Genomic DNA, 144,179 nt, shown 5'->3' on the forward strand with positions numbered 1-144,179 from the left:
TAACCCCATTACACTCCTAAAAAGACCTTTGATCTCTTGATAGTACTTGCTACATTAGTGGAGATAGGAGTAGGGAATTTGCCTATGGGATTGGAAAATTATCCATTCACTCATTAAATTCCATCATTCTATACAGAGACACTTTGGCTATTGATTGCTCTAAAATTTCTTTTGAGCATGACTCTCTCTTTTGATTGGTTGGTTTGGGAATTTTGGATGATAATTGACTTGATGGCTAAGCGGTGAAAGCTTGGATAAGCATTAAATTCTTTGCATCTTGAAGGATGGGTGTATGGATTGTTGGTATGGCTAAAGGTATGTTAAGTTACTTTAATAAGTGATTTTCATAGCTCTTTGGACAAGGCACCCTAAAAATTGCATTATATTTTAAAGTTTGCTTGAGGACAAGCAAAGATTTAAGTTTGAGAGTATTTGATACATGCATTTTGCATAGTCATTTAGGTTTAATTTCATGACCATTTTATTTGATTGTTAGTCACTTTTAGCTAATTTCATTAGTTATTTAGATAGTTTTTCATGATTGCCTATTTTTGGATTAATTTGTAATTTTACTTTATTTTGTAGGAAAAATGTTGTTTTTGAAGGACTAAAAAAAGAAATTATGCCAGTGAGGAGTGATTTCTACAGCCAAAGATATCAAAAACAAGTTTGAAAGTTGAAGTATGCAGTGGTCAAATTGCGCATAACTTGCCGTATAAGTTGTGCAGTTCTGCACATGGAGAAAAAGCAATTTTTCTATTCCTGCCGAAATCTGCATAAGCCACTGCATAACTTATGCAGACTTACTCCTTACTTATGCAGCTTCACACAGAAGGCCCAAAAACCTGCTGAAAACTGCATAAGGGACTGCATAACTTATGCAGACCACTTATGTAGTTTTATAGAGTTTTCATAATGAGCTGGCAGAAGATTCCCACATGAAAAACATATATCAAACACACCATTTTAGGGCCACTTGTCAGAAAAAGATATAAATAGGCCCTTATCTCATTTTGGAAAGGGGGAGGAGACAAAAAGGGAGCAGCAGCAGGGTAAGAGTAAAAAATAGAGAGCAAAACGTCACCTCTCCATTTCTAGACCAGATTTGGAGTTTTTCTTCCTTTCTTGCATATTTCCTACATTTCTTGTATTGGGTTTCTTAGTTCTTAGCTTAGATTAAAGATTTATTTCTATATTAACTCAGAATTTCTTGTAAATATTATGGATAGTAAGTAGTTTTCATTAGATTCTGGAGTGGGGATGTAATATTTGAGATATTTTGTGGATTTTGATTGGGTAATCTATATTTTGTGGTTTTAATGAAGTTTTATTCATTTCTTGTGTGCTCAATGACATGCTTGGTGTAGGATCCCATTAAGTATTGTTTTTAATCCATGATTGAAGCATTGAAAAGAGAAAACCTTGTGATAGATAATCAAGAAATTAGACTTAATTAACTTAGGTCTAGAAATAGACTAAGGATTAAGAGGATTTACAGATTAATTAAGGAACTTAATAGGTCTTGCTTAATTTTGACTCCACGAAAGTAGGATTAGATTGATTAAGGCACTCTTTGTCTCACTCGAAAGGGTATTTAAAGTATTTAAGAATTAATCTCCTTAAAACCCGTAAATTCCATAAGATTGGGTAACCAATTTAAAAATCTCAAAATAGCTTGAATATGAACCTTCGAACTCCGGAATCGCCATTTTTATCATTGTTAATTTCTAATTGAATTTAATTGCTTGCCATTTTAAATCTTGACATATTTCAATTTGCTTATTTTAATTTGATGCAAATTTAGTTAAATCATTACATTGTCGAATAGATTATTAATTTTGCACATATAGACTTCATACTTTAATATCTATCAATTTATTACTATAATTTCAAAAATAGTTCAAATTAGTCAAATTATTATATAAAAAATTCAATCATTAACACAACTCCTCGTCGGAACGATATCTTTTCTATATTACTTGTACGACCTGTGCACTTGTGGTTGGGCCACATCAATAATGAATTGAATCAAATCAAATTAATTTTGATTATATATTATTTTTAATTTTTTTTTAAAAGAGAGAAATTGGATTGAAACAACATATTGGTAATTAAAAAAATCAAATATAAAATAAAAAAAAGCCATAAACTCATATTTTATTTCTTAAAGAAATTCATGGAAAACGAGAAAATATCCAATTCAAAGAAGAAATCAACAAATAATAGCAAAGATTTTAGGAAAAAAAATAAAAATGAATTTGATTGAAGAATTCATCATCTGCCATCCTCACCTCTGAATTTTGAAGGATTGAGACAAATGAAAGAAAATTTATTCACGGTTTTCTAATTCCATCATCTTCCATATTAGAAAATTTAATTGTTATTTAAAAAGGAAAAGGAAAGGCTACAGTAAAATTCCCAATGCTAGCTTCCTAAGCTTGTAGATCACTTGATGCTTGTTCGAATGCTTCTTGAAATGTTATCACTGTGCATGTTCCATCTGTTTCCTCGATTCTTTATTTGCTTTCTTAATCTGAAAAATAATCGATAACTTAACATGCTTTTTTGTCTTATCATGCAGTAATTACTAAAATTTGTGATTAGATTATCCATTAATAAGGCAAACATTGTGATTCACGAGTTGCTTTATCCAAACTATTTGGGCCTGTTCAATCAATGTCACTTAAAGCAGCACTTGTTCATAGCAGCACTCGTGCATTTTTTTCATTCTTTAGATTCTTGCCAAGTAGGTCACTCATCAAGAATACCACCGTGTGTGATGACTTAGTGGTGGGCTCTGAAAGTTGAAGGCATCCAACCACGGTTCGAATTTTTTCATTGGCATTAATGACTTAATATTGTCTCCGCTTATAGTGAATGGGTGAATCAACCACAGGTAGTCCACTCTTGCGACTTTTTGGTGACTCACTGTGACTCGGTAAAATATCCTCTAATGGGGGTTAGTAAAAAACTAAAGAAAACCATTTAATCACAGACCCTAACTTAGGGGGCAATAACCATCACACTCGAAAATCTTCTTTTTTTAGGGTTAAAAATAAAAAAGCCACTTGTCAAGAGTAACTTTTAATATTATAGATGTTACTACTTATTATAAAATTTTATCATAAGAAGCAGAGATAAACACGTATCTATTTTAATAAAAACATATATCTTTTAACTTATGCTAACATGTTCAATCAAAATAAATGAAAACTATTAGATATGTTTAAATTTGTAAGTGAAAGATATTATGCGATTGGCTATTAAGTTTAAGCTAGACATATATTATTTTTAAGCAAAATAATTTTTATTAAAATTAAAAGATGGCCACAAAAAGGACCACAACCACCCAAAGCAAGCGAGACATATCCTTGCATAAAAGATTAGGATTTTAAATGATTTTTTCTTGCTTTTATTTGGTTATTTAAATGCAAAATTATATATAACTATGTGCAATCATTTAGTAAATTTATCTTTTTTTTTCTAATTTTTTTAGGATTTTTTTGTTTAAATTTATTTTTTTATGAAATTAATATATAAGATATATGATGATATCTACTTATTAAATATATAAAATTCACATATTTATATCTAAGATTTATAATAGATTAAATTTATATAAGAATTTAGCTTTGTTGAAGCTGTAATTATACTAAAATGGAAGTTTGCAAAATAGTACCTCCTAGCATTCCACACCATGCATATTAATTCCCTGTTTATTTCACAATATAAAAATGATTAGTTGGGATGTATGAATGTATAAGAGAAGATGATAGATTTTATTTTGGGTTTTTCAATAATTTATTAGGCCTAGAATGTCTACCTTTACACGGAAGCCAAAAGTGAAGCCAAGAACGCAACCCAAAGGAATACCAACAAGGGAATGCTAGCCATCCACATCAAACTGCTACGCCTTCAAAATGATATAATTTTTTTTTTCTCTGAAAGGATCACTATTATTCATGAAGAGGAAAAGCAATACATCTTATCCTTAACAAGAAAATCATCTAACTGGAGAGGATGAACAGAAGTCTATCCAGGGAATAGACAACCCAAACGAACAGTTCTAATTACCCAATCTGCACAAGAGTTTGCACTTCTAGGAACACTGCAAACAGATAGCAATAGATAGATAAGATGATAACAGAGATCGAATATCATGAATAATAGCCCCTAATTCCCAAGGGATGGGCACTAGAGGAAGCATAATAAACTAAGAAAGCTTTAAAGAATCTGTTTCAATAGAGGCATCAAGAAAACCTCTGCTGGATGCAAAGCGCAATGCCTCCCTAAGTTCAAAACCTTCGGCAGCAAGAGGAGACCAAGAATAACAAGAAACAGCACTCCCATCAATCAAGGTTCCTTCAGAATCACGAACTACAATACCACACCCAGCTAAAGAGGAAGCCGGATCAAAAGACGCATCGACATTAATTTTAAGCAACCTAGAAACAGGAGCAAGCCACACAGATGAGACATACTCCGAAACATGGTTTTGGTGAACTGATGAAGAAAGCAATTCTTCAAAAGCATTCTACGCCTTGACAATAGATCTCATGGGATTCGGCGGGATATTATAAAAAATTGCTGCATTCCGAGCTTTCCAAATCTGCCAACACAACAGGCTAGCCAAGATAATTAAATTACTATCATTAGCTTGAGAAAAGGAAACTGACGATTGCCACCGTTGAAGGAAAGACCCAAAACCTTCCTGCCGAGGAATGAAACCAAGCCGCGAGCCAAACCACACAGCTATGGCATGGTTACAAAAGAAGAAAAAGTGCTCAATAGATTCAAACCTGTAATCACACAGAGGGCACTTTGAAGACAATACACTCCCTTCTAAAGAGATTTTCCCTTGTGGCCAAGGCATTAGAGCTAGCTCTCCAGATAAAAGACTTGATTTTGGGCGGAACCTTCAACTTCCAAATAGAGTTCCATATTTGTGGAGAGATTGCCCGAGAAGAAGAGGGGCCTGCTGTTGAAAGATCCTTCTTCAAAATAAAATAAATAGACTTAACAGAGGGAATTCCAGAATGGAAGAAATGCCAAACAAGATTTGGTTCTCTGTTGATGGAACTAAGGGGAATTTTCAAGATAGCTGCACATTCCTGCAGAGAGGAGGCATATAGAATTGCTTGATCCCAATCATTAGTGGCATTATTGATAAGGTCCGCAACATAAATCACAGGACTATCTAGTGGCCTTGTACTTTGTATTTTTAAAAGATGGCAAAGAAGGAATCAATGGCTCATTCCACGCGTCAAGAAAAGAAGGACCAACAACATTCCATCGAAGCTCCTTAGATAAAGCTTCTCCGCCTTCTAGTAAGCTCTTCCAACCCCACGAGGGATTTTTCCTTTTACCAGCCCTTAAAAAATCTGAGGAAGGGAAATAGACGCCCTTAAGAACTTTAACCCATAAAGCTTCAGGAGTCTTAATAACTTTAACCCATAAAGCTTCAGGAGTCTTAATAACTCACCATGCTTGTTTGGCTAGCAACGCTACATTAAACAAATTCAGCTCCTTGAAACCCAATCCACCTAAACTCTTACTACAAGAGAGTCTTTTCCAGCTCAACCAATGGATATTGACAGAATCAAATGATTTCCTCCACCAAAATTTAGCCGCCAATTTCTCCAAATCTCCAATAATACCTGTGGGCAACTTGACAGATGACATTACATAGGAAGGAACTGATTGAATCACCACCTTTATAAGAATCTCCTTCCCAGCTTGTGAGAGATAACGACATTTCCAGCCCTGCAGCTTCTGGATGACACGATCATTAAGAAAGCTTAGAACTTGTGATTTGGATTTGCCCCAAGCTATGGGAAGGCCAAGATATTTAGACAAATTACCAGAATTTTGCATTTAGAGGAATCTACAAATATCATTCTGAGTCTCCATTGCAGTATTTAAGCTAAAAGTGATGTCCGATTTACTGAAGTTCATACGCTAGCCTGAGGAAGTACTATAAGCATCCAAAAGACCCTTAAGTTGAACCGCCACATCCAAAGTTGCTCGACCGAATAAATTAGTATCATCCGAGAACAATAAATGGGATAAGATAGGACAATGGCGATTAATTTTGAAACCCATAAATGAATAAGAGGACACGGCCCTTTCCAATATTCGCGATAATACATCAGAGACTAAAAGGAACAAGTATGGAGACATTGGGTCTCCTTGGCGAATACCTTTAGTGGGAGAGAAAGCAGCAGTTTGAGTCCCATTCACCAAAATAGAATATCTCACAGTATACACACTGGTGAAAATCCAATAAATCCCAATGCACACTATCATAAGCTTTGTGGACATCAACCTTAACTGCCATAGATCCATACTTACCCCTTCTTCTATTCTTTAAACCATGGAAAGTTTCATGTGCTATCACCACATTGTCTTGAATACATCTATTCGGCACAAAAGTAGATTGGACAGGAGACACAATTCTGTCTAAGCAAGGCCTCAAATGATTTGCCAGGAGCTTCGAAATCACTTTATAATTGAAATTGCACAAGCTAATAGGCCGATATTCTGCAAAATACTGAGGGCAGTTATTTTTTGGAATTAAGGCAATAAGAATGTCATTTGCTGGAGGAAGAACACCATCGCGCAAAAAAACCTCCACCATGTTCACAGCATCTTCCTTAATAACCTCCCAATATTTCTGATAAAAAACTCCTTGAAAACCATCTGGTCCAGGGGCCTTATAAGCCTCCAAACTAAACACCACAGATTTTACCTCTTCCTCTGAAACAGGGCGGCATAACTCCAAATTCATCTCTGCAGATACTACTTTAGGAATTTGTTGGAGAATATCATCAGAAGGAGAAATCGGGTTAGCTTCATACAAAGACTGAAAAAAAGAATAAGCTTCCTGTATAATAGAATCACCATTTTGAATCCATTCCCCCTGCCTAGTCTTGATTTTACAAATTTGATTTCTTTGCCGCCTAGAGATGGTTGAAGAGTGAAAAAAATGAGTATCCTTGTCCCCATATAACAACCAGTTGACTCTAGATTTTTGAAACCAGTACAGTTCCTCCATTTGCCACAAGGATTTGATCCGGTTTTTTAAGTTAGAGATCTCCTCCGAGTTAGCAGTAGACAAAGGGGAAGATAACAAGTGGTCCAGCTGTCTAGAGAGATCCCCTATTCTTTTCTTCGAGTTACCAAAATGGTGCTTACTCCAATTCAATAGAACAGTCTTGTAGGAATTAAGCTTCTCACTGATATTATCTTGAGTATGAGTTCTCCAAACTTCTTTGATAATATTCTCACATTCACTAGATGTTGGCCATCGAAGATCAAATTGAAAAGAACACTGGGCCTTCCTAATCGATGAATTAAAAACCAGAAGAATTGGTCTGTGATCAGAAGCTCCCAGTTTCTCATGGAACAACATACTCTGAGGAAAAAGTGCCTTCCATTCTGGAGTAATCATCGCTTTGTCAATGCGCTTCATTACCCTATACCTCCCTTGCTGATTATTAGACCAAGTAAAACGGTAGCCCATAAAACACATTTCTTCTAACTTCGCATCAAATAAAAAGGAATTGTACGCTGCAGCAATATGATTGTTATACCCTTTCTTCCCCATTTATCCATAGGCGAGTTACAAATATTGAAATCCCCTATCAAGATCCAAGGCTCATGAGAATGTAATTGCAAACTTCACAAATTATCAAGAAAAGAAATACGTTGCGGAGCCTGAGGTTCATCATAGATAAACGTTACATGCCAAGTCGGATTTTGTTCCACCATCACATCTATCCATCTAGGAGACGAATCCAATATCTGGATAGGTAGAGAATCCTTCCCCCTAAGAGCTAAACCACCCACGCTTCCTATTAGTTCCACATAGAAAGACATCTAAAACCCAAACCTCTGTTTCCACCTTTCCAGGTACCTACTCATTCTTTTTTTCTTTCTTTTTTTGTCAGACAAAAAGACCAACCTGGGTTTATTAACAGAGATGATATGTCGATGTTTAGACGGGTGGAAGAAAGGTAATTAATGAAAGGCAAGGGGAGATAAGAAAAGAGAATGATGATAAGAATTATAATAAAAAAAATTTGATATTTAAAAAAAAAGTGAATTAATAGGAAGATAAGAAGAGATAATGTATATTATTTAAAAAGAGCTGAAAGAATAATAAATAATTATTAAAAATAAAATTATTATTTTTATTAAGTAATTTATTAAATAATAAATTCATCATAATAAGTTTTAAATTTGTAAATAATAATGATTCACTATAGATAAATCACAAAATTAATAAATTAAAATAATAATATAGAAATCTAATAAAAATTGAATAAAGGATAAATTATTTAAAAAAAATTGATAATTAAAACATAATAATTATGTTTGTAAACTCTTTAAAGAATAAATTTAAGAGCGGAGAAAATATATATAATCACTTGAGAGAGAAGACAATTATTTATTTATAGTGATATAATTTATTTTTAAAAAAATATAATTAAATTTTTTATAAAAAATTAAAAATATAATAAAAATTAAGAAGTTAAGTAATTTTCGACTTTCACTTCTTTATTTTTCAATTTAATTGAGATTTGAAAGATAAGTAAAATTTATCATTACTTATCCTTACCTTTTACTAATTCATTTACTCACAATCGGGATATAACAACCAGGATATAACAGTTACTTATCCCTTTCCACTTATTTGCCCTACCCTCACCCCACGCAAACAAAACATGAGAGTTCTCATTGTCAGGGGTTACACGTCCCCTGACAATTCCAGCACAGAAAACTCATTGTGATTTTGGTGGCTTTAGGCTAGCCATTGTAGCCTCAGAATTGGACAGTTTAACCTCTGCAGATTTCTCAACAACGGAAACTGTCTGCTGCTTATCAGCATCCTCACCTTTTTCATCAACCAAATCCCTTCCAACTTTGGTTTGCAACTTCTCACCATTATCCCCACACGAGTTCTCGCCATCAGCTTGAGAGAGAGAACTTCTTGATAATTTCTTCAATTTAGGTCATCTAGATGGTTTAGGTTTTGGGTTTGTTTGAGCTGGACGAAGTGTAAGTAAATTCTAATTTTTAAGAGATAGGATATCAGAGAAAGATATTGAGCTAGAGCATGGTTGTATACTATTTAAAGTGAGGGTGGGACATCTTGAGGGAATATGTATGGGCTTACCTTCGATTTCAGCTCAGGAAAGTCCAGAGAGGGTAAGTGTATATGTGGGCTGAAATTTCCATTTCTTTAGATTTCTTTAAAGCAACATGGGGTGTTTGATATAACAGCCTCTTGAGTGAAGTTTGGGCTTGTTCAAAAGACATCTCATCTGACTCCTTCAACAGTTTAGGGGAAGGAATTATGAGTCTTGAGGTTTCAGACTGAACCACTAGTAATTGACTGCAGATTGCAGTTTGTTCCACTGTGGGGGCAGAAGGTTGCATAGGTAGAGATGCAAGAAAAGTAGGGGACATAATTAGTTATCTAAGATTAGGAAGAGGATTTTGTCTTCGAAAGTGAAAAGTGGCGATTGTGGGAGAAGTCGCTAAAGCCTGACATACTGGAAGAATTGACATTTGTTGTACTATGATCCCTTCATTTGAAACACCACTGGATGAACCCTCATTTTGGAAAGAGTGAGGCAGACGCGCCACCAAAGAGGCATTCCGATTAATAGTAGCTTTATCAGAAAATCCAGACGGAGTGTTCTTCCTTTCAGTCTTTGGCTCAGAGACCCATATCTCAGCCCTCATCTAAGGCCCGTACTCTTGTCTCCTCCCTTTATTCTGCGAGGCAGTCATAACTGCTATGTTGGGACATGTTTGGATTTGATGACCAATTATCCCACACATGTAGCAAACGTCTGGCACATGTTTGTACCAGAATTGGACTCTTTCCACCTTCCCATCTTGTTTTTTATTCATAAAACTCTCAATTAAGGGTTTGCAGACATCTAATTCAATTCTAATAGAGGGACCCACTGATACATCCACGTCTGCTGCACAATTGATATCAATCAACCTATGGAAGATTCGCCTAATTTGGTGAGCATTTTCCTTCGTCATCTGATTCAAAGGGAGACCCTGAACTTGAACCCAGAAAGGACATATCGAGAAATCTATACACTCCACCTTCAATGTAGGATCCCAATCTTTCAAGATAAGCAACTGATTGCTAATAGCCCAAGGGATACCCTCCACTACCCTTTTCTTATCTCTCTCATGAAGAAAAGAAAAAGAGGAAGGTATTAGATTGTAATGGAAGAACTTTGATTTCAAAGGAAAACGCTAGGTTCCAAATTTGCTTCAAAACATTTCTGAGGTGTGCTACTGGGAAAAGCCTCTTAGAGATAATACGACCCACTAGAATGAGATTTGAAAACGAGGCAGCTGCATGAGTGTCCTCATTTAATCCCAAAGTAAACTCCTCCCATGAGACGTTATTCGTCTTCTCACAAAGGGCATTGATGGAGGTCTCCAAAGAAACCCTCTCAGTCTGTTCCATCTTAGAAGAAAAGATGAGAGCGAGGAAAGGAAACTCAGGATACTAGAAGGATCACGCTCGAGAGAGAAGGAAAGACTAAAAGTCACTCAAAGGGAACTTACAGTTCAACTCGTTGGACACTTCAAAATGATATAATTAAAGTCACAATTAATTAAAACACAAATAAATTATTAATAATTTAATGATTGAATTGAAGGAACGGAAGCGTGAAAAACACAAGATTATACCATTGAATTCAAAAATTTTCACCTAGGGTCACAAGCACCATGCAAGATTTATTTTTATCTATTTGATTTCAATGATAAACAACATATTAAAACTCTTTTAATATGTTTTTGGATCTGTATTTGCCATTTAAGATTTTAAAATTAATCAGATTAATTTTAGAACCCTAGATTAAATCAAGAACGATTACACTAACCTCTTGATGTGTCCGGCGTGTCTGCGCCTTTGAGATTCGTCTTCAGGACACCAGATGTTGTCCCTCTAGCTTGTCCACACCAAGAACACCTATGGCAGCCCTTGAACAGCTTCTAAAGCCTTTTCTATTAATTAGAAATTCAAGTTCTGCCTTTTAAGAGATTAGAGATGCAAACAGGACACTAGAAACAATTTCTAGTGTTCTTAATTCAAGAGATTGATGGCTAATCTCTTTGAATTGATGAGAGATGAAGAGAAATAGCTGGAGAGTCTCAAAATGGCGTGACATATGAGAGGAGAGGCTGCTGGTTATGTTTTCTTTTCATAACCACACTTAAATAGCTAGGTTAACACATTAAACCCTAGCCACATGTCACCTTTTGATTAGCTCTAGGTTTAAGTGACCCAATCACATTGTGCCAAGTGTCAAACCTATATTTAATCTTGATTTTAATCATCTTACATGATTAAAAATATTTGGCAAACTTATGTGTTATGCCATGTGTCACCATCTCATGGTGCCACGTGTCACACTGCAAAATGACCAACATGCCCCTGTGTCTTAATTTTGAGTTCTTAACCCAAAATAATTATTTTCTTCTTCTAATTAATTTATATCAAATATAAATTAATTAATTAATCTCTATTAATTAATTTTTCATCAATTAAATTCATATTTAAACACTTTAAATATAAATTTAATTTATACTACACATCCAATAATCTAGATTTGGTTTCAAGTCATGCTAGGGACTTTGCAATTTTATTGCAAACCAAATCTATTTAATTAATCAATTAAACTCTTTAATTAATTAATTAAATCATATTTAAATAGGTGATAACTTGTGTATGTGTGTGACTTACTAGGCTCATCACTAATTGGCAATGAGACATGATATCAACTCTTAATATCATCAGAACTCTTTCTTACCATAAATGATTTCTCTAAATCATTTTATGAACCTCATAGACCATGGTTAACACCTAGCATAGCATGCCATGGCCACCCAATTAGTAATAAGATTTACCTTAAATGAACCTATAATCATATGTTACCATGCACTAGAATCTCTCATTACAAAATCCCAACTCAAGTGGAGTCATGGTTTATGTCAAACTCCATTTGCTATGAATATTATGTTCTCTTTTAATTCCAGTTCTTGATTAAAAGATTTTCTCATCGTAAACTCTTTCTCAATAAATCTATCTGTCTGGCCAGAACTTGAAACATCAAGAACAATTAAATGAACATAGGATTTTATCTCTATTTACTTAGAGGAACAGATTCCATCTTGATCAACACCTACCTCCATATATAACTAGCAGGAGCCAACAGATGCCCATATACCCATACACAGTACAAGTATGAAAGCAGTATCAAACTCAAACTACCTATATACAAGATAACTGTGCTATCTCAAGTCTAAAGATTATATGCATCGATATGATTTATGACAAAACATTGACAAGAGTAAACTCCATGTGCTTGTCATAAGTGTCACCTGGTTCGCCTACTTATCATTTATAAGTGCCTATCATGTTTGTTATATGGCATGAGACTCACCATTCCATCTTATTTATATCTCATATAAATAACTTAGGAACAAACATGAATACAATCTTTCTGGATAAGTCATGTCCTTATTATGAAGTATCCTCGATTGTGAACCTATTTATGATACTTTGTGCTAGAAATATTGTCACTCATATTCTTAACAACTTAAGAATAATATTTCTAACAAAATATCAATGGACCTTTTCTATTACACATAAATATATTATGTAAACGGAAAAGTGGAAATGCCTTTTATTAATAAAATTATGTACAAGATACATACTAAATGATATGCTCTAGGGCATACTACTAACAATCTCCCACTAGCACTAGAGCCATTCATTACAATATCTTAGACCTATCTTCTCAAGATGTCGGTCTAATCGAGTCGTGACATAGGCTTAGTGAATGGATCAGCTGGATTTTCAGCTGATGCTATTTTCTGCATGGCTACATCGCCTTGCCCAACTATATATCTGATAATGTGGTAGTGCCTTTCTATGTGTTTGGATTTTGGTGAGACCTTAGTTCCTTAGCCTGTATGACTGCTCCATTATTGTCACGCAGTAGTGGGCTGGCGACTCAATGGAAGGAACTCATTGTAAGTTACATCACGAACTTCTTTATCCAAACGACTTCCTTTGCGAGATCGATGCGAGAATATACTCACCTCGATGAGTGGAATCTGCGATGCGTGCTCGCTTGGAACTCTTCCAACTGACTGCACCTCTTTTACAAATGAACACAAACCCAAAGATAGACTTTTTATCATCGATATCTGATTGGAAATCAGAATCAATATAACCATCCAATTGCAAGTCACCATTTCCATATATCAAGAATAAATCCTTAGTTCTTCTCAAGTACTTAAGGATATTCTTGACAGCTATCCAGTGCTCCAAACCTGGATTAGATTGATACCTGCTAGTCAAACTAACAACATGCGATATCCGGCCTAGTACACATCATTGCATACATTAAACTTCCAATAGCCGAAGCATATGGAATCCTAGTCATTTTATCTCTTTCTTCAGGTGTCTTTGGAGATATCTCTTTAGAAAGGTGGATACCATGTCTCACTGGTAACAATCCTCTCTTGGAATCAAGCATGTTAAATCTCTTTAATACCTTTTCCAAGTATAGACTTTGGGATACACCAATTATTCTTTTCGCTCTATCTCTATAGATGCGAATCCCAAAAATATAGGTTGCCTCCCCTAAGTCTTTCATGGAGAATGTATTTGACAACCATACCTTTATAGTCAACATACCGTATCATTACCCATCAACGATGTCATCCACATATAAGACAAGGAAAGTGATAGCATCACACTAACCTTCTTATATACACATGGCTCATCCTCATTTTTGATAAAACCAAAAGATTTAATGGCTTCATCAAAACGGATGTTCCAACTCCTCGAAGCTTGTTTCAACCCATAAATGGATCGCTTTAGCTTGCATACCTTGGAACCATCTTGGGATTCAAATCCTTAGGTTGTTCCATGAAAATGTTTTCTTCAATGTATCCATTGAGAAAAGTCATTTTGACATCCATCTGCCAAATCTCATAATCATAGTATGCATATTGCTAATAAAATCCTAATTGATTTAAGCATGGCAACAAAGCAGAAAGTCTCCTCATAGTCTATTCCTTGCCTTTGGCGAAACCCTTTCGCTACTAGCCTTGCCTTATAGGTCTCTACCTTTCCATCGTAACCAATTTTCTTCTTGAAAACCCATTTGTTCCCTATAGGTACAATACCTTTAGGTGGGTCAACAAGATCCCAAACTTGATTCTTATACAGGGAATCAATCTCGGATTTCATAGCATCAATCCATTTTGAAGAGTCTATATCTGATATAGCTTCTTCATAGGTAAGTGGATCATCTCCATGATCTACTTCTTCATGAGTAGACAACTCTTGTTCTTCTTCATGAAGAAAATCATATCTCACCGTGGGTGAGATACCCGGTTGTTCTACGAGGAACAATTGTAGATGTTTCATCAATGGGTATAGGTTGACTAGATGGATCTATATCCATCTCGATGCTGGTTGGTCAGAATTCTCCAATTCTAACTCTATTTGCCTTCCTTTGCCTACTTCTTGAACAAACTTTTGTTCAAAAAATGGTGCATCTCTACTTGTCACAACCTTTTGTGAAGTAGGCAAATAAAAATAATATCCAAAACTATCTTTTGGATATCCAACAAATCGACCTTTTTCTGATCTGGTCTCCAATTTATCGGTGTTCACTTTTGATATAATTTGGACAACCCCAAATCTTAACATGCTTAAGACTTGGTTTTCTTCCATGCCATATCTCATAAGGTGTGGAAGAAAGCGATTTTGATGGAATCCTATTCGAATATATAAAGTGATTCTAATGCAAATCCCCAAAAGGAGATTGGCATATCAAGATAGCTCATCATACTACGTACCATATCCAATAGGGTACGATTTCTCCTTCGAATACACCATTCATTGTGGCGTTCTGGAGGAGTCAGCTGAGAAACAATGCCATGCTCTCTCAAGTATTCATCAAATTCAGTACTCAAATATTCACCTCCACGATCTGATCGAAGAGCTTTAATATTTTTTCCTGTTTGATTTACTACTTCATATTTAAATTCCTTAAACTTTTCAAAGGATTCATGTTTGTATTTCATCAAATACAAATACCCAAACCTTGATTTATCATCAGTAAAGGTAATAAAATAATGAAAGCGCCCTCTAGCCATTTCTTTAAATGGACCACATACATCACTATGTATGAGCTCCAAAATATTTTCACTCTTAGCCCTTGTCCAACAAAGGGTGATCTAGTCATTTTGCCTCAAGGCAAGATTCACAAGTTGGAGTAGGCTCAGAGCCCAATGAGGATAGAATCCCCATTTTCTCCAATTTTGCAATCCTATCTTCTGCAACATGACCTAACCTTAAGTGCCAAGTATATTTTGAACTTGAGTTGGTTTTCACCATGGCATTGCTTTCATTTAGATTGCTACACTCTGGCCAGTGGAAACACTTTCTTACTGGCAATGGAAACACTTTCCTATTGGCAGTGGAAACACTTTCCCTTGCCTCCATCAGCTTTAGTCTTACTTTTCTGTTTAGTTATTTTCTTGGAAGGACCAGGAATCTGAGGTTTCTTTTTCTTATTGACTTTATTCTTGTTGGACTTTCCAGAAGAAGATGCAACCAAAGCTACCTCTTTTCCTTTATTGCCTGGCATATTCTTTTGGGCAATAACCAGCATGTTGAGTAATTCAGCTAAGGTGCATTCCTGTTTAGTCATATGGAAATTTGTCACAAAATTCCCAAAAGACTCAGGAAGGGACTGAAGGATCAAATCCGTTTGTAGTTGGAAATCCATGTTGAAGTCAAGATGTTCCAACTGCTCAATCAGCCGAATCATCTTGTGGACATGATCCCCAACATTCTGTCCCTCAGACATACTCAAACGGAATAACTCTTTAAATAACTCATACCTAGCATTCTCGTGCTCACCATACAACTCTTGTAGGTGAAGGAGGATCTCACTAGCATTCTGCATGTTCTCATGTTGCTTCTGTAACTCATTACTCATGGAAGCAAGCATGTAACACTTAGCTCTCATATCATGCTCCTTCCACTTGTCCAAAGTATCATGTTCCTCTTGTGTGGCCTCTGGAGGTAAGGGACCAGAACATTTGAATATAGAACATATCCTATATGTTCAAGGTTCAGACAAGTTTCAAATTTCTTAGCCAATCGCAGATTAGGTCCTGTCAACTGTTGTGATCAAGTATGCTTGCAAGGATATTGGATGGTGGTGGTTGTTTTGTGCTCATTTTTATCGTAAAATTAATCGCAGAAAATAACCAGATTAATTAGTAAATGTATCATGTAATTAACCAAAATGATTATGGTCTTTTAATCAAATTGGTCCTCCCACTAACTTAGCGAATCCTACACTTCCAAAGTAGAAAACGGAAATCCTAGTTGGATGGATTTCTAGTGGGTGATTGAATTCTTATAATTCTATTGATCATCCTCGGTACATCCATTATTGGAATTACAATAAACTATAAGTGAGCAACTCCTTGCCCATCACATCTCATGTGAGGTTCAATCCTTTACTAGCCCCTATTGCTCAAAATCTCCTGTACATCCAATATTGACTTATCTTGCATTAGTTAAGTTGATCCCATTGAGCCAGTAATTATGCAAATAATTTTAATGTCCTCAGGTACATCCAATATTGGCCACCAAACCATTTACATATTTACAACATCTCATGCTTAACAATTATTCTTAAGAAAATCTCTTAAATTAATTGCATCTCATGCAACTATTTAAAATTTCTTAAAATAATTGCCCCAATGGAGGGCTTATGTTATAATTACTTTAATTATAGCATTTCCAACTTAATCATTTGTTTGGAAGATTTTATAGCCATCCTAATTACTATTAAGGTCTCACTTTGCACATTATCCATTTAGCATGCATATATCATATAATTGCATACATTCCCATACATCTCATGCATTCATGGATAAGCGAAATATGGTATTATCATGGACTTTCTAAGGATTCAATTTGAGCCACCAAGAATTGAATCGGGCATTCCTAGGTGCAGTTCATTCATTCATTTTACAAGAGTTGCTGAAGGAGTACATAATCAACACTTTATATTGAATTCTCCCACTGGTCCCACCAATGCTCTTGACCTCCTTGAACTTCTTGCAATCCAATATTACATAGTAATCCTTGGCATACCAAGGCGAATTTACAAGAACTTAAATAAATGAAATTACAACCCAAAAATATTACAAACTTAATAATACATGCCCAAAATAAATTAAAATAAATTAATTAATTTACAATCCCAAAGAAACATAAAAGAAATAAATCCAATCACATTGGTCTTTTATAGTCCATGATCATCCATCATGCATATCACTATTTAACAATTAAATAAAACATACATTCTTAAATTAAATTGAATATCTCATATTCAACTTAAAATTCAGATTTGAATATGATTCAAATAAATTTAAAAATTCAGATTTGAATCTCATTCAAACAAATTTAAAAATTCAGATTTAAATCACATTCAAACAACTTCAAAAATTCAGATTTGAATCACATTCAAACATTTTTAAAAATCAGATTTGAATCACATTCAAATATTTTTAAAAATCAGATCTGAATTTTATTGAATCAATTTTAAAAATCAGATTTAAATATGATAAAAACAACTTAAAAAATTCAGATTTGAATCTCATTCAAACAAATTTTAAAATACAGATTTGAATCACAATCAAACATTTATTAAAATACGGATTAGAAACATAATTTAATTGTGTGATTAAAACAAATAATTAAACACTTTAATTAGTCAAAGAATAGGCCTTAGATCATCCAACACTTGCAGAAGTAAAAGCCAAACCTAGAATCACCCATGGAACCATTGTTGCCGCCACCAATGGTGGCTTCTCCATGTGTGACGCCACATCTCATGATCCAACCAGCAATGAATCTCTTGACCTCATGATCAAACACACAATTAAATTATATAATCAACAATCTAAATGGCAAATATAGTGGCTCGATACCAATTGAAGGAATGGAAGCGTGAAAACACAAGATTATACCATTGAATTCACAAATTTACACATAGCGTCACAGGCACCATGCTAGTTTTTTTTTTATCTATTTGATTTCACTGATAAAGAACTTATTCACACTGTTTTATTATGTTTTTGGATCTGTATTTGCCATTTAAGATTTTAAAATTAATCAGATTAATTTTAGAACCCTAGATTAAATCAAGAACGATTACACTAACCTCTTGATGTGCCGCAAATGTCTGCGCCTTTGAGATTCGTCTTCATGACACCAGATGTTGTCGCTCTCGCTTGTCCACCCCACGCACACCTATGGCACCACTTGAACAGCTTCTAAAGCATTTAATATTATTTACTAATTCAAGTTCTGCCTTTTAATAGCTTAGAGATCCAAACAGACACTAGAAACAATTTCTAGTGTTCTTAATTCAAGAGATTGATGGCTAATCTCTTTGAATTGATGAGAGATGAAGAGAAATAGCTGGAGAGGCTCAAAATGGCGTGACATATGAGAGGAGAGGCTGCTGGTTATGTTTTCTTTTCATAACCACACTTAAATAGCTAGGTTAACACATTAAACCCTAGCCACATGTCACCTTTTGATTAGCTCTAGGTTTAAGTGACCCAATCACATTGTGCCAAGTGTCAAACCTATATTTAATCTTGATTTTAATCATCTTACATGATTAAAAATATTTGGCAAACTTATGTGTTATGCCATGTGTCACCATCTCATGGTGCCACGTGTCACACTGCAAAATGACCAAAATGCCCCTGTGTCTTAATTTTGAGTTCTTAACCCAAAATAATTATTTTCTTCTTCTAATTAATTTATATCAAATATAAATTAATTAATTAATCTCTATTAATTAATTTTTCATCAATTAAATTCATATTTAAACACTTTAAATATAAATTTAATTTATACTACACATCCAATAATCTAGATTTGGTTTCAAGTCATGCTAGGGACTTTGCAATTTTATTGCAAACCAAATCTATTTAATTAATCAATTAAACTCTTTAATTAATTAATTAAATCATATTTAAATAGGTGATAACTTGTGTATGTGTGTGACTTACTAGGCTCATCACTAATTGGCAATGAGACATGATATCAACTCTTAATATCATCGTAACTCTTTCTTACCATAAATGATTTCTCTAAATCATTTTATGAACCTCATAGACCATGGTTAACACCTAGCATAGCATGCCATGGCCACCCAATTAGTAATAAGATTTACCTTAAATGAACCTATAATCATATGTTACCATGCACTAGAATCTCTCTGTTACAAAATCCCAACTCAAGCTGGAGTCATGGTTTATGTCAAACTCCATTTGCTATGAATATTATGTTCTCTTTTAATTCCAGTTCTTGATTAAAAGATTTTCTCATCAGAAACTCTTTTCTGAATAAATCTATCTGTCCTGGCCAGGAACTTGAAACATCAAGAACAATTAAATGAACATAGGATTTTATCTCTATTTACTTAGAGGAACAGATTCCATCTTGATCAACACCTACCTCCATATATAACTAGCAGGAGCCAACAGATGCCCATATACCCATACACAGTACAAGTATGAAAGCAGATCAAACTCAAACTACCTATATACAAGATAAGCTGTGCTATCTCAGTCTAAAGATTATATGCACTTGATATGATTTATGACAAAACATTGACAAGAGTAAACTCCATGTGCTTGTCATAAGTGTCACTGGTTCGGCCTACTTATCATTTATAAGTGCCTATCATGTTTGTTATATGGCATGAGACTCACCATTCCATCTTATTTATATCTCATATAAATAACTTAGGAACAAACATGAATACAATCTTTCTGGATAAGTCATGTCCTTATTATGAAGTATCCTCGATTGTGAACCTATTTATGATACTTTGTGCTAGAAATATTGTCACTCATATTCTTAACAACTTAAGAATAATATTTCTAACAAAATATCAATGGACCTTTTCTATTACACATAAATATATTATGTAAACGGAAAAGTGGAAATGCCTTTTATTAATAAAATTATGTACAAGATACATACTAAATGATATGCTCTAGGGCATACTACTAACATGAATATATGTTTTCTTTTTAATAGGCAGAGAAAATTTTATTGAAGGGAAAAACAAAGGAGAGAAACAACAGAAAGGGGCCAAACAAACACAAAACAACTACGAACACCCAGAGCACCATCAAGGCCGCAAAACGAACTTAGACATAACTTCTAGTAGTCATGAAGCAGGGGCAGCTGGAGGATGATAATTCATCTGCTTAGTTTAAGCATTTTTAGTATTTTGCTTATAGAATCTTTGTGTGCTTTCATGTATTAATTATATTATTTTAATTTTAACAAAAAAAATCATATGAGATCTACGTGACACGTCATCACGACTTTCTTTATCTCAATAGCCTCCCTCGGTCTGCACAATTTGGCATAAAAATTTAATAAATCATGCAAATGGTGTCAATGAATCTGCCACAAATAGTGAGGGTTTCATCCAAGCATAGGCTCATTATCAAATCACTCAATTTGATCAAATACCACCATAGCCAAGGCCAACGCAAAAGATTATTGCAAAATTTAACACAAAAGATCAAATAAAGTAACGTTAATTAAAAATAAAGCAGCCCCTTCATAGACGGGCTAGAAAGAAGGTTGCAGACAAACATGTGTAACACCCCTAAGTTCGGTAGTGCGTTCTGCTGTTCCGGTGACCAGTGCCGACCGGACAGCTAGGATGCCTAGAACCACACTTCAATGAGAGTGAGGAGACATAAAATAATGAAATACAAGAAAAGAAAGTACAAGAAAAACAAAGGAAAAATGATAGCAAAGAAATGTGATCAAGTTAAACAAGCCGGGAAACCTAACGATGGGTGACCGCACTGGGAAGTCACGGCGTGGACCGTTGGTCGCCTCGATCATGGAACCACGGAAAACATTTTTGGGACATAAATAGACCCTTGTTGAAGAATAAATATCATTAGAAATATCAAAGAAAAATTAAATAAATAGTACAAAGAAAAGTGAGAAATCGAAAAACAGACAAAATCCGGTAATACCGAAAAATCGGGAACATAACCCGAACAAGGGCATTATGGTCATTTGACACCCCGAATTGTCTTTTGACCTAAATGTCCACTAAAAATAAATAATATTACAATTAGAAAATAAAATGAAAAATTAATTTAGTGGTACCTAATACAAATAGCCAAAAATGGAGTGAAAAATGTGTAAATAACACATTTAAGCTTATTATATTGTTAAATGGGTGAGTGGTCCACTAATGAATAAATTAAACATGTAATGGGGCAGGTGTAAGTCAAAAATGCCATCTGAATTCTTCATCTTCTCCAATTCTCCCAACATTGCCGAATTGAGAAAAGGATAAGTCCACCATTAATGTTTTCTCCAAGCTCATCTAATCCCTCATTTCAACCCCAAATCACCTAGGGTTCTTCATTAAACTTTGTCTACACATCACAAGGAAGATATTGACACCAAATTTGAGAAGTTTGGTGAAGGTTTAGCAAGTTACAATCAAAGGTAAGTTTACACTTTTGAGAATTCCTTTGTTAAACTTTATGTTTATGTTATGGGTGTTAGTTTTGTGAAGGAAATTTTGAAGTTTAAATAGTTATTGAGATAGCCATTTTTGGACAGCCATGGGGTCACACATTTGATGATTTATTATGCATATAATTGATGAGAAATAATGTTGATCATGGTGAGTTAGTAACCTAGTGAATTACTTCATGTTTATATGGTGATTTATGCACTTGGATGGGAATTGGTAAGTTGGACGGCACTTTGATGTTGAAGAAGGTTTGCGGCAGCTTGGGAACACTTGAGTAAATGTATATATTGAAGGAAGTGTAGGCAGAATATTGACCTAGAAGGATTGATGATATGTATGTAGATTGATATTGTAAAGTGTATGTAAAATTTGTAATGGTTAGGTGTGTATGTAATGGTACTTAGAAATTGTAAATGTGAATTATATTTGGTGTGTTGAGGGTAATGGTAATCTGCCCAAAGTAATGTTAATGTAATGTAGAAAATGCTTTTGGTAATGTACCAAAACAGATTGGTAGGTAAGTAAACAAATTGCAAAGGTAAATATGTGTTTGAAGTGGGGTGTGAAAGGCATATTGAGGGCAGTGTACATTCTAGCCTATAACCTTAAATGTGTAACCTCAATTGGTATGAGACCAATTTGAGGTGAAACTAGGCACAAAATGTGCCAACTTTCATTGAGAAACCATACCAAAATTCTTCTTGCAAGGTGACCTAAGAAAATGACCAATTCGGATTAGGTGCAATTAGGACCTGAAAAATGACCAATTGGGCAGCAGTGAGTGTTTAGGCCATAACTCACTCAAAACAGGTCCAATTGACCTGAAATTTTAACCAAGAATAGTTAAGACCCATACCTACAAGTCTTATGAAGACACCAAAGCCCAGAAATGACCATAAGCAAGTCAAACAACTTGCACAAGTTCGGGTCCAAAAACTGGCCGAACCAGAATTGACCAATTTGACCTAAACTTGACCTAAAATGATACCATTTGACCAGCAATAGTATAATGACCATAACTTGGACTACTTAACTCGGATTGACCTGAAATTTTGCCCCGCGTGCAATAAGACCTAGATCTACAAGTTTGTAGTTTTGACCGAAACTCGAAAACCGAGGGAACTAGGCCGTCCGGCTAGGTCAAACCAGTATCCCGGAATCCAGCAATTTGCATTAAAGTGCACTAAGCAAGAAAATGACTTTGGTAAAACATACCAAACCTAAAACCCTATCGAGTGTGACATATTAACGACACTAAAACCTAATTTACCTAAAACGCATCGAGGGTCGGTATATTAGGTGATTAAGTGAATAATTGAGTTCAAGACATTATTTACCAAACACCATCGATACTGAGACAATTTAATTTGATCAAACACTTCAATTGTGTTTCTCGATTAACAAGGACTCAGCAAAAGGGAAAGAAATACTGAGTCAGGACCAGGAGACAAATATCAGAGGTTTGTGCACAACAACTGTTTCTTTTGAATTATTTTCAATTGAAATAAATATTGACTATTTGTATATTATTGTTTTAAATTGTGGAAATGTGTTTGATGGACACTTATTGATTGAAAAACATTGTGAATGGTTTGAAATCAGAAAAAATTGTTTGAATGATATTGATGGATACTTATTGATTGAAAAGCACTGTAAATGGTTTTTGTGGAAATTGAAGTGAATTACGAATTGTGTTGCCATTTTGTGAATGAAATTATAACTTTGGAAATTTATTAGATTCTTACGGATCATTTGAATAAAATGTTTGGAATTGTTTTGACTCACAATTGTCATGACACTGATACTATTTTACTCCTCCATTAATGGGGTGAGTGTGATTATTCCTCCCTCTTTTACTTATCAGTCTAGTGTGAGTATGATTATGTTCCTCCCTCTTTGACTTCCCATGCGAGGTGAGTATGGATGAGTACTCATTATTCTAGCTTCCTCCCTCATTGATTTCGATTATTGTGGTGAGTATGTCTTGTCTTGGTGTACAACACGGCAGGTATGGAAAAATTTGTGTCAAGACCTAAATTGTGTTATCGATTTGCAACATTGTATTATTCAGTTATTTTATCGAATTGTGTTATTGATTTTCAAAACGATATTATTGATTATTTGATCGAATTGTGTTATTGATTTGCAAAACGATATTATTCATTTCTTTGATCGTATTGTGTTATTGATTTGCAAAACGATATTATTCAGTTTTTTGATCGGATTGTGTTATTGATTTGCAAAATGGTATTATTCGATTATTTGATCAAATTGTGTCATTGATTGGAAAAAAGCGTGTTATTGATAATTTGAGCAAATTGTGTATGAATTGGCAATACGGTATTCTTAAACTATTTGACTAAATTGTGTTATTATGAATTTTGATAATTTGTGAATTGGAGTTTAAATTCCTTATGACATTCATTGTCTTGAATTTAACTATGGTTTTAAGTATCCACTATTGATATGATTTATGAATTGTGATTTAAAATTGTATTTGGTTAATGTTGTGCACCACTGAGACATTGTCTCAGCGATAGCTTTCATTCTTTATCGCAGTAGAGAGAGACGAGCAGGCGAGACTAGGTCGCTAGTACATCCAATGAGGATTACAGTATAATGAGTATACCAATATTTTGCATTTTGTACTGTAATGTATGACTACTGTATGTACATATTGTTTTGGTTTGAGCAGTTGTAAATTCAAATTGTAACTTGAGGTTGTAAAATAATTATGAGTTATTTTGACTTGTAAAAATTGTATTATATTTCCTATATCTCAGCTTTTGAAAAATCACTGTGGATTTGAGTTGAGAAATATGTTGTATTGAGAAAAATGTTGGAGTTGAGATTTGGAAAATAATTGAAGTGCTTTTTACAGGTTTTCTGAAGAACTGTTTTATCCAAAATACAGATGGCATTCTGCCAAAATTTTTACAGAAATTCCAAATAATTCAAATGTGTTAGTTCTATCACTTCAGATCAAAAAGGTTTTTAACACCTGTAAATAGTGCTCACCACTGTAAAAGAAGTAAGAAAAGTTTTTAAAAATCCCTTGTAGTATATTTAATGGGTTATCAGTAGACGGAGTTGGTAAGTCATTAGGTATACTACGGGATCATGTTATGCCTTACAGAGGGGTAGGGTGTGACATGTTTTAGTGGTATCAGAGCAAAGTTTTTAAATTCTGTTTTCACTTGTTACTTGAATATTCTTTCTTCACAGTACAACTGCTCAATATCATTGTTTGATACATACAGTACATTACATTATAAATATGCACTAACGGGAGGAAATCTCCTTGTATTATTGTACAGGAGGTCTAAAATCCTCGAATTGACTATGGAAGAGGGTGATCGTTCAGTCAATCAATCTATAGAGGCTGAGGTGCAAGGGATGCCCCAGCCCTACATAATGTCAGTGGTTCAAGAGCACCACTGCAGCATCGCAGCTTCTGCCTCGAGCTCGTGACAGTGCAATGTTCCAACAAATGGATGGTAATGTGCCTACTCAAGCCCCAATACAGACTCCAGTGGTACAACCACAGTCTTCTGCTAAACAATATGACAAATTGATGAAGTATGGGGCTACGAGTTTGAGGGGACATAGATCCTCTAGAAGTGAACAATGGTTAGAGAGGATGGATAGGGTATTCAAGAAAGCGCATTGCACAGGAGCTCGATTTGAGTACTCGGTATCTTTGCTCTGAGGATGCTTATGATTGGTGGAAAACCATTCCCCACGATCTAGTAGAACCTACAAGATTAACATGGAATGACTTCCTCGGGAATTCAGCAAAAATATGTCCCTAATGCTTATGTAGACCGTGTCGCAAGAATTCCTAAGTCCAAAACAGGCGGTCGGTGGTCGAGTATGAAAGGGAATTCTCCGCCTAAGCCATTATGCAAGAAGTCTACTTTCTACCAGAGGAGAGATGTAAGAGGTTTGAAACCGGCTTGAAGCCTAGTATTAGATTACAAGTGGTCATTCAAACATAACAACTTCTCCGAACTTATTTCTCAAGCACTAGAATTAGAAAGAATTGAATCAAGCGGCTCTTGAGAGAAAGAAATCGAGAAGACAGAAAAAGAGGGAAAGTCGTGACGAGTTCTAGTGGTCCCTCTTGGAAAGAGGAAAAACTTTGGGGATCTGACGATGAGATAGTAAGAAATCTGGTAGAGATAGATCTTTTGGATGAAACCACCTCGATCGGATCAAGAAACTCAACAGAAACCCAAATGCGCTGTCGGATCGACTTTGTGAAACTTGTGGTAAACCACATAGTGGGCTATGTTATAAAGCCGTAGGAGCATGCTTTAAGCGTGGAGAGACTGGTCATTTTGCTAGGGATTGTGTAAATCCAGTCGTTGGATCATTTACTACACCAAAGGGATCAACCCAAGTTTCTACCCCAAAGAGTTCACCATCGCTTAGTAGAGGCAAAGGTAGAGGTAGGGTAGTACACCTAGAAGTCGACTCACCGTGAATCACCAAAGCAGGTGATGCTTCAACTAGAGTATACGCTATCTGACGAAAAGAGATCGAGACTTTTGACATCATTCTTTGGTACTTTCTCAATTAGCAACTAAGATATATATATGTATTGTTTGACACAGGTTTGCATACTTTTATGTTAGTGTTAGAACTACATGTTCGTTGTTATTCCTTCTGAGGAATAAATTTTGATGCATTAGTGATTAGTCCTTGAGATAAGGATTGTGATAATAAGTGAAATTACTTTTGAAAGAGTTTATCGGCGAAAAGTATTTTCTAACACACCATAAATTATAAAGCTAATTGGCGAGCCTACTTAATGTAAGGTAAGAGGACGTAAAAGTAAGATGCAGTAATGGAATTGCTCTAGATGAGGGCAAGGAGGTTACTGTTAGAAATTGCTAATGGATATTGTAATCAGAATAAGATTCGAATATCAGTGAATTCAAAAAGAATAAAAGATAACAAAGTTTGATCTATTGGGATGTATCGTAGTAACTATGCAATGTTCTTGATGTTTATCTTTGTAGTCGCAGATTCTGATCGACTTGAGATTATTGTGTAGAGCTACGCTACCCGATAGTACACCTAGATAAGAATAGTTGCCAACGGCATCTGTTTTGGTATAGTTATGCCATGACAGAATTTAATTGTTAGAAATAAGTTTGAAAATCCTACTTAGGGATCTAAAACTCAAAAGTTAAAATATCGAAAGGTTATAGTTCAGTAAAAAAAGGAAGTAAGTTATAGAATATTGACAGATAAAAAGAGTTATGAAAGTAGAGAATTGAACAGTTGATTCATGTGTAACAAAGAAATATTACAAATGTGAGGAAGACTATGGACTAGAATGGTCAGAGGACCAATGACTGATGAATGATTCTAACATGACCTCAAGGGTCATTCAAGGAGCAACGTGAACCAAAATATTAGACAGCATAATAGTAAGAGGAGATTGGTGTTATCCAAACAAATTAAACATTGTATTAGATTGTTAAAAGTCTTATACAAATTTGAGAAAAAGAAGATTATACTATCATATAGAAAGGAGAAATAAACGTATGACTATTGTAAGATGGCTACTGGGTAAAAATTTCGTGGACGAAATTTATTTAAGGGGGGGAGAATTGTAACACCCCTAAGTTCGGTAGTGCGTTATCATTCGGTGACCGGTCTTAGCCAGGACAACTAGGATGCCTAGAACCACACTTCAATGAGAGTGAGGAGACATAAAATAATGAAATACAAGAAAAGAAAGTACAAGAAAAACAAAGGAAAAATGATAGCAAAGAAATGTGATCAAGTTAAACGAGCCGGGAAACCTAACGATGGGTGACCGCACTGGGAAGTCACGGCGTGGACCGTTGGTAGCCTCATGAGGAACCACGAAAACATTTTTGGGACATAAATAGACCCTTGTTGAAGAATAAATATCATTAGAAATATCAAAGAAAAATTAAATAAATAGTACAAAGAAAAGTGAGAAATCGAAAAACAGACAAAATCCAGTATCTGAAAAATCGGAACATAACTCGAACAAGGGCATTATGGTCATTTGACACCCCGAATTGTCTTTTGACCTAAATGTCCACTAAAAATAAATAATATTACAATTAGAAAATAAAATGAAAAATTAATTTAGTGGTACCTAATACAAATAGCCAAAAATGGAGTGAAAAATGTGTAAATAACACATTTAAGCTTATTATATTGTTAAATGGGTGAGTGGTCCACTAATGAATAAATTAAACATGTAATGGGGCAGGTGTAAGTCAAAAATGCCATCTGAATTCTTCATCTTCTCCAATTCTCCCAACATTGCCGAATTGAGAAAAGGATAAGTCCACCATTAATGTTTTCTCCAAGCTCATCTAATCCCTCATTTCAACCCCAAATCACCTAGGGTTCTTCATTAAACTTTGTCTACACATCACAAGGAAGATATTGACACCAAATTTGAGAAGTTTGGTGAAGGTTTAGCAAGTTACAATCAAAAGTAAGTTTACACTTTTGAGAATTCCTTTGTTAAACTTTATGTTTACGTTATGGGTGTTAGTTTTGTGAAGGAAATTTTGAAGTTTAAATAGTTATTGAGATAGCCATTTTTGGACAGCCATGGGGTCACACATTTGATGATTTATTATGCATATAATTGATGAGAAATAATGTTGATCATGGTGAGTTAGTAACCTAGTGAATTACTTCATGTTTATATGGTGATTTATGCACTTGGATGGGAATTGGTAAGTTGGACGGCACTTTGATGTTGAAGAAGGTTTGCGGCAGCTTGGGAACACTTGAGTAAATGTATATATTGAAGGAAGTGTAGGCAGAATATTGACCTAGAAGGATTGATGATATGTATGTAGATTGATATTTTAAAGTGTATGTAAAATTTGTAATGGTTAGGTGTGTATGTAATGGTACTTAGAAATTGTAAATGTGAATTATATTTGGTGTGTTGAGGGTAATGGTAATCTGCCCAAAGTAATGTTAATGTAATGTAGAAAATGCTTTTGGTAATGTACCAAAACAGATTGGTAGGTAAGTAAACAAATTGCAAAGGTAAATATGTGTTTGAAGTGGGGTGTGAAAGGCATATTGAGGGCAGTGTACATTCTAGCCTATAACCTTAAATGTGTAACCTCAATTGGTATGAGACCAATTTGAGGTGAAACTAGGCACAAAATGTGCCAACTTTCATTGAGAAACCATACCAAAATTCTTCTTGCAAGGTGACCTAAGAAAATGACCAATTCGGATTAGGTGCAATTAGGACCTGAAAAATGACCAATTGGGCAGCAGTGAGTGTTTAGGCCATAACTCACTCAAAACAGGTCCAATTGACCTGAAATTTTAACCAAGAATAGTTAAGACGCATACCTACAAGTCTTATGAAGACACCAAAGCCCAGAAATGACCATAAGCAAGTCAAACAACTTGCACAAGTTCGGGTCCAAAAACTGGCCGAACCAGAATTGACCAATTTGACCTAAAATTGACCTAAAATGATACCATTTGACCAGCAATAGTATAATGACCATAACTTGGTCTACTTAACTCGGATTGACCTGAAATTTTGCCCCGCGTGCAATAAGACCTAGATCTACAAGTTTGTAGTTTTGACCGAAACTCGAAAACCGAGGGAACTAGGCCGTCCGGCTAGGTCAAACCAGTATCCCGGAATCCAGCAATTTGCATTAAAGTGCACTAAGCAAGAAAATGACTTTGGTAAAACATACCAAACCTAAAACCCTATCGAGTGTGACATATTAACGACACTAAAACCTAATTTACCTAAAACGCATCGAGGGTCGGTATATTAGGTGATTAAGTGAATAATTGAGTTCAGTACATTATTTACCAAACACCATCGATACAGACAATTTAATTTGATGTCAAACACTTCAATTGTGTTTCTCGATTAACAAGGACTCAAAAAAGGGAAAGAAATCGAGTCGGGACCGGAGACAAATATCGAGGTTTGTGCACAACAAGCTGTTTATTTTGAATTATTTTAAATTGAAATAAAAATTTACTATTTGTATATAATTGTTTAAAATTGTGGAAATGTGTTTGATGGACACTTATTGATTGAAAAACATTGTGAATGGTTTGAAACTGTGAAAAAATTGTTTGAATGATATTGATGGATACTTATTGATTGAAAAGCACTGTAAATGGTTTTTGTGGAAATTGAAGTGAATTACGAATTGTGTTGCCATTTTGTGAATGAAATTATAACTTTGGAAATTTATTAGATTCTTACGGATCATTTGAATAAAATGTTTGGAATTGTTTTGACTCACAATTGGCATGACACTGATACTATGTTCCTCCTCCATTAATGGGGTGAGTGTGATTATTCCTCCCTCTTTGACTTATCAGTCTGGGGTGAGTATGATTATGTTCCTCCCTCTTTGACTTCCCAGTCTGAGGTGAGTATGGATGAGTACTCATTATTCAGCTAGCTTCCTCCCTCATTGATTTCGATTATTGGGGTGAGTATGTCTTGTCGTGGTGTACAACACGGCATATATGGAAAAATTTGTGTCATGACCTAAATTGTGTTATCGATTGGCAACATTGTATTATTCAGTTATTTGATCGAATTGTGTTATTGATTTGCAAAACGATATTATTCAGTTATTTGATCGAATTGTGTTATTGATTTGCAAAACGATATTATTCAGTTATTTGATCGTATTGTGTTATTGATTTGCAAAAGCGATATTATTGATTATTTGATCGAATAGTGTTATTGATTTGAAAAATGGAATTATTAATTTATTTGAAAAAATTGTGTAATTGATTGGAAAAAAGCGTATTTATTCAGTAATTTGAGCAAATTGTGTATGAATTGGCAATACGGTATTCTTAAACTATTTGACTAAATTGTGTTATTATGAATTTTGATAATTTGTGAATTGGAGTTTAAATTCCTTATGACATTCATTGTCTTGAATTTAACTATGGTTTTAAGTATCCACTATTGATATGATTTATGAATTGTGATTTAAAATTGTATTTGGTTAATGTTGTGCACTGCTGAGACATTGTCTCGTGATAGCTTTCATTCTTGTCGCAGTAGAGAGAGACAGGCGTGAGACTAGGCTGCTAGTACATCCAGCGAGGGATTACCTGGTATAATGAGTATACCAATATTTTGCATTTTGTACTGTAATGTATGACCACTGTATGTACATATTGTTTTGGTTTGAGCAGTTGTAAATTCAAATTGTAACTTGAGGTTGTAAAATAATTATGAGTTATTTTGACTTGTAAAAATTGTATTATATTTCCTATATCTCAGTTTTTGAAAAATCACTGTGGATTTGAGTTGAGAAATATGTTGTATTGAGAAAAATGTTGGAGTTGAGATTTGGAAAATAATTGAAGTGCTTTTTCTGAGTTTTACAAGAACTGTTTTATCCAAAATACAGATGGCATTCTGCCAAAATTTTTACAGAAATTCCAAATAATTCAAATGTGTTAGTTCTATCACTTCAGATCAAAAAGGTTTTTAACACCTGTAAATAGTGCTCACCACTGTAAAAGAAGTAAGAAAAGTTTTTAAAAATCCCTTGTAGTATATTTAATGGGTTATCAGTAGACGGAGTTGGTAAGTCATTAGGTATACTACGGGATCATGTTATGCCTTACAGAGGGGTAGGGTGTGACAACATGAGTATACAGAGCAACAGGGAAAGGAAAGAAGAACAAGTACCAAGGCAACCACAAACACCCCACAGGGCTATTTCTTGCTTTATTGGACAAATGGGTTGTCCCATGAAATGACCTTGTGCTTGAAACAAGCTAGCTAAGCTATCCATCGTCTGTTCCTTTCTTAATTTTTCTTGGTCTTTTCACTTTTCTTGTTTTTACCTATGATTTTACCTTTAGTATATCATTTGAATTCCCATCTTCCATTGTCATGAATTATCAATCATCCTTACCTGCCTCACATGCTGTGCTTTGTTGGAATTTTTCATTATTATTCTCTCTTTTTGCACTTTGAGGTTTTCTTGGATTTTTTTTCTCACTCGTCTTTCTTGGTCTTGCGGCTTCAATGTTGAGGCTTAAAGTTGCTGCGCGGTATACGCAACCAATCTTTCTAGCATCAAATGTCTCAGACAAAGATTCTGAGCCTCATCATAGGTTTGCTTGGCAGAAGTCTAAACTCTTATCTGTATTATCACTTGAACGAACGCATGTGTGCTCACCATTTTCCCATTTGCATCATGAATAATGGATTTCGACAAAAATCATGAATAATGAATAAACAACTTGAGAGAGAGAGAGAGAGAGAGAGAGAGAGAGAGAGAGAGGTTAGTGTTTTTCTTACGTCATATAGCGTCATATAGCATCGTTGGGAGCTGGATCATCTCGACGAAGCGAATAGATTAATCTTAATTCATTGAGCTATTGGATTGAAAATAGCTGTAGAACATTAAAAAAGAAAAAAAATTTTAAGTTGGTGTAAAATTTTTGTAAATCTTTTAATTTTAACTTTTTTTATTAAAATTAAAACAATAGATTAAAACGTAAAAACACACGAAAATTTGGCTTTTTATATGATTTAGACAAAGTGGAGGATAGAAAGAAAATAATTACTCTGTTTAAGAATGCTTAAGGAAATAATAAATAATGATAATAATAATAATTGACAGTAGTGCAATTAGGATGTATATAAACGTAACATAACGAATGTTGAAAATTTAATTTTAAAAGTAAAAAATTAGTTAATTAAACTTATTTATTTATATTAATGGTGGTAACATTTAATTAAATTTTTTTTGGTGATTAGTTGATTGTACCAGTAATCTATAACAAGTTTCTCAGCCTGAGTTAATCTTCAAAGTGATTTAATATAACTATGTGTATAACTCGAGTAATTGTATAATAACCTTGATATTCCATATAGGATTAATACATGAAATGGCAAGCTAATTAGAAAATGATACTTAAACATAATAGGTAATTATTATTTAAAAGGGCACAAAATTATTTTTAAAACATGAAAAAAAATTAAATATTATGGGACTCAGCTTATACTTATTTGTAAGATTTTCATTAGCATATTATTTTATTTAAGTTATCCTATATGAAATCACCGCTATATCATATAATTTCTCGTATAACTCAGTGATTGAGTGACTACCTCATAATAAGATATTAATTAGTGTTCAAAATTTGACAACCTCATCTCTTTAATTTTCAGAATAGCAAAAGCAAAATTATCTTAAAGAAAATCGTATTACTCCAGTAACTTAGCTTGGAAATAAAGGTTAATTAATTATGTATATAACAAAGTATTTATTCTATATAAAATAGCCTATATGTATAAATATGAATTTCATAAAATTAGAACTATCTACACATTCTTTTTAAAATTTCAATAATTAATAATCTACATACTAATTATTTATAAACTTACCATTCCATGTAAAATGTTTATATTTCAGTATAAAATTTCACTCTGATATATGATTGTAAGCTGGTCAATGTTTTGTATGGTGACCTAGGCTTTGTTCAATTACGAATCAAGCCCTAGTTGGGCCGAAACTTTTAGCCTCTGCTTGTTCTGACTTTTTGAATGTGTCTTTGCCCAACATCAACCTAATATATTATAATTAAGAGATTATAGTAAAGTTAAGACTCAAACTACCAATCTAATAAGAACACTAATTCAAACAAGTGAAGCTTTGCTTACTAGACGGAGAGAGAATCTAAGGCAATCTCAGAATTATTGATCAATCCCACAATCAAAACTAATATCTGGAAGTACCAAATCTCAAGGCACAGCATTACAGCCGATCCAGAGGACAACTTGAAGTAGTCCCACAGTCCAGAGAAGGTCTGTAAAGTAAATCCAGTCCATATCCTTTTGCACTTTTGGCTAGTCACAATGTACACAGACTGAGCTACCACTGTTGTCCACCACGACAAGCTCAAAACCAGTGATGCTCCCAACAAGCCCCAGTGCAGTACTTAAATTCCAACCCAATAGGAGGTGCACCACCAGCGTAGCAAATGATATGCATGCACTTGGGAAAATTATGCTCTGAGCTTGTAAGAATTTTGGATTGGAAAATTGGCAGCGTATGCAAAAATTTGTGGAATAAGGCGGTAGACAATAACTGCAGCCGCATAAGCAATTTCTTATGATTCGCCTAGTAAATGCAAGATACACTTGGACCAAACGTATATTGTCATCAGTGCTACCGCAGTTGCCATGAGAAGGATTGTTGATCTTTGGAGATATGCGCCTAGAGTTTCATACTTGTGTGCTCCATAAGCTTGGCCACAGAGTGTCTCCACTGCACTACCCATCCCTAACTACATGCAGAAAGTGATCATCAGTTATCAGCCACTATATTTTAAGTTCCCCGCTCCTCATCATTAATTTATATCCAGAAGAACACACACACACACACAGACAGATAAAGATTTAATCATAAGGGTAATAATCGAATTAAGCAATGGTTTTTGTGGTTTAACAGGAGGCCATAAGCGAAAATTTGGATTCCATTGTTGCTAAGAGAGGCGGCAGCGAGCTGAAGAGATATAATCCATCCCAGATCCGATCCAATCTGTATTGGGCCGGACTCTGAAGAAATAGTTAATGATATAATTTATTGCAGTTCACTGTTAGTTTAGCCTAGTTACTAAATGGCGCCAAATTTATTAGTAAGCTGTTAGTCAATTCAGCAGGTAGCTAGAATGTTTCAGTCTCTTCTCACATATATATAAACATGCATAACTATTTCTTCTTCCCCCCCTCAAGGTGGAGACCCGTGAATTTCAACCAGTCCCAACTTGGACAATATGAAATTGAAGCCTGTTGCTGAATTTCAACATGATACGTACGGGACAATGTTACATTCAAATTCATTTCACCAGTTCACACTCCATCCCACCTACAACTTGCAGATATTTTCACCAAGACCATATCAACAATAGGCTTCAGTTTCATATTGTCCAAGTTGGGACCGGTCGAAATTCACCAGTCTCCACTTTGAGGCAGGATGAAGAAATATTTAATGATATAATTTATTGTAGTTCACTGTTAGTTTAGCCTTGTTACTAAATGGTGCTAAATTTGTTAATAAGCAGTTAGTGAGTTCAACAGGTAGCTAGAATCTTCTAGTCTCTTCTCACATGTATATAAACATGTATAAACGGTTATTTCAATCAGATTTCTGTCCAATCTTCTTGTTTTCTTCCTCTATACTTTGTTCATCTCTGTTTTGTTGTTCTTCATTCAAACTCACCTAGTCCGACCCGACCTAATAGAGATTGGATCTGGTGATAAGACACACCATATGCAGGCGATTTGATATCAACCTAGTATTGTCATCTCCGAGCACAAAGAAATTGGTCAAACCATTCTACCGAATTGCATATCACACAATGTGAGGCCAATTAAGATGTAGTTCAGAATGTGAAGAATGAGTTCAATATGACATGGTTGGAAGACAAAAGCCATTGGAAACGATAAGCGTGATCACCGCCGAGAATCACACTAATAGGATATGATTCCGTAACATACAAACAGCTTGACATTAACAATGGAATCTCAGGATTAGCATCAAGGTGTCCTTTATCACTAAATAAATAAGCTTCCAGCGCCTACTCAGGTACGCTTTTCTAAGCTCTTACCATTTTCACTGTTACATTGCTCTTAAAAGCATTCTCAAACATTATCTAACTTGAGTATCAAAGTAGCTGCCATTAGGTTGCTGACCTCATCGCTGTATGTTTTTTAGGCAACCCGTAATCTAATTATTTGCATCCGATGACCCAGAAAACTACAACAGCATCAATTGCCAAGATGGCCGCAAAAGATTTGGGCAGACATGGAGACATATTATTGAGCAAGTAAACCAAACTACTGGTGCTGCTAAGCGAAAGAGTGATTTTAACTCGATCCAAGTAGCTCTTCGAAGTTGCTGAAAGTATGCAATATCCTTGTTAGATAATATTTCTTCAAGTTGAGAGTTCATTATTGCTGGTTGCAATGATGATTGTTGCCATAGTGGTGATATGGATTCCAAGCCCTCATTTTCAAAGTTGTTTGAATATTCTCTCTTGGCCATGATCCAGACCTCACTCTTTCAATTTTAGTAGAATATATAGTTTACTAGAGCATGTCTATGAGTCCAATTTGCGAGATGTTCGGATTTTGCTGTCTGCATATCCTTAGCTGTGGCGTTGCAGTTTAATCTAAAAATTGGAAGTGTCCTTAACTGTGGCTTTTGTGCATGTTATGTGCTGTAGAATAGCTTTCACAAGTGCACAGGTCAATGTAGTATAGACTTAAAAATATCGTTCTCACAGAAAATTGTGCTCAAATTAGAATTAAAGGAATAAACTAATTAGAATGTCAAAATTTAAAGATATTAAAAAAATGAAATTGAAAATAAACTAATATTTGAGGAATTTAAAATAAATCACTTAATTAATTAAACAAATTGAACTAAATGACTAAAACTTAAGATGAAATTACTAATTATAAATTTGGGATGATTTAAATCTACCTTTACTAAGAATTAAAGTGATACTAAAGATAGGACTTTTCAATATTGCTTGCATGTGGTTTACCCCTAATTTAGCTAAACACTTGAAATTTGCTATTTTTAAAGGAAATCAATTTTTAGTTCTTTGAAACCTTTTTCAAGCATTTCAAAGTTGGTTTTTATCAAATCAAACACTGTTTTCATGGTATTGCAAACCTAATAAAAATCCGTTTAAAACTCTAATTGATTTTTAAACTCCTCTTAATCTTCTTAGCTTATTTCTAGCACCAAGAAAACCAAGTTCATTGCAAGATTATCTATCCTAAATATTCACTTTTTAGTTCATCTGTAAATGATTAAGACTTAACTTAATGAGGGACCTTTTATCAAGCAAGACAATAAGCTCATAAGCAATAAATTAAAAATGTAGCGAATCTCATTAAAATAGCTAATAAGTTCAAAAACCACATTACAAGGCAATATTTACATACCCATTTCTAGAATCTCAAAGTTCTACTCACAAATCATGGTTTCAAGACAAACCCAATTAGAGAAATGAAAATCTAAGCTAAAGGAAAGAAAAACTCAGTGAAAATGGTGAAGAATCTGCTGCTGGAATGTTGTAGAAGATGTCCTCTTGGCTGCTAAACGATCAAAGGATGCTTCTCTCTCCTTCTCTTTCTAGCAAAAAATCCTTTGTTTTCTCCTTAGGGTAAGAAAGAGAAAAGGATGATTTTATATCCCTCATGGGTCTACCCTAAAAATAGGTTAAAAGACAGATGATTCTAGAGAAAAGATGATGTATTAGGTAAGATGAGAGAAAGTGCCACGTCAGCATTTTCATTAAAATGATACAAGCTGAATTGGATTGTGTTGCGCTTGTGTTACAAGCTATGCAACTTTCTAGACAATTTCTGAAATTCGTCAGGTGCATCAACACAGGCTAAATGAGATTGTGTCCAAACTTGTGTAGCTTTTAGCCTGAGATTGCTAACTGCGACACAACCTGCGACATAAGTTATACAAATTGTATCATAAGTTGTGCAACTTTCTGTTTCTTTAAAACTCAACTTCAAAATTCTCTCTTTAAAACTTTGCAATTCAGCTCTGATTTCTTCCAAATGGCTACTCTGATTAAAATATCACTAAAATTTTCCATATTTTAACCTATAAAATAAATAAATTTCATAAATTACACTAAGAAATGTAAAAAGATAAAATTAGCTAAATCAAGGCTGATATCTACTATAAAAGCTATAAACAAGGGCAAAGTAGTTACAAAATTATACCTAAATAATGATTAAAATGCATGCATCATGTCTCCTCCTTATTTATTTCCTAGGATTCATTCTTTGCAAGTGATTGTTTTAATCTATTAGGGGCCTACTCATAATTGTTCAATCAATGTTATTTTAGGTCGACACTGAACCATTCTTTTCTTCTCCACAATATTCACTTATTGCAAGGTTGGTATTTATTTAGTGTCCTTAGGCAGAATCAATTAATTTTTTTTCCCTCGTAGGAATTGGTTTCGCGAGCTCTTGCTTTACCAATCATTTTATAAGAATCAATTATGAGATAAGGGAAATGCAATTGCCTTGAACTAAACTTGGTCTAAAACAAAATTGAACGATGAAAGAGGATCCATATATAGTTTATCCCAACTAATTTGGGATTAAACCTTTCTTCTCGTTGTTTTTGTAAGCCTAAACTAAATCAAGCCTAAACAAATTGTGATCGTTCTCTATAATTGTTATGAGGTGATTTGTAGTTGGATATAATTTTATTGACTCAAATAATGATTCGACTTGAAGACCCATAGTGTGACTTAAATTGATTATTTTGTGAGATTTGTGGTGTTAGTAAAAGGGATGAGTAGATAGGCTCGAATCAAAACTCACCACCTAATTTTTGTCACGGTTACTTGTAATATGAATTAGTATAAATATTATTAGTTTTGCCTGTTATGGCAAATTGTGAGATTTGGAAAATCTATTAGATTGGGGTTTGGAGAGTTCAAAAAGATTGTAACTTGTTTTCTTCATCATAATAGAACTTTTCACTTGTGTATTGCCTACGGCTATAAACTTAAAAAAAAAAATTAAATTATGGAGGAAAATAGCCTTTTTTATATAAAAAAAAGACTCTGCAATCTTTTTCTAAAATTTAGAAAAGAACATGAATATCCTTTGCAAATTTAGAAATGAATTAAAAGTGCATTTCTAATTTGTAAAGGGAAAAATCTCACCATTTTTTTAGATAAAAACGGATTGATAGGGAAAAAAAAAAATCTATTTTCTTCCACATTTCACTCGATTCCATTTTTCTTCTCTCATTTCACTATTTCTTCCTTTCCTTTCATTTTCTTCCTCGTTCTTTTCATTTTATCTTTCATATAATTTTTATCTTATTTTTTTCTTTTTTATTCTTTTTTTCACCATTTCATTTTTCTCACATTTCTTTCTCTCTTCGAAATTTTTTTAGTTTTTTCTCATTTTCTTCCTTTTATCTTTCTGTGGGAGTGGGGGGGTGTTTGGGGCATAAAGCGTAATATCATCCACTAGAATTATATAAAATGCACCAGGTAATGCCCAGAAAAAATAGTGGAGTCACAATGGTCTCACTTAAGTACCACCTCCTTAGACAGTATTTCCTAGACATGTACTTTATACAATCCTAATAAAATCAAACAACTGGTAAGTACCGTCTTCCCATAACACTACCACGGTACTAAGGATTTATGCAACGAATGTAACACCCTCACATTGGACAGTTTCATACATTCTACTGTTCCGGTGACTAGTGTCTGTCCGGACAGTCAGGATGTTTAGAATCGTATTTAAGCCATCTAGAAGAGTCATAAATGAAAATTAATAGCAATTATACGAAGGTAAAATGGAAATAAGAAAAACAAAGCATAATCAGTTAAATGAACCGAGGTCACAGCGATAGGTGACCAAACCAGGAAGTGACTGCGAGGTCAGTCGCTGTAACACCCTTCACTCGTCTACAGTGTAGCCGAGCAAGATGTACTACATTCGGTGCCGGAGCACCCTATCCTGTCTTATCGTTTACAATATTAATTTAATGTCCATTTAATTTTATTATCTCACTTGTAGAATTTTTTTTTTATCCCATTTCAATTTTTTGGAGACCCAGACAGAGTCCCCTCTGTTTTATTTGTGCATGGTGGGTTTCATGTTACCTGTTAAAACAATTCATATCCCTTACATCTATTCATTCATCATATTATTTCTCATGCTCATATAAATTTTAAAGAAAATAAAATACTGTATTTCATTCATATAAAGTCAAGTACAATATTTACAATTCATATACAATCCAAAATTATTTACATCATTTAATTACATACAATACCAAAATGCAAAATCTAGTATGTACATGAGCCCTATCAAAAATATTTGATGAGGTGACAACCCACAATATAGCAGATTTGGTCCAAGTCCGGTCTAAGCACTACTGCTGCTGCTGCTCTCCAGTACCTACGCGTGGTAAGAACCAACGCGCTAAGCATATTGCTTAGTGGTGCATAAATTGAAATAAAAATTTTGAAATAATTGAAATAACTATCCTGCGTATAACATTGTAAAGAAATATACAATTATATGAATTTACAGTCTTTTACATGTTTATAAAACTTTGGAAGCAATTAAGTTAATCGGAATCTTTTTATTCATGTAATTCATATTCTGTCTTATATACTTCATATTAATGGTTTTCTCCTGTACTTGTTTGAAGTTAAACTTTTATTTCTCATAACTGTGCCCAAGTAACCTATGACAGACTATAAAGTCTAGATACACGGGAGTATACTAGTCATACATCTGTATGTCTACCCAGTATACAAAGGTCATATTAGGCACAAGGCTAACTGGCATGCATAAGCCAGTAATAATGAAAATTGGCACTATGGCCATCGGCAGGCATAAAGCCAGTAGAACAAATATCTTAGATATATGTTGTCTGTCAATGATTATCCCTGTGGGCAGTACTACAATTTATAGTCCCTAATTGGTATACCAATCGATCCAAGCTACATAAATGAGTCTAGATGTACTTTAGGCAAAATAATGTTATTTCATACCTATAGTTTCATTAATTCATGTCATTTTTATGCTTAACAAAGTATTCTATTTTATTTCATATCATATGCTAAGTTATTTTATGAACCTTTCTCAAGGTCCAGAATTTGACAGTTTCTAGAGTTTGTCTTTGTCTAATTAATTGGTCATGTTATAGTCATTTTTAGGCCTAAGGTTCTCCATATAAGTTGTTACCCTATGTCTTATAGTCACTCAAAAATTTTTATTACAAAATTTCAAGTTTTGTAGAATTAATTATGGCCAAATCACTGGCCTGGACTCATGTACCCTATTCTACCAGGATTCATGTTCAGGTCAGAAATTTTGACTCTCATTTTAGGGTTCTTATGTTCATAATTTGAGGACCAAGTCTAAAACAAAGTTGGATCCCTGTTTCTTAGGGTTCTAGATCAGTATCGCTTATCCTAATTAGAGCTTTCTAGTGGGAGATATGGCTAAATGAGTGTTCTGGGGTCAAATGATTACTTAGGTAATTTCTAGAATTCATATACTAATTTAACCTAATAAATTGGCCTAGTTCCCTTAGTTTTTGGATTTTGGTCAAAAGACCAATTTTGTAAATCTATGTCTTATAGAAATTTTGCCAATGGTTTCATGGAATTTAGGTTTTTTTATACCAAGATATGGCCATCTTTCCAAAACTGGTCAGGTGAGCTTTAGTCCAGGAAATTCTGGGCAGAATGGTGCAGATTAGTTTGGTATCCTAACTTGAGTCAATAATTTCATTTTGTTACACGCATTTTTGGGCTTGGTGTTCTCATTGAAAGTTGTAGTCCTATGTCTAATCTTTCCAATAGTATAAAATTCAAGTCATTTGGACATGTCTAGTGAGAGTTATGGCAAAATGAATATGTACTGTTTATTTGGTCATTTTTCTACGTTTAGTGTTTGAATACCTGGATTGGGACAGTAAATTGACCAAGATTTTGATAGAATTTAGGTAGGGTTTTTTCATGAAAAATGGCGTATTTTGAGTGTAGTTTCACTTTCAATTAGCCTCATACCAATTAAAGTCACACAATTACAGTTATAACTCAAATAGTACACTGGACTCATAGGTCCGAATTCTTGCATAAGAGAAGCACTCCCAATATTCAATCCTCCTTACTCCCAAACTACAATTTATTATTCATAACACTTCAAATGATCAAAAAACAGTCTCAACAAGACCAATCTCAAGCCATAACACTAAGGTACTAAAATTAATTCAAACCCTAACTCAAATTTTCTCAACTCATGAAATTTCTAGCTAATTTGATGTCTATCATCACCAACCACTTCAATAACACTTACAAACCAATTTAATTCATCAAAAATCAGCAAAACCAAACTCAATTTAGGGCTGCCAAAATTTTGATTTCAAGTAGGTTCAAATTTTATTTTGATTTCATGTCAGTTTAACCTAAGTTAGTATGTTTATCTTGCTTAGAAAGGAAAAAGTATAGTTTAGTGCACTAACCTTGTTTCATAGATATCCAAGCTTGTAAAACTTCTAATTCTCTACTTCTTATTGCTACTAGTAGACTCTCCAAGGTGTGACGATGAATTATTGTGAAGGTAAATTAGGGTTTTGGAGCAAGGAAAGCATGGAAATCAAGCTTTTAAAAAAAAAATGGTGGGAGGTGTTTAAGAGGGAGGTTTGGCCATGGTCTCTTAAAGAAGAAGATGAGGATTCTTTTTAATTAATTAAGTCCATTTTGTCTCATTTTATTCTCTTCTTATCCCTTACCATTTGTTTGTCAATTTCCCATTGGTTACTTTCTCCTTTAATGATGTCATTATAAATAATTATATTTTTAATTCTTTCTTTTGCCTTACCTTTTCTTTTCATTTCTTATTTTCTTTTTACAAAATTCATAATTTTAATTTATTTTATGTGTTTTAATCTCTCTCATTTTAATTGATATTTAGGTCAAAATTTAACTCTGGGGTTGAAATGATCAAAATGCCCCTTGTTGTACTTATCGAGTTATAATTATCTATACTAATTGATTAAATTTTTTTGTATTTTTTTCTTGGCATTTTTACTGCCTTTTAAACCTCTTAAAGCCTTCAATTTATTCCCATGGTTTGTCTTACAAGTTTTCCCCACGGGTCTGGGATTGGCAACTGTCTCTGCAATCGCTTTCCTGTACGGTCACCCATCGCTATGACCCCGGCTCGTTTAACTCATTTGCAATTCACTTCTTTTATTTTTTCTTAATTTTTCTTAGTCTTTATTTCCACCATTTAATGTCTCCTCACCCTAGTTTAACTGAAGTTTTAGACATCCTAGCTGCCCAAACAGACATTAGTCAGCAGAAATAGTAGAATATATGGACTACCTAAAGTAAAGGCGTTACAGTCGTTGTCTTATTTTCGAATGGGACCTTATGTCACTCTAGGCCTAAGAATTATTGCGAAGCTAATGGTAATGTGAAAACCATAGAAAAGAATAGAGAACCAGTTCAAAAAATTGAACCAGAGTTCCAGAAGCAATTAAATGTTACTGAAAAAACGGATCAGACCGGTAAGGGGCAATTTGGTCAATTCACCCTTAGAGGTGACTCTTGGCCTAAATGTCTATTAAAATGTAGGAAATTAAAATTATGAAAAATAGATTGAAAAAGAAGAGGTGAATGTAAGGAAAAGAAAAGAAAAGAAAATTAAATTTAAAGGGATTATGACATCACCATGATGATGCAAGCATGACTTAATTAATGATTTATATTTTTAATTTATGTGAATTAAGGGATAAACATTATAAAAATAAGACAAAAAAAATTAAAAAAGCAAAAGTGGTCTTCTTCCACCTTCATTGTCGTCCCTCTCTCATTCTCTCTCTGACTAATTCTCTCAAAACCTCCATTGATGAACTTTTAACGCTTATAAAACCCTAAAATTTCTTCATAAATTCCTCAAGTCCCAACATAAAAGTTTATCCCTAGACCTTGGTAGAGTGATTGGGAACAAAAAGAAGAAGAAAGAAAGGATATTTGAAGAAGAGGGAAATTCACAAATTAAGGTATGTTATCTCCCTAACCTAAATAAATATGTATGCATGAAATTGTATTTAGATATGAGAAAATAACTTAGGAAATTAAAGAATTATGCATGAATCTTGAAGTTGAAATTTCGGCCAGCCATGGGGGAAGTATGATTTGAGGTGATTTGATGAAATTGAACATGTAATTTAGCTTAAATGAGACTATGAACATGAAATAGGTGATAAATGGCATAGGAATTGTATAGGTGTATGAAATTGGGAAGACAAGAATTAGGGTTTTAGTTGGAAATTGGGGATTTTGAGAATTAGTAACCAATTGATGTTTTGATGCTCAATTTTGGTCATTTACAGTGTTTTGAATTGTGAATTGATTATTGGAATTGAGTTGAGTTGATGATGAGGAATTGCCGAATTCTAGATAGCCTGACCCTTGTCCACTTAGGAGGTTATAAGTTGAAGTGTGTTACTTCAATTGGTGTGAGGCCGATTGGAGATAAAATTAGAGTCATAATGCTACATTTTTTATGAAGGAATCTTGACCAAAAAGTGATCACAAGTTGGTCTAAAATTAGGTTGAATCTAGAATTGGTGTCCTGTTTCTAGGCAGAATTGACCAAATGAACAGTACATGTTCAAATGGTCATAACTTTGTGTAGAGATGTCCAAATGACTTGATTTTTATATCAATGGAAATATTAGACATATCACAACAACTTTCATTCAGACCACAAACCGAAATTCAGACCATAACCAAGTAAAATTGCCAACTAAAATTGGATCACTAAAACTACCAGAATCCTAAAATTGCCCAGAATTCTGGAAAATGACTAGTCTGGCCAATCTTAGTAAAAATGGCATAACTTGAGCTACAAAACTCCAAATGGAGTGTTTCAAAAATGGAATTAAAGCTAAGACATTAAGGAACAACTTTGATGATGGAGGTTTAGCCAAATTTTCACTGTAGAAAGGTCCAATGGAATAGTAAACTTGGATACCAAAACTGAATTTTTGGAAATACATTTAGGAAACTTTGAATTTCAATTGACAATCAATGCTAACAAATGTAAGACCCAAAATGTGGTATATTGGTGTAATTGGAAGTAGTATACCCTTAAGTATAAAAAAGTTAACATTTTACATAACTAGTTAAATGAATAGTAACCTCATAACCATAAATACAAGAACTCAACTTAGGAGACCTTAAAAGTAAATTTAAGATGAAGAATTTAATTGTTAGAATTATTATTAGGAATGATTTGAATAGGTATTGAAACACTTTAATTTTGTGTTTCAGTGAGAAAAGAGCTTTCCAAGGAAAGAAGTGGAGGAGATTGAATTAAGGCAAGCAAAAGAGATTTGTGTACAACTAGTCTGTCACACCCTACCCCTCAGTAAGGCATAACATGATCCCGTAGTATACCTAATGAATTACCAACTCCGTCTACTGATAACCCATTAAATACACTACAAGGGATTTTAAAAACTTTTCTTACTTCTTTTACAGTGGTGAGCACTATTTACAGGTGTTAAAGACTTTGGTGAACTGAGTGAAATAACTAACTCATTTGGTTTACTTGGAATTTCTGTAAAAATTTTGGCAGAGTGCCATCTGTATTTTGGATAAAACAGTTCTTCAGAAAACCTGTAAAAAGGCACTTCAATATATTTTCAAATCTCAATTCCAACGCATTTCTCAACACAACAATTTATCAACTCAATTCCATAGTGATTTTTCAAAAGCTGAGATAAGGAAATATAATACAACTTTTACAATCCAAAACACTCATAATTAATTTACAACTTCAATGTACAATTTAATTTACAACTCAAAACCAAAAACAATATGTACATACGTCATACATTACAAGTACAAAATGCAAAATATTGGTATACTCATTATACCAGAAATCCTCATTGGATGTATATGCAACTAGTCTGCCTCTCTACTGCGGCAATAAAAGCTATCAGAGACAATATCTCAGTGGTGCACAACATTAACCAAATACAATTTCAAATCACAATTCATAAGTCATGTAAATAGTGGATACATTAAAATCATAGTTAAATTCAAGACAATAAATGTCAACAAGAATTTAAACTCCATTTGTCAATATCACAATAATTTTCAATAAGTCAGATCATGGTTGAATTCAATAGACAGTATATGTCAACAAGAGTTTAAATCAATTTCACAATCTCACAATACATAATAACGCAATTTAGTCGAATAATTTAAGAATACAGTGTTGCCAATTCATTCACAACTTAAGCCATGACACAAATTTCCGATCAATGCCCTGTTGTACACCACGACAAAGCAATCACAACCTCACTAATCGAAATCAATGAGGAAGGGGAGCTAGCTATATAATGAGTACTCATCCGATCACCTCAACTGGTAAACCAGAGAGGGAAAAAAATAAACGATCACGACTCCATAAATGGAGAAGGAAAATAAACCATCACAACCCCATAATTGGAGAAGGAATGATACGATACTATCATGCTAAGTGTGAACACAAAATCAATTCCAAATATTTTATTCAAATGATTCGTGAGAATCCAATAAATTTCCAAAGTCATAATTTCATTCACAAAATGGCAACACAATTCATAATTAACTTCGATTTTCACAAATCACACTAAACTAATTTTCCCACAATTTCAAACCATTTACAATGCTTTTAAGCAATAAGTATCCATCAATATCATTCAAACAATTTCTCACAGTTTCAAATTATTTACAATGCTTTTCAAGCAATAAATACCCATTCAAAGACATTTCCACAATTTAAAACAATAATGTACAAATAGTCAATATTTATTTCAATTGAAAAATTCAAAAGAAATATTCGTTGTGCACAAACCTCTGATGACTGTCTCCCTGGTCTGGACTCAGTGTTTCCTTCTCTTTTCCTGAGTCTTTAGTAATGAAACACAATTTGAAGTGTTTCAGACTAAATTAAATTGTCTCTAACGATAATGTTTGGTAAATAATGCCGAACTCAATTTTTCACTTAATCACCTAATATACCGACCCTCGTTGCGTTTTAGGTAAATTAGGTTTTAGTGTCGTTAATATGTCACATTCGATAGGGTTTTAGGTTTGGTATGTTTTACCAAAGTCATTTCCTTGCTTAGTGCATTTTAATGCAAATTGCTGGATTCCGGGACACTGGTTTGACCTAACCAGACGACCTAGTTCCCTCGGTTTTTGGGTCTCGATCGAAACTACAAACTTGTAGATCTAGGTCTTATTGCACGCGGGGCAAAATTTCAGGTCAATCCGAGTTAAGTAGACCGAGTTATGGTCATTATACTATTGCTGGTCAAATGGTACCATTTTAGGTCAATTTTAGGTCAAATTGGTCAATTCTGGTTCGGCCAGTTTTTGGACCCGAACTTGTGCAAGTTGTTTGACTTGCTTATGGTCATTTCTGGGCTTTGGTGTCTTCATAAGACTTGTAGGTATGGGTCTTAACTATTCTTGGTTAAAATTTCAGGTCAATTGGACCTGGTTTGAGTGAGTTATAGCCTAAATACTCACTGCTGCCCAATTGGTCATTTTTCAGGTCCTAATTGCACCTAATCCGAATTGGTCATTTTCTTAGGTCACCTTGCAAGCAGAATTTTGGTATGGTTTCTCAATGAAAGTTGGCACATTTTGTGCCTAGTTTCACCTCAAATTGGTCTCATACCAATTGAGGTTACACATTTAAGGTTATAGGCTAAAATGTACACTGCCCTCACTATGCCTTTCACACCCCACTTCAAACACATATTTACCTTGCAAAGTTTACTTCCATGCCCTACCAATCTGTTTTGGTACATTACCAAAAGCATTTTCTACATTACATTAACATGACTTTGGGCAAATTACCATTACCCTCAACACACCAAATATAATTCACATTTACAATTTCTAAGTACCATTACATACACACCTAACCATTACAAATTTTACATACACTTTACATCATCAATCTACATACATGTCCATCAATCCTTCTAGGTCAATATTCTGCCTATACTTCCATCAATACATACAATTATGCAAGGGTTCCCAAGCTGCCGAAATTGTCCTTCAACACCACATTGCCCTACAATCCATCAATTCTCATCCTAGTGCCAAAATTACCATATATATGTGAAACAATTCATTAGGATATTAATTTACCATGATCAACATTATTTCTCATCAATTATATGCATAATAAATCATCAAATGTGTGACCCCATGGCTGTCCAAAAATGGCTATCTCAATAACTATTTAAACTTCAAAATTTCCTTCACAAAACTAACACCCATAACATAAACATAAAGTTTAACAAGGAAAATCTCAAAAATGTAAACTTACCTTTATTTGTAACTTGCTAAACCTTCACCAAACTTCTCAAATTTGGTATCAATATCTTCCTTGTGATGTGTTGACCATTTTTCATGAAGGAACCTAAGTATTTAGAGATGAAAAGAGGGAGTGGATGAAGCTTTCATGCAAACGCCCATGGAGTTTCTATTTGGTTCTTTAATTCGGCAATGTTGAATGCAAATGAGGAAGATGGATTATTCAGCTGCATTTTAAGTGTACACATGTCCCACTATGTATTTAATTAATCCCCTTAGTGGTCCACTTAGTCACTTAATCATATAATAAGCTAAATTCCCACTTATTCCACATTTAACCTTTAATTTCTACTATTTACTTTAGGTACCACCAAATTAATTTTTCATTTCATTTTTTAAGTGTAATATTATTTATTTTTAATGGATATTTAGGTCAAAAGATACTTCGGGATGTCAAATGACCATAATGCCCCTGTTCGGGTGGCATTCCCGATTTTTCAGATTCTGGTTTTGTCTTTTTCGATTTCTCACTTTTCTTTGTACTAATTATTTAATTTTTCTTTGATCTTTCTAATGATATTTATTCTTCAATAAGGTTCTATTTATGTCCTAAAAATGTTTTCCAGGGTTCCCCATGATCCAGGCCAACGGTCCACGCCGTGACTTCCCGGTGCGGTCACCCATCGCTAGGTTTCCCGGCTCACTTACTCGGTTACATTTCTTTGCTATGATTTTTCCTTTGTTTTTCTTGTACTTTCTTTTCTTGTATTTCATTATTTTATGTCTCCTCACTCATATTGAAGTGTAGTTCTAAGCATCCTAGCTGTCCGGACAACACTGGTCACCGGTACAGCAGAACGCACTATCGAACTTAGGGGTGTTACATAGTCTTCAATTAATAAGTGTTTTACATATTTTAATTGATTAAGTGATTTTATTTTCTTCATGTTTTATGTTTATCAAGTATGGCTTTTATTTCAACAATTATTGAATATTGTTATGGTGTGAATGAATTTGGTTTTGAAAATTGTGATTTGAAATGTAGTTTGCATGGAAAGTGGAAATTATAATTTGAATTGTGGTTTGTATGGAAAATATTGATTACTGAGATTAGCTTAAAATGATTTTGTATTTTGATTATATGCTCACAAAAAGGGCTATAACACACTCACTGTAGCAATTCCATACATTCTACTGTTCTAGTGACCGGTGTTGGTCTGGACAGCTAGAATGTCTGGAAAAATATTTAGACTAGAGTGAGGAGTCATAAATAACTCAAATATGGTAAGAAAAATTTAGAAAAAATTTAAGAAATGAAATACAACAAAGTTAAATGAGCTGGTGCCCCAGTGATAGGTGACCCTAACGGGAAGTTGCTGTCTTCACAGCTAGTAACCCTAAACCTAAGGGGAATCCCTTGAAATAATTTTTGGGACTCTAGAGAAGAGTCATTGAGGTTTTGATAACATTAGAATGCCAAGAAAATGCTTAGAAAATTTATTCAATCGGTACAAATAATTTTAGTCTTTTAAGCAAAACGAAGGGTATTTTGATCATTTCGCCTTCAGAAACAATTTTTGACCAACTTGTCCAGTTAAGTAAATAAATTATATGACATAAAATATAAATAAATATTGCTAAAAATTTAATTAACAATGAGTAAAAAAGAAAAGAATAAAAATAAAGTAAAACTTGAATTTTGACATAAGATGATGTCATTAAGAACACTCCAACCAATCACCATTCAACAAGCCTTCTTAAAATAATTAAAAGAGACAAAAATTAAAGAAAACAAAAATTAGAAAATGTGGTCTTCTTCTAGCAGCCAGCCGTCCATAATTGTCTCTCTCCCTCATCCATTTTCTTTCCTCCATTGTTACACAATTCAAGCTCTAAAACCTTAGTCTCCCACCACTAAACCCTAGACTCTCTTCATTAAAACTTGTTTACACCTCTTGGGGAAGTGTTTGGCTGCCAAGAATTGAAGAGAAAATGAAGTTTAAGCTTGGAAAAATTCTGCTCACACAAGGATAGTGCATAAAACAAGTTCTCTTCCTTCTTTAATCTTTGTAAGCATACTAAATCAAGTAGAAATTGCATGAAATCAAAAGAAAACCATGAGTAAATGAAACCTCTAAATATTGGCAACCATGAGAAAGTTTGAGAATTGTTGGTTTTTACTGAAATTAAGTGGTTATTTATGTTATTGATGAGTATACATAATGGATAAAGTGATTGATATGAGTTTGGTGTGTGTATGCCATGAATTGGAATTTTGGAGTTAGGGTTTGGGGTAAAATTTGGGTTTTGCTCATGTGTTAGTGAATGGAAGTCCTAATGGTCAATTAGTGACCATTTGGCTATATTTGATGAGGAATTGAAGTGATTTATGCCAATGGAATTGAGGTTAGGTATGCTGCCTTAGGTGACCTGCAGGGCTGAATGCGAGTCTAGCAAGTTTGGGCGGCTGTAGCTTGAGTGGTGTAGGTTCAATTGGTGCAAGGCCAATTCGACATGAAACTAGACATATAATGGCACAACTTTGATGAAGAAATCTTGCCCAAAAAACAAACTTAGGATACCCTAAAAATTGGCCAAATCTAGATAACCAATTCTGGACCTGGTAAAAGTGACCAAATGAACAGTGTTTGTTCATTTGTCCATAACTCAGTGTAGAAATATCCAATTGACATAAATTTTATATCAATGGAAAGATTAGACAATTTAGAACAACTTTCATAAAAAACACAAACTCAAATTTTCAACCTAACCAATTCAAATTGCTACTCCAAGTTAGGACCCCAAATCTGGTAGAATCAAATTTGCCCAGAAATTTTGGGTAAGGACCAATCCGGCCAGTTATGGTAAATTGACCATAACTTGAGCTACAAAACTCCAAATAGAGTGATTCAAAAAAGAAATTAAAGAAGACATATAAAGGAACAACTTTGATGAAGAGAATTTTATCAAATTTCTACTGTAATAATAACCAATAAACCAGTAAATTTAATGTATGAAATCTGAAATTTTTGAATAACATACAATAAGCTTTTAAATGGTATTGGAAATCAATGCCAACAAAAATAAAATGCAAAATGTGGTATCTTAGTGAACTTAGGTTCAACAAATCTATTATGTCTTAAAAAGTCAACTTTTGTGTAGGAATAGTAAAGTGAATAGTAATCTCAATGAAATGAATGCAAAGGACCAAAACTTAAATTGCTAATGATACATCACTTAAATGATTTAAGGTTTGTTTAAATCATGTGATTAGTTTGATGGGATTTGTAGGCTCATCACAAATAGAACTTAGGAGAAATAGTTGATATAATTTGAAATGTGAATTGTAAATTACTATAAATGAAATATTAAAGGTATAAATGATGTGTAAATAATAGTTGGGGACTTTCCCTTTTTATTGAATAAAAATGAAAATTTGCTTGAACCTAGGTACATGTGAATTGGTGTGATAGATTAGAGATGAAATTGTAAATGAACTATACAAATGAAATTTATGAATATATGCATTAGATAAAAATGAATTTAGACATTGTATTCCCACTAGGAAATAAAATAAAACCTATTGACACTTAATGGTACATGAGTGAAATTAAGAGTAATCATAAATACTTAGTAAGCAAAAACATTTCTTGAATTTCAAATGATAAATTATATAAATAGTGTAATGAATAAATGAACCATATTAATGTATGAATGAGACATGAATTCTTATTATTGTAGAAGGAAAAAATATTTTGAGTACAATGATACATGAGAACCATTGTTTTGAATTGTGATCATTATGGATAACATAATGAATATATAAATTACGATGAATGCATAAATTATGTAGATATTATACTTAGAGATTTATGTTTCTATTATGCAAAAGATTAAAATGTTAGAAATTATAATTAGAACCTATAATAAAATAATGAAACTTATGAACACTTAATGGTACTATGTGCCCATGTATCGCCTGGACATGTGTGTCAAATTAAATAGATTGGCATGCCAATAGGGTATTGTTTTAGCAGTACTGTGAAAGGCTTTATGCCCGTACTCATGGCTTTTATGCTCGATTATATGTTATCATGGCTTTTTAGCCATACTGACTGCCTGCGTGGTTGATGTTCTACGTCCCATGGTATGGCGGCCCGAGGCATCGCGATGTCCAGTGCCAATGACCCGTTATCCGGTTTAGTTAGCCTATCATAGGTTACCTGGGTAGTGTAAATTATTAAAACTATTTAAGCATATTAGCAATTAAAAATATTAGAAAGTATTAAATAAAATGTGAAAAAGAGATTAGCAATAGAAAAATAAAAAAAAATACAATTTGCAAAATCATAGAGAGACCTCAAATACAATACTCCTAAAATAAAATGTATATTGAATATTATTATTGTAAGGCTATAAACTCAGTACTTCCAAAGAGAAACGAATTAGCATATAAGATAGTTAATACTAGAAATGTCATTTTAAATCAAATTGATACTTGAATATTTAGAATGCTTGATTGTTTCTTTATTTGTATACATTATTTCTTGTTATATTATTGCACCACTAAGCAGAAATGCTTAGCGCGATGGATTTGTTTCCTTCGCGCAGGAATTGAAGGCAAAACCCAGTAGATATTAGACTGAGATTTTGAAGTCCAGATCTGCAGAAGTGTTAGAAGGGTTCAAGGTTGTCACCTCCTAAGCAATGCATGTAGATAGGGCCCATATAAGTCATTTTATGTATTTTGTATATTATAAATATTTTGTATGTTGTAATGAAAACTAAGAATTGCAAACTAAAAATTTGTAAATAATATTTATGTAATATAAATTAATAAATTGATTAGTTCATATGTAATTAATTTGTATATCATGTAAATTGTAAATTTATTCAATTAGTTTGCAAATTATGTAAATTAATGGAAATATGAGAATTTTGATATGTGAATGGAGTATGAAGGAAAGTGGATAGAAATGAATATGAGAATTGAAATGTAACACTCTCACTGTAGCCATTCCATACATTCTACTGTTCTAGTGACCGGTGTCGGTCCGGACAGCTAGAACATCTGGAAAAATATTTAGACTAGAGTGAGGAGTCATAAATAACTCAAATATTAATAAGAAAAATTTAGGAAAAATTTTAGAAATAAAATACAACCAAGTTAAATGAGCCAGTGCCCTAGCAATGGGTAACCCAGTGGGAAGTTGCGGTCTTTGCAGCTAGGAGCCCTAAACCCAGGGGAAAATTCATAAAATAATTTTTGGGACTCTAGAGAAGAATAATTGAGGTTTCGATGACATTAGAATGCCAAAAAAAGGCTTAGAAAAATTTTTAGACCAGTACAGACGATTTTGGCTTAATAAGCCAAACGGAGAGCATTTTGGTCATTTCGTCTTCAGAGATGATTTTTGGCCAACTTGTCCAGTTAAATAAATAATTTATATGACATAAAATGTGAATAAATATTGCTAAAAATTGAATTGAAATTAAGTAGAAAAGAAAAGAAAAGAAAGAAAAAGAAGTTTAAACTTAATTATTACATCATAATGATGTCATAAAGCTTGTGTTAGCCAATCATAATCCAACAAAAACATTAATAATACATTAAAAAAGAGAAGAAGAGGTCAGAAATTAAAAAGAACCATAAACTCTTTCTTCTTTCCCAACCAGCCGAAACCCATTTCTCCTTCCACCTCCATGGATGCTCATCCTTCTCACTAGATTTTCCTTGTAAATACACCATAAAATCCCTACCTTCCTTCATAAAAACTTGATATTACATCTTGAGCAAGTGTTTGGCTGCCAAGAAAAGCCAAGAAAGTGAAGGAATTTGGAGTAGAAAAATTCCGCTCATAAGGTTAGTGACCAATCTCTCTTCCTTTCTTTCAATAGATATTTAAGGACTTGATTTAGATTAGGAATTGTAAGAAATTGAAAAGAAAATCATAAGTTATGTACCCCATGAAATTTCGGCAGCCTTAGGGTATCTTAGGGTTTCATCATCTTGATTGTATAATAGTTGTGTATGGCTGCCATTGAACATGATTTTGGTGTTTTAATTCATGGATTGTATGTATATGAAGAGTTGTAGTTGTTGGAGTTAGGGTTTGGGCACCAAAATCGGGATTTTATTTATGTATTGATGAAAAGAAGTTGTAATGGTCAATTAGTGACCATTTGGTCATGTTTGAGTAGGAAATTGAGTGAATGGTGCCAAGGGAATTGAGGGTAGGTATGTTGTCCAATGTGCCCTGCAGGTCTAGATGTGAGTCCAACAAGATTGGGTAGCTATAACTTGAGTTGTGTAAGTACAATTGGTGCAAAGCTAATTAGACATGAAATTAAACACATAATGGCACAACTTTAATAGAGGAAAGCTATCCAGAAAACAAACTTATGATACCCTAAAAATTGACCAAATCTGGGTAGCACCAATTCTGTCTGGGCAAAATGACCAAATGAACAGTGTTTCATTCATTTGGTTATAACTCAGTGTAGAAAGGTCCAACTGACCTGAAATTTATATCAATAGAAAGTTTAGGCAATAGGTTGGCATGCCAATAGGGTTCAGTTAGCAGTGCTGCACATGGCATTATGCCATTATGTGATTTTATAGCTTTTAGCCATTCTGATATCAGTGTGATACTTAGCCTTGTGCCTAATGTTTATTACAGCTTATTAGCTGTTCTGTTGCACACCGGGAGACACGTTGTGACCGATGGTGTGACGGCCCAAGGTACTTAGTACCCAGTGCCAGTTTACCCGTTTATCCAATCCAGTCATCCAGTATAGGTTACTTGGGCAACCAAAAATAAAAGTTGATAAATTTAATGAAATAATTGATTTAACAAGTACCAAATAAATAGACTACAAATAATTACCAAAAATTTGTCTGCATGAGACATCAATATATACACTGCATATTTATTTTCTTTTAGTTCTTTTTATTTTATTATTGGTACCACTAAGCATTATTGCTTAGCACGTTGCTTTTTGTCACGCTTAGGTTCTGGAGAGACTGACAGAGAGCCCAGTAGACCATAGACTGGGTGAGGCCATTCACAGTTCTGCATAGTGTCCGTGTCACCTCATAGACTTCAGTGCATTGGTAGGACACTAGGTCCTATTTTGGTATTTTGTACTGTTTGTATTTTATAATTAAACTTTTATTTTATCATGTATAGTTGAAACTCATGTAATATATTTTGGTATTAATACAAATATTTGTAATTTGTGTTTATAAATGAAAAATTAGTATTTATTTATGATTTGTACATGATTATCATGTGAAATGAATGAATGATAAATAGAATAATTTTTGAGAAATGGTTGAGAAATATTGAGATTATGTTGATATAATGGAGTTTAAGAATGATTGAAAATGTATTGAAAGTGTTTTTCACAAGTTTCAAAGAACTATTTTATTCATTTTTAGCCGGTACTCTGCCGGATTTTCTATAAATTTTTCGAAACTTCAAATGAATTTATAATTTCAATAAATGACTTAAATGAGTTAAATTTCACAAATTACACTTCATAACCATGAAGAAATAAATTAAGGAAGGATAAAAATAATTGAGATAAAATATGGTGTTCCGGTACACTGTGTGGCATATCTTACTCGGCTATACTATAGACGGGTAAGGGGTGTCACATGAAATACATGAGATGATTATGAGATTTTATTTTGAAAATATTGTTGAATTTCAAACAGGTGAATAGTGAAATACACCAAATGATAATAGAAACAGGAAAAACTCCGCTAGTTTCTCCATAGAAAGATAATTGATATTAAAATATAACGAGAACAAAATTTTTAAAGGAATAAAGTAAGATAAAATAGGGTGCTCCGGCACCGAGTGTGACATGTCTTGCTCGGCTACACTGTAGTCGGGTAAGGGGTGTCACAAGGGCAATGAAATTTTTTGATGTTATTTTATATCTCACTACTAATGCTCGACATGGTTATTACCAGTCCCTCATTTGTTGAAGAGATACTGAAGTTAGTTTTGTTTTCACTATCATGGTACGTGCACATTGATGATATGATATTCCTCATCTAAGAGGTTAGATCTTTGTTGGAGATGGCCCTTTCAAAAATTTATTTGTTATGGTGTATTGGATGGAATGTGCACGATTCGATCTCCCCTACCATAGGGAGTGAGAATCACTTCGAAGATGTCCCTTACGGATTAGTCTTGCATTAATTCAGTGAGAATAAGAATGGATTTGAAAGCGAGCAATCGTGTTTTCCAAGTGATATCTTATGCATAAATGATTTAAAAGAGATTATTTATTTAGTTGGTTTATGTTTTGTTATGCTTTTCCCTATTTAGTGAAATTTAATATTTATTTCCATAAATTGATAGGAATATTTCAAATGTCCATTTATGATTTGGTAAATTATAATTATTAATCAATGTCATCTAAACAAATGATTTACATTATTGGAAGCATTGATTTTGATTTTATGAATTATGATGAGATTAAATATTTCTAAATTCTTTGCTAAGATTTTGTCAATGTATAGAATATTACATTTTAAATTATAGTTGTGCAATACCGAGTTCACAGTTCAGCGATAGTTTTGTATGCTGTCGCAAGTGAAAGGAAGGACAAAGCAGCTGAGTGAAATCACTTGAAACTGTGACTTGAAGACAACCTGGGATAAATTTTGAGTATATTGTAGGTATGCCTCTAGACATTAGATTTTGATGTAATTATATAATTATTTGTATGTAAGAATGTTGAGCAGTTGTATAAAAGTTGGTATTGTCATTTTGGTCAAATGCAAAATTTTTGTAATATAATTTTTTTTAATATTTTTTTTTATAAATACAGTAGTTAAATTTCATTTAGAATTCTATAAATATTAAGTTTGCTTGACATTGAGTTGATTGAGATTAAATGGTGTTGAGAAAAATTGGAGTTATGGATTTATTACATATTGGAAGTGTTTTTCTGCAGGTATTGAAGAACTGTTTTATAAATTTTTAGCTGGTACTCTGCCGAAATTTTTGTAAAATTTTTACAGGTTAAATTAATTTTAGATAAAGTTTATAGCATCACGCTAAATTTGAAAATGCATTTGTTTTGTCAAAATCCCTTGTAGTATATTTAATAGGTTATCGGTAGGCGAAGTTTGATAATTTATTAGGTATACTACGAGATCATGTCATACCTTACAGAGGGATAGGGTGTGACAACGAAGGCATAGATAGACAGGAGTCACCACCCGGGTAATAATTGGGACATATTCAGTATTTCTTCCGAGGGTTATGGATAGCAACTTACTCCTTGTAGAGTTTCCACAACCGTCATTACCATAGCCCAATGTCTAGGTTATGGATAGCAACTTACTCCTTGTAGAGTTTCCACAACCGTCATTACCATAGCCCAATGTCTAGGTTAGGGATAGTGGGTGCGTAAGGGGAAGGTGTTAGGCATCCCTTACGCCTGGTCTAACCTCGTTAATTCGAGTGTTAGTCCTTTACTAATGTTTATAGAAGTCTTGTTTATTATTCATTTATTAAACTTTATCCTAAAAATACAATTCTAATCCTACACACACAAGTAATTCACAAAAAGGTTATTGTTTACAAATAATTTTTATGCACAAGTAATTCCTATCTATAGGGTTGCTAATTATTTAAATGATATTTAGCATATGACTAAAATTAATTTATTATTGATAATTTAATTTACAAAAAAATTCAATTTCAAATAACCCTAAGTTTCTATTTTACCTAATTAATTAATTTTTCATCATCGGGTTTCCCACAGCCTCAATGCACATACTCATCACAAAATAAGGGTCTACAGTTTGCCCTCTACTTTGGTGAAAGTTGAAATCAATGCGAAAGCATTGCTCAAGTTTCGTCAAAGTGAAACTCAATCTTGTAATAACTATGAAGCATTGGCTATAAGGATCGAGTACATCTTGCTCGGTAGACATACTCTATGTTATGAGACTAGCTACGGTCTCATAACTGTGATAATAGTGTCATGTGAAAATCGAGTGCATCTTGCTCTGTCGATACACTCTGCGTCATGAGACTAGCTATGGTCTCATGACAATGGCAACTGTGTGATTGGAAATGTTGTGGATTGGTATTTAGGACTGTGGTCCTAAACTACCTACGTATCCCCCTCGCTATCTTGAGGAAGAATCAGACCCACTCATAGTTCGATACTTGAAACTGTGGTGATGCATGTTCTTCTTTGCCTTACACACCTATAGGTGACATGTCGATGCGTGTTCTTCTACGCCTTACACAACTATGCCATATGCCCTAAACAACGTCTAAGGGCTTACCAAAAAACATCTGTCATGAAATGTTATGGGTTCGTATTTAGGACCACGGTCTTAAACTACATACGTATCCCCCTCGCTATCTTAAGGAAGAATCAGACCTCCTCGTAGTTCGACACTGAAAACTGTGGTGATGCATGTTCTTTTACTCCTTACATACCTACAGGTGACATGTTGATGCGTGTTTTTCTACACCTTACACAACTATGCCATATACCCTAAACAACATCTAAGGACTTATCAAAAAACATCTGTAATGAAATGTTGTGAGTTCGTATTTAGAACCGTGGTCCTAAACTACCTATGTATCTCCCACACTATCCTGAGAAAGAATCAGACCCCCTCATAGTTCGACATTTGAAACTATGGTGATGCATGTTCTTCTATGCCTTACACACCTATAGGTGACATGTTGATGTATGTTCTTCTATGTCTTACACAACTATGTCATGTGCCCTATCTCATGATTTGAAAAAAATTGGAATGACTGGGTCTCAAAACTCTCTTTGATTTTTGTGCTTCTTGTATGTTACTTCCTATTATGGGCATGCTAATTTTACTGAAGATTCTGAAAAAACTTAGTCCTCTGAGGGACCTCTTTTTGCAAAAACTTTTTGGTAACTTCAAAATTTTTGATGAAAACTGTTCACTAAAATAACTTCCTTAAGGTCACAATACAAATTTTCTCTAATTTTTCTTTTTCTTCTCTCCCCATGGTTTATTATTCTAAAGTTATTTCAAAATCTTGTTCTGCCTTGACTCATTTTCTTCCATAAACTCCATTCTTTGTGCCCTAACTTTTGCCTGAAATGCTCTTTCGAGTTTTTATTTAAGACTTGCTCTAACTTTTGCCTAAGTGGCCCTTTTGGGTTTTCCACTTAGTGAACTCTCTCTCTCTCTCTCTTTATCTTTGTCTTTTTCCTCTTTATTTATTTATTTATTTTTTAAACTAGACAATCACCAGGGCATTCATATTAAGCACCTATTCTGTCATGCTCAAAAGACATAGGTTAAATCAAAATAATGTAGTTTAATCACTTAATCATTTAATGTATCCCTCAAGATACAAAATTCACAATCATAATTAAATAAAACCTATTCCTGGTTAATGCAATAAAAACTTCTTTATTTATTCCGGTACACCATTACTCCCTCTTACATTTAGTTTTGCCAAATTTTTAACCTTCCAAAGTTAGAAATAAGCTTTATAATGTCACAACCCAAAATTCTGAACCGTGACCGGTGCATAATTTAAGTATTCTTAAATCATGCAAGCCTTATCAGAGTATCTTGAATGATTATATTGTCACTTACTAATCCCAAAAATAGACAAAATCCAAATAAACAAAATGCTGAATAAACATCATAAATATCCCATAGGTAAACTGCGGAGTCTCTACAGATTTCAATAAAAACTTAAACTATTCAATAAACTAAACTAATTATTAGCCCGAGAAAATATGAATTCGAGCATACCATGAGAACAAAGCAAAGTTGTCCCTCTCTAGAAAATGGACTGAATATTTGGATCAGCTGCAGAATTCTCTTGATCCAAAGCAGATATGAGAAAACGTGGTTTGAGCTAGATGCTCAGTGAATGATAATTATAGCACACAACGGAATAGGAACAGGCAGACGCTTGAATAATTTCACAATAAATTTTCTATTCAATAAAATCATGCTCATGCTGTCAAAATCATTAATAAAATAACTTTATAAAACATATATATAAAAGAAATTCATTCAATAAAAATTTTATGGTACAGTGCACCAGGGTGATGATACCCCACATCACCAAAGGCCAGATGGTAAGCGCGCTACCAGATATTAAATACCTTCCTCCTCCTTCACAGATATCAATGTATATGATACTAATGCAAACCATAAACTGCAATGATGCATGACTCGATAATGCAACCTAATACCGTGATAGTCCACACGGCGGGGCCAGATAACAGAAACAAATACTGGGCACAGGTGATGGGTCCCAACCGCAAGTGCACGAGTCGTTCAAATAGTATAGAAACAGATATCGTTCTCACGAGGAGTTGTGTTAATGATTGAATTTTTGATGTAAAATAAAATATGTTAAAATTGTATTTTAATCAAATTAATAAAAGAAATTTAGGAATTTGAAGCATAAGGTATGAAAATGCAAAACTAAATTCAAACAATGACTAATTTAATAATTCACAAAATAAAAAAATTGATAATAATGAAAATTAATAAAATGAGATTAAACTAAACACTCAAAAGTAAAATTCCAAGCAATAATTAATGAAAGACGATTCTGGAGTTAAGGGTTCATATTTAAGTCATTTTGGGATTTTCCCTAGCTAGCCCAACCCATGAAATTTATGGGTTTAAAGGAGATTAATTCTAAAATTGTAACACCCCGTTTGCATAGCCTGGTAGATTTCACTATTCCGGTGACCGGGGTCGGTCCGAATAATTAAGGGGATTAGAACCACACTTAAGACAATTAGAAAAGCCATAAACACAAATAATTAGTAATGTTCAATTAGTTAAGTATAAACAAGAAAAATAGAACATAAGAAGTTAAACGAGCCGAGAGTCACAGCGATGGGTGACCTCCTCGAGAAACATTTGAAGTCATTTTAAACTCAAATTTCGAACCGTAAAAAGTGACGCTGCGGTCCTTAGGACCCTTATGAACACAGTGGAAAAGAGAAAATCACGAAAAAGAACTGTTAAGTCAGTCAAATAATTAGGTCAGGGAACCGAAAGAAATATGGAATTATTTACAAACCGGGATGAACTGGCGAGGGGCAATTTGGTCAATTGACCCCGAGAGCTGACTCCTGACCTAACTGTCAAATAAAATCGGAGAAAAGAAAATTTTGAAATCGAGAATTAAATTAAAGAACTAATAGAAAAATAAAAAAAAAAAGAAAAAAAAAAGAAGATGAAAAAGTCAAAGGTGATGACATCATGCATGATGTCATAAAGAAATTAATTAAATTATTTAGTAATTAGGATTTTTGGTCTTCTAAAAGGGATAAAGATTAAAGAAAAGAAAAGAAAAAAAAAATTTTAGAAAGCCTTTCCTCTTCCCAAGTTGCCGCCCCACCTTCTCCATGAGCCCTCCATGGGAACTTCACCATTAAAGCTTGCTTCAACCTTTTAAACACCCATTTGATCTTACCTTACCCAAATTCACCCATAAAAACTTATTTTAGTTACTTAAAAAGGAGATTGATCATCAAAGAAAGAAGAAAAGAGGAGAGAAAATAGAGAATTCAAATTCAAGTGAGGTAAGCACATCCATTTGTAAATTTGAACTTTAGTAGTTGTGTTTATAGCTTGATTTACTTGTAAATAAACTTAAAATTAAAAAAAATTATATGGGGAGGAACAAACTGAAATTTCAGCCTGTTGAAGAAGGGACATCAATTGTATGGCTTGAGGGTTTTGAATGAGTTAAGAAACCTTACTTAGTTGAATGATTAGCATTAAAACCATTAAATGTAGTTAAGTGCATGAGATGAATGAGTTAGGGTTTGAATGTTAGGTTTTGTGAACCAAATTTTGGAGAAATGCTTAAATGATGACTTTAGTCTATTATGAGATGAAAAATGGTCAATAATGACTAAAAGAGATGTGTGGAAATTGTGAGAATAAAAGTTAAATTCGTAGGGCAAATGGTCATGCTGCTGGCAGCATGACCAAGCCAACTTTGAAGGACCAAAATGGAAATTTTACAAGTCCAATTGATATGCCAGCAATTGGGGATGAAAATAGACATAAAATAGCACAATTTTCATTAAGGAACCATGGCCAAAAATTGACCAAAACTTAGTGAACCAATTGACCAAAGTAAAATGAGAGCAGTCACACCGCATAAAGCGACCAAATGAGCGATGGTGAAATGAGAAGCGGTCACATCGCATAAACCCACCAAATAAACAGTAATTGTTCATTTGGTCATAACTCGAGCTAGGAAGGTCAAAATGACCTGAAATTTTACCTGTAATTAGATAAGATATAGATCTAAAACTTTTATGAAGAACACCAACCCAAATTATGCCATTAACCTAATCAAATGATTGAGAAAAGTTGAGTTACTGAACCTGCAAAACTGCAGATTTCCATTTAAACAGTAAAGTTCCAATGGCTATAACTCTCTCTAGAAAACTCCGATTTAGGCTATTCTTGAACCGATGGAAACCTAAGACATAGTAGAACATTTCGTATGAAGGAAATTAGGCCAAATTATGGACTTAACTTGGTCAAATTATTGAATAAAGTTGGATAAAAAATCTGCCAGAACCTAAATTGCAGCATGAGCGATTGCGTGAAGCGAATTGTATTTTGGCCATAACTTCAGTTACAAAACTCCAATTGGGGTGATCCAAAAATGAGAATACACTTAAGACAATAAGGAACATTTTCTATGAAGGAAGTTTTGCCAAATTCTAACAGTAAAAGGGCCAATGAAACAGTGCAACTTAGGACTCCAAAACCGAAAATTTACAATTTTGCCTAAAAGACCTAAGTTTTGAGAAAATGACCAAAACCAACAAGTTTAGTGACTAAAATGTGGAAGGTAGGTGAATTTGGAATTCCCATACCTATTAAGCCTTAGAAAGTCAACTATTTGACTTGAATAGTGTAGTGAATAGTAACCCGAAACACAAAAATTTCGAGAACGTCGAATTTAACACGTTAGAACTAGGTAAATGTGAAGCTAAATTTATTTTGGATTTGTGTTAAGTCTAGTACTGAAACATTGTAAAATTGTGTGTTTCAGTTAAAAAGAATATCGGGAAGGAACCCGAGGAACCGAGTCGAGGCTAAGGGACGACTCGCTTGAGGTTTGTGCACAACATCTCCATGCTTTAAAATTCATTGATAAAGTGAATGAAATATGTATTTTGCTTGTGCTTTTGAATTGTTGAAAGTTTAATTGTGACATTATTTATGATGTTTTGATTTAAACTGTGAAAGTTATTGTGTATATTTGAAATGACAATGTTTAGCAAATTGTTAAGATAAGTTTTGAAACCACAGTATCATGATCATATATTTGAACACCTCACTAGCACGACTAGTGGGGGTAATTAGTTTCGAATTTTGATTCCTTCTCTGGAGAAGTGTTGAGGTGTGCTAGTAGAAGAGGATGTGAATGGATATCCATATATTTGAGCTAGCTAGCCTTGTGATGTGATTTCTCTTTAGCCTCTGGCTATTGAGATTCTATTTATTTCGAATGGCATGATTTAACTGTGGGTTTTATGAATGTGTTTTGATACTTCGAAATGAACGTGGTTTGCATTAAAATCTCATAATTCATGTTTTGTGTTTAATGCTCATGTTTAGTCAAATTTTTGAATAAATATGATTTTATTTTTGCATAAAGATTATTTTAGTATGTTGTGCACTACTGAGTCCTAGTACTCAGCGATAGCTTTTATTGTTATCGCAGATACAGAGACTAGAGGAGCAGCAGACTGAGCTGCTAAAGATTGAGGATCATTCGGCCTAAAGTCTTCGGGTATAATTTATACCCTAATTGTAAATATTTCTTTTGATCTATGTATTGCATATAAATGTATGGACATGTAAATGGGTCTTGAGCAGCTTGTACAAAAATTTGTATGAAGTTTGTAATAAAGTTTAGTTTGTGTTTCTTTTGATATAAATTTGTAAGGATGTGTATAAATTGTTTTGTCTTTAATGAAATATGAGTACAACTATTTTATTTAATTTAAATGAAATGTATTGCTAGGATGCTGAGGATTATTGAATTTTGAACTTGAGAAATTTATTGAAATGATTGTGAAATTGATTGAGATTGAGTATGAAATTGAAGCAGTTGTTGAGAAAATTTTTTAGAAGTGCTTTTTTACAGGTATTTGAAGAACTGTTTTCTCAAAATACAGAGAGAACTCTGTCAAAATTTTTATAAAATTTGCGAAAAAATAAAATGGACTAAAAATATTAACTAGCTTTCAACTTAATTACATGTTTAAAATACTTATTAGAAATGCTCACCACTTATCAAAAATAAGAAAATTGTTTTAAAATCCCTTGTAGGGTGCTTAGTGAGTTATCGGTAGGTGAAGTTCGGTAATTCATTAAGTATTCTACGGGATCATGTTATGCCTTACAGATGGGTAAGGTGTGACAAAAATCCTTTGAAAACTCTTTCGAGTGAGACAAAGAGTGCCTTAATTAACTTAATCCTACTTTCGTGGAGTTAAAATTAACCAAGACCCATTAGGTTCTTTAATCAATCTATTAAAACTCTCTTAACCCTTAGTCTATTTTTAGATCTAAGTTAATTAAGTCAAATTGGGACTAACCCAGTTCAAATCCACAAAAATAACTAAAATATTACATCCCTTACTCCAGAATCAAAGAAAACTACTCACAATCTATGTTTAACACAAGAAATTCTAAGTAAAAGAGGAAATAAGTCGTGAAAATAAACTAAAACTAAAGAAACCCGATACAAGAAAGGTAGGAAATGTGCAATAAAGGAAAGAAAACTCCAAATCTGTTTGGAAATGGTGGGAGCGATGTTTTTGACTCTTCAGCTGCTGCCCCTTTCTTTTCCTTTTTCTTCCTCCCTTTCTAAAATGGGATAAGGGCCTATTTATATATATTTTTTCTGACAAGGAACCCTAAAATGGTGTGTTTGAGGTGTGATTTTCTGAGGGAATCTTTTGCCAGCTCATTATGAAGTCTTTGTGGGACTGCATAAGTGGACTGCACAAGTTATGCAGTCCCTTATGCAGTTTTCGACTGGTTTCTGGCTCTCTTATGCGAAACTGCATGAGCAAGGTGCAAGACTGCATAAGTTATGCAGAATTCTGTGAGGTTGCATAAGGGAGGCACAAATCTGCATAAGTTATGCGGCAACTTATGCAGATTTTGGTAAGTAGTGGGGACAGTTTCTTCTCCTTATGCAGAATTGCATAACTTATGCGGCAAGTTATGCGCAATTTGGCCAATGCATATTTCAACTTTGAAACTTGTTTTTGACATATTTGGCTGTAGAAATCACTCCTCAATAGCAAAATTTCTTTTTAGTCTTTCAAAAACACCATTTTTCCTACAAAACAAAGTAAAATTACAAATTAATCCAAAAATTGGCAATCATGAAAAACTATCTAAATAACTAATGAAATTAGCTAAAAGTGACTAATAATCAAATAAAATGGCCATGAAATTAAACCTAAATGAGTATGCAAAATGTATGCATCAAATACCCCCAAACTCAAGCTTTTGCTTGTCCTCAAGCAAACTTTAAAATGTGATGTAATTTTTAGGGGTGCCTTATCCAAATGTCACTTACTTAGCCTACCTTGGGTCCTCTTTCCAAAGTTAACAACAATTTTCTCTTCTAGCTCAAACAACTTGGCATTCAAGGTTTCATCAAGCATGGCCATAGTTTCTTCCATCTTAAGTAGTACAGGTGAAATCCTTGCTAGTCTCTTCCCTTCCCTAACCTAAGTGACCTGATCAAAAGTCTCTTTGGTGTGTTTCGAGGCTATGTTTGCTCAAAAAAATAGGATTTAAGGGTTAACCTAAACATGCTATGTACTTGAATGCAATGCATGAATGGACCATTTTTTTTTAACCTTTACCTTTACAAAACCAAAACTAAACCACACCAATAGAATCAAAACTGAACCAAAACCAAACCATATAAATCGACTAAAATCAGACCAAAGACTGAATTAAAGCAAAAAAGAACATCTCCAGAACTGCCCCCTTATACCTTTAACTCTCACGTGCAGGGTAGGAAAAAAATTCTATCCTAGGCTACGGTACACTGGACACACCAACAGGAGGTAATCCAGGACAATCCTCCCCTCACAAACAAGGGATTTGTATCCTTAAAGTTTAACCATAAGTAAGCATCTTCTTGCTTAACACGGGTTTTGAAATGGACTTGGGCCTATACACACATTGGGTTTATGCATAGGCCTAGGTTAATCTCAACTACCACTAGAACTTATAGTTTGAACAGTGAGGTTATAAATCCAACACAAAAAAAATACACAGGGTACCCAGGGCTGAAATCTATAGCTCATGGGCTTCATCAGGTAGGAAAAGGGTCACCCATGTGAGAGCTTGTCCATTAAGCACAATGATTGGAGCTATGGCTCTTTTATATACTCGAAGGTACGGGTATGGGGTGCTAGTATTCACCAATTCATTATAGCTCGAGTGGAGCTATGGTTTCCTTGGCTAGTACTAGCGAGGCTAAAAAGGATAAGGGTGATTCGTGTGATAGTGTAGTACAATGCAAAAAGTTTAACAGAGGAATAATATTAGACTAATAGAAACATATTGGAGTAACTATCCATTTAGTCCCCAGTGGAGTTGCCAAACTGTGGGAGTAGGGGGGGTGTAAGGCATAATATCATCCACTAGAATTATATAAAATACACTTGGTAATGCCCAGAAAAGATGGTGGAGTCACAATGGTCTCACTTAAGTACCACCTTCTTAGACAATATTTCCTAGACATGCACTTCATACAATCCTAATAAAATCAAACCACTGGTAAGTACCATCTTTCCATAACACTATCACGGTACTAAGGATTTATGCCACGAAGGCATAGATAGACAAAAGTCACCACCCGAGTAATAACCGGGACATATTCAGTGTTTCTTTCGAGGGTCATGGATGGCAACTTGCTCCTTGCAGAGTTTCCACAACCGTCATTACCATAGCCCAATGTCTAGGTTTAGGATAGTGGGTATATAAGGAGAAGGTGTTAGGCACCCCTTACGCCTGGTCTAACCTCGTTAATTCGAGTGTCAATTCTCTACTAATGTTTCTAGAAATCTTGTTTATTATTCATTTATTAAATTTTATCCTAAAAATGCAATTCTAATTCTATACACGTAAGTAATTCACAAAAGAGTTGTTGTTTACAAATAATTTTCATGCACAAGTAATTCCTATCTATGGGTTTACTAATTATTTAAATGATATTTATCAGATGACTAAATTAATTTATTATTGAGAATTTAATTTACAAATAAATTCAATTTCAAATAACCCTAAGTTTCTATTTCACATAATTAATTAATTTTTTATCATCGAATTTCCCACAGCCTCAATGCACATACTCATCACAAAATAAAGGTATAAACTTTCATTTGATTTTTTCCCTTATTTTTTTTTTCACTTTCTTTTCATTTCACTCTTTATTCCTTTCCTTTCATTTTCTTCTTTCTTCCATTTTTTTTTCAATTTTTTCTCATTTTCTTCCTTTTATCTTTCATTTGATTTTTCCCTTATTTTGTTCATTTTCTTTTTCGTTTCACTCTTTATTCCTTTCTTTTCATTTTCTTCCTCATTGGCTTCATTCTATCTTTAATATTATTTTTTTTCATTAATACTTTTTTCCATCTTATTTTTCTTGCATTTTATTCTTTCTTCTATTTTATTTCATTTTCTTCCTTTTATCTTTCATTTGATTTTTTTCCTTATTTTTTTTGCCTTTTTTATTAATATTTTTGCATTTCAATTTCTTTGTTTTTTCATTTTTCTCTTATTATTTTTTTCTTTTTTTATTCACAACTCTTTCTCCCACTTTAATTTTTATTAGTAATTTATTTCTTAGTAATTTTTTATTATAATACACTTATGGTAGTTTTTTTGTTAATTTATTTTTATTTGTAAATTTTAATAATATTTTTATATTGTTTTAGTAATAATTTTATTTTTTAGTAATTTATCAATAAATGTTTTAGTAATTTATTCTTTAATATTTTTTATTCTAACATATTAGTGACAATTTTTATTTGTAAATTTTTTTAATAATTTTGTTTTAATATCTTAAAATTTATTTTTTTATAATATTAGCAATAATATTTATGTTGCATTTTTAGTAGTAATTTAATATTTAAAAAAAATACTTACTTTATAAAATGACTTAAAAACAAATAATTTAATTTCTTTTTTGATTTTTCAACATTATTAATTAGAAATGAAAAAAAAAATTCTAAACGTATTTTTTAATATTTTTTTATAGAAATGAAATTCTATTTCTTATTATAATTTTTCAATAATATATAAATTAGAATATTTTATTGATGCAATAAAAATAAATTTATTTAAAAATAGGCATAAATATTAAAAAAACTTTATGCACTTTTTCAATTTTATTTAAGATTTTAGTTTGATTAATTTTATTAAGATTATAAAATTATTGTTAGTATATTCTATTTACCTAAATTAGTCAAAATATAAATGAAATTCTAATAATTTTATTAATGTTTTTAATGAACAATATTTTTCAATTTATTATAGCTTAAGTAATTTCAAAATATAAAATTATTTTGTTTTTATTTTTAATAAGAATTTTGCATCTATTAATTAATACAAGCACAAATTTTTTGATTTAATTAAATAGTTAATTTTTTAATAATAATTTTATAATTTTGTGAATTAAATAGTTAATTTTTTATAATAATTTTATAAATATGTTAATGGTGCTTTTGTTTATCCCATTATTCTTCCTCTTATAAAATTTATAAACACTTAGAACATCGAAGAAAATGAATTAGCAGAAGTGAGGTTCAGTAATTAAGTTTTTTTTTATTGATTTGATTATATTAAGTTAAATAATTTTTAATAATTAATAATATTTATTGGATTAAAATTATAGAATTACAAAATTAAAAATCATGGTATAAGTAGAATTATTATTAAAATAATAATCAAATTTTAATTATGTTATATTATAGTAATATCAATATCAAAAATTAAAATTATTTCAAGATTTTACATGAATAAGTCGTTGCTAAAAATTGTTAGCATCTAAATCATACAGATATATTTTTTATGGTTGAAATTATTATCAACAAATATATTATTACTAAAAATTATTAGCAACAAATTAATATAAGTTAGTAACAAACACGCCACTAAAATGTATTATTAGCTCGAGGCAAAACTATATTGGAACTAGAGGGACCCATGGCCCTAAGTCCTAAAAATTCCCCTTAATTAAAAATTTATAAATAAATATAATTAAAATTACAATAATTTATTTAAAATTATAAAACACTTAACTATAATTTAAAATAATTTATTAAAATTACTATACTAGAATTTTTTTTTTATGTTTAGCTTATATTAATTGTATAGTTGTTATTTTCATTAATTTTTAGTAAATTTTAATTTATATTATAGACAATTTTAATTCATTTTATAAATTTTATCAATAAGATATTTATTCAAATAGTTTTATTTATAAAAAAATTAAAATTAACTTTTCATCATTATTTTTATATACTTTAAAATGGTTTCAATTAATTAATGATTATATTATTTTATAATTTTAATAAATTAATTTAATATAAATTATGTATGATATATAATTAACACATTTTTTTCTTAAATATGTATGTATATTTATATGTATAAATTTATTATTTTTATAGTTTTGTACTTAGCCCTCATAATTTGATATCACTGTATTAGTAACAGATTTATTTTTTATAAATAATATAAACCATAAAGGATAGTTTTAACAATCACAATTAAATATATGTGAATCATTTGATGCTTATGCGAAGCAAAACAAGTTCTCGACATATAAAAAAAGCAGCCGTTTAATCCTTCAAAAGTCGATCGGTAACGTCGTCCCATCTTTCCAAACGAGTCTGTGCTTTCTCAACCTGAAAAAATAATCCAAAATTCACCATGCTTTAGTTAATTGCCTATCTACATCCATCGGGCTTTTCTTTTCAACTGATAAAGCTAGCTATAGTATAATCTAAATTATATATATATTTCGCATTAAGCCTGTTTAGAAATTAAAATTTTATAAAAATTTAATTTTTTTAATTTAAAAAAATAAAAATAAATTTGACTACATAAAAATTGAATTGAATTCTTTTTTTGTAAGTAATTTTTTTTTTTTCAAATGAAGCTTTTAGGTTAATTAAATTTACCTCTTTATTCCAATCAGTACGAAATGTAGTCCATAACAAAATGAGAGTCTGTATGATAGTGCCTCCTAACATTCCAGACCATATTCCCTATATGTTTAAAAAGGAAATCAATAAATTAGAATTTTTCATATTAAAATTTGGGGATTGAATATTATTTGAGGTAGAGAAATTACCTTGGCTCCCATATCAAAAGTGAATCCAAGAACGCAACCTAGTGGTATACCAATGAAATAGTAACATCCCACGTTAACGTATGCGACAAAAGCTTGCCATCCGCACCCAACAGCCACCCCTTCAAAACAATTGCAGCCACAAAATCAATGTGAAGGATAAGAGAGAGATGTCTAACAACGAGTCTAAGAGCAAAAGGACAAGGACGAAGGTTAGCTAGCCATCTAGCTGTCGTGTATTGCTTTGAAATTCAACAAGGTATTTATTAATCATATGTACAAATTAAACCTTGTCTCTGTTGAAATGAATTTTGCTTCTCAACTATATATCACTATCTGTGAATGCTAAATTCAATCATATGAATATGACTTGACGTTCTTTTCTTGTCTACTAGTATGCCCTCGTATTGTTTTTCTGTCTCTTATTTTTCTTTTCTTTTTATTAAAATTAAGATTCCATTTTAAGTGGTCATTAACTCATTTATTGTTCACTTGGCCAGGTTTGAAATCGATATCTTAGAGTCTTGAAAGTGACTAAAGTACTACTCAATTACGGCTATTTGATAAAGTAGTCATAGATCATACGTTGTTATTATTTAGACTCGATATATTTTGAATATAATGCAGGAAAATAAGTGAATTTTATTGTATATATCTTATTTTTTATATTTATAATGGATTAGATAACAATTTCCTAAGAATTATATCCTTTGATTCTAGAAATTAACAGTTGAAGCATTACTAATGGAATTCACTATCCAAATCACAAGGACAACAACTTCCTTATAAATAAAGAGAATTATTGTTCTTGCTTAGGTAGGATGGTTTTAATGTTATTCTTATTATGCAGTATAAAGTGACTTTTTCATGAATAAAAAGAAAAGGAAAAACATATCTAGACCTCGTTTATTATGGAATGTGTAAATCTCACCTATTTAATATAGGATTTTTCTTATCCAGATTCGGTTAACTATGGATCTAAGATACAAGATGTATGATGAGATTCATATGTTTGTGTCTTGGATCGATGATAAACAAGATCTAGGTAAGAATTTCTTTTAATATAAGGATCCCATCGTACATAATGCATCTTGGATCCACAATAAATTAAGAATGGGCAAGAATTTCTCAAAAAGAAAACATCGTACAATAATGACCTGATAAAACAGTATCAAATTGGAAAGAAGGCTATTATTACCTGATAAAACAGGTTGGATTCCATTTAGTAAGATAGAAAGTGCAAGGAAAGGAGAGAGTTCTGCCACAGCTTTGGCTACTGTTGTACCACTAGTGAAGATGTAGCTCAAGTAATTGCGCAATAACAGCACAAGAATAGCGATGATCAAAGATATGAATGAGGAGCTTAAAGTCACTATCACAACAGCAAAAGATGCTGATTTGGGATGTCCAGCTCCTAGCTCATTGCTTACCCTCACACTGCTTTCACACATTCAAATGCTCATCATATGTATGAAAGACATTTACCATTAATGCTAATTAATTTAATTAAATGTTAAATGATTATTGTCAAGTTCAAATTCTTATTAGCATAATGGAATCACCATATAAACAAACAAACCTTGCAGCTGCATTGAAACCCACTGAAATCATGAACACCCACCCTGATATAGCCATGCTGTATTCAATTGAGTAGGGGACAGGAAGTGAATCATAACATGATTAGAATCCTTTTACTAAATTATTTTTGAAAAAAAAAAAATCTACCAAGAAAAAGCTATGCTTACCAGATGGAGAGGGAATCCAAGGCAATTTCAGCATTTTTCAGCAGCCCAGCAACCAAAACAATTATTTGGTAGTACCAAGTCTCAAGGCACAACATCACAGCCGATGCAGCAGACAACTTCAAGAAATCCCACAGGCCAGAGAAGGCTTGCCAAGTGAATCCAGTCCATGTTCGTTTGCACTTTGGACTAGCCAAAATGTATGCAAACTGTGCCACCACTATAATCCACCAGGACAAGCTCAAAACCAGTGAGGCACCTAACAATCCCCAACCAAATTTATAAATAGCAAGCCAACTTATTAAGAGATGCACCACCAGCGTTCCCGTTGATATGTATGCGCTAGGGAAAACAATGCTCTGAGCCTGTAAGAACTTTTGGATTGGAAAATTGGCAGCATAAGCAAATATCTGTGGAATAAGACCATAGACGAAAATCGCAGCCTCTGATGCAATTTCTTTTGATTCATCAAGAGCCAGCAAGATTTGCTTGGAGAAAATGTATATGAGAGTGACTGGTATCCCAGTTGCAGTGAGAAGAACCGTTGATCTCTGTAGATAAACACCTAGCATCTCATATTTATGTGCCCCATAGGCTTGGCCACATAGTGTCTCGACTGCACTTCCCATTCCAAGCTGCAAGCAGTTATACATATTATATATAAATAAAACTAATTTTTTTCTATGAAATCGAGCTATATATATATACCATGAGGCCATAGGCGAAAATTTGGATTCCTGTGTTGCCAAGAGAAGCAGCAGCAAGCTGAAGATTGCCAAGATGGCCACAGAAGATCTGAGTAGACATGGAAACTACATTATTGAGCAAGTAAGCCACAACTGAAGGCCCAGCTAAAAGAAATAGTGTTTTCAGCTCTAGCAAGACAGCTTTTTGGAGACGCTGAAAGTATGTGAATTCCATGTTAGATAATATTTCTTCAAGTTCAGAGCTCACTGGCTGCAACGAGGATTGTTTGCGAAGTAATATGGATTGATTGACCTCATCATTATCAGCCATGATCTCTCTAAATTCTCTCTTGCTCTCACTCTAAATTCTATAGGATTAATGTCATATAGGTAAAGTTGATAGCATGTATATAGAAAGAAAGTTATTACATTAGTTTATTGATAACCTCTTCACGTTTAACAAACAGTTCCTTCTGCGGTTGAATGATCACCTCTGATTTTAACATTGGTAGCTGGATGAATTTTTCGTCCACATGATGAGGGGATAACGCAACTCAAGCTACTTTGGTTTGACAGTTTGTTGTACATACGTAAAATTAAAACATATATAATTAAACAGAACTCGTAGTAATCTAAGTTGAGCATTTTGGAAGCTCTATAATTAAACAGAACACGCACTAAGTTCCTTCAAGTGCCTGTAGTCTCCATAATCATTTAAAGAGGGAGAGCTTGATTGTGCAAAATTTATCCCTGTTGATGCCATAGATCACACTTTTTGTATAAATTGACCTGCAAACCTGACATGTAAGAGAAGCAACTTAGCATAATTCGTCTTAGTTGGCTCATGTTCACTAGAGATTATTAAATACATTCAGTATTTTATTGTATCTAAAAAAGTATTATTTTTTAGTGTTCTTAGTATATCTAATAATTAGCCATGTTCATTGGTATTAATAATCTCACATGAGTTCATTGTGATTTTAAAAAACAGAATTAAACAGTTGGTATTAATTAATTACCTTTTAAAAATAGAGGACATACTAATCAATATTGATTAAGTAATTATTTAAAAAAAAAGTTTGATATTTAATGGTAAAGTTGTAAATAGCTAACTTTGGGAAGGTTAAAATCGTCACGGCGCGCTAGCCTCTCCAAAGTACTCATTTAATACTTTTGCCATTACACTGCAAATTCTTCCTATCTAAATTGCAAATTTTGCTAAGTCGTTTTGTTTATACGACAAATCGTTTGAGTTAATAATCCTTGAGATCCTTTTTGATTTTTGAACTTGTTTGCAGAATCAACGACCCGTAGTTTTACGAACGCGGTCAAACACACACACTGCATTTTGCAGAGCCCGTTCACCGCCACCTTCAACCAATTTTATCACTCCTCTGCAATTCCTCGCTGCTGTGCTTCTTTTATCGTCGGTACAACGGAGGAGAGGCCAGAATTTGTGAATGCCTCCAGCTTGCAATCAAAAGAAGCAGTTCTATCGGGGAAGATCCTCTGTTCAATCGGAATTCAATTTGGCTTGGGGTAAATTTCTTTATTTCTTTACTTAGTCTTCTTCTTCATTTGCAATTTTCTTTCCTTAAGGATTGCATTCATTTGATGTATGCTCTCATACTCTCAATTTGAATATTTGTGAAATTATTAGAGGAGTTCTATCGGATTAGATTTGTTGAATAAAGAGAATTTCATTCATACAGTTTTCTTCTTTGTGCATTTCTCTATTAAGGAAGAAATATAAACAAAAGTTGTTGGTTTTCAGGTGAATCATTTGATTATTAGATCCCTCCTTATTTTTATGTTATCTTTAATATTTTGGAATTTGGATTATTTGATTGGCTGAAATTGATTTTTTCTTTCTAATTATAGGTGGAGAAAATGGAAAACCAAATTGAAATAATGGGTGTTGATGTAAACTCCTCTTCTTATTTCCTTACTGTTGCTCCACATAATTGGATTGAAGAAGATGCAACTGGATCAGAGAATAGCTGCCATGGCATGCTGCTGCTACTCCCAAGGTAATCTGGTGACTGTGATTCTCTTATAACCTTTTTCTTTCCAATGTTTATTCTGTGTGTTTTGTGGCCCTAGCTTCTGTTATGGGCTTGTTATTGCATTAATGATCTCATCCAATCTTTTTTGTTGATGGTTTCCTTGGAAGTACATTCCTGGCATTGAATATGTTGGTTAACAATCACTTCTTCCTTGAATAAATATATATTGTATAACTGAGAATGTTCTGCAGTTTTTGTTCTATGCTTCTCCAACCAAAATATTCGCACATAATTCTCATCAAGGACATACGTAATACCATTCTCTTCTTTTCTGCTTATCTTCATAGGTAGTACCATTTCAGAAGGACATACGTAATACCATTTCAGCTTAGTATATGCCTTTGACATATACTAAGTCAACTCCTATTAGCGTTACGATCAGCCAATTTATAACTGCAAATGCCTTTATCCAATTTTTTTTTTCAAAGATAATAATTCATTATGGTGGGAAAAGAAGCTTGAGGCCTAGCACAACATAAGGGGTGCAACTAAAAATAGGGGCAGACCAAACACACCATCTAGTTTAGTCTAATCACAAAAAAGGGCTCTAACAGATTGCCCAAGCCAAAATCAAACCAAAAGAAAGGCCTAAGACCCAATCCAACCAAACCCTAATTGCAGCTTGACCCGACAATTGGATATGGACGTTTGAGAGATGACGTTGCTGCCCTCACCTCCAAACTGAACCTGAGTCGTCCCCGAGTAGGCAAAGGCAACCAGAGGAAGCACAAAGGAATCAAATAGCTAAGAAAAATGATTCTATCCAAAAATCGCCTCAAGAAGACTAGCAACCCAAAGGACCCTCAAGCATCAGAAAACCGAACTCATAACATGGTGGAGAGCATGTCACGATCCGATTTTACGGGCCAGACCGGCATTAGAACTTGGGTCGGCATAAAGCCTCCAAGATCCGTAGTAAGCCTTACCAATCTCAAATCTATAACTAAGGCTCAACATGCAAATAAAATAAAATAAAATAAAATAAATATTTTATATTTTTATTCGGGTCAATTCAACTCAATAATTATAAAAAACTAAAGTTAGAGGAGTTCAGCTCAACCCTGAAACCATCATTTATAAATTATTTAAATATCAAAAAAACCTTTATTTATTAATATCAAGAACTTAAATTAACACGGTTCCCAACAAGGTCCATACTATTGCTAACACATGCGGAGTTCTAAATAACAAATTTAGAAAATAATAATACAAATAAATAATTATTAATAAACCTGCGAGGAAGGAAGAGGTTATTTTGAAAAAGAACTCCTTCTGTAGCCTGGAAAAATAGGGTGAACAGGAGTGAGCGTTTGACTCATAGAGTAAGATATTGATTTTACATATAATTTCTATAACTATCTAAGTCAATTGCATCCTAAGAATGAAATGTATCATCTTCACACAATTCAAACAAATCAAGTCATAATCACACCAAAGGCAATCTGGAGCACTCACATACCTGTGTGCAAAATTCATAGTCACACATATATATATATAGGAGGTGATTCCCTATACAGCTCTCTTAGTTCCAACTTCTGCCAGCAAGATCAACTCAAAGCTGGACTTTCTCTTAATATCCAAATGTAGGGGCCAATGAGATCAACTCGAGCCGTGCCTACCCCGACTTATTCATAATAAGGATCTAGTCCCAGTGAGTCAAGCTCCAGCCACATTTACTGTCCTACCCATATCCATATACACACCACACACACCAAACTCACGCACATGACTCCAAATTGCCATAAAGCAACATAAACAACAAGTCATCAATTACATGTGCAACATAAGGCGTGCCTAATAATTAATTTTATATATATATATATTTGTGAGTGATGCGTGAGCATACCTTGAATATATAATAATATTGAAATTATGAATAAAATCAATATCTACTCACTGATTGACAAGGAGTTACTACGGTGGCTGAATGGAGAAGGATCGCTGACCCTGATCACCTAAATAAATTATATTATAATTTAATCAGTACTATTTCAAAATAAGACTCTAAAGAGACAAAAGACAGGCTAATTTATGCTGAAAATCTGGCAGAATTTCTCCTGCACTTAGGACGTACTCAACCTACAAGATAGTTCAAATAACACTTCTAAATCACAATTCCCACATCTACATCCCATCAACATCACATGGCCTTTCCTGAGCCCTCCAAACAGGTAATTCTCACAAAATTAAAAAATTACTTTTTAGTCTCTAAAACTATTATTCTACAAAAATCACTCAAACGAGCTTTAAAAATTATAAAATTTTGTCCTGCGGTCATTAACAAGGTTATAAGTTGCAACAAGAATCATAATTTTCTAATCACCTATGAATATTTTATGAATTTTATTCTAAATAAGGTATTAAGCAAAAATGAATAACTTGTACTTTGGGTTTACCTTTTACTAACAGGCTCTTCCAAAATTGATTCTAGTCATACTTACTGCCATAACTCTTGTCCTTGTACTTCTCAGTGACTTGTGACTATCACTCATACATATATCTTCCGGCTCTATCTCCTACTGTCGTTCTGTCACTTATTTTCATTCATGTTTCTTTATAAAGTGACCCTGTAGGTCATACTGAAAATGCTTACCTAACCCTTGATCGTAGACCCCATAACTTCTATCTTACCTTCTCTACTCAAGACCTAAGCCTATGTGCCATTTTCCACCATTCTTTTTGTTCGTCATGCCTATTTGAACCATTAAGTTTTCTTTTATTTAACTTGCTACTTATTAATTTACTCCTTTGCCTAATAGGACAGTTCAAGACACTATTGCACATCCTATAACCTTTGCGTGCTCTGGTTGCATTCCTCAACTAACTTTCCTCACATTATTAGAAGTTTAAATGGATCTTATTCCAGTGCTACCTACTCCATCTTGGGAATAGAAATAGACAAAGTTTTATCCATATCTTGCAACTCTGAACTCTATGTTTTGGCTCCTGACACTGCCCGAACTATGACTTGCTCCAAGTCCTATACTTCTAGATCCTGTATCTTGACAACTATCCTCACTCATGTAATCTCGTTCTGGGCTTTCGAAATTTGCTTTTTAGTTCATCCCATTCACCTTGCCCAAGATGGCACTTTATGTACTTTATATCTCACTTTTTTCTTCGTAATCTTTTCCTATTCTTGGCTATTCGGTTTGCTCTTTAATTCATCTCTTTTATCTTACCCAAAATAGAACTTTGATTACTTTATTCCTCAGCTCCATTCTTCTTCTTGACTTGACAGCTATGCTAGATAACTGTACCTTTTAGTGTCTCTGCTAGGTCATCTTCATCTTTGTATTGCTCAAAATTGATCTTTCGACCACTCTGATTAGCACTTCCACTGCCATTCGAATTTCTTTCTTGTTACATCTGAAACCAACTATCCAAATTTTCATTTCTATAACTCCTTTTATCTATTGACATTCTATGACTTATTCTCGTTGACTTGCAGTCATTGTCCTTTCCTCTGCTTAGCTACAACTACCCCCTAATACCTTAGGTAGGGAATCTATGGGATTTCCTTTTTCCCTTGCTTCTCAAAAGCTCTGCATCCATTATGATCTGATCTCTTATGATCCTTACAATGAAAATTGTACTCTCCCTAAGAGGGTACCTGAGCCGACTATTTCCTATCACACTATAGTCCCATTTAGGACATCATTCCATAGATCATTATATTAGTGATACTCTTCTGTCTCTCCTGAGAAAATATTATCATACTCTGCAGCATAACTGACTGCAAGAGAGGTACTATATCTATCGCATTACCACAATTATATAAGGCTATCTGCTCTTTTTTATATTGTAAATTTTCCTAGAATGCCACTTTACAGGTCTACTAGTCATTGTATTTATACTTATGTTATGTTATTGATTTAAATTTTAGAACTCCACATATGCTAGAAACATTTTATTGATTTGGGGCTGTAAAAGATTATTAATTGAGATTGTAAACTTAATATCATGTGTGTATGGTTGAATGGAATAGATATATGTGTTGGATAAGGAACTAAGCTCCCATTTGATTAAACTGATTGATTGTAGATTGTGAGGGTGAGCTGAGCTTCCCATATTTATATATAATGGGATCACAGGTCGAGCGAGCTAAAAACTTCCTATTGTAAAGTCCAGTTTATGGCTAGACTCTGTCCAGTTAATTTCTTGAAAATGGGCTTGGATATGAGTTTTAAAATTGGGCTAGAGAATATTAAGCTTACTACGGACTTTGGGGGCCTTATGCTGACCCAAGTCCTAGTATTGATCTGGCCCAGAATTTGTATCATAACATATCCAAGCTAAGGGGAGCATAGGAGTGCAAGACAAAACTCTTTTGCATCTCTGGCCATTAAAAGACCGGATGCCCAAGATAGTGGCATTGATAGCATCCCCAAGAGGTACCACGTAGACTAAATGGAGGACCCTACAATCCCAGCAAATCTTGGGCCAAAAGAAAATAGTCACCAACCCAACCCAACCCAACACACTAGTAAATTAGCAGCCACAGCAAGAGAGCCCTACCATCACTAAACTTGGAACCAAAGCCATTACATGTTCCATTACAGGTAAGGTATAAGATAGCCCTCCCTAATGAGCCGCCCACCTACAAGCAAACAAAACCAATGCAAAACTATCTATAGCCCTACTCGAAGGGTCATGAGGGTAGACCTGCTTTGAGCTAGAGAAGGGGACCATCCCTAACCAAGGGGCACGAGAGAGAAAGAGAGAGAGAGAGAGAGAGAGACCTAGTGTCTCTGATGGCAAAACCAAAAAGGTGAAGGGAAGGTTTTGAAGAAATCTGCAAGGGGGAAATAAGATGCCTTTATCCACTTTACATGTCTATTTTTAGTTTGCATCAATACAAGAATCTGCTCAAATTAATCAAATGATTTTGTATGATTTCTCTTTCTTATGTAGTAGCTGAAATGTCCGATCTAAGTGGGAGTACAACTCCAGTATTGCCTCTCAAAATATGATGATGATTTTGAAAATTTAACCAAGAATAATTAAAAAAAAAATCCTACTCCCTTGAAGAAACAAGGAAATTACACGCATATATGTGAACAAACAAACAAAAAAAAAGTACTAATTCTTCAAAATTGCATATGATGTGGTTCAGGAGGAAGCAAGCAGCGTGATTTTCTTTGTACATTGGTTTTTATTTATTTATTTTTTTTATAAGCATTGGTATTTATATTGTTGGATATTGAAATTGGAAATCTATGTATTGGCATCTTCTTCAGCTAATGCTCCTTCACCTCCGTTCCTTCACAAGTGGCTCTGTGACATCGTCCCATATTTGCAAGCGGGTCCTTGCAACCTCCACCTGAAAGAATCCAAAATTTTACACTTAACCCAAGTGCCATTTCTATTAGCTAGGGTCAATTTCACATAGCCAAGGTCTACTAGCCATGGTCCCTGATGATGAACTGAAAATCAACTCCTAAAGCTTCAGCCTAAGGAGATATCTAAAGTTTACCAACAGGCTAAAACCAGGACAAGGAAATGACACAGAAACAAAAAAATATTTTATCAATGGTTAACAAGCACTTTAGTTAATCAGAAATAGACCCTTTTCTTTTTACCCATAATAGCCCAAAATTTTTGAATTCATGGAACATTATATTTTCATGAGTGTAATCAGCAAGGCAATGAACAATAATGTTAGGCTGAGCAGTTGTGCTAGTATCTTTCAAATTGTGATCCAAATCAGCCATTTTCTCTCTGATAAAAGTTCCTTGACACTATGTTCATTAGAAAGTGGAAGGGAAGAGAAATGCATTTAGTCAATAATATGGGTTGTATACATCTAACTTGCATATAAGATATCTATATAAACTTTTGAGTAATTAAAAAAAATAATAAAAAGTATGTTATGATTTTGCATTTTATCATTTAAAGGATTAAAAATTTATTTTCATAAAATAAGTATGATTTCACGCAATTACTCTGTGCCTTCTCTCATTAACAATATGTTAATATGACATCCACTTAATTTAATTATGAATGATGAACGGTATTAGACGAGATAAGAGACAAAGGAAGGGCTCGGAATTAATGGGTACCTATTTAGTGACCACAAGATACTTTTTTTGAGATTATCCCTATAAATTTCATTCAATCTCCTTTATCTTCAAACAATCATAGCCTAAAGTAGCTTAGTAAGAGAAGAGGAAACAGGGCTATACTTGAAAGGCCATTGGTAAACCTAATTTGGTTAAGACATATCGAATTATTTGTATAAAAAAAAATGTAATGCAATAAAAGAAAATTTTGTTACCTTTTGTATTTAATAATTAAGATAAATAATTATTTAATAAATTTACCTCTTTATTCCAATCTGTCCGAAATGTAACCCATAATAAGATTAGAGTCTGCATGATGGTACCTCCTAACATTCCTGACCATATTCCCTATGTATTTGACAATAAAAATTAATGTCAAGATTCATCACAAAAGTATATATATGAATAAGAAAAGAATACAATGATAGACTTCTAACTTGGGTCTTAAATATTAGTTCTTTTTAAGAAAAATCTTATAATACATTAAATAATTATTTTACTCTTGAAATCAAGTGAAATTCATTTATAAAGTTGTTTTATGAATCTAAGTTAACTATGGAAGAAGATACATGCTACTTTAATGTGTAATATTATATAAATTAGTTGAATAAGAGTAATTAATAAAAGATACCTTTACACCCAAATCGAAAATAAAACCAAGAATGCAACCCAATGGAATACCGACAAAGTAGTAGCATCCAACATTAACATAGGCAACAAATGCTTGCCATCCACATCCAACAGCAACGCCTGCGAATTGATTAAATATTCTAATTTCAAAGACATGACAAACCAATGATCAGAAGAGATGTCTAACTACTAGTCGATAATGAAGTGAAAGACGAGAATGTTTGGTTGTTTACTGTAATAGTGTTAGCTAGAAATAATGGCTTAGATTACCCTAGAAACATAGTGTTAAAATTATGAATAAAAATCTCAGTGAGATTCGGAGAGACTTTTTTTTAATTTGAGTGGAAGAAATATTCCTAAAGAGGATAAAGAAATATTTCATATAATGAATATAACTCTTATTTTAGTGTTATTTCTAGATTGAGTGGGACTCATAATCATATTAGAATTGAGAAAATTAATACTATAAACAGGAAAATGGTGGAAAGGTTATTTAGTTTCCCCCATTTGGAGCGCTTTGCCCATTGAAGGGAGTGGTTTTGTCCATTGAGACTTCGATCTAAGGTGGAGAAAAGGCACAAAATTCAAAAAGAATGAATTCTTATCTACTAATGAAAGGCTTTTGCCCATATAGTTAAAGACACTCTTTGTGGTTTAGCAGTTAAAATAGTAAATATATTAAGTTATGTTTAGAGGAGACAGAGAGAGACTAACTAATATATTTACTATGAGCAGTTTGATGTAATATGAGTTCTCTTAAGTGTAATTGAATTTATGAATAATATAGTTTGTGTTTGTAATGATGATTTATTATGATTAACAGTGGAAGATGGCTTGCCCGTGAAGGTAGTCCTATGTGAAAAATGTGAACCACGTAAATATTATTATTTTGTGTATTTGATTTATGTTTTTGCAGTTTGCATGCTAACATAGCATGATGCTAAAGGAAGCTGCTATAGTATAACTAATGTAACACATGCTTCACATGCATAGTTTTATTTAAGACATTGGAAATTTGTATTATTATTATTATATTTGGGGGAAAGCTAATGCTTTTAGGTATCCCAAACAACAGGCAATTGTTCATGTTGACATTATGAAAGTAAGATTCACTAAGTTAATTACATGCATACATGCAATTTTATATATATAAACTTATATAGTTTAAAGAGCCTTATCAAATATATATCTTATTAGAATTTCCAAATAAAAAATCACTGGCTTGTCTCTTTGTCAATCCAACATCAAATTTAACTTGAATACTACATGATAGTGCCTATAATTGTCCATCTTTTCTTTGTCTTTCCCTTTTCAGTTGACGAGGAGAGAGAATCTTAATTTCAACTAATTTTTATCCAAACCCCCCACCCACCCCCTTCCCTCCTTCAAATAAATATTCTTCATTTGAAACCTTTAAAGCTTGTAGCTTTATGATTGATTTCTTTGTCTCTTGTAGAGGGTAAAGATAGGATTTTGTCTATATTTTTGCTAATAATTAATTATGCATATTACTTGGTTATTGAAAATTATTGATACTTTAGCTTCTTATGATGGTGTTTTTGGTAGACATGGCCATTAGATTGCATGACAAATAGTGAATTTCGAACGAGTCATACCAGATAAGACTGGTTGCACTCCATTGAGAATGATAGAGAGGGCAAGGAAAGGAGAGAGCTCTGCCACAGCATTGGCAACAGTGGTACCACTGGTGAAGATATAGCTCAATACATTGCGCTGCAAGAGCACAAGAATAGCTATGATCAAAGCTATCACAAAAGAGCATGAGGTCACTATCACCACGGCAAATGCTGAAGACTTTGGATGTCCAGCCCCCAACTCATTGCTTATTCTCACACTGTTTAGTTCACAAAACACAAAAATAAATGCAATTACAAGCCGTATATATTAATTAAGATACTGATTAAAGGTTTCTTAATGTAAAAGACAAAGAAATAAAACTCACCTTGCAGCTGCATTAAAACCCACTGAGATCATGTACACCCATATTGATATTGTCAAGCTGAAAGAAATTTGATGTCTTGAGCATGATACAATTGTGGGCTTATTTCAGGATTTATATATAAATTTGGACATTCAAATCCTTGATTATAATTTTTTTTTTACCGACCAATTGGCTTAGTTTAGGTGTGCCCATATGTGGCATAAAGCACGACTTGAAATTTTCCATTTGTACCATAATCAATTAATTACTTAGAAAAGATTGGCCATCCTCTAAATATTAATTGACATATTGACTACAGAATGGTCCACTCGGCTGATAGAGTTGGGAATGATTATCCTAATTGTGGATTCCAAATTAGTTTAGCTTCTCAAATTATATGAAAGAAAATTAATTATGAATTAATTAATAGAACTTGGGTTACCAAATGGATAGAGAATCCAAGGCAAGTTCAGCATTCTTGAGCAACCCAGCAATCAAAACCAAAATCTCGAAGTACCAAGTCTCGAGGCAGAGCATTATAGCAGATGCGGTGGATAACTTCAAGAAGTCCCACAAACCATAAAAGGCTTGCCAAGTAAATCCAGTCCATGTACGCTTGCATTTTGGACTTATGATAATGTAGACAAACTGGGCAATAACTATAATCCACCAAGAAAAACTCAACACCAGCGAAGCACCCATCAACCCCCCCTCCATCTTGAATATTACAACCCAGCTTATTAACAAGTGAATCAGAAGCATAGCAGCTGCGATATATGCACTAGGGAAAATTATGCTCTGCGCTTGCAAGAACTTTTGGATTGGGAAATTGGCAGCATAGGCAAATATCTGTGGAATAAGACCATACACAAAAACAGCAGCAGACGATGCAATTTCTCTTGATTCACCTAGTAAGAGCAAGATTGGCTTGGAGAAAATATATATGAGTGTTAATAGTATCCCAGTTACTGTAAGGAGCACTGTTGATCTCTGGAGATACACTCCTAGCATTTCAAACTTACGTGCTCCAAAGGCTTGGCCACATAGTGTCTCCACTGCACTCCCCATCCCTAGCTGCATGAAAGTATATATACATATCAATCCTTTCATTAGAGTAAAACTATGCAAACCAATGAATTTAATTGAGATTTATGAGTTTAAACTCCAGTCGAAGCTTAAAAAAGCAAGTATTTTTTTCTTAGATTACCATGAGTCCGTAGGCGAAAATTTGGATTCCATTGTTACCAAGAGAAGCAGCTGCAAGCTCAAGATTGCCAAGATGACCACACAAAATCTGGGTAGACATGGAAACTACATTATTGAGCAAGTAAACCACAATAGCTGGTGCAGCTAGGTAAAACAGTGTCCTTAACTCGACCGAGGTAGCTTTTCGCATTCTCTCAAAGAATGTGAACTCGGTGTTAGACAATATTTCTTCAAGCTCATTGCTCACAAATGCGTATGATGATTGTCGCCGAGATAATACGGCTTCATTGCTCTCATTTTCTTCGTAGTTTCCATTGTGATTGTGGTTGTGACTCTGGTTGTGATTGTGGTTGTGGTTGGTGGCCATGGTATCTCTCTTCCTCGCTTTTCTCTTTGATTTCAGTAAGGAGAGAGCTATTACTTTCTTTATATAAGCTTCAAGCTCTCTTGCTAGATATATAGAAAGGGACTCTTAGGTTATCATTATTTGGCTGAAAACAACTTATATATATATATATATATATATATATATATATATATATATATATATATATATATATATATATATACACTTAAAATATTTTCTGAAAAATAACGAAACATTCCCAAAATATTTTAGAAAATATTTAGTAAAAATTTTATAAATATTTTTAATATATAAAATTTAAATAATGAAGAGTAAATTTAGTTTATAATAAAATTATTTAATTTGTGATATGAAAGTCATGAATTTAAATTATGAAAATAATCTTTTAATAAAATGTGAGTAAAATTGTATACATCAATCCATCCTCAACTTATAAGTGAAATATTTTGATGTCCGAAATATGTCTAAGAGGGGGTGAATTAGACTAATATAATTTTTCGGTTTTTACTCAAAACCTTTGAAAAATTGTGACTTGGTTCAATAAAATGTTCTAATGTGATGTGTGTGTGTTATATAGCTCAAATTAACTATATATGTAGAGTTAACTCAAACCATGCTCAGTATATAGTTTAAAGAGAATATAACAGTATTCAGCAAACAAAGTAGTAAACTGATGCAAATCACAGCACAACAATTTTAACTTAACCAGAAAATAAAATGCTGAAATATAAAGAGTTAGGGTTAAGAAAGTGGAATACTAAATTTTTATAGCGGTTCAGCTTAAATAGCCTACATTCACTCTCTCAAAGGTACCTCTTTGAGTCTTTACTTCACTATTCTTCTCTTTTAAAAACAATAGACAAAAGCCTTTTACAAATCTTCACTTCAAAACTTTATAAAGTAGCTTCAAACTTCTAATAAGTGTTGTCCCAAATACTTTTGTCACGACCCAACCTATGGGCCGGACCGGCACTAGGACCTGGGCCAGCCTAAAGCCCCCGAGGCCCGTAGTAAGCCTAACTGTTCATTAACCCAACTCTAAGGCCCATTTGGGCCCAAATTCAAGAAAACAAACGGACAGAGTTCGGCCATAAAATGGACTTCCCAACGGGGAGTTTTCGACTCACTCGACTTGTAAACACAATAAATACTCAATTGGGGAGCTCAGCTCACCCTCCACAAACTCATCAGCATAAAAATGAATGGGAGCTCAGCTCCCTCATCCAATCCATCAAACATGCATAGAACATTAAGTTTACAGGTCCAAAATAATAATTTAGTTTACAGACCCAAATCAAATAAACATTTCTAACACATGCGGAAATTCTAAGATTTAACAAGTTTATACAAACAGTAATAATTGACCTGCGAGGGAGAAAGCAGGTTATCCTCAAAAATATCCTCCCGTGGCTCAGAAAATTTTTGAACAGGAGTGAGCGTTCGACTCAGAGAGTAAAATATCGATTTTAACCATAATCTCTATAACTATCTGTAACTAATGCACCCTGTGGAGTGAAATGCAACATACACAACATTTTCACATCATAACATCAAAAAGGTAATTTGGAGCACTCACGCACCCTGTAACATCAATCATAATATATGGGAGCTGATCCCCTATACAGCTCTCTTAAATCCAACTCAGTGCCAAGAACTCATTTCGGACTTCCACTTAATAACCAAATCGAGGGTCCCAATAAGAACTCAAGCCGTGACTACCCTCAAGGATCGGGTCCCAAAAGAACTCAGCCGTGACTACCCGCCCTATCCATAGTCCACACCACATCACACGCACGCCAACGCACGCACACTGCTCCAAATTACCGCAACAACATTCATGGCACTTTAACAGTTATCAATGCAACATAAATCGTGCCTAGAGTTTAACTACATAATTATATGCATATAAGTGATGCATGGGCATGCTGAACATATAATAATATCGAAATTACAATTAAAATTAATATTTTACTCACAGACTTGACGACAATCATTGTGGCGGCTGGGCGGAGGAAGAAGGCTGTCCCGGCTCACCTAACAATTATATTACAATTATTTAATACAAATGACCCAATACAAATCAAGAAAAGACCTAATACGTCCTAAGTCGTGCAAAATCCAGTCTCCCTATACCTAGGACCTACCCAATGCAAAAAGGGCTCAAAACACACTTCTATATCCACAATCCATATATCCACAACTCAATCACATCACACAGCCCTCCCGCCCATCAAATCCATCATTCATAACAATATGTAAAATTTCAATTTAGTCCTTATAATTGATCATTTTTGCAAAACCGCTCAAATAAGCTCTAAAAATTATAAAACTCGCCCATGTCCTTTGAAATATTACTAAGCTATTGCATAAAGAATCGTAATTTTCTAAGCTACCTCGAATATTTTATGGATTTTTAATCCTTTTTAAGCACTAGAAAATTACAAAAAGCAAGGTTCGGTTTACCTTTGCCGATTCGACTTCGAACGCGCCGATGCCCGACAATGGTGGGGTAGCCAAAACCTCGATCCAATTCGAGACTTTTCCTAGAGGTCTGTTCGCCGGAAATTCACGCATCCGACAACCGCCGAATTTCCGCGAATTGAGGATACCTACACGAAGCCCAATAATAATATATAAAAATCGTGGGTGTTACATTCTTCCCCTTACGTAAAAATTCGCCCTCGAATTTTACACAAGGCGTAATACAGCATGATTACACATTGAATGATAAGGGTACTTGCTACGCATGTCCCGCTCGACTCCCAGTGCACTCTTCCACCGATCGGCTCCTCCACAAAACCTTAACCACGTGGATCTGCTTTGATCTTAGCTGCCTCACTTGGTAGTCCACTATGGCTACAAAGTTGCTCCTCAAATGTCAAGTTCTCCTTTAGTTCTATTACATCCGATCGTAGTACATGAGAAGGATCGGAATGTATTTCCGAGCATAGAGATGTGAAACACGGATGAACGCGAGAAAGGTTGGGTGGTAGCTCCAACCGTAGGCAATCGCTCCATCTCTATCAAGAACCTCAAAAGGTCCAATATACCGAGGTGCCAACTTGCCCTTCTTCCAAATCTCATGACTCCTTCATTGGAGAAATCTTCAGAATACATAGTCGCCATCGCAAACTCCACATCCTCCGTCTCGGGTCCGCATAACTCTTCTCGCCATCGAAATCAAGCTACTGCTCGATTAAAGGAACTATCTCTCAAGTGTACCGCACTAGGTCTACATCATGCACCTTCGCTTCCCCATTTCCGCCCAACACAGAGGAGACCTATACTTTCTTCCATATAGTGCCTCATAGGTGGCATCCTATATGGAGTGATAATCGTTGTCGTAGGCAAACTCCACCAAAGCTAGCCGCCATCCCATTGACCTCCAAAATCCAAAACACTCATGCGAAGCATGTTTTCCAGTTGTTTGGATTGTCCTTTCGACCGCCCGTCTCGAGGGTGGAAAGCCGCATCAAGTTCAATCAGGTGCCAAGTGCCTCCCGCAACTTTCTCCAAAACCGAGAAGTGAATCAGCCCTCTGTCGATATTATGGAAGCCGGAACTACATGCAATCACTATTTCTCGAATGTAGAGCGGGCGTCGTGCCACGTAATATGTAGTCTTCACAGCAAGAAGTGAGCCGATTTGGTTAGGCGGTCTACAATTACCCATATCGAATCATATCCTCGCGTGGTACGAGGCAACCTACCACAAAATCCATAGAAATCATTTCCCACTTCCATTCTGGGATAGGAGCTCTGCAACTTCCCCGACGGTCTCTCGTGTTCAAACTTCACCTTCCGACAAGTCAAGCACTTGGACACAAAGTCCGCTATGCCTCTCTTCATGCCATTCCACCAATAGCTATCTCTCACATCATGGTACATCTTGGTGGAACTCGTGGACATCAGACAGTTGTATAGTGTGCCTCTCGCATGATTTCATTCCCGAGGTTGTCCACATTGGGCACACATATCCTAGAACCTTGCACTAGGGCGCCATCATTGGCAAATCCAAACTCACCACCTTCACCTGCTGTCTTTTTATGATCTTCATTAATTGTTGGTCTCGTGTTGGGAAACTCTAACTCTATCTCGCAAGTCCGGTCTCACCAAAAATGAGCCAACAAGACCCCTCATCCGAAAGATCTAGGATTAAACCTTGATCCATCAACTCATGTACTTTCGAATCAACGGCCTCTTCTCTGAAATGTGCGCCAAATCGCTGTAAGATTTTCTCGCTAAAGCATCTGCTACTACATTGGCCTTCCTGTGGTGGTACCGATGGTGCAATCATAGTCTTCCGTAAGCTCCATCCATCTCCTCTGCCTCAAGTTTAAATCCTCTGTTGGAAGATGTACTTCAAACTCTTATAGTCGGTGTATATCTCGCACACTTCACCATACAGTAGTGTCTCCGCATTTTTAGTGCAAAGACTACACCGCCATTTCCAAATCATGGGTGGGATAGTTCGCTCATGCCTCTTCACCGCCTTGAAGCATAAGCCACTACTTTTCCATTCCGCATCAAAACACACCCTAGGCCAACTCAAGGCGCCACAAGACACGTGTATCCTTCACCGCTCATAGGTAGTGTTAACACAGTGGTTAGACACTCCTTATCCTCATCATTATAACCGACTTATCGAGCTCTCTTCCCGTCCTTGATCTCATCCACTTCCCTTTTCCTATTTTTGGTATTGTTGGTATCTTTTCAACTCATTGACTTATTTCTTAATTTTAGTCCTATCTCATCCTTACACCTTTTCCTTCAAAGATGTCTATCCCATCATCAACTTTAACTTTCTTTTTATTTCTTAGTCTTATCTTGATTACTAGTTTCATTACTTCGAGAATTCTAACCCTATGATTTACTCCTATCAGCACATTCTTCACCTTATGTAACACTTATAATTACCCATAGAGAAATTTTTTTTTTGTACCCCCTTTTTTCCAACTTAACTATCAGAACATTATCATTTCCTACCACTTAGTAGGAAATTGCTTATCCTGGATGAATATGAGCCCCATAAACTATAAGTTCCATCTCAACTAACACTAGGAAATATGTGTCATGCCTTAATTCCAAACAAGATACTTCACGTGTTCATTCTCCTTAATATAATCATATATACGCCCATAGCTTTCTAAACTTCAACCTCAAATTACCCATCAAGAACAATTTCATCTATTGAAACTCATCCATAAATAGTACTTCATCTAGCTCATAGTTTAAAATATGCAAGCCTTAGTCGCTAACTCAATTTAACTCCTGTCATGACTCTGATCGTCCTCTCATACTTAACACTAGGTATGCTCGTACTGTCATTCTCATATCAGGAAATTGTATATGAATTGGTGCCTATCAAAATCGCAAATAACTAGGTCTCCTTGCCTCGCCGCTTCCTTATATAACGCCTGAATCAAAAATACGAGCTAAACTTGAAAAGAAAGAAAAATATCCTCTATATTCAACTACGCCCGATTGTCCATATAATAATGTTTAACCTATGTTTTTTAGTTTTTCTCTTCAAATTTCATCATCTCCTAGCACAATTGTGCTCTACCTATAAGGTATCATCTGCATGAACCCTTTACTATACCATCGCCCTTCCTGACATAATATTTTATAATTTATTAACTTTACTTATACTCGACCTATGATTCATATCTATCATCGTTTATATTGTGCCCTTAACCCTTGTTGAATCCTGAAAGATTTCTCTCGCTAATAGATTCTTCAAACACTAATTCCACCCTTATCTATGGTCATTAATTTGATCCTTAAACTTTCTAGTGATTTATTACCATCCATACTTGTCACTTTTTATTCTACCCCTCATCGTTGCTCTGTGTTATTGCGCCATCGCAAAGTGATTCTGTTGATCACACTAAAAATGTTTGCCTGACATTCATAACGAACCTCTAACTACCTTCTCACTATCTCAAAAGTCTAACCTAAAACCTATGTGTCATTATCTATCATTCTTTTCCTCTCATCATACCTATTTGATCCCTTAGACTGACTTTTATTCAACTTACTGCTTACTAACTTCTCTTTCTCTACCTATTTAGGTAGTCCGCAATACCATCGCACACCTTCTAACATTTACTCATTATTATTGTATTCCATACCTCCATCACTTTTCTCACTAATGTGGTCCCATTTTGGGTTTTCCATCCTTGTCATTCTCCTTGCCAAGAATAACACTAAGCCTATCCTATATCTTAACTTTGTTCCTTTTATTATGCGCTCTTTAGGTTGTCCTTTCATTTATTTCCTTTGTCTTACCCAAAATAGAACTTGACTATTCTATCCCTGGTTCCATTCTTCTTCCTAACATAATAGCTGTACTTGCTAACTATATCTTTCAGAGTCTCTATCGCGTTATCATATGTCTGTGCTCCTCAGATTTGGTCCTTTGACCACTCTAGCTAGTACTTCCACTAGCATTTAGATTATATTGCATCTGCAATCAATTGTCCAAACTTTCATTCTACACTTTCTTTATCCATTGGCCTTCTGTGATTTATCTTCGCTAATTTATTACTCTTAACACTATTATAATTAGATTATACTATTGTTTTGAATAATTTGAAATTAGAAAGGAACTCAGCAAATTACAGTCATACTTTTATTGTATGATCTCTATTCTTATCCTTTAGCTTACATAATACCCTTACCACCTCGAGAACTGATTCTGTAGTAATTTTATTTATTTGTTATTTTTATTATTATTATTATTATTTTCCATGTTTACTCAATTCCAAAACTTAAGATTTCGGGCACCCAAACCCGTCATCCAATTCAAAGGATTTACATCCATCGTAATCTGATTATATATGATTCCTATAATGGAACTTGTATCCTCTCCAGGATACCCGAGCCAACTACTCTCTACCACACTCTACAGTCCCATCTGGGGCACTATTTTGTGGGTCACCATTATTAGTAATAACTTTCGATCCCTTCTGAAAAGATAGGACTATATCCTAACTTGCTGCAACAAAGGTACTACATTTACCACCTTGCCCAAAACCATGTCAAACTAATGTCTCTCTTATCATATCATAGCTCTGTAAATCATATATTCATAGTTTCGACCTTCTCTAGGTAGTAGGGTTGTACTTTATTCCATACTGATACACACAAGGTATACTATTCTCACTAAGCTCTAAGCAAAATGTTTGTCATACTGCAAAAACCATCCAAAATTCCATACCGAAGACTAGATGGTCTCACTCTATAGGTGTCACCTTTACTTTGCAACTCTTACTGTAACTCTAGCTCATGCTAGGGTAACTGGGTCACTGACTCTAGTTACCACCCAATTGTGACCTTCGATATTCTAGCTCTAGATCCCTAACCAGGAGTTCCCAACTCCTTTGCAGATATAGAACTTTGTTCTGGCATTACTGTACCAAAACAGAGACTGCCTGCAACATCCTCATCATAAGCACTATAGGGAAGTACGCAGCTCTACACAATAATCTCATGCCTGCATCGTAATCTGGCAGCGGACATCGAGAATATTGTATAGTTACTACGATACGTCCTGGCAGACTAGGTCTCTTAATCTCTTATCTCTCTTGAATCTTCTATTATCATAAACTTATTATGTTTGGGTCATCCACTGATGACTGCCAGCAATGGTATCCTCATCCTTATCTAGGGCAACTGTACTTTCAAGACTCACTTTTATGTACTCGTGCCTTGCACGAAATGGGCACACCATTTAAACCCATACTGACGAAAATATAGTATTTATTGGAGTACGTGTTTCCAACGTAGACCTCAATAAGTTTGCTAAATCTATTTCATGTTTCTATGTACTCCACGGAAATCAAGACACTAACTGAGGTAATCTTATATTTCCCGAGGTATAACGTAGAATCTAGAAACAAAGAATTACAGGAAAAGACGAAACAGAATCCTATACTCCGCATGTGACTCCTAGTAGACTCTTCCCAACACTTAGATAATTTTTCCCTATGAATCTGGAGCCTAAGCTCTGATACCACATTTGTCACGACCCAACCTATGGGCCGGACCGGCACTAGGACCTGGGCCAGCCTAAAGCCCCCGAGGCCCGTAGTAAGCCTAACTGTTCATTAACCCAACTCTAAGGCCCATTTGGGCCCAAATTCAAGAAAACAAACGGACAGAGTCCGGCCATAAAATGGACTTCCCAACGGGGAGTTTTCGACTCACCCGACCTGTAAACACAATAAATACTCAATTGGGGAGCTCAGCTCACCCTCCACAAACTCATCAGCATAAAAATGAATGGGAGCTCAGCTCCCTCATCCAATCCATCAAACATGCATAGAACATTAAGTTTACAGGTCCAAAATAATAATTTAGTTTCTGCACTCCAAATCAAATAAACATTTCTAACACATGCGGAAATTCTAAGATTTAACAAGTTTATACAAACAGTAATAATTGACCTGCGAGGGAGAAAGCAGGTTATCCTCAAAAAATATCCTCCTGTGGCCTGTAAAAATTTTTGAACAGGAGTGAGCGTTCGACTCAGAGAGTAAAATATCAATTTTAACCATAATCTCTATAACTATCTGTAACTAATGCACCCTGTGGAGTGAAATGCAACATACACAACATTTTCACATCATAACATCAAAAAGGTAATTTGGAGCACTCACGCACCCTGTAACATCAATCATAATATATGGGAGCTGATCCCCTATACAGCTCTCTTAAATCCAACCTGGTGCCAGCGAAGAACTCAGCTCGGACTTCCACTTAATAACCAAATCGAGGGTCCTAGTGAAGAACTCAAGCCGTGACTACCCCTCGAAGGATCGAGTCCCAGCGAAGAACTCAAGCCGTGACTACCCGTCCTATCCATAGTCCACACCACATCACACGCACGCCAACGCACGCACACTGCTCCAAATTACCGCAACAACATTCATGGCACTTTAACAGTTATCAATGCAACATAAATCGTGCCTAGAGTTTAACTACATAATTATATGCATATAAGTGATGCATGGGCATGCTGAACATATAATAATATCGAAATTACAATTAAAATTAATATTTTACTCACAGACTTGACGACAATCACGGCTGGGCGGAGGAAGAAGGCTGTCCCGGCTCACCTGACAATTATATTACAATTATTTAATACAAATGACCCAATACAAATCAAGAAAAGACCCAATACGCCCTAAGTCGTGCGAAAATCCAGTCTCCCCTATACCTGGACCTACCCAACTGCAAAGGGCTCAAAACACACTTCTATATCCACAATCCATATATCCACAACTCAATCACATCACACAGCCCCTCCTGGGCCCATCAAATCAATCATTCATCACAATATGTAAAATTTCAATTTAGTCCTTATAATTGATCATTTTTGCAAAAACTACTCAAATAAGCTCTAAAAATTATAAAACTCTGCCCCGCGGTCCTTAGAAATATTACTAAGCTATTGCAAAAAGAATCGTAATTTTCTAAGCTACCACGAATATTTTATGGATTTTTAATCCTATTTAAGCACTAGAAAATTACAAAAAAGCAAGGTTCGGGTTTACCTTTGCCGATTCCGACTTCGGGAACGCGCTCGGGATGCCTGACAATGGTGGGGTAGCCAAAACCTCGATCCAATTCGGAGACTTTTCCGGTAGCTGGTCTGTCTGGCCGGAAATTCACAGATCCGGACAACTGTCGAATTTCCGCGAATTGAGGATACCTACACGAAGCCCAATAATAATATATAAAAATCAGGGGTGTTACAACTTTATACTATCAAACTTCAATAGGTGATTGCCAAACCTCTCATAAATGCTAATAAAGTTGTTTAAAACTCACTCTTACTCATTACAACAAAAACTAGAAAGAAGAGTTAAATAGATATGCTAATGATGAGTAATAAAAGCAAATGGGAGCACTTTGAATGAAAGCTTTTAAATTTTATGAACATTATAACAACTTTCATTTTGTGCAAAATGACCACGAATAAGTGTATTTATAATCCCAAACTATTTTTGACCATTTGAAAACCCATTGAAACGTTATAAGTTCAAATTTCAAGAAACTAGCCATTATTTTGTCATTTTCTATGCTGTTGTATAGACTTGAGTCTGTTAACAAACTAGTTACATACCAGGGACAGTAGCAAACCAGTTAGCAAACCTGTAAACTTTTTCTGCTAAAATTTGAAAAATTAAAAACTTTGCACCAGATTGCAGTAAAATATTTTTAGACCGTTCAAAACTTAAAAACAAGTTCTAAAAACTTAGAATAAAAATTTGAGGGATTAAAAGTTAATTTCATTGGCTCTACTCCTCAATTCTTTTCACAAATACTCCTAAGAATTTTAAACTTTACTCTAAACTATGTACCTTCACTTTGATCTTCAATATAGCTTGGAAGGTAGCTTTATTTTTCTTGTCTTTGATTCGTCTTGAGTTGCCTTTGAATGTCATCTTTCTTTAAGGCATAATTTCACTAACTCATAAATCTTTCTTTAAATCCTTAAGAAAAAAATATCACAATACTTAAAGAAAAATTAGTTTGATTCTAATTGAATTTTACTGTTATCAAAATTCATGCTCCTTTGAGCTTATAGAGTCAACATATTTCATGCATTAAATCATTCTTAAATAATAATATCAAAGAGAATCTTAATCTTAATTTCTATATAAAGCAGGGAGACACACTAGAAAGATAGCAAAACGCACCCAACCTTCTAGAGGAAAGCCCTCCGTATGGCGAGTCCTTTTTTTAATTTCTACTGTTTGAGGCATATTTGCTTTTGTATCTACTGGTGATACAAATAAAACAAACGAGAAATAGAGTACACTGTTCCTTTGGTTACTTAGAATCTATTTGAATAATTAGTTAACGTGCGATAATTAAGCTTGGCTAATAGTTAAAGTTGTTTATAATATAAGTTTTTATATTTATGGTTAAGATATCCTTGAATTAACTTTTGCAGATGGAAACTATATCTTGCCAAATGGCAGCTTTAAACAGGAGGTTAGCTTAATTTTCCACACACTATGTTGGATATCTACCAGTCTTTTGTCGACAAATAACAGTACAAGAAGAAACTTACAATCATTTTAAAGCAAAGCCCATTTCCCAAATCCCAATTCAGAAACCAATCCTTGAAAGAGGTATATATATATATATATATATATATATATATATATATATATATATGTGTGTGTGTGTGTGTGTGTGTGTGTGTGTGTGTGTGACAAAACCCTAATTGACTTGTGTGATGTGATTGTCATGCTCTTAATAGAAATGGGCCATTTCTTAAATTTTGAGGGGAGGAAAAAAAAAATTGGAGAAGGCTTTTGGTTGGCTCAATTTGCAACCCACGAAGATAAAGTAACGAACGTGGAAGAACCTAGGCTTCATAGCTAGTCATGTTAAAAACCTATGGATTAATTTAATGTAGTTAGTAGCCGATTATTACTTGATTACATAAATTTTAAATATTGATGGATATATATTAAAATGTCAGCATCCTTTATTAGTTATCAATACGAAAGATTAGAACCGTTGATCAGATTAGGACGACATGCACATATCCTAATCAAATACAATTATAGATGATTAAGAGTTGGCAATTTCAATTCACGGATTGTCTTTGTCAGTGTTGAGAAAAAGAAGGCCACAAAATAAATGGCATCAAATCTTCTTTTCTCGAAAACAAATAGGGATTCCCTGTTAGGTCAGAGTGAAGTGGGATTTACTTGGCTTAAACATTGATTAGTGATAATACGTTTTTGTTTTATGTGAGGGTGTACAGAATATGGAATATTAGGTGAAAACTACTCAAGGATATTACAATTTTTTGTATGTGTTATTTTTCTCACAGTGAAAAATATTGCTATCCATGGATGTAGACAAGAATCTGACTGAATCACGTAAAATTTTTTTTTTGTGGTATTTATTTTTTGGGTTCACCAAAATTTCCAACAGAGTTCATATCACGTCAATATACAACAAAAACATATAAGATAAATACCAACATGATATAATTAGTGAATGGTATTAAAAATTTAAATAAAAATATGTGATTTTTTATTATATGATCATTAATATTAATTTGTGACACAATATAATTTATTTAATATGATTTGACACAATTCAACTTAATTTATTTTACATTTTGATATAATTCAACACTTTTTATCTTTATAAAATAATATATATATATATATATATATATATATATATATATATATATATATATATAAAATCTTACATAAAATAAGTAAGAAATATTTTAATATCTAATTCATAAAAATTTTAATTAAAAAATTATGAAAAATGATTAATAATTTTATTGCTAGTAAAATAATATAATTTTTAAATTGTTACATAAATTCATAAACTATAAAAAAAATTTTAATAAATAAAATAGAAATCAATTTTAATAAAATAATAAATTTTAACATAATAAATAATTAAATATTTATTAATTATTTTTTAATAATATCATTTGCAAAATAACAAGTTGAAATGTATTAATAATCTTGAGTCAATACGTAATTTAAATAATAAAATGTGTTATAAATATGTCAAATTTAATTTAGCTCATTTATAATTTTTTTATTTAATTTAAAAGTTTAAATTTACATTTAATTTAATTTAAAAATTAAAATTTATGAATTAAATTTTTTATTTTTTTATTAAAATTAAAAATTTATAAAAATTAAATATTTTAATTTCTTAATTGAAACTAAAAATTGGAATAAATAATTGAGTTTTAAGCAAATAATTAAGCTTATTAATAATAATAATAATTGGGGATTGTAGAATTTTATAACTTAAATGTAGCAATCAATCATTAATTACAATTAGGACACATGGAAAGTTGGGTATATGTGTTTGCTGGGAAGTGGAGTGTACAGAATGTGGTCCACGTGTTTGCTTGTAAAAGGAGATTTGAGAAAATGGCTCTGGACCATCCAGAGATTATTATTTATAAGGCCAATATCTTTTCTTTTCCGATGGAAGATCAACTCTCAACTTCCATACAACCACAAACCTAACTTTCAAGCCAACCAACAATATTTCAAATGAAGGGAAGATATGTTTCTTGTGAAGAAGAATAACTTGTACCATATACATTTAAGAGGCGAGAACTTATCTCTCCGAAGAGGGTGTGGGGATCTTGGTAATTTGGTGGCCCTATAGTGTGAGACCACTAAGAGAAAATTCGATGTTTCTTGATTTTTTCTCGACAACCATTAATGCTACCACTAAAAGGACCTTAATTAATTTCTTGTTTTGAAATGATATGAGAAAATTAGGTTGGACATTTTTTGTAGATAACTCATAGGATTGCCCCAAAATTTTTAATGGCAAGACGATCCAATGGCTAGCTAAAAGAGGGTGACGTTTGTGATGATTTAATTTTCCAACTCTCCATTTGCTTTTTTAGGTTGCATTTGAGTTTTAGGATTTCCTTTTTCTTTATTGATAGATTTTTAATGGTGAATTTTGTATTTTTGCTTTGTTAGTAGAGAATTGCAATTTTGGACATATAACATATGTGAATCATTGTGAATGTTAATTGTAATTTTGTATAAGATCATCCTTTGATTTGAGTTAGAATATATCATTGATTTTGTGTTTTGAGTTCTTGCTTATAATTATGAGTCTTGAAGAAAAAAAATTATAAGGATCCAATACATGGATTCAACTACATGAATCCTAACTCATGTTCGTATAACCCTAAGATTTTCACCATAATTGTATCACTAATCTACCATATAATCACATGAATAATATGAACTATATAGATTAGTTCACAGTCTAAATATGTACCTTATTTGCAGAATAATCAATATTCCACAAATGAATCAAGTGAGAGTCTTTTAAGGATGCCATGAAAAATTCAATACATCACAACTTAGTGCACACATTTTATACTTCTGTATGTGATTTTCTTGTCTAACTTCTATATCTTTTATATCTAATGAAGACAAAAGTTTAGCTATTTATAAAGTCACGGAGGCACCCTTGTGCGTGTGCTCTTACCTTTGAGAAAAAAAAAATCATGGCACATTGTGGCCAATAATTGCACTTCATATATATAACTATTAAAAAGAGTTGCATCTTTTTACACACTTAGATCTTTTGACAATATACATGACTTTTCATGCAATTGTTTTTGGTACTGATTTTAAGTCTAATGGATCTGGGTTGATCCATATGGGTGACCTAAACCATATTTCTAGCATCTCCCACTATGATGGGTCAAATCTCATTTCAAATTCTATAATATTCATACTTCACAAATAGACTGTGTGACTAGTGCATACTTCGAGAGCTCGTTTGCTATATATCTGTTAAGATAATATAGCATCTCGACTAATGGAGCTCAGAGTAGATGTAGTATGCAGTATCTTAGATCATTTATCACATTCAAATATCTTTCGATCTCATTCACATATCATGATTTCATAATTATGTTTTTATTACAAAGATAAACATAATTGGCAAGCCTATGAATGCAGACTAAAGTGACAATTCTAATTATCTTTCTCTTTTCATGATACTCTTAACCTTAATTTAACTTGCTTTTCTAGGAATACCCTTATAGACCAAATTTTTCATAGTCCTTTGGCAACACCCTAAGATAACAAATATTAAACTAAGTCTCGAGTAACTGATTAGAGTCATAGGGGTACTAGGCTAAGATTACTTCTAACCGTTAAGGTCTCACACAATATCAAGTAGAGATCAAACTTGCATTTCTCTTGATGGACACAAATCGTACATGTGGTATGAATCACATGTTATGGTATTTACTTCTTTCCCATGGAGCATATTATTAAATGCCATACAGATAATAGTTCAGATATCCCTAATGTCTAACTTTGAGTTCACTTGTCTACTCTTTCATATTAAAACTCACATCTGGCATTCAAGACAAATAATGTGACTTAAATCATATATGGTCAATGCAATTACTTAGCTTACAATGACCCTAGTCCTTCATCTCTTTTCTGAGGTGACATTTCATTTTATAAGCTTTGAACTATTTATTATTATCACATAAATAATAATAAGCTTATAACTGTCTCATCCCCATCCACCACTAAAGCTATGGAGTTGATTGTCTGTGTGAGAAAGCTAATCTTTTTATCTGTCCAACATACTTTTTAAGTTCTAATATATGTTCCAAACATACACACGCATATATGTATATGAATCAACAAAAGTAATTTAGGCATATGAACATGTTTTTGAAAAATACATATTACAAGTACATCAAACATCTATACAAACCCAAAGATTTAATATGCATATTGTAAACATCATTTACAATAGGTTACCATATCAAGCATAGATGTATACTTCATATTCATCTCTTATCTTGCAACCACGTATCTGATAATTATATTTAATATGAAATTAATCAGTCTTAAGAGAGTGAAAAGTTGAAGCATAAGGTAAAAATTACTCCCCAATAATGTAGCAACCTCAATCCCTTTCAAAATGCATCTACAAGAAAAATTCAACAATGTCAAAATTGAATTAGGGGTATTTAGAACAAAATAAAAAATGCAAAGAAAATGAACCAAACAAAAACAAAATAAAGAAACTTGGGGTGCCTTTCAAGAGCGCTAATTTATGGTCTTTAGCTTGACCCTAAATTTGTTGTTGCTAATAAGAGAGCATAGGATTTGAGAGCTTACAACAGCCTGCTCCTTCAAGTGGCTCTCCAGTGATGTAGTGTTTCACCCTATGACCATTAACTTTAAAATTTCCTGATTTTTCACCCCCAAAGTTTCATTGCTCCATGAGGGAAAATCCTATTTTCAATCTAGAATTAAACAATAGAACAAGATCACCTTCTTTGAACTACTTCTTCCTAATATGCCCATTATGCCAAACCTTGGTCCTCTCCTTATAAATGCAAGCATTTTCCTAGGCATCTCTTCTTAACTCCTCTAGCTCATTAAGTTGTAATAATCTTTTTTCACCAGCTTGTTTAAGATCAAAGTTCAAGGTCCGAATGGTTCAGTATGCTTTGTGCTCTAGCTCCACAGGTAAATGACAAGACTTACCTTACACTAACCTAAAAGGAGTAGTGCCTATGGGAGTCTTATAAGCAGTTTTATACGCCCACAAAGTATCATCTAGTTTGATAGACCAATCTTTCCTAGAATTTTTTACTGTTTTCTCTAAGATGTGTTTGAGCTCTATATTAGAAATTTCAACTTTGCTAGAAGTCTGGGGATGATATGGAGTAGCAATCTTATGCATTACACCATATTTCTTCATTAAGCTTTCAAATTGCCTATTACAAAAGTGTGCGCCACCATCACTAATAACTGCTCTTGGAGCTCCAAATTTGCTCAAAGCAAATTTTCTAAAAAATTTCACTACAACTTTAACATCATTAGTAGGAGTTGTAATAGCTTCTACCCATTTTGACACATAGTCAACTCCCACTAAAATATATATATTACCATAAGAAGGTGGAAATGGGCCCATAAAATCTATCCCCCATACATCAAATAACTCAACCTCTAGGATACCATTCTTGGGCATCTCATCTCTTTTTGATAGATTTCCACTTCTTTGGCACTTATCACACTTTGACACAAATGCTTTAACATCTTTGAAAAGATTTGGCCAGAAGAAACCAGCTTGCAAAATTTTTCCAACAGTTTTAGAAATTCCAAAGTGTCCTTCATAATCAAATGCATGGCAATGATGTAAAACACTCTCAATCTCCTCATCAGGAATACATCTTCTTATCAATCCATCACCACATCTTCTAAAGAGTAAAGGCTCATCCCATGTATAAAATCTTGCCTCATTTAAGAACTTTTTCATTTGCTGCCATGTCATTCCTAGAGGTAATACTCCACAAGATAGATAATTCACTAAGTTAGCATACCATGGCAGTTTAGCAACAAAAGAAAAAAGTTGCTCATCTAAGAAAAACTCATCAATAGGGACCGTATCCAACTCCTCATTATCCACTCTCAACCTGCTTACGTTATCGGCAACTACATTTTCAGCTTCTTTTTTATCTTTAATTTTCAAATCAAACTCTTGCAGTAGCAAAATCCACCTAATTAGCCTAGGTTTGGCTTCCTTTTTATGAAGCAAATACCTGATTGCTGCATGGTCTAAAAGTACAACCACTTTTGAATCTATAATGTATGGTATGAACTTTTCTAATGCAAAAACAACTGTCAAAAATTTCTTTTTAGTAGTTGCATAATTAATCTGAGCTTCATCCAGTGTTTTACTAGCATAATAAATAGCATAAGCCTTATTATCTTTTCTTTGACCTGAACCTACTCCAATTGCATAATTGCTAGCATCACACATAATTTCAAAAGGAAGGCTCCAATCGGGTGGTTGCATGATTAGTGCAATAGTAAGACCTTCCTTCAACCTATAAAAGGTAGCAACACAATCTTGGTCAAATATAAATGATACGTCATTACTTAATAAATTAGACAAAAGTTTGGCCATTTTAGAAAAATTCTTAATGAAGTGCCTGTAGCACTCAGTATGTCTCAAAAAATTTCGAACTCCCTTGACATTGGTAGGAGGGGGCATCTTTTCTATCACTTCAACTTTGGCTTTATCAACCTCTATTCCCCTGTTAGACACCAAATGTCCAAGCACTATCCCTTCCTGAACTATGAAATAACACTTTTCCCTGTTCAAAACCAAGTCAGTGTCTACACAATGCTGCAAAACTTTAGAAAGATTAGCTAGACAATTGTCAAATGAAGATCCATAAATAGAAAAGTCATCCATAAAAACCTCCATTATATCTTCAATGAAATATGAGAATATTGCCATCATACACCTTTGAAAAGTGGCTGGACCTCTATTATATCTTCAATCAAATATGAGAATATTACCATCATACACCTTTGAAATGTGGCTGGTGCATTGCATAAGCCAAATGGCATTCTTCTATAGGCAAAGGTTCCATATGGACAAGTAAAAGTAGTTTTCTCTTGATCATTTAGATGGATAAGGATTTAGAAAAACTCTGAATATCCGTCCAAATAGCAAAAATATGAATGCATGGCAAGTCTTTCTAACATTTGATCAATGAAAGGAAGTGAAAAGTGATATTTTCTAGTGGCATTATTTAATTTCTTGTAATCATTGCACATTCGCCAACTGGACACTATTCTAGGTGGAATTAATTCATTATTTTCATTTTTAATCACTGTTATTCCACCTTTTTTTGGGACCATATGCACTGGACTCACCTGTACTGTCTATGATAGGGTATATGGTACCAACATCAAGCAACTTTAGAATTTCCTTTTTAACCACTTCTTTCATATTTGGGTTCAACCTCCTCTAATGTTCAACAGATGGTTTGCAATTGTGCTCTAAAATAATTCTATGCATACACAATTTAGGGCTTATTCCTTTGATGTCATCTATTATGTATTCTAAAACCTTCCTATATTGCCTCAAAACTCTTAACAACTTATCAACCTTTAAAGAACTCAAATTTGCATTAACAATTATTAGATAAGTTTCATTGGGGCCAAGAAATTCATACCTAAGATGAGAAGGAAGTTATTTAAGTTCTAACTTAGGTGCATCTTCTTCCTTCAATGATGGTAGCTTAATCTCACTTTTTTCCACTTGAGTAAGTTGAAAAACTGGTGTTGAGATGAATGGTGGACTGCTCTCCAAGTGTTGAGCAAATGCAACCAAGTGAGGATTTTCATTGTCTATACTTCCTTTATAAACCAAGCAAATTTCAAGGAGATCTTCAGGATATCTCTTCTTAAAATGCTCATTAACTAGCTCATCAATAATATCAATTCTCAAACAAGAATCAGCTTCAGAATGTTTTTTCTTCATAGCATCATTCATGTTAAATATTAACTAATCATCCCTAACTCTAAGAGTTCATTTTTCACCTTTGACATCAATTAGTGCTCCAATTGTAGCTAGGAAAGGCCTCCCCAAAATAATTGGGATATTAGCATCTTCCTCCATGTCCAAAATGACAAAGTCAACTGGTGTATAAAACTTTCCAACCTTCGAAGGCATATTCTCTAAAATCCATTTTGGGTGTTTAATTGATCTGTTTGCCAACTGAACAGAAATGTGGGTTGGCTTAAGATCTCCCATGTTGAGCTTTTCATAAATAGAGAGAGGCATAAGGCTAAAACTAGCCCCTAAATCTCATAGAGCTTTTGTAGAACATGACTCCTCAATATAACATGGAATTGAAAAACTTCTTGGATCTTTAAGCTTAAGAAGGAGCTTCTTTTGAAGTATTGCACTACACTCTTTTGTCAAAGCTATAGTCTCATGCTCTTCAAGTCTCCTCTTGTTTGTAAGTATTTCCTTTAAGAATTTTGCATAAGAGAGCATTTGTGAAAGAGCATCAATGAAAGGCACATTTATGTACTACTTTTTCAAAACCTCTAAGAATTTCTCAAATTGCTTATCAAGTTTGGCTTTTTAAAATCTCTATGGAAAAGGGAGCTGTGGTTTGTAAGGCTCTAGAGGTATATACTTCTCTTCTTTTTCTTCAACCTCCTCTTTTCTTTTTCTTGCACTCTTTCTCTTTTCACTCTTATTTCTTCCACTTTCTTCTTCAACTTCCTCTTTGTCATCACTCTCAATGTTTTTCTCTCTTTCAATATCTTCATCATTTTCCCTCTTCTCAAATTTTTCACTCATCTCATTGTTTACTACCTTCCCACTCCTTAATATGATAGCTTGACAATGTTCCCTTGGATTTTTTGGTTAACTAGGAAGCTTTCCCATAGACTTTGTAGAACTTGTTTACTATGCAATATGGTTTTCTAGCATTCTGTTATGTGCCTGCAGCTGCTCCAATTGTACTTTCATTTCTCTCATTTCTTCATCCTACTTAGTTTGGTTGGCAAGAATCTGTTATAGCAGTGCTTCTGTAGTAGAACCTTGCTCTTGCTGTCTTGGTGGATGTGCGGATTTGCATTCCTTTACTGAAAATTATGCAATGGTTGTTTATTCTGCTGGTAGGGCTTTCCTTACCGTTGTGGTTGAAAATTCTGATTTGAAACTTGGTTTTGCTGATTTTCCCATGAAAAATTAAGATGATTCCTCCAAGCTGGATTATATGTTTGTGAATAAGGATTGCCCATCTATTTTTTTTCATAATTGCCAATATAGGCAGCCTACTCTCCATAATCTGCTCCATAGCTCATTGTTCCTTCTACATAAGCAACTTGTTGAGAACTTCCAAAAGATGATGATAAACTAACCAACATACTTAAATCTTCCATCTTTTTTGCTAGAACATTAGTGAGTGCATCAAATTTTGCATTGATCATGTTGAATGGATCAAGATCATACACTCTAATAGCTTGTCTCTTTTGAGTTGGAGCTGGCCCTCTTCGACTACACCAAAGGTGAGTGTTTTTTGTAATTTTCTCCAACAGCTCAAAATCTTCATCCTCATGCTTCATAATAAATTCTTCTCCATTTTGAGTATCCATAATTCCTCTAATAGCAAGGAGTGACATTTGTGCAGAAATTTTGATTTATCATACATTTGGGAATGGCATGATGTGGACATTGTCTCTCCAACTCTTTCCATCTCATCCATGACTCAAAAAGGGTCTCATATTCTCTTGGCCTAAAAGCTATCATTTGATTCCTTAACTCTTGAGTTTTTCCAGGTGGGAAATATTGAGCAAGAAATGAATCAGTGAGCTGTTCCTAATTTGTGATTGAATTATGAGGCAAAGAATCAAGTCAATCCAATGCTTTATCTTTCAAAGAGAATGGAAATAGCTTCAACCTTATTGCATCATCAAATACTTTAGGTTGCTTTTGCATATCACAGATCATAGCAAATTTCTTAAGATGAGTATGTGGATTTTCTGAAGGATGACCTCCAAATTGAGAATTTTGAATCATTTGAAGTACCCCAAAATCCATCTTATAGCTATTTGCATCAATCATTGGTCTTGCTATACTCTCTTTCAAGTCATCAAAACAAGGGAATGTATGATCCATCATACTTCCCCTAGGCACATTAGCATTGACTATTACTTCTTCACAAGCTTCATTCTCATTGTTTTGATTGTTTACACCATTACCACCACCAATTCTAACTCTTTCTTCAGCCATTTCTATTTCAACTTCAATTGCTCTCAAAGCTTCTTTTCTTCTTCTTCTCTATAAGGAATACAATACAACCCAACAACGATAGCACTAAATGAATTTCAGAAAAAGACACAGATACAGATGCACAAGTGCAAATGTTTATCTGCAAAGTGAAAGGCTTTCATATGTAAGCTTGAACAATACACAATTTTAATGTTGTTATTTTAGAGAGAGTGAAAACCAATAAACCCACATAGATCACTTAAAGGAATCCAAACAAAACTTAGCCAAAAAAATTAAACTCTGTATTGTATCTATTCAATAAACAAGTCACATTGTCAAGCAAAAGCCATAACTAACAAATATCCCAACCAAAATTACAGTAAATTAACATTGTAAAGACAGGCATTTCTTTTATAAATAAAGAAATTTAGAAATTTTTCTAATCAAGTCATCATTATTATTATAAACTAATAATAAATTAAGTCATCATTTTAAATCTGCAATATTTCCCTACAAATCTTCAATCTTCCTCTTCGAATCCTAATCCACAATGAGATAACACTAAATTCACACAAATCAATACATTCCAATCCATCAAATCTATATGAAAATCATCTAAAGATGAAGATCTCAAAGAAACCCACTTGAAGATCTCAATATCCTCAGTCAATAACTCACTCAATGAAGCATAAGAGTGAATTTCATATCAAATCCACTGAAAACAATTAAAAATAGGGCACAAAAATAAGCAAACGAAAACCTTAACCTAAGAGGGATTAGAAGGACTGAAGTAGACTTATCATTGTCTCAGCAGCTAATAACTCAGTTCTGGTTCTCTGCTGTGCTCTAAAGAGCTGTGAGAAACTGAGAATAAAGTAAAGGAAATGCTAGAGAGAAAAGACAAAGAAGCTGTGAGCTTGTAATTACTCCTCTGATATTTCGACTGGGTTTGGAGGGAAGGGCCGAATGAAAGAGAGGGAAAGCTTAATAAATGTAATTTATATTTTAATTAAAAAAGCTAAAAAAACTAAAATTATTTTTCGTCCCTAGATCATATCAAAATTAACACATATATCTTAGGTTTTCAAATCTTAATAGTTTATTTCCTATATTTTACCTTTGTCAAATTGAAACCCATACGCATATATTTAAAATAATATATTTTTTTCAGTTTAACAAAGTGAAAATATATTTTGACATAATTTAAGGAAAAAGAAATATTTTTAAGTGTATCTAGTAAGTTAAAAAAAAAAATCTACTCCTTCCTTAATGTTTCACGCAACATGGCAGATCTGAAAATGATTTTTAGATTGCAAATTCCAACTATCCAAGACACAATGCCACCACCAGCCGAACGTCCAGTTGCAGTCCAAGACCACTGGCCACTGGCGCGCATTTGGAATAGCCACCATTACGCAATGCTACTTGATCATGAAACCATTCTAGGTGTAGCACCACATCACCGACAAGCCCAATACCACGTTGCCGACAAGCCCAGTACCACGTTGCTGACAAGCCCAACCAATGAAGTATAACAATGCTGACTATGTATGCATGGCATACAACGGCTACCATCATGGGTTTGAAATGGTCCCTTACTTATAATTGTTTATGAACAAAATTTCCAGATTCATTTTCTTAAAGATTCCATTTTTGTTTATAATAAAAAATTAAAATTTCTAGACTTTGAAATATTCATCAAGATTCGAAATCTCAAAATATTAAAACTCAGATCTAGAAATCATGTAATAAATTTCAGAAAAATTTTGGATAGAAAAAGAATTTATGGGAAGAACATAAATATTTATCTACATAAATTTGATTCACAAATCAACACTAGCAACAATAATAATAATAATACATCCTATGTACATGTTAATTAGACTAGAAAACAAATATTTAGGGTTATGATACCAATGAAGAAAATTATAAAGACCTAATACATGGATTCAACTACATGGATCCTAACCCATATTCATATAACCCTATGATTTCCACCATATTTGTATCATTAGTCTACCATATAATCACATGAATAACATGAACTATATAGAGTAGTTCACAGTCTAAATGTGTACCTTATTTGCAGAATAATCAATGTAACACCCCTAATTTTTAAATTTATTATTTTTGGGTAAATATTGATATTTTATTTTATTTGAATTTTAGGAAATTATTTGAAATTTTTCGGATTTTAGAAACCGGGTTCGATTTTCTGAAAATAAAAACTTTGATGATTTTTAAAAAATTAATTTAAAGACTACGTGGCAAAACTAAAAATATATTTGGAGTTTACGAATTTTTCTGAGTTTTCTAGAATTTTTTCGAAATTTTTGGGCCTCGTTTTCGGTCCCAAGGTAGAGTAAAAATTCAAAATTTTGTATCCTAAATCGAAATGATCGAATCGAACCAGACCGGATCGGACCGATCGAATCGGATCGGCCTTTCTTTTCTTCTTCTTCTCTTCCCCCCGCGTCCTGACCCTCCTTCCTCTCTCTCCCGTTTTCTCTCTCCTCCCTCACCCCCAGGTCGGGCTGCCGCCTCCCCAGCCACCCCACCTCGCCGGCGCACCGCCCCACCACCTCCCTACGGTCGGCCGACGCTCCAGGCGGCAGGACAATGCGCGCGAAGAACACCCGACGCGCGCGCGCCATTTCGACTTCCCAGCCAAAATTCGGCTAATCCGGCCACCAATTGGGTCAGGTCTTGTGTCAAATACCATTTACACCTCGAGAGCTTTCCATAGACACCAAGAACACCAAAATCCATCGAGCGGTTTGTCTAATTTTTGTCCGGGAAGTTTTAGCTCATTTTGAATTTTGGATTAGATTTCTCGCAAACTGTAAACCCCACGAGAAAACCGAGAGTACCAGAGAGCTCCACTCATCGAGGGCTTTGCGGGAATATAAATTTCAAAATTTTCTGACACCATTTTTTCGGTAGGTCCCACGAAACTTCGTACTATTTTTTTGAGCCTTAAATGAGCTTAGAAAATTTTGTAAAAATTTTGTACTAACCCCCATGTTGTGGGCTTCGTGTAGGTATCTTAAATTCATGGAAATTCGACAGTTGTCTAGGTCTGTGAATTTTCGGCCAGATAGACCGGCTACCGAAAAAGTATTGGAATCAGATTGAGGTTTTGGCTACTCCATCATTGTCAGACGTCCCGAGCGCGTCCCTGGAGTCGGAATCGGCATAGGTAAACCCGAACCTTGCTTTCTCGTAATTTTCTAGTGTTTAAATGGGATTAAAAATCCATAAAATGTTTGTGGTAGCTCAGAAAATTATGATTCTTTTTGCATTAGCCTAGTAATATTGCTAAGGACCGCAGGGCAAAGTTTTAGAATTTTTAGAACTTATTTGGGTAGCTTTTACAAAAAGGGTCAATTATAAGGACTAAACTGTAATTTTATATATTGTGATTGATGACTGTTTGGATGGGCCCAGGAGGGGCTGTGTGATATGATTGAGTTGTGGGTATATGGTTTATGGATATAGAAGTGCGTATTGAGCCCTTTTGCAGGTTGGGTAGGTCCTAGGTATAGGGGAGACTTTGCCGGATTTTCGGCGCGACTTAGGACGTATTTGGTCTTTTCTTGGTTTGTATTGAGTCAATTGTATTAAATAATTGTAATGAAATTGTCAGGTGAGCCGAGATAGCCTTCTTCCTCCGCCCAGCCGCCACAATGACTGCTGTCAAGTCTGTGAGTAAAATATTAATTTTAATTATAATTTCGATATTATTATATGTTTAAACATGCCCATGCATCACTTATATGTATGTATCTATGTAGTTAAACTCTAGGCACGTTTTATGTTGCATTCACAACTGTTAAAGTGCCATGGATGTTGTTATGGTAATTTGGAGCAGTGTGCGTGCGTTGGCGTGCATGTGATGTGGTGTTGACTATGGATAGGACGGGTAGACACAGCTTGAGATCTTCGCTGGGACTCGGTCCTTCTGGGTAGACACGGCTTGAGTTCTTCGCTGGGACCCCGATTTGGTTATTTAAGTGGAAGTCTGAGCTGAGTTCTTCGCTGGCACAGGTTGGATTAAGAGAGCTGTATAGGGGATCAGCTCCCATATATGTATTGTTTGACTTTATTGGGTGTGTGAGTGCTCTAAATTACCTTTTTGCTGTTATGATGTGAAAATATTGCTGATGTTGCATTTCACTTTACAGGGTGCATTAGCTTTAGATAGTTATAGAGATTATGGTTAAAATTGATATTTTACTCTCTGAGTCGAATGCTCACTCCTGTTCAATATTTTTCCAGGCCACAAGACGATATTTTTGAGGTTAACCTGCTTTTCTTCCTCGCAGGTCGTTTATTAATGTTTGTATAAACCTGTTAACTCTTAGAATTTCCGCATGTGTTAGAAATATTCATTTGATTTGGGTTTGTAATATAATTACCATGTTGGACCTGTAAACTTATTATTATATGCATGTATGCTAAACTGGATGAGGGAGCTGAGCTCCCATTTATTTTTATGGCATTTGAGTGTGTGGAGGGTGAGCTGAGCTCCCCAATTGATTATATATTATGTTTACAGGTCGAGTGAGTCAAAAACTCCCTGTTGAAAGGTCCACTTTATGGCCAGACTCTGTCCGATTGAATTCTTGAAATTGGGCCCAAATGGGCCTTAGAGTTGGGTTAAGGAATAGTTAGGCTTACTACGAGCCTCAGGGGCTTTAGGCTGGCCCAGGTCCTAGTGCCGGTCCGACCCATAGGTTGGGTCATGAAAAATATGGTATCAGAGCTTAGGCTCCAGATTTATAGGGAATAATTGTCTAAAATGTTGGGAAGAGTCTAATAGGAGTCACATGTGGAAAATAGGGTCCACATTCGTCTTGCATTGTCATCTTTGCTTCTAGTTTCTGCTTCATATAATTATATATAAATATGAGTCTATAGAGCTGTGTAACATGCTGTTTTGAATTTTGTGGGCTAATGCTGCTAAATTTCAGGAAAATGCGTAAAAGCAGGAGAGCTGCCACTGCACCAGAACCAGATGTGCCTGACGAGGTATCAGCACAGGATGAGGCGCATGCCCCGAGGAGGTGGGGTAGGAGGCCTAGAGCTGCTCAAGTAGAAGAGCAGCTGCCACCAGTTCAGGATCAGTCTTTTATGGCACAGGGTCCCATGGACCCAATGGCAGCTACTCTAGCTGGGTTGCAGAGAACCATCAATATGATGGCACAGTATATGGTCCACCCTCCACAGCAACAGCAGTCCACCACACCAAGATGGGAACTTTACAAACAGATAATCAATTTCAAGAAGTTGGTACCTGGTACTTATAATATGTCAGACGATGCATATCGATTTTTGGATTCCTGCAGACAGCCAAGAATAGAATTACAGTTGACTGATAAAAGACTTATAGAGTGTATGCAGCATGTCATGGGGCCTATGCCTAGACAATGTGTCACGACCCAACCTATGGGCCGGACCGGCACTAGGACCTGGGCCAGCCTAAAGCCCCCGAGGCCCGTAGTAAGCCTAACTATTCATTAACCCAATTCTAAGGCCCATTTGGGCCCAATTTCAAGAAATCAATCGGACAGAGTCCGGCCATAAAATGAACCTTTCAATAGGGAGTTTTTGACTCACCCGACCTGTAAACACAATAAATACTCAATTTGGGAGCTCAGCTCACCCTCCACATACTCATATCAGCATAAAAATAAATGGGAGCTCAGCTCCCTCATCCAATCCATCAAACATGCATAGAATATTAAGTTTACAGGTCCAAAATAACAATTTAGTTTACAGACCCAAATCAAATAAACATTTCTAACACATGCGGAAATTCTAGGAGTTAATAAAATTACACAAACATTGATAAACAACCTGAGAGGGAAGAAAGCAGGTTAACCTCAAAAATATCCTCCTGTGGCCTGGAAAAATATTGAACAGGAGTGAGCGTTCGACTCAGAGAGTAAAATATCAATTTTAACCATAATCTCTATAACTATCTAAAACTAATGCACCCTGTAGAGTGAAATGCAACACCGGCAATAATTTCACATCATAACATCAAAAAGGTAATTTGGAGCACTCACGCACCCAGTAATATCAATCATAATATATGGGAGCTGATCCCCTATACAGCTCTCTTAAATCCAACCTGGTGCCAGCGAAGAACTCAAGCCGAACTTTCGCTTAATAAACCAAATCGGGGCTCCCAGCGAAGAACTCAAGCCGTGACTACCCCGAAGGATCGGGTCCCAGCGAAGATCTCAAGCCGTGACTACCCGTCCTATCCATAGTCCACACCACATCACACGCACGCCAACGCACGCACACTGCTCCAAATTACCACAACAACATCCATAGCACTTTAACAGTTATGAATGCAACAATAATCGTGCCTAAAGTTTAACTACATAAATATATGTATATAAGTGATGCATGGGCATGCTTGAACATATAATAATATCGAAATTACAATTAAAATTAATATTTTACTCACAGACTTGACAACGGTCACTGTGGCGGCTGGGCGGAGGAAGAAGGCTGTCCCGGCTCACCTGACAATTACATTACAATTTATTTAATACAATTGACTCAATACAAATCATGAAAAGACCAAATACGTCCTAAGTCGTGCCGAAAATCCGGCAGAGTCCCCACTATACCTAGGACCTACCCAACCTGCAAAAGGGCTCAAAACGCACTTCTATATTTACAATCCATATATCCACAACTCAATCACATCACACAGCCCCTCTTGGGCCCATCAAATCAGTCATCCATCACAATATGTAAAATTTCAATTTAGTCCTTATAATTGATCATTTTTGCAAAAACTGCCCAAATAAGCTTTAAAAATTCTAAAACTTTGCCCCGCGGTCCTTAGCAATATTACTAAGCTATTGCAAAAAGAATCATAATTTTCTGAGCTACCATGAATATTTTATGAATTTTTAATCCTATTTAAGCACTAGAAAATTACGAAAAAGTAAGGTTCGGGTTTACCTTTGCCGATTCGGACTTCGGGGACGCGCCGACGCCCGACAATGGGGTAGCCAAAACCTCACCCAATTCGAGACTTTTCCAAGAATGGTTCGTCTCGCCGAAATTCATAGACCTGGACAACTGTCGAATTTCCGCGAATTGAGGATACATACACGAAGCTCATAACACGGGGGTTAGTACATAAATTTTTCAGAATTTTCTAAGCTCATTAAATGCTCGGAAAAACACTGCGAAGTTCCGTGGGACCCACCGAAAAACGGTGTCGGAAAAATTCGAAATCTATGTCGCCGCGAAGCTCTCGACAAGTGGAGCGCTCTGGTAGTCTCGGTTTTCTCGTGGGGTTCACTGTTTGCGAGAAATCTAGCCCGAAAGGCAAAATGGGCTAAAACCTCCCGGGTAAAAATTGGACAAACCGCTCAATGGATTTTCGTGTTCTTGGTGTCTATGGAAAGCTCTCATCGAGTAGATGAATTTAGACACAAGACCCGGTCCGATTGGAGGCCGGATCGGCCGGATTTTGGCCGGGAAGACGAACGTCGTGTAAGCACGTCGCTCCACTTCGAGCGCCATTTTCCTGCCCAGCATGCATGGGTGGGATACCGGGGCCTCCACGAGTTGGGGTGGCAGGGGAGGCGGCGGCGCGGCAAGAGGAAAAGGGAGGAGAGAGAAAAAGAGAGAGAAAGGGAGGAGGAGAAACGCGCGCGGGAGAGGAAGAAAAAGGAAGAATAAGGCCGGTCCGATTCTACCGGTCCTATCCGGTCCGGTTCGATTCGATCGGTTCGATTCGGAATACAAAATTTTGAATTTTTACTCTGTCTCGGGACCGAAAACGAGGTCCAAAAATTCTTAAAAAATTACAGAAAACTCAGAAAAATCCGTAGACTCCAAATATATTTTTAGTTTTGCCACGTGGTCTTTAAATTAATTTTTAAAAATCATCAAAGTTTATATTTTCGAAAAATCGAACCCGATTTTTAAAATCCGAAAAATCTCAAATAATTTCTTAAAATTTAAATAAAATTAAAATACCAATATTACTCATAAAATAATAAAATTTAAAATTTTGGGGTGTTACACAATGGATAAATGACTACATATTACCTCGAATGGAGGGTTTGTCGTGGACTCAGTTTGTGGAACTGTTCATCAACTGGTTTGTACCAAAAAGTTTCAGATATCAAAAGCAGTGGGCCTTTGAGGCCTTAAGGCAGAATGGCAGGTCTGTAGATGAATATGCTACAGAATTTCTGGAATTGAGCAGGTATGCCCCTACAGCAGTAGCTACAAAAACTATAAAGGTGAAGAGGTTCCTAAAGGGGCTTGACAGGAGGTATGCAAACCTGGCCATGATGTCTGATCAGTCTTTTGATGTGGTAGTTGATCGAGCCAGACAGATAGAGATTAGCTATGTTGTGGATGACAGCGGAAGGGCGGTTTTTCAGGTGTTCCCCACATGGGTACTATGGATAGTAGTGGCCAAACTAATTACAGAGGAAGAAGCAGGAATAAGAGGAGTGGTTTTAGACACAAATCTCGAGGATTCAAACTAGGGTATGGATCCAGCAGTGGTCACAGTTCGAGGTACAGCAGTTCTGGGTCTGGTTCAGGATCCTCCTTGGCACCTTGTGCACAGTGTGGAAGAGGACATTCAGGACCTTGTATGATGGGTTCAGAAGTATGCTTCAGATGTGGCCAACAAGGTCACTTTGCTAGGGAATGCCCCATGTTCAGCGAGCCACAAATGGGGTCACAGGGTTCTATTGCAAATGTTCCTCGTCAATTGTATCCTGGTGCTTCCAGCATGGCAGGCAGTCAGTTTAGTGGCCAACAGGGCCGAGCTCAAAGGGGACGTGGATTTGGAGGCAGATCAGGAGGTAGAGGTCAGTATCAGGGTTCTGCCACCCAGGGTAGGGGTTAAGCTCGGGTTTTCACCCTGACCCACCAGGATGCTCAGTCTTCCAATGCAGTTGTGGCAGGTATTCTTCTAGTCTGTTCCTATGAGGCTCGTGTTTTGATAGATCTGGGTGCTACGCACTCATTTGTCTCCCCAGTGTTTGCCATGAGATTGGGTAGGAACCCTACAACTTTAGAATGCCCTTTGTCTGTAGCTACCCGGCTTAGTGACAACATAGAAGTAGATATGGTTTTTTCGGATAGCCCAGTAGTAGTGGATGAAAAGATCCTCCCAGCAGACTTGATTCCTCTACCAGTAATAAATTTCGATGTAAGCTTGAGGATGGATTGGTTGGCAACTCATTATGCCACTTTAGACTGCAGGAACAAAAAGGTGTATTTCCACATACCTGATGTGGAAGAGTTTAGTTTTGATGGTGACAGGAGCGTGGCTCCATATAATTTGGTGTCAGCAATTAATGCTAGAAAAATGTTGAGGCATGGATGTCAAGGGTATTTGGCATTGGTAAGAGATACAACTGTAGAAGGTGTCAACATGGAAAATGTTCCTGTTGTCAGAGAATTCATGGATGTCTTCCCTGAGGAGTTTCCAGGGTTGCCACCAGGAAGGGAAATAGAGTTCTGCATTGATGTTGTGCCGGGTACAAACCCCATATCAATGCCGCCTTACAGGATGGCACCGGCAGAATTGAAAGAGTTAAAGGAGCAACTACAGGAGCTTTTGGACAAGGGTTTTATACGTCCGAGCACTTCAACCTAGTGCGCTCCTGTTCTATTTGTGAGAAAGAAAGATGGGTCATTGAGGTTGTGTATTGACTATAGACAGCTGAACAAGGTGACTGTGAAGAACAAGTATCCACTTCCTCGGATCGATGATCTGTTTGATCAGCTCCAAGGGGCTAGATTCTTTTCCAAGATAGACCTGTGATCAGGCTACCATCAATTGAGAATCAAGAATGAGGATATGTCCAAAATGGCATTCAGGACAAGATAAGGTCATTATGAGTTCTTAGTGATGTCTTTTGGACTCACTAATGCACCAGCAGCCTTCATGGACTTGATGAACAGGGTGTTCAGGCCATTCTTGGACCGTTTTGTCATCGCATTCATAGATGACATTTTGGTATACTCTCGGACCGAGGAAGAACACGTATGGCACTTGAGAATGGTGTTGCAGACTTTGAGGGAGCACTAGCTACATGCCAAATTTTCAAAATGTGAATTTTGGGTAGAAAGCATCTCATTCTTGGGACACGTGGTTTCTAGTGAAGGCATTTAAGTGGATCCCAAGAAAATTGAAGCTGTAACTGATTGGCTTAGGCCTACAATAGTCACTGAGGTGCGAAATTTTCTGGGTCTAGCTGGCTACTATAGGCGTTTTGTGCAGGATTTTTCCAGGATAACGGCTCCCCTAACTAAGTTAATTCGGAAGAATGTTCCATTCATTTGGACAGATGACTGTGAGGAGAGTTTCCAAAAGCTTAAGGAGTGTCTAACCACCGCCCAGGTGTTGACACTACCGATGAGTGGTGAATGATATACCGTGTGCTGTGATGCCTCCAGAGTTGGCTTAGGGTGTGTTTTGATGCAGAATGGAAAAGTAGTGGCTTATGCTTCAAGACAGCTGAAGAGGCATGAGCAGAACTATCCCACCCATGATTTGGAAATGGCGACTGTAGTCTTTGCACTAAAAATCTAGAGACACTACCTGTATGGTGAAGTGTGCGAGATATACACCGACCACAAGAGTTTGAAGTACATCTTCCAACAGAGGGATTTAAACTTGAGACAAAGGAGATGGATGGAGCTTCTAAAGGACTATGATTGCACCATCCAGTAACACCCTGGGAAGGCCAATGTAGTAGCTAATGCTTTGAGCAGAAAATCTTTTGGCAGCTTGGCGCACATATTAGCAGAGAAGAGACCGTTGATTCAGGAAGTACATGAGTTGATGGATCAATGTCTAATCCTAGATCTTTCAGATGAGGGGGTATTGCTGACTCATTTTTCAGTGAGACCAGACCTGCGAGACAAAGTTAGAGTTTCCCAGCACAGAGACCAACAATTGATGAAGATCATAGAAAGAGTACAGCAGGGTGAAGGTGGTGAGTTTGGATTTGCCAATGATGGCACCTTTATACAAGGTTCTAGGATATGTGTGCCAAATGTGGACAATCTCATAAATGAAATCATGCGAGAGGCACACTATACACTGTACAATATCCATCCAGGCTCCATCAAGATGTACTATGATGTAAAAGATAGTTATTGGTGTAATGGCATGAAGAGAGACATAGCAGACTTTATGTCCAAGTGCTTGACTTGTCAGAAAGTAAAGTTTGAACACTAGAGACTGTTAGGGAAGCTGCAAGAGCTCCCTATCCCAGAATGAAAGTGGGAAATGATTACCATGGATTTTGTGACTGGGTTGCCTCATACCATGTGAGGATATGACTCGATATGGGTAATTATAGATCGCCTAACTAAATCAGCTCATTTCTTGCCTGTGAAGACTACATATTCTGTGGCACAGTACGCCCGACTCTACATTTGAGAAATAGTCAAATTGCATGAAGTTTTTGCTTCCATAATATCTGACTGAGGGCCCCAGTTCACTTCTCAGTTTTGGAGGAAGTTGCAGGAGACACTTGGCACACAGTTGAACTTTAGTACTGCTTTCCACCCTCAGATAGACGGACAGTCCGAAAGGACAATCCAAACACTGGAAGGCATGCTTCGCATGAGTGTTTTGGATTTTGGAGGTCAATGGGATGATCAGCTACCTTGGTGGAGTTTGCCTACAACAATAGTTACCATTCCAGTATAGGGATGGCACCCTATGAGGCACTATATGGATGAAAGTGTAGGTCTCCTCTGTGTTGGACAGAAATGAGAGAAGCGAAGGTGCATGATGTAGACCTAGTGTAGTACACTTCAAAGATAGTTCCTTTAATTAGGGAACGATTGAAAACAGCTTTCAGTAGGCAAATGAGTTATGCAGACTCCAGACGGAGGGATGTAGAGTTTGCAGTAGGCGACTATGTATTCCTGAAGGTTTCTCCAATGAAGGGAGTCATGAGATTTGGAAAGAAGGGCAAGTTGGCACCTCAGTATATTGGACCTTTTGAGGTTACTGATAGAGTCGGAGCAGTTGCCTACCGGTTGGAGCTACCACCCAATCTTTCTCATGTTCATCCTGTGTTTCACATCTCCATGCTCAGGAAATACATTCCTGATCCTTCTCATGTGCTACAGCCGGATGTAATAGAGCTAAAAGAAAACTTGACGTTTGAGGAGCAACCTGTAGCCATAGTGGACTACCAAGTGAGGCAGCTAAGATTAAAACAGATCCCTATGGTTAAGGTTTTGTGGAGGAGCCAGTCAGTGGAAGAGTGCACCTGGGAGTCAGAACGGGACATGCATAGCAAGTACCCTTATCTGTTCAATGTGTAATCCTGTACTTTATTCTGCTTTGTGTAAAATTTGAGGACGAATTTTCTGTAAGGGGGGAAGAATGTAACACCCCTAATTTTTAAATTTATTATTTTCGGGTAAATATTGATATTTTATTTTATTTGAATTTTAGAAAATTATTTGAAATTTTTCGGATTTTAAAAATCGGGTTCGATTTTTCGAAAATAAAAACTTTGATGATTTTTAAAAAATTAATTTAAAGACCATATGGCAAAACTAAAAATATATTTGGAGTTTACGAATTTTTCTGAGTTTTCTAGAATTTTTTCAGAATTTTTAAGCCTCGTTTTCGGTCCCAAGGCAGAGTAAAAATTCAAAATTTTGTGTCCTGAATCGGACCGACTGAATCGAACCGGACCGGATCGGACCTATCGAATCGGACCGGCCTTTCTTTTTTTCTTCTTCTCTTCCCCGCGCGTCCCGACCCTCCTTCCTCTCTCTCCTCCCTCACCCTCAGGCCGCGCCGCCGCCTCCCCAACCACCCCACCTCGTCGGCGAGTCGCCCCACCACCTCCCTACGGCCGGTCGACGCTCTAGGCGATCGAAAAATGCGTGTGAAGAACACTCGACGCGCACTCACCGTTTCGACTTCCCGGTCGAAATTCGGCCAATCCAGCCACCAATTGGGCCGGGTCTTGTGTCAAACACCATCTAAACCTCGAGAGCTTTCCATAGACACCAAGAAGACCAAAATCCATTGAGCGGTTTGTCCAATTTTTTTCCGGGAAGTTTTAGCCTATTTTGACTTTTGGGCTAGATTTCTCGCAAACCGTGAACCCCACGAGAAAACCAAGAGTACCAGAGTGCTCCATTCGTCGAGAGCTTCGTGGGAATATAAATTTCAAAATTTTTCGGCACCGTTTTTCGGTGGGTCCCACGAAACTTTGTAGTGTTTTTCCGAGCCTTATGAGCTTAGAAAATTCCGTAAAAATTTTGTACTAACCCCCGTGTTGTAAGCTTCGTGTAGGTATCTTCAATTCACAGAAATTCGACAGTTGTCCGGGTCTGTGAATTTCCGGCCAAGTAGACTAGCTACCAAAAAAGTATTAGAATCAGATCGAGGTTTTGGCTACCCCACCATTGTCAAACGTCCCGAGTGCGTCCCCGAAGTCGGAATCGTCATAGGTAAACCCGAACCTTGCTTTCTCATAATTTTCTAGTGCTTAAATGGGATTAAAAATCCATAAAATATTCGTGATAGCTCAGAAAATTATGATTCTTTTTGCATTAGCCTAGTAATATTGCTAAGGACCGCGGGGCAAAGTTTTAGAATTTTTAGAACTTATTTGGGTAGCTTTTGCAAAAAGTGTCAATTATAAGGACTAAACTGTAATTTTACATATTGTGATTGATTACTATTTGGATGGGCCCAGGAGGGGCTGTGTGATATGATTGAGTTGTGGGCGTATGGTTTGTGGATATAAAAGTGCGTTTTGAGCCCTTTTGCAGGTTTGGTAGGTCCTAGGTATAGGGGAGACTCTACTGGATTTTTGGCACGACTTAGGACATATTTAGTCTTTTCTTGGTTTGTATTGAGTCAATTGTATTAAATAATTATAATGAAATTGTCAGGTGAGCCGGGACAGCCTTCTTCCTCCGCCCAGCCACCACAGTGACAACTGTCAAGTCTGTGAGTAAAATGTTAATTTTAATTGTAATTTCGATATTATTATATGTTTAAGCATGCCCATGCATCACTTATATGTATGTATCTATGTAGTTAAACTCTTGGCACGTTTTATGTTGCATTTACAACTGTTAAAGTGCCATGGATGTTGTTGTGGTAATTTGGAGCAGTGTGCGTGCGTTGGCGTGCGTGTGATGTGGTGTTGACTATGGAAAGAACGGGTAGACACGGCTTGAGATCTTCGCTGGGACCCGGTCCTTTGGGGTAGACACGGCTTGAGTTCTTCATGGGACCCGATTTGGTTTTTAAGTGGAAGTCGAGCTAAGTTCTTCACGCACAAAGTTGGATTAAGAGAGCTATATAGGGGATCAGCTCCCATATATGTATTGTTTGACTTTATCAAGTGTGTGAGTGCTCCAAATTATCTTTTTGCTGTTATGATGTGAAAATATTACTGATGTTGCATTTCACTTTACAGGATACATTAGCTTTAGATAGTTATAAAGATTATGGTTAAAACTGATATTTTACTCTCTGAGTCGAACGCTCACTCCTGTTCAATATTTTTCCAGGCCACAGGAAGATATTTTTGAGGTTAACCTGCTTTTCTCTCTCGCAGGTCGTTTGTTAATGTTTGTATAAACCTGTTAACTCTTAGAATTTCTGCATGCGTTAGAAATATTCATTTGATTTGGGTTTATAATATAATTACCATGTTGGACCTGTAAACTTATTATTATGTGCATGTATGTTAAACTGGATGAGGGAGCTGAGCTCCCATTTATTTTTATGGCATTTGAGTATGTGGAGGGTGAGCTGAGCTCCCCAATTGATTATATATTATGTTTACAAGTCGGGATAGTAAAAAACTTCCCATTGAAAGGTCCACTTTATGGCCGGACTCTATCTGATTGAATTCTTGAAATTGGACCCAAATGGGCCTTAGAGTTGGATTAAGGAATAGTTAGGCTTACTACGGGCCTCGGGGGGTTTATGCTGGCCCAGGTCCTAGTGCCAGTCTGGCCCATAGGTTGGGTCGTGACACAATACTCCACAAATAAATCAAGCGAGAGTCTTTTAAGGATACTATGAAAAATCTAATACTCCACCACTTAGTGCATACACTTTATACTTTTGCATGTGATTTTCTTATCTATGTTCTTCTATATCTTCTATATCTAATGAAGATAAAAGCTTGACTATTTACAAAGTTATGGTACCTTTTGGCCAATAGTTGCATCACTTCATATATATAACCATTAAAAAGAGTTGCATCTCTTTATGCAATTATATCTTTTGGCCAAATACATGACTTTTCATACGATTGTTCTTGGTACTGATTTTAAGTCTAATAGATCTGGGTTGATCCACATGGGTGACCTAAATCATATTTCCTATAAATCTTAATTTGGTTAAGGAAAATAAAGGAATAAAAAGAAAATGAAGAATAAATTGAAGGAAGATTTTATAGCAAGGCATTTCCACAAAACTATTTTTAGGATAGTAATTTCCCCTCTAGGTGCAAAAGGTTAAATATAAATTCTATCCCAGGATATAATGTTTGATAAGAAATCAAATTTGAAATACTTGATTTCTTATACTGCAAGAACTCAACCAAGAAAAATGATAGAGAAAATTAAGAAGCAATATCAAAATAAGAGAAGGAAGATAATATTTAGGAATAAATTAAAACCCAAAGGATGCTTGTAACACTCCTATTTGTATAGCCTGGTATATGTTACTGTTCCGGTGACCGGTATCAGTCCGGACAATTAAGAGGATTAGAACTATGTTTAAGACACCTAGAAAAGCCCTGATCAAAAATAAATAGTGATTACCAGATAGAAAAGTAAAAATAAGAAAAACAGAACATAAAATGTTAAATGAGCCGGGAGTCACAGCGATGGGTGACCTTCCGGGAAGTGACTGCGAGGTCAGTCTAAACTCAAATTTCAAACCGAAAAATGTAACGCTGCGGTCCTTAGAACTATTGCGAACACAGTGGAAAAGAGAAAATCACGAAAAAGAGTTGTTAAGCAGGTCAAATAATTAGGTCAGGGATCCAAAAGAAATATCAAATAACTTGCAAACTGGATCGAACCAGCGAGGGGCAATTTGGTCAATTCACCCCTAGAGCTGATTCTTGACCTAACTGTCTAATAAAATTAGAGAAAAGAAAATTTTGGGATTAGGAATTAAATTAAAGAACTAATGGAAAAATAAATGCAAAAGAAAAAGAAAATTGAAAAAGTTTATTACATCACCTTTATGACATCATCATGATGTCAAAACTAATTTTAATTTTCCTACCTAAATTGACCAAGTCAAAAGCAATTTTAAAAGACATAAAATGCCTAAAAAGAAAAAAGAAAAAAGAAAAATCATTTTCTTATTCTTCCACCCAAGTGTGCTACCCCACCTTTCTCTTAAATCACCATTGTAGCACAACCATGAAAGCTTGAGTTTAAGCTTTCTTTCAACCACTTAAACCCACTTTGACCCTAAAATAATCCATAAAAACTTGTTAGATCAACTTGAGAAAGCTTTAGAGAAAGGAAAGAAAAGAAGAAAAGGAAGAAATTGAGGAGTTGAACATCAAAGTTAAGGTTAGTGGTTTAAATTGAAAATTTGTTGTTTAATATTTATGTTTTTAGTGTAAATAGCATAGATCTTAACTTAAAAATTAAAAGAAAACAATTGTTGAGGGACCAGAAGAAAATTTCAGCCAGCTAGGATTAGGGTTTGAAATGAATGAGTTTAATAGTTTTGAATGATTATGTGAGATGAATTAAGTGTATAGATGTTGATTATGTACTTTAAATTCATTAATTGAATGAATTGTGTAAGTTAGGGTTCTTGGCACTTAGGGTTTGGGAGAAAATTTGTAGAAAATGGTCAATAGATGTATATGACCTTATTTGAGTTGAGAAATGGTCAATTGTGACCATTTGTGGTGTGTGTGAATTGTTAGAAATGAGTTTCAATTCGAATTGGTTAGGGTCATTCTGCAGGCAACTTGACCTAGGTCCCTTTCAGGGACCAAAACTGAAAATTTACCAACCCAATTGGTGTGAGGCCAATTAAGAATGAAACTAGACACAAAATGGCACATTTTTCATTTAGGAATCATGCCCAAAAAGTGACCATAACTTAGTGAACAATTAGGCCAAATCCGGAATTGGGCAAACTGACCTGTACAAAAATGACCAAATGAATAGTAGTTATGTAAATGACCACAACTTGGTCTAGGAAGGTCCAAATGACATGAATTTTACACCAATGGAAATCTGAGACATAGAACTATAATTTTTATAATGAACACAAGCCCAAATTTTGACCATAACCCATCCAAAAAGCGAGCTGCAGTCAACACACCAAAACTACCAGAACCAAGAAAGTGCCCAGAATTTTGGGTTTGAACTAATCCGGCCAGCCTTAGGAAAATAGCCATATCTTGGGCTAAAAAACTCCAAATGGAGTGATTCAAAAAGAGAATTAAAGCTAAGACAATAAGGAACAACTTTGATGAAGGACATTTAGCTAAATTCCCACTGTAGACAGACTAATGGAGCAGTACAAACATGCAACCCAAAACTGAAAATTTGAGATTTAACCCTAATAGGCTTTGAATTGAATTTGCAATCAATGCCAACAAAAATATGACTCAAAATGTGGTATGTGGATATAATTAGAATTAGCATATCTAATTAGTATGAAAAAGTCAATATTTTGACTAAATGTCAAATGAATAGTAACCACAATTATACTAAGTACAAAGGACTCAATTTTATGGAATAAATTAAGTGTACAAAATTTAGTTATTGAATTTATTTATTAGAAATGAATTGAATAGATATTGAAACACTCTAGTTATGTATTTTAGTGGGAAAGGAGCCCTCCAAGGAAGGAGGAGGAATTGAACCAAGACAAGTTCAGATAAGAGGTTTGAGCACAACTAACTCTTTTGTTATTTTTCACTTCCAAATTGATTTGAATAAATTTATTGTATGATTTATGATTTTTGTTGTGTTGAGAATTTTAACTTGTTGAATGAAATTGTATAAATTAAATGTAAATTTTCTTATGCATTTAAGGATTTATTGCATGGGTTTGAGGATTGTAAATTTTAAATTTGATGTGTTGCCAACCTTGTGCATGAATTTATAATGATTAACTATGTTAATGGTTTGTAAACACTTTTGTAAATAGAAATTGTTTTGAATATGATTTGAAACCACAGTTGGCATGGCAATATGTTTTCAATTCTTATTAGCTTGTCTAATGAGATATCTCCTCCACTAGATGGGATGAGTTCCTTCCTCTCTGGCTTGCCAGTTGGGAAAGAGTTTGGATGAGTACTCATATATACTAGCTAGTCTTTGTTCCTCCCTTTTAGCCTCGGTTATTGGGAGAGTTTGAAATATCATAGTGTACAACACGGCATCTATTATGAATTTTGGGTCATGGGTTCAACTGTTTGAATTATTGGCAACGCCCTTTAAATTATGCATAGTTTGATAAATTGTTGTTGAAATAAATAATTTATCAGTGATTCAAAATATTTTTGTATTGTTTCGAAATTTAAAAGAAATTTAGATAAATAGTTACTATTTGATCAAAATGTTATTCAAATGAATAATTTGCATGAATGAAAATATTGATTCCTGAATGTTATGAATTTTGAAGAATTTAGAAATTTTAAATTTTTATTTGTTATGAATTGTTAAGCATAACTTGTATTAAGTTTTAAATTATTAGTTTGTGCACCACTGAGTTCACCACTCAGCGATAGCTTTGTATCTTTGTCATGAGTGAAATAAAATATAAAGCAAATTGGCGAGATAAGCGAAAGACATCATGAAACTATCTTCGGGTATATCATAGGTATACCCTTGTATATTAAATTTTGATGTAATTCTGTAATTTTATTTGAGCAGTTGTATCAACTCTTTTGTAATATATTTTTGGACTGTAATCAAATACAAATTATTGTAATATTATTTTGAGATTTTATGTACGTATAAAGTTTTGTACTATTAAATTTTTAATGCTCTCATGAATGTAAATATTAATTTTATCACCTTAATGAGATATTTCAATGTTTGATTTAATTTAAACTGTGTATTGAGTTGCTTGTGCTGATTTGTGAAATGAAATTGATTAATGGAGTTGTGATTGAGAAATATATTGGGAGTGTCTTTATTTTCAGGTTTTGAAGAACTGTTTTCTCAAAATACAGATGGCACTCTGCCGAAATTTTTGTAAAAATTGCGGAGATTTTAAATATCTAAAAATTTGAATTATGTTTGGACTTTAAATAAATGTTTTTAATATCTGAAAAAATTTTTACCCACCAATTTAAAAATGAAAGAAAATTATTTTAAAATCCCTTGTAGTATATTTAATGGGTTACCGGTAGGCGAAGTACGGTAATTCATTATGTGTACTACGGGAGCATGTTACATTTTACGAGGAGTAGGGTGTGACAATGCTACATATTTATAGGCACAAATAGACATCATCAAGAGACACACTATTTTAATTTAAAAGTTGTGTCTTTTAAACATTGCAACTTTTTAAAAGGATATGTTTTTAAGTTAAAATGTGTTGGTTTTTTTATAAAAAAAAAATATATCTTTTAAAATTAAAAGATGTGTTGGTTCATTATAAAGAAACGTATTATTTAAAATCAAAAAATATGTCTTTCTCACATTCACATATATTAACATATGAGAACTAATATATATTTTATTATTTAAACAATATATATATATATATTGATACTATCTGCCCAAAATCCAAGTCAAACTTATGTCCAGCGTGGCAATCAAATAGTCAAAATCATGTCCAGCATGGCAGTCTCAAAGTCGGATGATATTTGGATAGTCAAGAGGTATAAACGAGCCAAACAAAAAGAAGATCGAACAAAACCTTCGTTTGCCCAACAAGGCAAACGAAGGTTATGCCGAGCAGCAACTATGGCAAGCAGAGCCCAGATCTCATGGACCGAGCAATAATCATACTAGCAATCATGTAAAAAGTGGATTTCATGGAGACAATCTCGAAAATTCAGCCGAGATAACCTCCAAAAATAAAGCAATGACTATTTTCCTAAAAAGTTTATAAATACCAACCAAGTTACCAGAAGTAGGTATGCATACTCATTACACAATTCTTATCAACTAGCTCTCTATACATTCTCTAAATACTCTTAATCAAAATCTCTGACTTTAGCATCGGAGTGGCCTGCCAATAGGCCATCCACCTTATCTTTTCTCTTATTACAGATTTATGTGGCACCAGGACTAGGATTCAAGGACCTCTGGTATATATATATATATATATATAACAAATGAGTTGTAGAAGGATGAATTTAGCATATTCAATTGAGAACACATAGAGAACAAGGGAAGAGAGAAACGATAGAGGGAAAAAGACAAAGACAAAGAGGGGAAAATAGAGAAATATATTCTTAAATTTGTTTTTCTTTTGGCTTTTATATAAGGTTATTATTTACATTTCAATTTCCATTAATAGCAAATTAAAATCAATTTAGATAAGAGTCATTTTGTTGAAAGAAACAATTTAAGGGACATAATTATTTTAAATTGAAAACTTGAGGACTAATTAATATGATTTTTGACAAATCTACCTAAAAAAATGGTTAATAAACTTTAATTAATAATATTAAAATCGTACATAAAATTATTAAATTTTAAATTTCAATTAAAATAAACAAAAATAAAGAATACAATAAATCCTTTACCAGGTGATATATATAAAGGCTTTATAATTAGGTTGTCCTATAGTTGAGTGAGATCAAAAAGAGAGAAATCGGTGTTTCATAGGCGGTCCTATAGTATTGTGGCATATGCTCTTTGCTTTCTTAGTTTTGATTACGATCTCTTATTTATTATTCTTATTCACATATAAATGAACATATCTCAAATAAGTTGAGATCATGAACCTTAATGAATAAACATTATAATGAAAATGTAGTACTTTTAATTTATTAGATATTTTATCTCTTACTATGTCTCCATTTATCTTTGAACTAAATGTTAAAAAACAATGGTTTTTAATTTTGCTTTTCATGTATATTTTAAGCTATTATTTATTTTATTTATTTTTTATTCTTATTAATGCATATACTGTGATATAAACAAAAATTGTGCTCTTCTCTTTGTACACATTGCATTGCAATTAATTTTTTAGATTGAAGTTTTGAGGTACATAATTTATATTGTGATACTGTTATATCAAACTATTTCTAATAGAAATCATTCACAATAATCTCCAATTAAAAAAATCCCCATAATATAATAATCATTTGGAATAGTAATTTCAATAAAAAAAATTGATTTAAGTTATAAACAAATATTTTACTTTAATTTGAATGCCAAAAACATATTCCCTTCGTTTCATAAAGATATATTTGCTTTCTTTTTTTTTTTATCTGCTCCACATTATACTTTTTTTTTTGAAATAGTAATTTATTTATTGACTTATTAATATATCTTTATTTAATATGTATTGAAAAAGTAAAAAATTATTAATTTAATTTATAATTAGTTTTGTAATATAATTAAGTATCTGTTTGACATTGAATTTGAAAGGCCGAAACTATTTTTCTAAATAAAAACATAATTTTAGATGCTATTGAAAAAAATAATTTGAAAAAAATTATTTTGTTATTTTAATATTCTTATGATTAAAACTTATTAAATTTAATTTTAAATTATTTTTTAATACTCTCTGATTAATATATTTAAAAAAGTAATTTTTTCAATAGTAATTCTAACAATAATGTCAAAATAAGCCTTAAAACAACGAAAGGAATGTGATAGTATGAAACATTTTACGTTTAAGTGATCATTGCAAAGTTTTTTTTTTTTTTTTTGTCGTTTTGTAGTATTTTGTGCAAAATAAACAATACCGCATCAGATTCAAGAGAAGCAAAGAAGCCATTGAGAGAGCAGAAATTGTTAGAGATAGTTTAGAATTGTAAATGATCTATATTCTTTATGTATTGGTATATGATGACTTAAATATATGTAATCTTAAATTTTATAGATTTTTTAAAATATTTTTTTTTAATTATTGTTTGTTATTGGTTTCATTGATTTTTGGAAAATATTTTTGTATATAAACGTAGAGTCTTCTTATGATATAACTCTCCTATATGGACTAAGAATTTTTAATTTTGTGCCAAAACCATTTATTAGTGTCATTTATATATATATATATATATATAGTGTGAAATTGATAAAATTTTAAATATTAAAAATCAAAAATAAAAAAGAATTATATACAATCAATATAATAACTAAAATAGTTATATTTTCAATGTCAGAATTAATTATATATAAAATATTAATTTTTAATTAAAAAATCTCTGTTGGCCTAATTAAAATGAAAAAAAAAGGAATAATTAAAAATAGTATAAAATTGGATAAAATTTGAAATATTAAAAATCACAACATTAAAAAAGTCAATGAATATAATAATTAAGATAGTCATATTTTTAATGTCATAATTAATTTTAAATTAAAAAAATCTCAATTAGTCCAATAAAAAAAATTAATGGAAAAAAATAAAAATTTGTAAAAATTTTAGAAATGGTATGCTTTAAGAATTTTTAATTTTTTACCAAAACCATTTAGTAGAGTCATTTTTATGGAAGATTATGAAATGCTCTTAGTACAAATAAAAGTTGTGACGCCCCTTACCCGATCTACAGTGTAGCCAAGCAAGGTGTGTCACATTTGGTACCGGAGCACCCTATCTTGTCTTATCTTGTACATTATTAATTTAAATTTTATTTATTCATATTATCCCATGAGTTGAAAATTTTTTTTATCACATTTTATTTTTATGGAGACCCGGACAGAGTCTCCTCTGTTTTATTAGCATTTGGCGGGTTCCACTATTTACCTATTAAAAATAGTTTCATATACATCTCATTTTTCCATGTATCATATCATATCATCATTTGCTCTTATAAATTTCTCATATTCATTTCAAGTAAATACATTTCATTTTATTCATATTAAATCATGTACAATATTTACAAACTGTTATACAATCTCAAAATTTAATTACATTACTCATATACAATGATCAAAATATAAAAACTAAATACACATGGGCCCTATCAAAAATAGACTGCTGAGGTGACACGTCACACTACTACAAAATCTGCTCCAACTCACTGTCTGGACTGGTCTTGCTCACTAGTACCTACGCGATGAAAAAACCAACGCGCTAAGCATAATGCTTAGTGGTGCATAAATTAAAGTAAAAATAACTAAATAATTAAAGATAATTATTCCCTGTATAATTTCATAAAGAAATGTAGATTTCATGAATTTTGAGCCATTTACATGTTTACTGAACTTTGGGAGTAAATAAGTTTATCAGGATCTTCTCTACTCATTTATTCCATATTCAATCTTATTAAATTTATATCAGTGCCTAAATAATCTATAACAGACTATAAAGATTGGATATACGGGAGTATACTAGTTAGATATCCATATGTCTATCACATATACATCTGTCATGTCAGACACAAGGCTAGCAGACAGGCATAAAGTCATAAATCATATCAGGTATAATGGCCAACAGGCAAGCATAAAGCCAGAGGAATAACCATATCAGACAGATATTGTCTATCAATTATCATTCATGTGGGCAGTACTACAATCTGTAGTCCCTAACTGGTATACCAATTTATCCAAGCTATATACATAAGTCTAGGTATACTTTGAGCAAATTAGTGTTATTAAGTATTTATAGACTTATTATTTTATGTTATGCACTATTAGTGCTTTATAACAATTTCATGTCATTTGTAATGAGAAAATAGGTTTCAATCTCACTTTCATGTAACTTATGTATTTGGCAAACCATTTAGGTAATTTACATATCATGTATCAAATAATTCCTTGAACCTTTCTTTAGGTGTAGATTCTGTCCCCTATCTTTGCCCAGCAATTTGGCTAAGATGTAGGGTTTGTTTTGTTGGAACTAGGTGTCTTAACCCATGTTTTGATGATAATAAACAATTAGTGTGCTACTAATATACTTTTGAAAGTGTTTGTGTTGAGTTTGTAGATCCTAGATTCAAAATTGCCAAATTGCTTCAAATCAAGGTTAAAGAAGAGCAACATAAGGAAGCAAACATTTATGGAAACCTACAATGTAACTTTTATTTATTTTATATATTGTAAATCTCATTTTATTAATTATGTTGGCTCAAGTCTAAGTGGTACTAAGAATATCTTGTTCAACTTAGTTTTCACCTAATTTTTTTTATCAAGGAAAAATTAAATAAATTTTTCAAAAATGCAAAATTAATTTTGAAAAGTATTTTAGTTGCAAAATACATTGAATTAGCTTTCCAATAGTTCAAAAGGATAAAAAATCCGAGTTCAGATCAAAAAGTTATAAGTTTTCTAAACTCTTAATTTCTTAGCGTCTTTACTTGTAACTTTTTCTTAACCAAGGGGAACTAAAATGAAATTTTCACATTTGGGAAATGCAAATTTGTTTTTGAAAGTGTTTTCATTGAAAATTTTATCAAATTAGCTTTCCAACGGTTCAAATGGATCGAAAATCTGAGTTCCAGTAAAAAAGTTACACATTTTCGAAGTCTAAGTGCCCTTTTGACACTTTCTATCTAGAGAGCACTTCGGCAACCAAAAGTGGGAAGTTCGGGTGCTGAAGTTTACTCTTTAAATCATAGTTTTTTAGCATTAAAAGTCATTTTGTCCAGAGAGCACTCCGGCAGCCGAAAGTGGGCACTTCGGCAGCCGAAAGTGACTTTTCAAAAGCTATTTTTTTTTTTTGCATATTTTTTTGACCTTAGTTACTGAGGAGTCAATGTATGTTGTATTTGATAAAGCTAACCCCTTTGGTCCTAGAAAGGATATTTCTTGTGATGATGATGTTGCAGGTAATCTTGATGAGTTGACTCTTGAAGATCTTCAATCTAGTGGAATTCAATATCTAGAGGAATTCAAGATCAACACATGGAAGATCCCTTGAAGGACTTGGGAGTTGATCAAGTTGAGCCTCAAGAGCAATAAGGTCAACCAGTTCCATATCAAGAAGTTCAACAAGATCTACTCGAAAATTGGACATTGAAGAAGGATCATGTTAAAGACCTCATCATTGGTGATACATCAAAAGGGGTAACAACTAAATCCTCTCTTAGAAATATATGTAATAACCTTGCATTCATTTCTTAAATAGAACCTAGGAGCATATATGAGGCCATTAATGATGAGAGTTGGGTACTTGCAATGCAAGAGGAGCTCAATCAGTTTGAAAAGGAATAAGGTTTGGACCTTAGTTCCTAGGCCAAAGGACCATCCATCCATAAGAACCAAATGGGTGTTTAGAAACAAATTAGATGAGGATGGAAACATAACTAGGAATAAAGCTAGGTTAGTAGCCAAAGGCTATAACCAAGAGGAGGGCATTAACTATGATAAAACCTTTGCCCCCGTAGCTAGATTAAAAGCCATTAGAATCTTGCTTACATATGCATCATACATGAATTTTAATCTTTTCCAAATAGATTTCAAAAGTGCTTTTCTAAATGGTTTTATTGATGAGGAGGTATATGTTGAGCAACCTCCTGGTTTTAAAAATCATGAGTTTCCGAACCATATTTTTAAATTGACTAAAGCCTTGTATAGTTTGAAACAAGCTCCTAGAGCTTGGTATGAAAGGCTTAGTAACTTTCTTTTGCAAAATGGTTTTTCAAAAGGAAAAGTTGATACAACTCTTTTTGTTAAAAATCATGTAAATGACGTCCTTGTAGTATAAATATATGTTGATGATATTATATTTGGTGCTACTAATGAGTGTTTATGTGAGGAGTTTGCTAATACAATGAAGAGTGAGTTTGAGATGAGCATGATGGGAGAACTCAAGTTCTTCCTTGGGCTTCAAATCAAACAAGCTAAGGATGGCATATTCATCAACCAAGCCAAGTACACCAAAGAATTGATCAAGAGTTTTGGAATGCTGAATAGCAAGCCAAGTAGAACTCCAATGAGCACAAATACCAAACTTGACAATGATGAAAAAGGAAAACCGATTAATAAAAAGCTCTATAGAGGTATGATTAGTAGTCTTTTGTATCTCACAGCTAGTAGATCGGATATTATGTTTTCCGTAGTTTATGTGCATGTTTTCAATCATGTCCTAAAAAGTCTCATTTGCATGTTGTTAAACGTATTCTCAAATACTTGAATGGTACATTGCATTTAGGTCTATGGTATCCTAGAAATGCATCATTTGATTTATGTTCCTACTCGGATGTCGACTTTGCTGAAAGCATCCTTGATAGGAAGAGTACCTCGGGTACTTGTCAACCCTTATGACACTCTTTAGTTTCTTGGTGTAGCAAGAAATAAAACACGGTTGTACTTTTTACGGCCGAAACTGAATATGTGGCTGCAGGTCTTTATTGTAGCCAAATACTTTGGATTAAGCAACAATTGAGAGACTTCAAAGTATCTCTTGATCACATTCCTATTAAATGTAATAACACAAGTGCAATCAATTTGACCAAGAACCCTATACAACATTCTAGAACCAAGCATATAGACATTAGACATCATTTTATACGTGATCATGTATTGAACGGTGATGTTGTTCTTGAGTTTGTTGATACACATTACCAATTAGCTGATATCTTTACAAAACCTTTGTGTGAAGATAGGTTTAATTTCATTAAGAGAGAATTAGGCATCCTTGACAACCTTGATGCTTGATATTGTGATTTACAGTTCACATTACTGTTCACGTTATTGTTCACATGAACAAAATATGAGTTTCCTATTTTTGGCTACCATATGGTCACAATACCATTCCTCATTAATTTAAATTGTTCTCCTTGATTGTTCTATGAAGGTTACTTACCAAAATTCTATTATTGCTTTGAATATAATCCATGATAGTTTTACAAGTCCTATGCAAATGAAATTAGTAAACTTGTATTATAGTATTCTTAGCTCTTTATAGGTTATTCTTTAGAATAGTCGTTTATGTTGCCTTTAGATTGAGCATACACTAGATAAGTGGTTTGAGTGTCTAAACAATATAGTTGTATTCATGATAGGATTCAAATCCAATAAGTTATGCCTTATCTTAGAATTGCACCTTGTAAGTTTGCTATTATATGAAGTGCTCTTGTAATCTTTATATATTGCCATATGTTCTTATATCTTTTGGCATGGTAGTATCTTTCCTTCTAGAGTGTATTTTGATGATGCCAAAAGAGGGAGATATATAGCTAGTGAATGAATTAGCTAGTGGAAGAATAGTTCTAAATTTTAATGAATTAGCTAGTGGATGAATAGTTCCAAAATTTTAGGCTTTAAACATGATATATAAATGATGATTTAGTGGGATACATGTTTTGGGTACACTTATATGATGCTTCTGGGTAATCCTTTGATACATATTCTGAATTGTTTCTGATATAAAAACAGCTTTGAATCATCATTCACCTAAGACTCATGGCATTGCATTCATTGAGTCAAAGCCTCTCTTATGTGCTCTCCAAATTCTATTTAGTAAGGCACAAACTGTTTTTGAAAGGGGGAGAATTTCTGAAAAACACATACTTCACTTGTGCTTAATTTTCCTCATCCACTAATTGTTTGTCATCATTAAAAAGGGGGAGATTGCTGGACCTAGGTGTCTTAACCCATGTTTTGATGATAATAAATAATTAGTATGTTACTAATATACTTTGAAAATGTTTGTGTTGAGTTTATAGGTCCTAGATTCAAAATTGCCAAATTACTTCAAATCAAGGTTAAGGAAGAGCAACATAAGGAAGCAAACATTTATGAGAACCTATAATGTAACTTTTATTTATTTTATATCTTGTAAATCTCATTTTATTAATTATGTTGGCACAAGTCTAGGTGGTACTAAGAATATCTTGCTCAACTTAGTTTTCACCTAATTTTTTTATCAAGGAAAATTAAATAAATTTTTTAAAAATGCAAAATTAATTTTGAAAAGTATTTTAGTTGCAAAATACATTGAATTAGCTTTCCAATTGTTCAAACGGATAAAAAATCTGAGTTCGGATAAAAAAATTATGAGTTTTCTAAACTTTTAATTTCTTAGTGTCTTTAATTATAACTTTTTCTTAACCAAGGGGGACTAAAATGACATTTAGGAAATGCAAATTTGTTTTTGAAAATGTTTTCATTGAAAATTTTATCAAATTAGCTTTCCAACGATTCAAACGGATCGAAAATCCGAGTTCTGGTAAAAAAGTTATGCATTTTCAAAGCCAAAGTGCCCTTTTAACACTTTCTGTCCAAAAAGTACTTCGGCTGTCGAAAGTGGGAAGTTTGGCTGTCAAAGTTCACTCTTTAAATCATGGTTTTTGAGCTTTAAAAGTCATTTTGTCCAGAAAGTACTCCGGCAACCGAAAGTGGAAACTTAGGCAGCCGAAAGTGACTTTTCAAAAGCTTTTTTTTTTTTTTGGCGCTTCAACCTAAATAACTCCGGTAGCCAAACCTGGGTTTCTGCAACTCGATAAAATAAAGCTTTGAGTGATTGAATGGCTAGTTTTGCATTTAATGCACCCCAATAGCTATTTTCTTGTAAAAACTATAAATAGGCACCATTTATGACTGGAAACAAAGTTTAGACAACAACAGTCTTTTGGAAATTTATTGGGTTCTAAAGATTTTCTTCATTCTCTCTCTCTAGAACTTGAGCTACCATAGTTAATGTTGAGAACTTGATATTTGAGTTGAAAATTCATTGTTCTGAGAGTTCCTTCAAAGTTATTTTGAGCAATTATTGTAATTTTGAGTGTGATAGAGCTTTAAATAGCTCTTGAGTGTAAAGGGATTTGTGAAAGAGCAAGGGTTTGCTCTTGTGGTAATTGTAAGGAGTTTATTCTTCACCCAAAGAAGAATTTTAGTGGAGTTAACTCTCAAGGAGGACCTTGAGAAGAGGACGTAGGCTTGGGATAGCCGAACCTCTATAAATCTCTTGTGTTATCATTCTTCCTTTTCTCTTCTTTGTGTTTAAATTTCTTTTAATCTTTAATTCTGCAATTAGAACCCAATTCACCCCCCCTCTTGGGTTGCTACAAGGGACAACATGTTTGATCCACACTTCCTTCATGGAAGTTGTTCCTCTATGTTTAAACTTTGATTTCTCTTTTTGAATCACTTAATTTGGAGTTTTAGAACTCAATTTATGGTCAATTTTCCAAGACTAGTCCATTGACCCTTTATGGTTCCAAAACCAGGCAGGTTTTAAAATCCCAACTTTGTCTAGCTATTTGAACATGTTACAGTCACATTTAGGCCTATTATTCTTCATATGAGTTGTTTCCCTATGTCTTAGGGTCACACAAGTTCAAGAATCACAATTTTTTAGGTTATGTAGGGTGAGTTATAGCCAATTAACTGACCTAAACTCCTGAATCCTGTGCCTTCAGGATTTCAGGTTCAGGTCAGTGTCTTTAATTCTCATTTTAGGTTTCTTACACTCAAAATTTGAGGAAAGTTCCTAAATCAAAGTTTGATTCCTGTTTCTTAGGTTTCCAGAATAGTTTGGCTCATCATAATTGGAGTTTCCTAGTGGGAGATATGATATAAATACTGTTCTGGGATCAAGTAGCTATATAGTTCAATTTCAGGATTTGGAATATTCACTTGTCCTACCAAATTGTCCAGGTTCCATTAGGTTCTGGATTTTGGTTAAAACATAAAAATTGTAGTTCTAGGTCTTATAGAGATTTTGGCTTTAGATTCATTGCATTTGTAATTTTGTAGGCTGAGTTATGTCATTTTTGCCAAAACTAGTCAGGTAGGTCAAAGTCCAAAATTCAAGTCAGGTTCTGGTTCCGGTCAGAATTGTTGATCTAAATTTTTCTAGCAAATTGATTGGGTTAAAGTCAGAATTGGGCTCCGTGTTCTTTATGAAAAATGTGCTTCTATGTCTAACATTTCCATTGGTTTAAGAATCAAGTCATTCTAACATTCCTAGAGTGAGTTATGCCTATTTAAACATTTAGTATTTATATAGTCATTTTTTCAGGTTTAGCAGGTGGTTACCCAGATTCAAACCAATTTTAGGTCATGTTAGGTTCAGTTTCTAGGTAGGGTCTCTAGATAAAAAATGTGGCTTTATGTCCTAAGTTTCATCTCCAATTAGGCTCACACCAATTGGAGAAATGTGGCTCTACTTATGGCCACATAACCACACTGGACTCTAGGTCCAGAATTCCCTGCATAGAAATTCAGCACTTCCAATCTTAATTCCACCCAAAGTACCAAACTTCAATCACATTCATTGCACTTTAAATAGTCAATAATCAACCTCAATAATGTCAATTTCAAGCCACAACACAAAATATCCAATTTTAGACAAATACCTTAACTATCAAAATCACATCTCATGCAATACCATGCAATTCACTCAAACTTCTATTACAAATCAAGTGTATACGTCCATCAACACACATAAACAAGCTTAAAGCCATCAAACACATCAATCCATCCTACCATCAATGTTGACCAAAATTTTAGGGTTTCAATTGTGCATCAATTCTAACAAACTTCAACCTAGCTTCAAGAACTTAAGAAGAGGGAAGCTAGAAATTTGCGCTAACCTCACTTGTGACCAAATTTTGACTTGCTAGAACTTCACCATTTCTACTCCTTGTTGCTGCCAACTTCTTCCCTAAGGTGTAGAATCAAGATTAAATGAAGGGAAGTATAGGTTTTAGGGTAAGAAGCATGAGAAAATCAAGCTTGAAAGCTTGAAAAAAAAATGGTGGAGGAAGAGCTATGGTGGTTCGGCCAAGATAGTTCCAAGGAAGAAGAAGATGACTTTGATTCTTAATTAAATTTGTCTCTATTTATATTTATTTGTCTAATTATAATTGGTCATAATTTTAATGAGGTCATTATGACATCATGCTTATGTCATAATTCAATTATATTTTCTTTTCTTTCTTTTTCTTTTCCAATTACATTTCTCTAATTACATTTTCATCAAAATTCCATCATATTTCATTACATAAATTTGCACTTAATTAATTGACATTTTAGTCAAAAATCAACTCTTCATGTGAAATGACTAAAATGCCCTTTATCGGGTCAAAATTTATCTTTACCGATTGGCATAAATTTCCTTGTATTTCCTTGACATTTTATTGTCATTTAAACCTCATAAATCCTTCAATCAAGTCCCAAATATTTATCTTACAGGTTTCCACACGAGTATGGGGTTGGCAACTGTATTCACAGTCGCTTCCCGATAGGGTTACCCATTATCGGAACCTCGGCTCATTTAACCTATTTGTATTTCATTTCTTTTATTTTTCCTTAACTTTTCTTGATCTTTATTCAATCAATTTATGTCTCCTCACTCTAGTTTAAGTATAGTTCTAGACATCCTGATTGTCCGAATAGACGTTGGTCATTAGAACAGTAGAATGTACAGAACTCATTACAAAAATAGTACTCTCTTACACACAGAAAAGCGAACTAGTGCTCCCTCTCTCACATAAAAGTGAGCTAGCTCTCTTTGTAATATGAAGGGTGGGTCCTACATTTGTGATATATGGTGCATATGCGCCAAATGCACTTAATAATCTCACTATTTTTTATATATATAATAAAAGTGGATAAAATTTTAAATATTAAAAATCATAAAATAAAAAAAAATCCATATAAAATGAACATAATAATTAATATAGTCACACTTTCAATGTCATATATAATTATATATAAAATATTAGTTTTTACTTAAAAAATCTCAATTAGTCCAATTAAAATGAAAAAAAAAATAGGTAAAATTCAAAATACTATAAAATTGGATAAAATTTTAAATATTAAAAATTATAAAATAAAAAAAGTCATATACAATTAATATAATAATTAAGGCAGTTATACTTGCATTGTCATAATTAATTATATATAAATATATTACTTTTAAATTTTAAAAAAATATATCTCAATCAATTCAAATAAAATAAAGAAAAATATAAAAAAAATTAATGGAAAATTTCAAAAATTTATAAAAATTTAAAAAGTGGAATCTAAACAAAGAGAGGTTTTAATAAGAAATGTTAAAAATAACTACGAAAATTACCGACTATATAATTTCATGGGTAATTTACCGACAAATTACCGACGCTTTACCGACGAAAAGAGAAATAAAATTTAAACTAATTTTTACCGACAAAATTACCGACTAATTACCGACTAAAACTTTACCGATGATGTAATTTCGTAGGTAAAAGTAGTGCCTAACATTAGCGGCAAAATTAGCGACCAAATAATAAAAATAACGACCAAATGTTTCGTTAGTAATTACTAATGAAATGCTTTTCATAGGTAATAGTAAGAAAAAAATAGAAAATAAAATTTTTAAAAAAATACCTACGAAAAATTTTTCGTCGGTAATTACCAACGAAAAGTTTTTCGTAGGTAATATTAAGAAAAAAAATAGAGAAGAATATTTCTAAAAAGTTAAAAAATTTTACCTACGAATTTTTTTCATCGGTAATTACCAACGAAATGTTTTTCGTGGGTAATATTAAGGAGAAAATAGAGAAGAAAAAATCTAAAAGGCTTGAAAAAATTTTAGCTACAAATTTTTTTCGTCGGTAATTACCAACGAAACGCTTTTCGTCGATAATATTAAGGAGAAATCGAAAATAAATTTTTTTTAAAAAATACCTACAAAAAATTTGTCGTCGGTAATTACCAACGAAAAGTTTTTCGTAGGTAATATTAAGACAAAATAGAGAAAAAAATTTCTTAAAAATAAAAAAAAATACCTACGAAAAATTTTTCGTCGGTAATTACCAACGAAAAGCTTTTCGTAGGTAATATTAATGAGAAATGTAATATTAATGAGAAAATAGGGAAAAAAAATCTAAAAAACTAAAAAAATTTTACCTACGAAAAATTTTTAGTCGGTAATTACTAACAAAAAGCTTTTCGTATGTAATATTTAGGAGAAAATAGAGAAAAAAAATTCTAAAAAACTAAAAAAAATTTACCTACAAAAAGTATTTTGTCGGTAATTACCAACGAAATACTTTACCGGCAAAATACTTTTCGTAGGTAATATTAAGGAGAAAATAGGGAAAAAAATTCTAAAAAACTAAAAAAATTTTACCTACGAAAAAATTTTAGTCGGTAATTACCAACGAAAAACTTTTTGTAGGTAATATTTAGGAGAAAATAGAGAAAAAAAATTCTAAAAAACTAAAAAAATTTTACCACGAAAAGTATTTCGTTGGTAATTACTAACGAAATACTTTTCGTAGGTAATATTAAGAAGAAAATAGGAAAAAAAATTTAAAAAACTTAAAAAATTTTAGCTACGAATTGTTTTCGTCGGTAATTACCAACGAAACAATTTTCGTAGGTAATATTAAGGAGAAATTGAAAATAAAATTTTAAAAAAATACCTACGAAATATATTTAGTCAGTAATTCGTCGGTAAATCACAAAAAATGTGAAATTTCCACATCGTTTGATAATAGATTTGAGGGTAGTGAGTTTGTCTATAAAAGGAGAATTACTCTCCAACATTGAAAAATTGTGACATAGTCACATATATGGGGTTTACTTTGGGCTCCACTAGTAATTTTTTTTAAGTCAATTAAATCTTAAAAAATTATAAATTAAAATAATTAATAATTAATATTTAATTTAAAAATTAAAAAATTAAAAAATTAATTTGAAAATTTTAAATTAAATTAAATTAAATTAAAATTTAAATTACATTTTAAATTAAATTAAATTTAAAAGTTAATTTAAATTAAAAAAATTAAAAATTAAATTAAATTAAAAAGTAATGACTAAATTAAAAAATATTAAATAAAAATTAGCTTCGAAAATTTGTTTTGGTCGATAATTACCAATGAAAAATTTTGTTGGTAAATAGTCGGTAATTTATAAGAGCAAAATCTCCTACGAAATTACCTACAAAAAAATTTAAATTTACCTATAAAATAATTCGTCGGTAAATTTAGCGACGACATTTTTTTCGTCGGTAAATTTAGTGACAACATTTTTTTCGTCGATAAAAATTACCTACGCTAGTATTTATGGACGAAAAAATTTCGTCGGTAATCACTGATTACCTATGAAATTTCAGTATATTTGATCGATAATTTTTGTAGCTATTTTTTTAATTTCTTGTATAGATAGATATTGACATTCAAAATAATTAATGTTCTTAAAAACAGTAAAATATATATATATATATATATATATATATATAATAACGTACCTCTTTATTCCAATCTGTGCGGTACGTAATAAAGCAATATACAGCAGAAGCAAAGTTTCCAAGAAAGTTCATGCCTCCAATCATCCCTCACCTAGTGACCATATTCCCTGCAAACAAACATATTCAAAGGACTGGAAAAGGGCTCGGATTCTTCCAGACATTACCTTACCAATTAGATAGGTTTCCACTAGATAAATACAGGAAAGAAATCAATAAAAAGAATAAAGATCACCCTTCACCCACGAGGTTTAGCAAGCCAAAAGGGCTAAGTGAAAGTAAATTAAATATATAAAACTATTTTTAAGCCTTTATTTATAAATTTAAATTTTTAGATTGAATTAAGCTGATTAGGTCAGTGAGAGTGATCAATTTAAAACTATGGTAGATTTTTATTTGTCTTTTCTTTTGTTTTTCTCTTTTGAGGAAATTAAATAAAAATATGTGAATAGATTGACGAGAGATGGTGGGGTGGTCCTACAGTTTAAATAAGGACATTGATTATTGAATGCCTAATGTCCACATGTCCCATGGTTTTGGTCACCATGCACAGATGAACATGATCCTCACAGCAGCTTGATATGATGTGGAAATATATCAACTGCATTGACCTTCAAATAAGGGCACTGTCCGACATGATCCGCAACTTCATATTCTATGCGATTCAGCATAGAATATGCTTTGATATAAGAGTATGGAAATTCTTTGAATAAAAATGGAAATTCTTTGAATAAAAACTTTTAATAATTCAACAAGCTAGATCCCTTCTTAAAATATTTCTTTAATTATTAATATAATCTCATTAGTCAATAGTACATAATCATAAATAGGAATCACTTGCATTCCCATTTTTAGTATAATTATATATAAAATAAAAAAAATAAACACAAAATTTATATGATAATTTATCAAAATAAATAAAATTTACAATATTTATATTATTGGTCCTTTTGGGCAGCCCATTAGCTTTACTGTATTCTTTGCCATTATCATAGACTTTATAAAATATTTTTTAATTACACCGTAAATATTTTGAATTATGCATGTCATATATAATTTAAGTCACGTTTTAATAATTAATATGTATTTTTAAATATATAAGAGTTCGAATTAAAGAGAAATTGATTCCTCATTCATTTCATTTTACATAAAAGTTTAGATGTTTGATTTGGTTTTTTTCTTCATTCATTATCTAAAAACAGAAAAATATCCATCATTCAATTCATTAGGCACAAAGGTTGGCAATTTGATTTGTTCTTTTCTAGTGTACAAATTAGAAAAAAAAGCACACTTCCTGAGAGGTGGGCAATTTGAGTCATTGGTGTACGATATCATAATTGAGTTTTGTATTTACATAGGCATATTTAAATATTGATCCTTTCAAATTATATATCGAATATAAAGTGTGTGTATACTCTTTATATGAGATAAGAATAAAATTTTTAAAGATGTCAAATCTTACCATTGAGCATTAAATGCGTGTGTTCTATCTTAAATAATAATAAAAAAAAATCATTCTTTTAATTGTGAATTGCAGGCGTAGCAAAGCTGGCTTGATTGTGCATGTCTTGATCAACATTATTTGCTGCCTGGCAAATTATCCTACATAAGGGACTAGTCAGATATTTCGGCTTCATCCAATTAATTTGACTCATCGCCACCCATGCGCCCACCCCACCAAACATGACAGATAATAATAATAATAATAATAATAATAATAATAATAATAATAATAATAAAATTTAGTTGTAATTTTAGTTATTTAGTGTTAGAGGATACATTAAATATATATTTAATTTTTTATTGATAAATAAAAAAATATATATGCGTGGAATTAAAAAATTAAGAAATGTAAACATTAGAATTTTCCCAAATAATTCAAATGTATTCATCCTATAATAATTAGTTGAGATGGCATTTCATTGTTTAAATTTTTTTATAATATTTATTTTATGAATTATTTAAGCTTATACATTAAAAAAATTTAAATATTTAGATATGTTTCCTCTATATAAAATTTTTAATTTTATTAATTTAATTCTTAATATTTGATATTTTTTTATTTGTAAAATTATATAAAATTATGGTTGAATATATAAATTTATTCTTAAATTTTATTAAAAAAATTTTGTGACAGCATAAACTTTTAAAATATCTTATAATATATTTTAATTCATGTAAAGTAGAATTAAAACACTTTTCCAATCTTATTTAGTAAATTATCATGTCGACGCTATCCGAGTTGGACGAGTAAAAGGAAGAATTTGGCTCTATGCAAATTATTTGTGCTTCGTTTAGCCAAAAACAACTATATTGCCACTCAAAGTCAAGTATATTTTTGGTTTTTTCATTGGATAAGCTTATATGTATAATATATAACAAAGCGACTCTCTTGCCCCTTCTGGTAAATACAACATCTCACCCTATGAAATAAAACCAAAAATCTCTTAAAAAAAGATACCAAAATGTTTACTACAAGGATGACCCATTGAGATGAAATCAAATTTATAAATCCACTTAATTCTCCGATTCATCTCTTTTATCCTCCAAGAGAGGCTCTCTTTTGTCCTCCAAGAATGGCTCTTTTTTGTCTTCCCATATGTTCAACCGATCCTGTGCATTCTCCACCTGAAAATTTGTAAAGCAAACCCATAAACACAGATGATCATTGGTAACTACATCATCAATATAAAGCTAAAAACATATGGGCCAAGAAAAAGGAAAGAAAAAAGAGCACGGTGGCTGGAACTATATTATTGTTGAGTTGTCTAAGCAAGCGTGGACCCTTGTCAGAGGCTGCGTAATCTTGTACAGAAGTGTAATGAATTGAACGCGCAGCTTTTGTTGGCTGGAAATGGATGAGTTGGATATGAATGCGACGGGTAATCAAAAGATTTACCCGAGTGAGTTTCACTTAGCTAGCTATCATGAGTAGCAACATGAAATTAGAAACCATCCTCTACTTTACAAGAAATTTTACCTCTTTATTCCAGTCTGTTCGATAAGTGACCCACAATAAAATAATAGTCTGTAAAAATGTACCACCTATCATCCCTGACCATATTCCCTACAAGTACAATTAAAAAATGTAATGTGGATTAGAGGATAACTATAATAAAAAGATCATAAACAGAGGGGAAGTACATCAATTATAATGTGGAATTGTGCATGATTAATACCATACCTGTACACCAAGGTTGAATTTAAATCCAAGAAGTACCCCTAATGGAACACCAATCAGGTAATAACATCCAACGTTCACATATGCTACAAAAGCTTGCCATCCACATCCAACAGCCACACCTTCAAAATTGAAATTTTATTCAATTATATATCATAAAAAAAATTTAAAGAAACTGCTTAGTTTGTAAGCATTTAATTGGGAACGTCCGGTCCATGTTTAGAATGACTACTATTTTTAGGGTTTATTTGATATTGTTATTGAGAAAATTATTTTTTTAATATAAAAATATTAAAAAATAATTTAAAATTAAATTTAATAAATTTTAATAATAAAAATATTAAAATAATAAAATAATTTTTTTAAATAATTTTTTTTAATAATATTTAAAATAATAATTTTATTAAAAAAATAATTTATAACCTTCAAATTCAGGTCCAATAAGGCAATCAATATATGTTTCTCCCCACTTACTTTCACTCTGTTTATTTTGGGCCACAAAAGGTCAAAAGGTATTTATTATTGGTTGGCTCTTGCTTTCTGGGAAGGGCACAAAGAGACAAAAAATTTAATTAAGTTGAAATTTAAAGGTTAAAAATTAATATTACAATTTAAATAAAAAAAAATATTTAGATTCGATTTGAGATCAAAAGTTATTAAAACTCTTACCGGATAAAACAGGCTGAACACCATTTAGAATGAGAGTAACAGCCAAGTAGGGGGTGAGCTCGGAGACTGCTTTGGCAACTTCTTCACCTTCGGTGAAAGCATAGCTAAGGTAG

The 144,179-nt window shown here is 33.8% G+C and overlaps 4 protein-coding genes, 1 long non-coding RNA gene and 1 pseudogene across 6 annotated transcripts in view; 1 reads left to right on the forward strand and 5 right to left on the reverse strand.

Annotated features, from left to right (window-relative positions):
- Positions 1 to 4,213: 4,213 nt before the first annotated feature.
- LOC131170376 (uncharacterized) lies at positions 4,214 to 7,606 on the reverse strand. The gene is made up of 5 exons (XM_058129425.1): positions 6,352 to 7,606; positions 5,483 to 5,828; positions 5,213 to 5,371; positions 4,648 to 4,799; positions 4,214 to 4,503 (listed from the first exon to the last, which is right to left on the reverse strand). The coding sequence occupies exons 1-5, from the start codon at positions 7,604 to 7,606 to the stop codon at positions 4,214 to 4,216; spliced, it is 2,202 nt and encodes a 733-aa protein (XP_057985408.1).
- Positions 7,607 to 33,318: 25,712 nt separating this feature from the next.
- Positions 33,319 to 35,689, reverse strand: LOC110655785 (protein DETOXIFICATION 40-like; annotated as a pseudogene).
- A 33,755-nt stretch (positions 35,690 to 69,444) lies between these two features.
- Positions 69,445 to 73,122, reverse strand: LOC110655825 (protein DETOXIFICATION 40). Its single transcript, XM_021812283.2, has 7 exons — positions 72,544 to 73,122; positions 71,839 to 72,470; positions 71,673 to 71,729; positions 71,292 to 71,530; positions 70,097 to 70,215; positions 69,924 to 70,010; positions 69,445 to 69,647 (listed from the first exon to the last, which is right to left on the reverse strand). Exons 1-7 carry the CDS (start codon positions 72,850 to 72,852, stop codon positions 69,582 to 69,584), a joined length of 1,509 nt encoding a protein of 502 aa, XP_021667975.1. The 5' UTR covers positions 72,853 to 73,122; the 3' UTR covers positions 69,445 to 69,581.
- Positions 73,123 to 73,713: 591 nt separating this feature from the next.
- LOC110655824 (uncharacterized) lies at positions 73,714 to 74,789 on the forward strand. The gene is made up of 2 exons (XR_002495028.2): positions 73,714 to 74,060; positions 74,403 to 74,789. It is a non-coding gene; the product is annotated as an uncharacterized LOC110655824 (long non-coding RNA).
- A 4,865-nt stretch (positions 74,790 to 79,654) lies between these two features.
- LOC110655823 (protein DETOXIFICATION 40) lies at positions 79,655 to 84,870 on the reverse strand. Its single transcript, XM_021812282.2, has 7 exons — positions 84,429 to 84,870; positions 83,664 to 84,295; positions 83,243 to 83,299; positions 82,896 to 83,134; positions 81,281 to 81,399; positions 80,911 to 80,997; positions 79,655 to 79,910 (listed from the first exon to the last, which is right to left on the reverse strand). Exons 1-7 carry the CDS (start codon positions 84,792 to 84,794, stop codon positions 79,839 to 79,841), a joined length of 1,572 nt encoding a protein of 523 aa, XP_021667974.1. The 5' UTR covers positions 84,795 to 84,870; the 3' UTR covers positions 79,655 to 79,838.
- Positions 84,871 to 142,509: 57,639 nt separating this feature from the next.
- Positions 142,510 to 144,179, reverse strand: part of LOC110643694 (protein DETOXIFICATION 40) — a 3,513-nt gene continuing 1,843 nt past the window's right edge. Inside the window, exons 4-7 of one of the 2 annotated variants that reach the window (XM_021796156.2) lie at positions 144,067 to 144,179; positions 143,401 to 143,519; positions 143,197 to 143,283; positions 142,510 to 142,844 (exon numbers count right to left, since the gene is read on the reverse strand). The exon at positions 144,067 to 144,179 is cut by the window's right edge and continues 126 nt beyond it. In XM_021796156.2, the coding sequence (XP_021651848.2) occupies positions 142,734 to 142,844; positions 143,197 to 143,283; positions 143,401 to 143,519; positions 144,067 to 144,179 (430 nt within the window). In that variant the 3' untranslated portion in view covers positions 142,510 to 142,733. Of the gene's footprint in view, positions 142,845 to 143,196; positions 143,284 to 143,400; positions 143,520 to 143,818; positions 143,938 to 144,066 lie in introns of those variants that run through there. The other variant, XM_058130447.1, reaches the window with a different exon arrangement.

This window comes from Hevea brasiliensis, chromosome 11, assembly GCF_030052815.1.
Source record: "Hevea brasiliensis isolate MT/VB/25A 57/8 chromosome 11, ASM3005281v1, whole genome shotgun sequence".
Classification (NCBI taxonomy): Eukaryota; Viridiplantae; Streptophyta; class Magnoliopsida; order Malpighiales; family Euphorbiaceae; genus Hevea; species Hevea brasiliensis.

Bases quoted from the DNA above. Each gene is read 5' to 3' on its own strand.
- LOC131170376 (XM_058129425.1), bottom strand. From the start codon at position 7,606: ATGGGGAAGAAAGGGTATAACAATCATATTGCTGCAGCGTACAATTCC. The intron at 5,829-6,351 runs GTAAGTATGGAT...GCCTTCCCATAG, and splicing joins TTTAAAGAATAGAAGAAGGG to CTTGGGGCAAATCCAAATCA. The intron at 5,372-5,482 runs GTGAGTTATTAA...AGATTTTTTAAG, and splicing joins TTGCTAGCCAAACAAGCATG to GGCTGGTAAAAGGAAAAATC.
- LOC110655825 (XM_021812283.2), bottom strand. From the start codon at position 72,852: ATGGCTGATAATGATGAGGTCAATCAATCCATATTACTTCGCAAACAA. The intron at 70,011-70,096 runs GTAATTTCTCTA...TTAAACATATAG, and splicing joins CTTTTGATATGGGAGCCAAG to GGAATATGGTCTGGAATGTT. The intron at 69,648-69,923 runs GTAAATTTAATT...TTATTTTTTCAG, and splicing joins GTACTGATTGGAATAAAGAG to GTTGAGAAAGCACAGACTCG.
- LOC110655823 (XM_021812282.2), bottom strand. From the start codon at position 84,794: ATGGCCACCAACCACAACCACAATCACAACCAGAGTCACAACCACAAT. The intron at 84,296-84,428 runs GTAATCTAAGAA...ACTTTCATGCAG, and splicing joins TTTTCGCCTACGGACTCATG to CTAGGGATGGGGAGTGCAGT. The intron at 83,135-83,242 runs GTGAGTTTTATT...TGAACTAAACAG, and splicing joins GGTTTTAATGCAGCTGCAAG to TGTGAGAATAAGCAATGAGT.